Below are 144,179 nucleotides of genomic sequence, written 5' to 3' on the forward strand. Positions count from 1 at the left end.
GGTTGGCGGTTGTGTATACAGAAGCTTGAACGATATAAATAGAAGCTAAATAAATAAATAAATAAATAAAAGTGTAAATTTACTTCGCGAATATTTCTGCTCAAACAGAATATGCCTCAAGATGAGTGGTCAGGAAATCAGAAATGAAGCAACGTGGCGGGAAACAGTGTAATGGTGCGTGAGAACAGGTTTGCTTGTCAGCGATGCGTTCTCAGGCGATAGCTCCAGCCAGTTGAGTTTATAGGTCACGTTAGAAAATAATAAAGCGCTTTTCTCACGAAATCTACTTAACTGATCTCGCTTCTAGTTAGGTTACACACAAATGCGATTCTTGCCTCATACATCCGAATGGTTCTGGTTAACAGCGAAATTAATTTTTTTTCGACATGTAGAACTGCAATGCCCCTGGTCTGGTAACAGCGAAGGGGCGAGAACAAGGCGGGGAGGCTATGTGCTATGTGTTAAGTACAATAGAAGACAAGAGAAGACAGTCATTTTTCTCTCAGTCACTTGTACAAAGCACGTTGTTGTAAGACCTGCTCGCTTAGGCGTTATCACCTATGAGCGTGACAGGCCAGTCGGAAAAAGAATGTAGTAATGGCATATGAATGTACAGAAGTTTGTAAACTAACATAAATTTCTACGCACTTCCTGGTAAGTAAAGGCACCGTTTAAGTAGCTTACTTCATAAAGAGATACTGTCAACATAGGAGTAATCAAGCATTACAAAAGCAAAGCCGCACTGCACATACAGCTGTAATAAAACCATCGATATGACGAGATACGGGTATAAAAACAATGATCAGAGCAGCACTGTTCATTGTTGCAATTCAGTGAAGGAGACAGAATGCACGGACATAATTCGAAAGAAGGCAAAGACGACAAGTGCGCTGCACATACATAGCAAAATTTTATAGGAAAGAAACACTTTGAAGGCGCAACTTCAATGTGACGAGCAATTTTTTTGAAGAGCTCTTATATTTCATTAAATGTAGCCTCAGTCTTTGTTTGTAGCTTGTTAAAGTAATACGGAATGCAGTAGCGACGGATTATTTATTATACCAGATTTTGTAGAAAGCTAATAATTTATTTACGCTACACCTAAAAGCCCTAATTCGAGATTATTATAATGGGGGGGGGGGGGGGGGGGCAAACACTTAAAGTGAAATAAAGTCCAAGTAAGCGCTCGAAATACAACTACCAATCTAACAATGCAATTATTACAGTGGAAACGTGAATATAATTGATAGCGCACTTAACCACAACCAAAAAGTACACAAAATAACTATGCACGTGGAGACTATCTGCAGCGAATCAGAAATTAACGTGTGCTGTGCGATGTCAGTGCACGTTAAAGATCCCCAGGTGGTCGAAATTATTCCGGAGCCCTCCACTACGGCACCTATTCTTCCTTTCTTTCACTCCCTCCTTTATCTCTTCCCTTACGGCGCGGTTCAGGTGTCCAAAGATATATGAGACAGATACTGCGCCATTTCCTTTCCCCAAAAACCAATTATTATTAATTATTAACACACTTATTACACGTTATACTAAGATGCATATAACAAACAATAATTATTTTAAAGAAAATCTGCTTCCTAACAACTTTCTTGCAACAAGTTTTCAAAATATTGTGGGTTAACAGTTGCTTAAAGTAAAAGTAGAAGTTAATTTCAATGGCGGTGTGTTAATTTCAATAGCGGTACTGGTTACTTCAGTCTATTATTCTGCGAGGAATTAATGATCTTGCGTAAATAGATAAGTGGCACGTTATGTGTTTTACTTTGTTATCGTGGCCACGGAGAGAAACAATGCAAAGGGTGACAAAATGACGTCATCGTAGAGTGTGAAATGATAGAGTTTATGAAATAAGGTGAGGCGAGCTAGCGTCTACGTAGTTGTGGTTCCAGGTAAGCATGTTCTTCAAATGCTGTGACGCTGGTGAAGTGTGAATAACTTGAAAAGATGAAGCGAACAGCTCAGTTTTTCAGGGATTCAATGTTGCTTATGACATATGCTTGATCAGGATCCCATATTACGGAAGCGTTGTGGAAAGTTGGGGAAGAACAGACTTTTCTGTTTGACGTATTACCCTTTATTTAATGTTAGCCATTTTAAAGGTTCTCAGACAGTAGTGTCTGCAGAGAATGTCAAAGACAAACTGTTTTTTTGTGTATGTAAAATATAGAAGCGATCCACGCTGTCTGCAGTGGCGTTTCCATGACAAGGGGTACCACGTGGGAGATAAGTAACATTCTTATGCATAATTCTGTTTATTTATAGTAACTTAGAAGAGGATGCAAGACTGTAAACATGTATTCGATATCAAAGTATCGATTCTTCTAAACTCATTTAAGCTAATTGTCTAACTTTTAAGTCAAAAATAAAAACAGGTTGAAGGGGTACGCACAGACTGTGCGTAAGCGTTTTCCGAGCTGCTCAGTGGGTACATTCCACGACGTAAATTCGTCAAATAACAAACCAAGATGTTGATACTTATTTTGCAGTTTCAAGAGAGGACAAACACACGAATAGGAACTACTACTATTGAGGTCAGTTTCCTAAGATATTGTAATTACTTACGTGCTTTGTTGAAATACATTCGATTTGTTTTCGAGGAATTAATATAAATTTTATGGTCGGAAAACTATTCTAGTAAACAAAATGTGCATGCTGGCATACTTTGGGCTGCCTCGATATAAGTTTCGCTGGGAAGGGGCAATGGCAAGGTTGTCTGCAAACAGAAATTTTTTTTTTATGCAAATGCAAATTCACATTGTTGACGTATATATTAAACAATAATGGCCCCAGCATAAGACTCTGTGGAACACCTGTCATGATATTTATTCCTGTACTAAACTTCCCTCCCGCCATCACATACTGAGCACGGTCCAGAGAAATAGTTTCAAAGAAAATGTGTAAGGCCCTCGAAGCCATGCAGATAGTATCTTTCTACCTAAGAGTGCCGTGCAAACTATGGGAGACAGAATGATTGACCGAAAGAAGTCAAAGACAACATTGAGTTCATCTCATTTTCCAAGAGGACAGGACACCAAAACAAAAATGAAAATTAATGCAGTGGGCCGGCCAACATAAACGGGGCTCTTTTTCCAAAAAAAAAAAATTTAAACAGACGATTGACATTGTGACTATAAAAGGCGTTAGTTTCAATGTTAGGAGTTCAAGTTTTTTTTTGACACTATAGGGATATCGATAATGTGCGACTTTACAGTCAATATGAGCAACATATTATTAAGGCGGAAAGTCATGCAAGGTCATTATAGCAATTAGGAACAATCTACTATCATCAAGCTTGACGCTGCTAGAGAAGACGGCACCGAAGTGAGAAAAAAACACAAACCTCGACACAGCAGCGTAATAAATGTTGGTCGAAGGTCACAAATCATAGAGCCGGAATCACATCGCTGGAGAATTTTCTGGTTACTCCGCCAATCTAGACGCCTGCGACCTCGATGTGGCTTTTACACTTCCTCCAAGTGCCTAGCGAACGATACCAGGTAAAGTTTGCGGCTTTAATCCGTGAGTAAATAATACTTAATAGGCTTATCTCATAAACTAAAAAAAAGAGCAAGTTCTCCTTACCCCCAATTCGTCACTGCAGTCCACGAGTTCTGCCTCCCTCGGACTATCTTGCTTCAGCGTTCGCGGGTAGAAATTGATTGCCACCTCGAGGCACAGCTGGGGACAACGGTCTTCCAGCGTGAAACAACTGGAACTTCCTTTACAAATACCGAAGACATTGCGTATTTGTCACTCGCCAGTTTACGAGAGCACTTCAAAGCGGCTAAATTTTTGTTGTAGCATCATAAGATGCAAACGTTACGCGCCACTAGACCAGCTGGCGGACTACTTGTCTTTGGTGAACCTGGCCCAAGAAATTCTCGACGCTGAATACTGCGTTGCAGTTAAGTGATATCTTTCTGTCTCTCTTATCGCTGAATGTTCTGGCGTTTCTGTCTTCTGTCTCATAAAACGAAAAAGAAAAGCACTATGTGGCTTTCATGCTAAAGGGAGAGTACAAAGGGTGAGGGAGGATCAGTCGATCACCGTACCCAGAACTCTGTCATCGTCTTCTAGGTCTTGCAAGTCAGCTGGTTTTCCTCCCAAGGGTCGATCTTATCACACCCACGCGTCAACACTACTAAGCTAGCGAAAGAGGGAGACATACGTTGATAGCAAAAGCGCTCTCCAGGATAGAAGATACCATATCTCTAAACTTGTGTGTGTCCGCTGACGTTTGGTTTCCAGCGCATATTGAGAAGTTTCGCCGACCCGCCGCTGTGGCTCAGTGGTTAGTGCGCTCGGCTACTGATCCGGAGTTCTCGGGTTCGAACCCGACCGCGGCGGCTGCGTTTTTATGGAGGCAAAACGCTAAGGCGCCCGTGTGCTGTGCGATGTCAGTGCACGTTAAAGATCCCTAGGTGGTCGAAATTATTCCGGAGCCCTCCACTACGGCACCTCTTCTTTCACTCCCTCATTTATCCCTTCCCTTACGGCGCGGTTTGGGTGTCCAACGATATATGAGACAGATACTGCTCCATTTCCTTTCCCCAAAAACCAATTATTATTATTAAGTTTCACCGAAGATGAAATCTTAGCGTCTTCTTAGAGTGAACTCCTTTCTTGCGGTGACTGCCACTGTAATTAAGTTCAATCACTCACAGAGTAGCCAGAAGAGCATGTCCTCTTAACACATGTTGCCACGCATCCGTGCTGTTTATTTTGATTTATCTGCCGTGAAAATGCCATCGGTTCGCAAGGCTTTAATTTTTGCAAAAACAAAGCAAGCCTCATGTAATACAGAGAATTTTATTATTCATTTGCGCGAAAATACTCTTCTCAAATTCTGTACAAATATGCTGTCCCTGTTTTGCACTTTTGCGGTATGTTTGATCGCCTTGTGGCCCAATACATCGCTTGTTTGCATGTTTTTTTATATATATAGCTCGAGCCGCGATATGCAGTTCCATTTTGCAAATCGTATTATGCCTGTGCACTCGTGTGTTATCTCAGCGTATTCATCTCACACATCTTAATGAATATCTTTGTTTTCCAGGGTGTTTAGAACGTTGAACAGATGATTTTGTCGTGAGCTTGACCAGAAATGGCATGTTTCACAAAATGGAATCCATACTGACGGATAGACATTAGAGAGGAGCACGACGTTATTTTGAAACAGGGCTGCTTAAAGAAATCACATTTCTTCTTATTTCATTCCGGTTCAAAACAGAAACATTTGTACAATAATATGCTGGTAGCGAAATTCTTTCATGTACTCAAGCAAATGCTTAGAGAAATCTCCGCTATGAGTCGTGTTCATAGGACATCGAGCTTCTAAACAGGCGTAAAAAAAAAGCTACAGGTGAGAAGTTAGAAGTCCGAAGTTTAATGTTCCTTTAAGTATGTAAGGAAAAGATTTGAAGCAAGTGTTGAAGCTACAGCCTAACAAAGGCTCTCACATGACCTGGCACTCGCAGAGAACTGGATACTGATACCCTCCAAATTTACATTAACACAACACTTCTGCAATAAGCAGGCATTCTTGAACCGTTGTCTGTGTATCTGAGGAACAGCTAATAGGAGCAACAAATTTTCGAATCAATACAAACCCAAATAAACAGCATACGAATCTGTAGGCAATCAAACCATTCATTCATCAATTCTTAGCAAAAAGTTTCTCAGGTGTCACTTAAATAAAAGAAAAGTGATAGCAATGCTGCTTCCTACATTGTTCCACATAAGTTGATGTGTTAATTTATAAGTGTCATGCACAGTTATGATAGATTAGTGTTATTTTAAAGTCGCCCTCCGAAGACAGTACAGAACGGGTGAAGTAGACAGGATTTTTGTATTGTTTATTTTTTTATTATTATTATTTGACGAAATAGCACTGTATATTAGCTTCAGATGTTTTACGTATATATACTAGCAAAGCGAGATGCGCGCGTAAGTCTTGCGCTGGGCTCCGGCATTTCTAAAAATTATCAAGTTCTTTTTCTGCAGTGCACTTCATGTCGTCTAATTTTTTATATGTAATGACCGAGGCTAAGCCTCAGAATGACTATCTGGAATGAAACAGCGTAAAAACATTTTATTAAGCCGGAGAAGTGTGACATTACTCATTTTAAAAAGGCGCCCGACAACTTTGCTTCGAATAGTACATAACTTTATAACATAACAATAGACGCGGGTTTTATAGTATATATTCCTCCTAAACGAGACACCTAACATTTCCTGTTGTCACTTCATCTGTTATTAGTTTTAATTGTATAGTTGTGCTCTTTTCATGGGCTTACAGAACGATGCAAAAAGTATATATTTACCTTCATCGAAGTTTATTTCTAGTTTACTCATTTGCAACCACGGTGATAATAAATTCAGATACTCATTAATTACGGCTTCAAAATTTGTAATCCATGTGGATACAAAGACAAATCACCCTTTTCGGCGTATATAATAGAGCGAGGGGTGTTATGTCAGATAGGTAATTTATGTAATGAATAAATAATATTGGTACCAGTGTAGATCCCTTTGGAGCACATCTCATTACTTCTAGCCGAGCTGAAACGTCGCAGTGAAAAACACTATTACTTGTTCGTCAGATAATTAGGCATCAAAGCGAGTGCAGCTCCATGTGCGCGTATACCATTGTTGTTAAGATTATCCAAGAGTTCCTTGCGATTAACGGAATCAAAACCTTTAGGAGCGTCTAGGAAGAGTGGAATTGTACACTTCACTTCATTGAATATTTTCAGATGGACATTCAATCCTCAGCACCCTTTTTTTTCGAAATTAAGATTTTGCAGCAGACATGATGTAACTTACCAATAAGACTTTCCAACCGCGTGCTAATAAGACTCAAAGAGGTTAGACTAAACCGGAAGGACACAAACAGACCTATAATTGTTTGTTGTATTTTAACCTCTTACAAGAAATACGCTGGCTGTCTTCATCTGCTTTGGAATGCGCAATTGGAATGAGAAGCCTTTTCCTTCGTGAGTGATTTGCTGGATGGACTCCCTATCTGGACCACAACGCAGCCATCTACCCCGATTCAACAAACGCGGTGGCGGTCGTCTTGGACACCAATTTCAAGGAAATCGCCAGCGCCTCCCTACGAAACTGCTCTCCCACACTAGCAGAAACTGCTGCAATTGCCCTCGCAATCCAGCACGGCGATGCTACGGGAAATGAGTTAAAAATTATTACCGACTCCCAGTCCGCGTGTCGCCTCTTCCTCTCTGGCAGACTTCCACACTCCGTCGCTCCCATTCTGACTACCCCACAAGTTCAAAATTCCACATGCAAGCACCAAATCACTTGGACTCCTGGGCACGAGGGGCTCGAGGGAAACGAGGCCGCGGACAGTCTAGCTCGAGGATATACTAACCGAGCGACTAACCCTCTACGTACGGCGAGCGCCTCCTCCTTCTCCGAACACAAAGACAAGTCTATCCCCCACCACACCGTAAGCCAACGGCGGCAGAGGCGAGGGAATGGCAACAACTACAGACGAACACCTTTCCTAACCTACACAAGTACCACATCATCTTCCCCGACAGATATGACAGAATCTGCCCCTGGTGTGGCGGAATTCCAACAACATATCATGTAACATGGGGCTGCTCCGGTCCCAAGCCCCCCGAACTAGACAAACATCACTCCGAGGAACAGTGGGAGTTTGCCCTGCCCAGCTCTGACTTGGCGACGCAGCGAAAGCTGATATCCCAAGCAAGAGCAACTGCGGTGGACATTGGGGTCCTGAAATAAGGACTCCACCCAAAATTGAATTGAAATTTGAAATTTGAAATTTATTCCACGACAAAAAGATGCTGCGAGGAGGACAGGAGAAAAGCTGTGTGAACAGCTTGAAAAGCCCTGACCCCCCAACACACGGGGTAGGACAGAAGCGTGCAGCAAGAGAACACAGTCGGATATGGCAACATCGTTGAAAACGTTAGTTTAAAACAGGCAAGAAGAACTAGAAAATCATATCACAGCATTATACAAACAATAAACGCAGTTCTTTTGGTGATATATCTGATATGTCAATGTTAGCATCCTTTATCATGTGATTCAGAAGTGTAGGCAATTTAAATTTTATCATTTGATTTCCATAATTGGTTCTGCATTTTGGAACATACCACATCTCAGGATGGCGCACATTATAAGCAGAAATGTTTTTCTCTAGCCTTGCTAGGCTAGTAATGGCATCATTATTTTTTATTAAACTGAGTTTATCTGCATTTTCGCCTCTCTATCCAACTTTTTTGGAATAAATGTTTTCTACTACTACTACTACTACTACTACTACTACTACTACTACTACTACTACTACTACTACTACTACTACTACTACTACTACTACTACTACTACTGGACCACCACTGACATGCTCGCAGCGGTTGCGTACAAACCTCGCGCTTCACACTTGACAAACAAGAGGGTTGCTTTCTTGCCGTCGCGTGACCGTGGCGCAGTTACCCCACGTGAAAGCACGTGAAGCGCCTCCACAGAAGAATGCTGGCCACGAGCCTGCGCTCCCGGAAGATTGCGCTGTTTCGCCATTTGCTCGGTCGAAACACTGGGAACCGAAACCATCGTGTGGCAAGTGCGAGGCAGTGCCTTGCTAAATGTTGCCCACCGTGTTGGCTCAAAGAGTTATTGTGCTCCTGAAGGCGTTTATTAATGCAGCGCCCCGTCTGCCCTACATATACGGTGGGCAGCATTTAGCAAGGCACTGCCAGTCTTGTGTAAGATCAATGACAAGATGAAAGTGTTTTGTACGCCGCTTTTCAAGCAAACGAAGATTATAGGCTGCGCGAAGGACCGGAAGGCACGCGAGATTTTTGAAGCCTGGAAAATTGCTAGATACGGTGCGGAAAAATGTGTTAGTGAAGCATCAATTCACCTGTATCAGAAGGAACTTGACTTTTTGGGTTGATAAGATTGTGTACTTTGGCTTTGTTAAGTTTGGTTGCGCATGCGTTGCTCTTGAAGGAAGCTTGTGTTTTTTCGTCCAATAAATCAGTTGTTAGTCTACGCTCGTCCTGCCTGCATCTTTTCTTTGTCCTGTCTCCTGCGTAGTTTTATGTCTTACCAACTAGCCTCTCATCACACACTTCTAGAATTCAGTTTCTCATATTTCATTGAGAATTCTAGTTCGTATCGAACCCCACCACCTATAGGCGCTTTGCGGTGTACGTGACAAGAAGCGATCATAGTGTTGACATAAGCCATCTGTGCCGTAAACATAGCGCTTTGGATTTAATTTTCGCAGTTGTATTACTTCGAAAGTTCCAAGAAGTAAAAAAAAAGAGACCGTCCGTCGAGCCGGATTCGAACCAGCGACCTATGGATGCCAGCATTGTCCTCTACAGTCCACCGCTCTACCAACTGAGCTATCGACGGCACGAGGTACGCTTGCCAGCGAGACGCCTTTCATACGAAGGGTGAGGGACGGCACGAAAGTGGTGCGACCTAGTTTTGCCGACGTGTCCAGTTCCCGACCGGCACGCCTTCAGGCGCAAGGCAGGCAAGACAGCCTTTGCTTCCGCGGTGTGCGCCAACCCCAGCGGCTGTAGTGGTTGAGCGCCTTTGACGTACCGGTTCCTTTTCTTATTATTAATCGCATCTTTAGCGTGACACTTGGGACTGAAGAAGTAAACGTTCCGCTTAATCGTATAATCGTTGGAGACACGTCTAAGTTCTTAAAAACCTGTCTAGGAGAGGTGACAGGAAACCAAGCCTGAGGCGTAAAAAGCGCCACTTGTCGCTTTCAAGGAGAGAGTGCTCAGTTAGGGGAAGATATGCGTGAGCATGCATAATCAAGGTTATAATTTCGCAAGTTTAGTTTTCCTAGAAAATGTGCACGTGCCACGTAGCCTACTTGGCTCCTTTTCTCTCATATTTTTTATTAAAAAAAAAGTCTAAAAACTGCGTTTGAGAGCTCCACTCTAGCCATTGTGAACACTTGCCAAGCATACTCTCAATGCACTTCTGCAAATAATTTTTTGTTGAAGGAGTGTATTCGTCACGGACGCTCGCGACTACGTCGCTCTCACCATGTTGTTTAAAACGAGCTGCATTCAAAGCTTATCTTTCGTCCATCTGTCAACTGATAAGCGCCAACTAGGGTGTTAAAATTCTGGGTATAAATTAAAGGAAGAAAAAAGTTGACGGCGTGTTCTCGTAAAGTGAGACGAGTTTCGGTGTCAGTTGTTAAGGGCTGATAATGTGCAAGGTGATCGTAGGGATCTGTGTGTGATGTGGTCATGGTCGTCTTGTGGCGCACTTGAGCGGCAACACGACTGGTTGACAATTTATGGATCGCGTAACCCATTTATCATGCGACTTACGACGATTAGTCATGTGACCTTCCTACTCTGATGACACAGGTGCTTTTTTTCCTCACACAAGTAACCAGTTCTTCTCCGTGACACAACCTCCATCCACTATTGTTTTTTGGAACGCGTTTCAGTGCACAAATATTTAGGTATTTTATTCCACGAATATTATTTTTGAGTTTTTAATGAGTGCGTAACGAAATTTCGCCTCTTGCTACCGACAGACCTCAGAAAGCAACATCATTTTACTACTTCCTAGTCACGTGTCCAGTAGTGCTAGTTGGTGTTGGGAGTGGGGTCCAAGACAAAGATGGAAAAAAAGTTATATCTTAGAAAAGAAAGGCCTTCGTTGTATTTACAAACATTTAAGCTTTGATTCGGTTTCAGAAAAATTTAGACAAATCCAGTCACTAAACACTAGAGCCCTTACTGTCGGAATTTGTACATCGGGAATAGAAATCTGACCATGCAGTATTTTTAATGCACTTAATCACGCAGGACCGCATCACGCCGTCAGAAACATAAACTTTACAAAACCTGGAATACAAACCGGGTACGTATTGCTGTTAATTCAATCGGAAATTCCCAATATTTTAAATTGTTTCACTGAAACAGTTGATCGAATGGTCAATCATACCTCTTCTTCACTTTCAAGGGAAAAAAGCTAATTTGTGCTTTATGGTACATATGTGCTTATCGCTCTTCTATTCTCCCATTCACTTATAGCATTTACTGCTATAAAAACTGACCACACAATGGTGAAGCATTGCAGGTCATTGTATCGGAGGTGGCGAGTTAGGATCGCTGCCGGAGTTGGTCTGGTCATTTAGTGCACGCTGTGAGAGCACAATCAAGAACAAACAAAACTACTACTACTACTACTACTACTACTACTACTACTACTACTACTACTACTACTACTACTACTACTGCTACTGCTGCTACTACTACTACTACTACTACTTATACTACTGCTACTACTACTGCTGCTACTACTGCTACTACTGCTACTACTACTGCTACTACTATACTACTACTACTACTACTACTACTACTACTACTACTACTACTACTACTACTACTACTACTACTACTACTACAACCCTTGTGCTATAAAAACTGTGTTCATACGTTGTGCAGATGGTCTCATCCGTGTGTTGTGTGTGACACCCTTGACCTGTTACCCCCACTTTATGCAACGTGTTCTGCAACGTTTGTGCAACGTGTTAGCGTGCCTGCTACACGTTGTGTCGCACATGTCAACTGTGATGCCAAAGGTCCAGTCAGGTGACTTATACGTCATCTTTTGTATGGGTTCCACAGCAAAGCTGTGTATTTGGCAAAAAACCTCCATGAACAAAGCCATCCTAACTGATGACGCAATTTTATGCGAATGGTGACCACGATATCTCAGAAGGGTGCGGCTTTAACAGCTGGCGCTTTAAGAACAGCGCTGCTGCCTTAAGTTCTCCAAAGATGTTTCACATATCGTAGCCATGAAAAAATAACGCGCTACACCCATCTCGTTTGCATTAACTCGTATTGCGCTCATTATGCGCACGAATGTTGCTTACTGCTGACGCCGCCTGCCTTCTGTGCTTTAGACTCACCGGCAGGTGGGGACCGCCGGACGGTTTAATTGCGCGGAGAGTTTGGCACCGGACTTGTTTTACGACTTCGTACACGGTGTTAGAGCTGCGTCTCCTACGCTTTATGAAACTGGCGTGTGAACCCCGCACACAAAGCGTGACACGCGGGTGCTCATCAAGAGTAATAAAACCCTTTCTACTCTGCCTTAGTGCAGACACACGCCCCTGTGATCAGTGGCGTGTATGGGAGGAAGGCGTCTCAATTTTTGAAACACGAGAAGCCACACGCAACCGCGGCCACGTTCGCACACCTGGGCTCGTCATAAGTGCACCCACGAACGCAGCCTCTGCGCAAGTAAAAGAATGCAGCGTTTTGGATGCTATACTGAACGCGAAATGATCAGAGGCGGACTGCACGAAGCCACTGACGTCTAAGGACGGCTAGTAATTGGCCTGCGCCTCGTTGCGAATGTTATTATTACCCGGTAGCAGAGGTACTGGCGATGGCGGTAATATTTACATGCAGGTTGTGTTAGGCTTGAATTCGTAATGACCGTTCATACTTTGTTGCTCGCCATGAAACAAGGGATTATATGCCTCCAATTACTTCCAGAGAAGGCCATTGCCCTCTGAAGACGTCAGAAGCAGCGAGGCTACCACGCTATAGTGCAACCCTTTTAGAACGCTAGCAGTATGTGTGAATTTCCTAGTAGTAACAGCTTCACTGTCCACGTAAAGTCGTATTCCGCTGCTGCCTTGTTCACCTGGTGTCAAGTGTGACGGCCATCCATGTGGGCTCGGGACTGGGCCACAATGGGTGCCGCCAAGGAACAAGTGTTTTTGATAGGCACTTATCCAGCGGGGGGGCAGGGGGCTAATTCTTTCATTCCGATGCAAGAAATCAACTTGGCGCCCCTTCCGAAAAATAAAACCTGGCCCCACGTGCAATCTTTCTGTAATGTACCATGCTATTACTGCGTGCTTTTAATAAGATATTGTGCACCATACAACTATCCGTAGAGGCACTGTAGGTTTGTAGCTTTTAGTGAACCGACCAAGAAGCAGCTTTCGTGCACTGGCAGCGCCAAAGCGACGTCATGTTGAAGAAGAACAATGCACAATGGAAAAGGGCACAACACCGGAAGAGGTGCATCGTGGTTTTGTACTCTGTCATGCCCCAATACCATTTTGTTGAGGTGTTATTACGGTAACGACCTCAGCGGCGGGCGTTCGCTTTGCCTTCAATACCACTCCTTAATTTGTAGCCAACTGGGGCAAAGACAGCAAATTGTCTTTTCACACTTATTGGACAGCTTTTTGAGCTGTTTCTAGGTCAGTATATGTGTTCTTACAAATTATGTCTCTTCTAGCATCCATCACTGATCGCTATTGTGCGGGTTATGGCATGCAAGGTATAATGTAAAATTAGAGACATTGAGAACTATTCAATCCCATTATTGATCTCAGTAAATATTGATTCTATGGCGCTTGCTGTGCATTTTGACGTTTGTCAGGTAGCTAAAGACGCAGTTATTGGCGAGAAAATTGTATTTGCATACTTTGACGCCAGTCGATTCAAACTCGCGACCTCCTTACCGAAAAGGACGGGTTGCCGCCATTTCGAGGTGAATAGACATATTGCATAGCCTCTGGAATCCACGTCCCAAAATCGGTGTTGAAGCACGCATTTTACTTGCAAAATCTGTCGGTGATTGTGGCGACACCTTTGTTTGATTTTGTGGCCTTTTCTAGCTTATACGAGCTCCGTTTTGGTTGAGAGTGGTCTCTTTGTGATTAGAACACGGTGTCATGTCGATACAGGCCGATATTTAATGGTCGTCAGTGTCCCTTTAACGGAGGTGTCCTACTAATAGGTCGCTTTTGTGATATTTATGAAAGAAATGACCGTTGCATTATTAGTTTTGAAGATGGATACTATTCAGAAATGTTTCCCACTTTGCTTTGAAGATGCGCGTTAAGTTTAATTACATCACAGTGCATTACTTTACTGCAGTGCCTTCCGTTGATGCTAACCTAGACATGTTCTTTCTTTTTGGACTACACAGCCTATGGAAAACCCGTATGATCAAACTCCACTGTATTCTTTCGTCATCATCACACTTTTGCCGAATTACTGCTTATTTCCGAGTGTAAACGGGACTGGTTCCCTTCTGATCATCTGCCATGCCTTCTCTCTATAGGGACAGTGCTGTAGTGGCAGCGGAAGCAAAGTCGTTGCATATGGCCTCCACGTAAGAGTAACAAGAACGGGTTATACTTCATCCAAGATGAGCCTATAGCTGCCCTGGCAACCAGCGTATCTACTCCGGCAACAGCCACGCGCAGAGCACCAGCCAGTTACTTGACCATCGATCTGATTTTCTCGTCTGTGGTTATCTCTTCTGGCCGATACTGACCAGCACCACGCGAAAGCGACGGGAGAGAAGGCCACATTGCTGGATCGGCCACACCGCGGAGTGCCATGCACTCAATAAGGTATATTGGCGCAAGTGGAAATACACCTACAAGCCGCAGATACCATCCGAACGGTTTCCAGAAACGTCCTTGGGGCAGCCACAGGCGACGACTTCCGCACAACACCAGAAACCTCTGCACGTGTCAAACGCTTGCAGTGGCCGACTTGTGCTGCTTGCATAAGCGTCTTCTGCGGCGACTGGCCGCCTTAGCCGCCTTCTTGCGCATGGAGCGATCCCTTAACATTTTCTTGAGTATTTCCATTTCAGTATTCAGCTTTGGACCCTCCCTCGAGGCTGCCTCATGCGTTCCATCACAGTTAGGGCACTTCGACGCCTCCACTGTGCACACAGGCTCATTGGGGGTGCCGGCGTAACGCAGGCGTGTTCTTCTGCTTTTGCACGCAGAGCTGGCATGGCCAAGTGTCTGGCCTTTGCGGCACTGCAAACGCCGTGGCACATATGGATGGACAGGGTGCCTGACAAGGCCTACCTTTAGATGCTGCGGCAATCTTTCCCCTTCAAACACGACCTTCACACACCTCGACCGTCCGAAGCGGTGGATGTCAGTTATGCTCACACAAGATGACAGCAGCTGCGGGAAGTCGCCGTATTTAATGTGCACCTCGGCGTAGGAAATCACACCTGCCGTTGTACTACAGTCGGCGAAAAATGAGCGCACCCGAGTACTGCCAAAGCTGAACTTTTCAAAGCGTCCAAGGTTGCCAGGTGGAGCACACCAACAGGGACGACTTTCCCCATGGCGTTGATGCGGACCTCCCTTACTTGCCTAGTAACGAGCTATTCATGAGATGGGACGTTAAACAGCTATTCAAGCCGTTGCGCACAGCGTTGCGGATGTGTTAGCAATTTTTTTTTCCGAAGTAGGCACGTACATGTAATTACCGGACCACCCCGTTCGCGGCCATGCATTCTTTTGTAGACGAGGACGACTTCAAGGCCTCTCTGTGTTGTGCTGAGGGACGCGCTCGTGAGGTAGTTTGCCTCATAGTGAAAAGCGCGTGATGAGCAATGCAAGCTCGTAGTACACAACACGAGTCATTGCATGGCTTCTTCGTAAACCATTGTTTTGCAATGCACGCAGTCTTGCTGCAACTAACGAAAATGGACGCCAGAGTTAAACAAATAATGCCACTGCACTTGCCATCGATTACAGTTTTCGAATACATGTTTCTTCGTCACACAGCCTAATAGTTACTTGTTCACTAATATGGTACGTTACGCTATGATATGTGGGGTTTAACCTCCCAAAGCGACACATACGCACATAAGCATGAAGGGCTTCGGATCAGTTTCTCCGACCACGTTGGGTTCTTTAACGCGCACTGACATCGCGCAGTACATGGGCGCCTTGCGTTTCGCCTCCATCGAAACGTATCCGCCACGGCTGTGATTGAACCCGTGTATTCGGGCTCAGCAGCCGAGCGCAATCAGTGAACCACCGCTGCGGATCGTTTTGTAGTGTGTATAAAACAGCACGCACTCTTTCAGAATCAGATAGCAATGAGGACAAGGCAGGGTTTAGAATTCAAGATGTCATCTCTCTCATAACGTCAGCTAATCGTGTCCTATTAGCGGGTTGTCGCCAGGTGCATGCTTTCACAGATGCATGCTAACCAGACGAGCGGAATTGGTTTGCTTGGTCTAAAGAAATTTTCTAGGTGGGAACCACTTCCAGCACCCGTGCAAAGAACGGATCAAAACTGGCCTGCCTCTCTCTACAGGCTTTAATATTTTCCTCTCAGAACATTCGGGGGCCATCGCCGTTGTTCACAGCAGTCGCCCAGTGCGATGTTGTTGCTGCCTCATTTCGTATTCGGAGCAGGTGAACCGCTGTGAACTCCAATCACGAGGTTCCTTTTACAGCCAAAAACATCTATTTCGGCTATCGCTACCAGAAGTAACCCCAGAACGAAAAGAAAATTGGTTACGACATGCTCTAAATATTACTAACAATGGCCATAACAAACGTGCACTAGTGTCTACGCGAACACCAGAACAAGCTGCTTCAACAGTGCGCTTAATGCTGCGAGATTCTGATTGCGTCGTGAAGATTTTGGCGGCAGTGACGACTGCACATGTTCTTTTATCTACACGGCCTTGTATCTAGTGCAGTCTGTGCACGATCATGTAAAAATAGTGTGCTTAACAAAGACACTCTACATCCACACAACCCACTTTAAATGCAAGTTCTTCTGGAGTACTACTGTTTCCTCTTATGCATGCTCTTTGTAGTCGTGCATAAAATTTACATCATAAAGACACGGGCGCTCTTTATTTAACGTAAACCTGTGCTCACACAACACCGAGGACATAAAGAGCGCCGAAAACCCAGATGCTAAGTATATACCTGCTTTAATAGGCATTCCCCCATTCCTGCACTAGCTTAGCAGTAACTTAAAGCTTCCTGCTACTGCAAATATTCTTTCTTTCCCGAGGCCGTATAACTTCAAAATACACTGGACGGGTCACTTCATGAATTACCGCATGCTGAATTTCTTAATCTTTGTGTGCGTTGAATTTTTTCTTTGTTGTCGTTGAAAATGTTTATTCTCCAAATTGAGTATGAACCCTGTGGTTGGAGTTCTTATTTCTGGACTCCATCGACCGAAGCTGCCACGACGGCCGTTTCTTCGCGCACTTATTGTTGCTAGTTGCATGATTTTTCACGTACTCATTCCTGCACTGTCTTGCTGCGCAAATTCTTTTAAGGTGATTGTTTCCGCATGCGCTCACTCGTACAATGTCTTACTTCGAGAGACCGCAATATATGTAAATAAATAAATAGAACAGTCATCTCGTCGTGGTCCTTCGCTTCGAATTGGCGGGCATTTTCTTTGGGGAGTGGATTCCGAGCAGGCAGTTGCTGCCGCCGACAGTGCGTTAGAGCGCTCCGTTTCGTGTAATTTTTCATCTTCCGTCGTTTGTGCAGCACAACAAACACATACGCTGCCGTCGGCCACAAAGTGGAGCAGCATCGACGTTACTCTCTCCTCTGCCCGCCGCACTCAGAACTGACAGCGTACGCGCCCCGCGGCACGTAGGCAGCGTGCTCCTCGGCATCCCGCACGTGCAGCCGGGCCTACATCGTGCTCGCAACGCGGAGCAGCCACAGATACCTGCCGCGGTGGTGCCGAGTAGTTGCGGGCGCCACGCCATTTCATGAGCGCCGCGCATTGAAGACGGTGTGCAAGCGGGTGCAGACAGACTGGCACCTCGGTCTTGCAAATGAACGAAACGCACTGTACTTCATGTCGTGACTAGTGTTAGCGCGTGCTACAACTAATTAGGGTCGGTTTATCTTTGGAGCGCTTTGGGTGGCGCGCCTCAGCTCACCCGCGGCTTTGCACCGCGCACGAAGCGGCTGGCACTGAGACAATTAATTCGCCTGGAGCGTTTTGGTCGGTTAGATAAGGGATCAATTGCCTGCCCGGCACTCCGAAACAGGCGTGAGTAACAGCAGCTGTAGAATTGGGCCGGGTGTGTATGTGTGTGTGTGTGTAGGGAGGTTGGAGGGGGGGGGGGGGGGGGGTATCATTCTTAATGCTGGAAATGGGGAGTCGCGCGAATTGGAATAAATAAGCTGGTAGCTCTTTCTTGCCCCCATCCTCTTCAAAACCAGTGTTACGCAAGGAAACATCCTGCTGGCATGTGTAGGTGTTCCCGTTAATTAATCAGTCGTGAAGTCATTAAACCAGCTTTACAATCGTCAACAGATGAAATCGCTTATTGAAATTGTGTAAGATAAAGAAGAGTAAGTATCAGTAGTGCACAAAGAAAGCTACCGTGCATAATGAATAGCGTGTAGTGTGCCCTTATTAGCGTAGATTGCATAAATCGCAGCGTGCAACGTATGCTGTTTCACCGCAGTCGTGGCCTAGTGGTCAGGGCGCCCGCTTCGGCTGCGGGAGGGGGTTGGTTCTAAACCCACCGCCGGACACCCACCGTTAAAAATGGGTACAAGCCACCCCCGGCCCGGCACCCGGCTTCTTCAGGGGTGTGTGCTTGGAGGAGGCTCCGCAAACCCCGCTGCGCCCTTTCTGGGGCAAACCCAGTTTCGAACACTCAGACTGCAAAGGTGGTTCGTGTTTCACTGCAAAGTGAAGAGTTTGATTCAAAGCTCGCACGCTCTAACGAGCCTCAGGTTCAACACTGCTGTAAGCTCAGTCTGAAGAGTCATCTTGAGTATCACTGCGGTCCTGGGTAAGTTTGGCTTTTCCGGCTGTCCGACTTAGTGAGCAAATAGGTGCAGTTGTCAGAGATACCAGTGGCTGTCGACGTAGTATCCTTCTCACAGCATTATATGCATTTGTAGTAGCAGTAGTAGACTCCTGCGCCGATAGCGCGTACGCCATCACACGTTTTTTTAAGTGAAACATCACTGCTAGGCCCTGAGCGCAACCGCAACTGAGCGGAAATCAGCCCGTAAAACAATCTTGGAGAGCTTTCCTTCGTGGCGCCAACAAATGAAGTGAAATGAAACACTCCTATTTGACTTGCGGGCTCACTGTTGTCGATGGTATACCGAGCTAAAGATGCACATTCTTCCACGATGAGTGCACTCTCTCATTCACTGCATAGGGACTGTGCACTTGGCCATATGTTGATAACTTCACTTTTCTCACGATTTTTTGCCCGCCAGCCTGGTATCACAGCTTTATGGTGGCCTAGAGCCCACTGAACTTAGCATGCGAATCATCACGACGCTTCCGTTGGCGTTGAAGTTATTTGTGTATTTTTTTTTACTTCTAAGAAAAATTTGAGAGCTGCCTTGGAAGTGTGAGATAACTTGTAATTCTCGCTGAAAGTTTGTCGTGTTGGTCTGTTGTATGTTTTTTTTTTTTTGCGTTGGTAAGCGCAGTTGATGTTTCGCGAAGATGACTGCGGCTGCCAGGCGGCTCCACAGAAGCCCACTTGCTGCTTTGGCGCATCCATTCTTGTATTCTGTGGCTGCTAATACTATTCAATAAATGATATGTATATTCGATCTTATAACGTTCTCCTGGCCTTTGAGAAAGCAGTCTCGGAGCTAGTCATCATGTTGTACTGGTAAGCTTAATACCCTTCGTATGAAACGCGTAAACTAGACTCTGTTAACAGAGGTGTATAGACTTCTTATAGACTCTGTTTCCTTCCTATAAATGTTTCTTTTTGTCTATTCGTAGTCTATAGTCAAATTTGTCTAGGGTTTGTCTGTAGAGAGTCTATAGACTTTATAGACAGGAGTCAATGGACAGTCTATAGACTGTCTAAAAAATTTTCTGTAAGGGAATTACCGCACTTGTGAGGGTTCGCTTAGTTTGTTCTATGTGCAGATGGAATTCCACAAAAAACCGGGGCCTTCCCCACACTCCGACATTAGAAAGAATGATTACAGATACATTTGACGTCATTAACGCGACTGACCGTTGTTCTCTCTACCACATCGAAAGTGTTATTTCTTACAAAGTGTCTTAGCTTCAGAAAGGCGTCTGTAGAATATTTTTTCGGTGGTAAGAGAATCCGTGGCTACTCCATAGAAAACAGACTATGGTCGACGCCAGACTGTGTAAGAGGCGCTTTCAGCGTCCCGATAACCTCGGCGATAGTAACGGTGGCTATTAAGGGAGACGGCGCGGCGAATATATCCGACAACTCTCGAGCGCTCGGTGTTGCTGTTGTTAACCAAGGCGAGAGGTTCTTAGGCGTTCGGAAGACCATCCTGCCTTAGGCGGGCGGAGACTGCGGCCGCCAAATTTATGGGCCCAGATTTGATTCCAGCTCCGCAACTTCTCACATCGGGGCGTGGTAGCTAAGCAGCCGTGTGGCTATCGCACATCGATCCTGGCGCACTCTTTATTTTCTTTTCTCTCACGCGGTAGTTCCGGGAAGGAAGATCATGCCCAAGAATCTGAGACACGAGAGCCGGGCCACCCTCTGCCGTTGATCCCCCCCCCCCCCCCCCACGTGTTAGGAAACTTATTATTATTAAAGTTAAACTATGGCTTCATTAGAAATGCAGTGGGACATATAGCTATTAAAATACTTCATCGTAAAGCAGAGATGCAGTGAGATTTTCGCAGGAATGCGTTCAATATCGCATTCAACATTAGGCCTGGCGCGGTTCTAGTTCCCACTGCTACAACCAAAACATGCCTGATGATATACACTTGAAGATAAGCATGAGTTTGGTGCTTTTTGTTTGTATTTACTGTAGCATTCATTTGTTCAGTGTGTAAGTACCATTTGTCGTGGTGACTATGAACAAGTACTGACAGCACAGTGGTGAAACAGCCCAGTGGTATAGAGCAGAGGTTATAAAAAAGTTCTAGGGTGCTTTCAGTTCACAGCATGTTACTCAGGTCCTTGCCAGGGCGCAATTAAGTTGTTGTTTTTTTGTTTGCTTTGGAGACATTCTACTTTCCCATTCGTTAACAAGCTAGCATATCTGGCGTCATTTTTTCCGATGACGCTTGCAGAATTGTTAAGCCTATAGTGTCGAAAGAGAGCGCTATGCTGACGAATTCCTGGCTAACCGAGACATCCAAACAAAACGGCATGTGTCCGAGCGAGCGCAGCTGCTGCTGCTCTCTAAGTACGAACGCGCAAAAGGCATGTAGCGCTTGAGTAAGCATACGCAGTGTAGTTGACTGGAAACCGCGCTTAGTATACTTACAACAGCGTTTCCGCCTACCCGTTCAAAACTCGGACGCCGCAGAAGTGACCTCTGCAATGAAATTAATTCCACGGCTTGCTCAGTAAAGCACCGACACGGCCCTGAAACTCGCGTACATAATCTTTAAACGCTTATTGTTTTTGAGGAGATTATAAAACCACCAATGAAATTTGAAGAAGGCTACAGTGTTAATCGTGCGAGCATTAAGAAGCTAATCAGCATGTGCCACTGTCAAGGCCGCCGTCATATTTGCTTCCAGTTACATTTCATGAAAATGAAATATATGCCGATTACATCACACATTAACTCTTGCGTACAGAGAAAACAGCGCAAACGTTAAATGCCTGCAGTGACGGCCCAAGCCGTGTCCAACATTCTTGGACAAAAATTCTGAACATTGGAAAATTGCAAGTTACTGTTATAGTAATATTGAAATCAATGATCCAGTCTTGCGATGCGGAGCAAAATCTTTTTAAGTTTTTCCATCGCTCGCATATAACAGTTGAGACTGCCTTAGATAACCGATGGGGAACGCTTTTGATGATGTTAAAAACGTTAATAGCAAAATAAATACAAGTCTGCTGACGGGAGATCTATGAATATATTGATCGTTATAGTGAAATCTTACAATATATGAAAAAATCAAATTGATAAACTCTTTCCCGTTTAAATTTTCTTTGTTCAGAATTGACGGCTATGCGCATGACGAGTGACGACGATTTGGACACGACCAAGTTCACTGGCTAATCCTAGTAAATTGTTCATGCAAACCAATACATTTCGAGGTTTGGAGCTGTTTTGTTAGACCGGAATATGCAGTGGAAACCGCGAAAGCGTGAAAATTACGGCAAACTAGAGTGAAAAAGGTGACAATATAATGCACGACTCACGAGCGGCTAGCCCAATGCCAAAGCGTGGCGTATAGCTTGACGAAAGAGTTCGAGCTGCCGTCAAACAGTAATCCGTTCCTTCGTTTTCGAATTTCTAGGTTAAAACAAGACAGCGTTCTGGACCGCTCAAGCCCCCCCCCCCCCCCCCACACACACCTCCCCCCCCCCTCCACACACACACACACGCGCGCGCGCACATGACTGAAAGGAAAAGGAACCCAATTCCTCAGGAGTTATATTTGTACTCTATAATGGGTGTTCTAATGCGACAAAGCCTATGCTTGCCTTATCGCGACCTTCATCAAAACTAAATGACTGCCGATATGATGGTGCGTCGCAGAAAATAATGTATCATGCTCTGGTTATTCTGACAAACACATTTATCTGATGCTTATGACAGACTTGGCTGCGACGGATTTTATTTACGGTGAGTTCGCCTTACGCACTGTTTGCAACAGGCGCAGAGTACCAACTGCGGAGAAGCAAGATGAGATGCCAGAATACGCCTGGTGCCCACACCTTTGAAGCAGCAATACCGTGCACCACTTCTAAAGAGTTTCCTGACTACCCTTCGGACCAGTCTGTAAGTGACTCCTTTGTACTAGGATTCGTGTTTCGAATTCTGAACGTCCAAAATTTCTGCACGTGCTGGAAGTAATATCTAAGCTTTGTTTTTCCTAAGTTGAGGAGGAGCACCCGATAGCACCATAGTGAATAGCTCAGAAAAGAGCATTACAGGATAAAACAGGAACAAGAGAGCAGAGGCATAGCGTTGTAAAAGTGAAGTGCCCAGTTTCAGCTGAAGAAACACCTCGTCATCTTCCGTCGCGTCGTAGGATTAAATGTGACACCTATACACCGAAAATATGTGTTGTTTATTTACTTTGATCACTGGTTTGTTTGTTGTATTAGGCTGAACAGTCCACATGCTACTATTTAGGGTGATCATGCGCCAAACACGTGGTCAATGAGACCTTTTTAAGGCTGAAATTTACTTAGTGTTTCGAAAATATAGCACCTCGTTTAAAAATGTTCCGTCTCTTCAGAACGTAAAAACAAATGAAGGTCCTAGATATGCCGGCTCTTTCTGAGCTAGTGAGTGCATTGACTTCCCAAACATTATTGGCTATGCTTTTGGCGTACACGAACCAACCCAGAAACTGACATTACTACATTGATTCACGCTAGAGGCAACACTCTGTCGGCCGGCTGTGGTATTCCAAATAAATTTTTTTGCAGGCAATGCAGATGTGAAACAACAAGCAGTTTTGTTGTGTGGCTACAGAGCTCCTCTTGAGTTCGACTAACGTTCGGCCTTCTTGGGGTCCGTCGAGTGCCGCTGCGACATGCAATTTCTTTTTCTTCCGAAATAGTTTTCTCTAATGCAGCTGCATACTTGCTAAGGTGTGTCATCTGTTAATATCGACACGCCAATCGGTACGTTCGATAAGGTGAACTAACATCTTTCTAAAGCACTTCCGTCCGTGTTAAGAGCCTTGTTGACGCCTTAGGTTTGTGCAAGACAGCTGGCTCACATCGAGGCTGCATCTGCGACACGACCTAAAAATCAAAGGACACGCCAAGCTTCCAAATACGGTTGACAAGCGCACCCTACCAACCGGATTCAGGTGTGGGCTATGCAAATTTGAAGAACGCCGCAGTGTTAATCGCGCGAGCATTAGAGAGTTAACCAACATGTGCTTCTGCCAAGGCCGCCGTCCTATTTGCTTCCAGTCCAGGTGTCCGACTCGTTTGTCGCTGATAGCGAAGAGATAAAGAAATAAAGCGAAGACACTCGAGCCCGCCATCTGCATGGACAGGAGTGGATGCAAGCCAGTTCACCAATCTCGCACGCAATTCTCAATTGCCGCTTCGAGACAAGCAGCTGATTCTACAACGCGGCCAAGGTTTGGAGAGGCTACACAGTCGTGCCTGGAGCCTGATTTAACCGAAATAAGCTCGGAAAAACTAAATGCGAACACGCTGGTATTGTAGGCGAGGCACTTTTCAGTTCTCTTTTTCAGTTAAAAGTAAACTGCGTCTCGTTCAACTAGAACTATCTGGCCACTCGCTAGTATTGCGCGCTCGATGTCATTCCACAGAGTAGCAAGGGGTTGTGATGCTTCTAAAACATGCGCCTCTCACACCCCGTAGACACCCTTCTCAGCACCCTTCTCAGCATTTCCTCAGAGAAGCATCCTGGTGCCTGATTCTCACTTCCGATCCATTGCTAGTCCATCGCCTGGACATCCGTTAAAGGATCATATACACCTAACTTTAGTTGCACGTTTTCAGCTTTCAAATGATGTTTTTACATTGAAATGCATGATTCACCGTATGGTATTCACCTACGGCGGTTAAATGATTTATGATTGAATTTCTTCTTGATGCTTTTTTGGTTTCGGTTTTGTCAGCAGAATGATGGTCGTGCCGCATTGGGCGTGTGTAGGTCACGTGAGGCACGAAACAACTGCAATATAATCTCTGAAGCATCGTCTGTTGACGTTCCAGCTCTTTAAGCAGGTTGGCCTAACCATTGCATTGAATCAAAGCTACGTGTCAGCGATTATATTGCAGTTTTTTTTTTCTTGCCGCCGCGGTGGCTCAGTGGGTATGGCACTCGGCTGCTGACCCGAAATACGCGGCTTCGATGCCGGCCGCGGCGGTTGAATTTCGATGGAGGCGAAATGCTAGAGGCCCGTGCACTGTCGATGTCAGTGCACGTTAAAGAACGCCAGGTGGTCGAAATTTTGCAGCATTTCACAACGGCATCCCTCATGATCTGTGTCACTTTGGGACGTTAAGCCGCCATAAACCAAACCGTAAACCAAACCAGTTTTTGTGTGTGTGTGTCTCACGCGATTTCAACACCCCCAACGCTTCACAGCCATCATTCGCTTGATGAAAGCGAACGAAACAGCATCAAGAAGCAATTCACTTATAAATTATTTAGTGGTTGCAGGCTAATACCAAGTAATTGATCATGTATTTTAATGTCTAGCGCATCATTTAAAAGAAGAAAACATGTCACTAATACCAGGTATCCATGGTCTGTTTGAAGTATGTTCTACGCACACTGCGCTACTGCACACTGAGGAGTGTATCGGCACATGTGACGATATCAAATGACAGATGTATGGCCAGAAAAATTTTGTTGCCTTTTTTTTGTGGAAGAACAGGTAACGATCCCGTCCAACAATCCAGCAGTTCTTCCAATAATCTCCCAGCGCGTTATGGACGTTGTCTATTAAGAGCGGCAGTGAGGGTGGTTGAAGATGTTTTATTGGTGGCTCAAGACGCTGAAGCGAAATGTTTCATGGACGGTCGTGTAAGGCGCTGGATAATGGTGGACTTGTGTGTGGGCGTAATGTATCCAGGAGGTAAGCAGCTGTGGGGCCAGTAATGGCATCCGGACAGCCCCTGAATAAACATGCAGGTTTTTATAACCCGTCGTTTATTTGGCCTGTTCAGACGCGCGATGCGTGATTACTTAGGACCGGATAACTTAAGAGGGGTTTAAACGCAAAAAAACATATTTACAACAGCGTACACAGTGTAAGCAGAAAAGAATTGATATATTTACGGGAGCAACCGGAAGAATCCTGTTCTCTGTGGCTTGACTGCTTTCCAGTTGTCGGCTTCACTTCTGAAATTCTCGATCCTGTCGACTGCGGCAGTAAATACAGGTTGCTTTTCCAGTCAACCTCTTCTCTTTGGGCTTGCGGGATTTCGGAGACTCGGGAGTGAATTAATCGAAAAAGATTTAATTGCATTAAATACCTACGACAGTGCTTACAACGATTGACAGCAATGTAAAAGAACATATCTTTAGTTCGTATATGCCTGTATAGTGTGTCTCATGAGGCGGTTACATTGGATGAGTGTCGGTGGGCCTTACATGGTGCGGACCGAGCAGACAGGCCGGAACCGGCGCCAATGAGGTAGCCTGCCTCGTGAACCCAGCAGTGAGTTTCCGGCACCCTACAGTGTTTTGGACACAAGCGGCGCCGCGTATCAGGACGGTGGGCGACCGACGGCCCGCTCTGCGGGACGGCGATCGGAAATCAGCCGGCCACGACGAGAGATAAGCCAGGCCAGAAAGCGGCGATGCATAGAGGGCGTTGTGAGGTTTTAATGGCGTCTACATGCAGCTGTTCTATTGCAGCGGGCAGCTTTTTGCCGGTGGCGCCAAGGTTGCCGTGAACCTCAGGCACATAATTAATAAACCAGCCAGAGATAAGACCTTAATGCATGTACTGCAACTAGAGCTTTGTCTTCTTCCTTTTCATTTTTTTTACATTATCGTCTTGGCCATGCGTGAAATAAAAGTCATCATCTTTGTAATCACTGTGGAATATTAAGATGCACTACTTGCACACGCCACATGATTTCCGACCAATCTCCGGTACCGGCTGTCGCTTAGGCACAAATCTGCATCCGTTTGAGAGTGACGAAGTTTGCACAGACGACATTCACACGCGATACTGGACCGCCGCGTGCTGCCCTATAAGGAAAAGAACGCACCCGTCTAGGCATAGGCTTGACCATCGCGAGCAGCCTTTTCAGAAGCTAACCACTTTGAGAACCTTCAGTTATGCCTTTGAAAACAATTTTAATCGCTTGTGTCAAACTTAAGAAATGCGTGCCAACGCCGCCGCAAATCTTTCAATATGGCTACAGGTGTGAACGTTTGCAGTTTCCGCACGAACTGGTACGATTAGGACGTTAACGCAGCTGAGAGCTCGATAGTGTGCTGAAGAGGTGGCATCGCCGAAGGCGCTATTCAGCTTGCAAGCATTTGTTCTGGCGTAATATAATCGTTACTGTGCTGCACACGCAACTATTAGTAGTAGCACCAGTGATAGTAACAAAAATGCAAAAGCACTATTACGATGTGATGCGACAGATGTGCGTTAGCAGTATTGGTTGTACATTTCGCTTTTACATTTTGATCGCATTCCCATTAGGTTTTTGAATTTCATTTCGCCATCGCTTTTTCATTCCGCTGTTGCATGGGCTTCTGGAGGGTATAGGCGGCTAGACGGATAGGTGGTAGGTGGGGCCTTCATGGGGGGCGAAGATGGGTGGAAATTGGTGGTTTGAAGATGGGTGAAGCTTGTGGAATGTGGAGGTGTAAAGTAGGTGGGGAGTGGTTGATTGATTTTGCCGTCCCTTTTTTGTCCCGGTGCTGTGGGTGTTTCTGGTGAGTGGAGAACTTCTGGAGGTTGATCTGGGAGAAGAGCGGTAAGTTGAGGGTGAAGGTGGGTGGATGGTGGCACGTATGTGGTAGATGCATTTTAAAGGGTGAGGGTGGAGGCTTCACCTTCGCACATACACACGCGCGCACTATTTTTATTTTTTGAAAGAGCCACTGCTACCACTGCTCCAATACTGCGCTTGGTAACGCAGCATAGCAGCGGTCGCAGTAATATCAGTAGCTGCATCAGTAACAGTGGCAGTGATAATAATAATACTTAGGACCGGCCGCAGTGGCCTTGGCGTTCGGCTGCTGACCCGAAGGTCGCAGGATCGAATCCGGAACGCTGCGGGTGCATTTCGATGCAGGCGAAAGGCAAAAAAAAAGCCCATATTTTGTGTGGTGTCAGCGTACGTTAGAGACCCCCAGATTGTATAAACTAATCCAGAGCGTATCACTCAGGCAGCCTTCAGTGATGCTTCGGGGCGTTATACCCAGCATACCAGCAGTAGTAGTACCAGTAACAATGGTCGTGATAGCAGTTGTATTAAATGTTGAAGAAAAAGTGGTAGTTGTAACGCTAGTGGAAGTAGCACAGGATTAGCATCAGTGAATTTTTTCTGTCGTAAACCACTCCGGTGTGGAGGGGATCAACTTTCGACAAATCTGAACTTAGTGACCAAACCATTCGAGAAACTTCCCATAGAGCCGATATGTCAAAATCCATCAGTCTGATTGATCCGAACTTGTGGGCCAGCTGCCTGCTACTGTCACACTACTCGTGGAATTCACACGAAATGCTTACGGCTGCTCAGCACACGGACATGATGAGAAAGGAAAACTGTTTTGCGCCACCAACAGACGACTGCCAACTTATAGACTGAGCTTCCGTCGGTTAATTTAATTGGCAAAGTACTGAACTTATGAGCACCCTCCGTAACCCCGTACCATCCATCAAGACATACATCCATTTTCCAGAAGCTGGCCGCAGGTCATGGCCGGATTCTGATTCGAAGTTTCGTAACTTGCGTGGTCAAAGAGCGCCCCTGACCAATTGATCAGTGAGCTTGGAGTGCATTTCCGATTCAATGTCCCTGTGCTGATAAATAATAGGGCTCAACCAGCAGTCATGAGGTCCGCCTGTGTGGCCCAGGCCGCTGGTAACAGTGGGCCCTCACGTGAGATAGTGTTAGGGGTAGGGGGCTTAAAGCTTTTGCTGTCTGTTTTCCCCGCTCGATCAGCCTACGCTGCTCTCCCCTGCCGAGCAGGCTTGTGAGATAATCGGGTAGTGCTGGGAATACGGAGTACCGATTTGGGCGACTGGCAATCCCAAACATAGCGGGAGGTACCAGCCCCTCCTTCCACATTGCGTGCACTTGTTCGTATGTAACGCGGGTTTAAAAAATGCTTTATTATCGGCGATGCGAATGATGCTGTCTGGAGCTAACTCCAAGCAGCGCTCTCCAAAGGCGCCAGCGCCCGCAGCAGTTCTTCTCAGGTTTGCACATCAGCGCGCTCATTTCCGGGGATACCCTCATGCCGTGATCCTCAAGCAACGCAGATTTTGCGGCTGAAGTGAGGGGTATCCTTGAAGGCTTCAGCTGCTTCCTTGGGTGCAATTCCTTTCAAGAGATGTCTGTATATGTCGTCTGCGAGTCCGCGCATACAGCGGTGATGTTCTCGTCTGTCGTCGCTAGCCTGATGGCCTCTGCTATGGCTAGCCCCTCTATTGTTCCTATTTATATGGCCATAGTTCTAATCGCCGATTTGTGCGTGATTAGATTTAGGGTAGCGACTACCGCAATGCCCTCACCTGTTATTTGATCCCTGTCTGCGTCCGTTTATAGCACATCCTTCCTTTTTCCAAAGGTCTTAGATATTTGCCTCGCGCAGTTCTTCTGCCCTGAAGTAAGTCCTGTTACATGCTCCTCGGAAGGGGTTTGAAGTCGAGTTGCTCCGCTACCCCGAGGGGTATCGGTACCATCTCTTTCGTCTCTTTATCAACCCTGTATCCATGCGAGCTGAGGTGTTTCCACCCCTGTCCGAGTTGCTTTGAGTTGCGTGATTCTTTTTCCTTCCGAAATCTCCTCGAAACTCTGGGCGGTTTTCGGAGCTAGAAGAAGGTCATACCTATGGTGGGTGGTGACCGTATTTCCTTCACACACATTCATAAGGGGCACATAAGCACGCAGTGCACCCTAGCACGCTGAAAAAGAATCGCTTGGTGACTGCAGTGCGTTTCGCGTAGCCTGTGACGGGCATGCGGACTGTAACGTGACGTACCAGTGGCACGTGCTCATCCACCGCCGGCGAAGTTCGTCTCCGGCCGTATTTCGCGGCAAACAAAGGGTGGGCTAACATCACATACTAGACCCTGTTCAATAGTGTTCGCGCTTTTCCTGTTTTAGTGGCAGTGGTGTCCACCCGTCGCTCCGACCTTGTCCGGCGCTCCGCCCGCATCCTCCCCGCCTAGCCACGTGCAGCCGTCTCCGCCGGCGCGCACGACGGCATTGTGTGCGTGCGTGTGAGCGCGCCGGTACACCGCCGGCTCGCTCTATGCTCCTCTCTCTCCCGCGCCGACACTCGCCGTCCTTGAATGAGCGCAGTGGCGTAGAAACAAATAAACAAAAAGAAGTAAAAGAGCACAGAGCGACAAAGACCTCTGCCAGCCAGGGTGTCTGTGTCTGCAGCCAACGGCGAAGTGGGGAGAGAAGGAAACAGAGAGAGGGGAAAAAACGAAATCGGGCAAAAAATTTCGCGCGTAATCCATGTGCCCAGTGCGGACTTGCATCACACACGTGTAATGCTCGCGCCCGCCTGCGTGCCACGATGCGTATGCTGCACGAGGCTGGGAGTGCGTACACGCCGTCCGTCTCCCCGCCGTCTGGCTCCGGTGAGAGGTGCGCATGTGCGCGCCTCACGGCACCCGCTCCTCCGCCGCAGTGCAGCGCCGCGAGTGCAACGAACGTGTCGGCCTCTGGATTCAGGGAAAGACGTCGCCGCCTCTGTTCTCGTTAACCATCGGCGGGTTTCGTGTGCGAAAGTCAACGCTCGGCCCGCAGCACGAGATGTGCAGGACTACCCCCCCGCTCTCACCCACCGAGATGCCTAAACAGACTGCAGATCACTCCAACCACGTGTTGCGAGCTGAGCTTTTTCGTCTGGCATGCCCATGAGTACTACGAGTACCCCATAAGTACCAGGCATAAGTGCCCGACTTATGTTTCAACACCTTGACTTGGTACAGCTGAGCGGCCCACCTCGCCAACCGCTGAGATAGGCAAAAACGAAGAGCGCGTCAGTTCGTGAAGAGCAAACCAAAATTGCAACGCTCGAACATGTGTGCGGTGCCAAAATTCTGTGTACATTTATAATTTGCGACTGTATGCGTCTCTTGAACTCGCGACTGCAACTTCGCAGCCCCGCCTCGCTTCCATTGATTTCTTCTTTTCTATTTTATTATGCAGCCCTTTTCATGTACGGGCGCGTTTTCAAGAGGTCTAACTTCTATTCTTCTCACTCTGAAGTTACCTTTGCCACACTCCTTGTGTCGGGTCGACGGTCATAGTGCCACGTTCAGCAGCCGAAGCGTGCGCTGCAGCTGTATAGACGTTCATTCTGCTCCGGGCAGGCTGGTCACCACACGTACCTGCGTACTACGTAACACTCAGTACCTTCCTGAACGGTACTGGTAGACCACTCTCGTCATGGTAGTTGAAGGCGTAACACTAATTTTACTCTCATCTTTCCAATGCGGCAGCCCTACCTGACGGGTTCTACACGCTGTATATCATCTTCGCCACGTGGTCGTCCCGTTCGCCCTGCCGCTGCTCCTATTTGAGTAGCATAGTCGCGAGCGCAGACAGGACGCGTTAGCAATTAGCGAACGCGATAAGGCGTTAAGCCAAGCTCTAGTGGCGTGATGCCTTCTATATCCGCGTACGCACTCACGGCACGACGCGTGGTCGGCGTTTATTGAGCAAGATCAGAATAGTATGCGGGGCGTTGGATACAGTTCGTATCCTTTTAACTTTATTATTTAGTGACGGAATTGAATTCGTCATGGAACTTAACACTAATATTAAGTTTCGGTTGCTCTTTCTTCGAGGAACGTATAATTTTTAATGTAGTTCCCCCGAGCGGCTAGGTATGTTCGCCACCAGCGCACTGGTATTTGCCGTCGGCGCAGCAATGCAATGTGGCATCCTGGTGCATGAAACACCGACTATATACAATGCCCAGGCCTGCAACGATAGGCGAATGAGGCACAGCTGTCCATGGGATGGGATATCGTAAGTGGGAGCACGGTTACGTCGCCGCCGACCGATGAGCGCGATCGGGGTACGTCGCTGGGCCGCTAAGAATGCGCCCCTGTGTGGGAACGTGGTTGAGGTTGACCATGCCTATAGACCGCGTGGGTCGATGAACGGCGTTCACTGCGGAGGAGGTTGGCAGAGAGAAAAAAGACGGCCAGGGATGTAGGAGCCGCTGCTGCACCTTGTCATGGATCCAAGCGAGTTGACCTCCGGTTCATGAGTCGAGACGGCAGAAAGTACATCATACTCTTGCCAGATAGTTTTCTTGCGGCAGTCGTGTACGACGTGAGTCTAATAATCTTATAGGGACCAGAAAAGGCACAAAACGGGCATGCAAGCAGGAAATAACGGGCCCCACTCAGGTGTATACCGTCCCCAAATGCAGACTGGGTGTCATGACTTCGCATTGCATGCCGTGACCGTAATGAAGGTCAGCTTCTCTTTTTATTACTCTGCAAACTTAACTTTTTTAATGTCGGATGCACAGTACTACAATACTCCAATCCGCCCCTTTGCCTATATTAAAATGCAGTGCGGTATATTTCAATGCAATGCAATAACATTACAACACAACAGAGTACAACACAATGCAGCACGACACAAAACCGGTTCGGGCACCACGTAGGAAGGACAATGAAGCAGCCAGACAAACGCGTAAAGCCCCGGTGTACACGACCGTCGCCGGACGTCTCCAGGAGAGCGTCTCGGCGGCTTCTGAGAGTAGAGGCGGCGGCCCTTGTCGACGGCTGGGGGAGGCGGTCAAGTGGGGCCAAGCTCATTACATGGGGGCCACGGTGATAATGAAACGTACTCTCCGCGAGGCTGTGATAGGACAGCTGTGGCTCTCGACGTACTTGGGGGGGGGGGGGGGGGGGGGGGATGAAGAGCGCCCAGCTGACGTTTTATCTGCGGGAAACGCCGAGCATCGCAGTCTTAAGAGCGGGCGTTACACATCTGTCTCGGCGATGGTACTGTGAGCTACAGAATTTGGCTCACACATGCTTAGCAGTTCTGCTTAGATGAAGGCATGCGAGACTTTCTTGGGGCCTGTGACTCTAGTCGCCGTAATGTACAAAAAAAAAATATTGTGGGACTGTAAAAAGAACAAAAAATAAAGTGTCCCTGCCCGTGCAACTAAGCATAACGGGTTTTCCTTAATATACATATGGAATCAATATAAAGGTGATCATTTTCGTGCCAGCCGTACTTGACTAGCATTAAGGGCCCGGCTCCGCGGAAAACCCGGCGTCGTCGAAGTCCGCGGCGACGGCTGCGAAAAATCCCCACAGAAGCAACCTAGGTGGGCACCTAGGTGGCCCACATAGGTGGCAGGTGCGCCTTTTAGGTCACATGACCTTGTGATGTCGTCACGTCCTGCCCCCCGGATTGTGAACAGCCCACAGCGTTGCAGATGGCAGTTAAATTAATGACTGATCGCGAATGGTATCGGAGCTCCAGCGGTGGCAGCGCCTGCCATTGCAGGCCAGTGGCGCATCGCTTAACCGCTGCACCTCAGAGCCAGGATTGGTTTATGACTCCCAGCGATCTATGAACGCAAAGTAGAGAAAGACCAATTCCGCATACATAGGTATGAACCCATTAACGATATCGCGTCATACCGTCTAGGCAGAGCTTAAGTGTACCCTCCATTTTTTTTTTTCATACGGCACCGTCATTCGCTTTCCATGCACAAAAACTGGAGGTAAAGAACAGTGGAACCAAGAAGACAGCTACGTCTAAATATCTTGTTCGGCCTTCTTGGGAAAATAAGCTGCGGGAGAGCGCTTTATCCGATTAAATTTGGTCTATAGTGGACGTGTTATACTGACCCTGACAATAGTGCACGTCAATTTGAAGGTGTCACTTCAGGGCAAAGTTATTGCAAGAAGACCAAAAAAAAATTGGCTATGGTTTAGCTCTGGTTAAACCTGGAGTGACGCGACAGCTACATCTGGCCGAGTGGGACTCGCTGAGTCGAATTGCAGTCGGTCTGTCGCCGCTCCGTTTCGCTGGGCGTTCCTTCTTCATCTTCGTCCCACTTGACACGGCGCATGCGCACAGCTGTTGCGCGCCGCGCCGCCGGCAGCAGCAGCTGCTCCGCACCACGTGGCCAACCCACGTGACGAACTGCGCCGCCGCGGTGGCCACGGCGCCGCCACGCTGAAGGCTCGAAATGCTAGTCTAATGTAGCTATCGCTACAAAATGCATGTGATCAGTTGGGTCCTTCGTCCTTGCAAGCTACACCACCACAATTTTGGGAGAATGAAGGATGGTGTTACCTAAAAAAATCGCTTTTGTCGCCCGGCACGAAAGCAGTCAAATGAACGCCGACTACATTCGACCCGAGGCGACTGGTCGATTGTAGGAAGCCGAGGTTGTGTGGACGCAGACTGAAGAGTAAAACGAGGGCCAAGACTAGACAAGTTAACTGGGGACAACGTAGGGCTATATGTGCAGTAAGATCACATTATGTTTAGGTTATTAGACTAAGGCAATACTCTAAATAATAGACAACCCATAAGTGCACCGACACCGAAATTCACGCCGCAACAAGAACGGTTTCCTGCATATGTCTCATGTACATTTGTTCGAGGGGCGTTGTGCTTCGAGCCGAAGTAAATTATTTTAAATGTAGCTTTTCCTGACAGTAAAATTACCATTGCTGAAATACAGTTTTCAGGCACAGAGTTTTTCAAGTTGTGATGATAAGTGGAATGTAGGGTTAGTAGTTTAGTTTACTGTTTGTACATTGTTTTTTTTGCGGGCATGGGTTTGAATAGCAAAGCGTTTGACCCGAGCTGCATGTTACCTACATTATGCAGCAGTGCGAACAAATATGGATTGCGCAATGATTTGTAGCCATGCAGTGCTATGTATCTTCCCCGTATTTATATTCTGCATGTCAATTAGTGAAACGCCACTTATCATGGCACTATGAATTAAGAAACTTTATAGGGTGTTGATATGCAGCGATCCTTAAATTTTAAACTGCGCTGCTGGTGGTGGGGCTGGTGGTTTTTGGTCAGCAGCAGTGCGGACGGGAAGGCTGAATAGACGAGGCAGGATACGGCAGAAGCTCTCTTAGTGGCTAGTACAAATGCCGTTGAAATGGCCATCCTGGAGAAGACAGCTGTGAAGGCTTTTCTACAGGTATGTCAAAGTGAGACGCAATTTAATGGCAAGGCTATGCACTTCAGTACAGACACGACGCCAGTGAAGCTCAGTATGGTTAGCATGGTGACCGCTGCTACTTTCGTGAAGGCATTCAAAGGTATTGAAACGATAAGGTTGCTGGTGTTTATAGGCTTTTTCGGGGCCCTCGGAGCGACCGCTTTTTTTTTTTTGTTGCCTTGGGAGAGAACATGGGGGTGATTAATCCTCAACTCTTTTCTGTTCTACGAGCACAGCCTAGTGCACAAAATGGCGCGCTCTTCGACCTCTTATTGAAAAGGTGTATATCACCACGCTTGGCCAAAATTGTGCATGTCACTTTTTTCCTCAGGGGTAACGGAGTGGATCCCAAGAGAATGCAAGCGTAGCAGGGGGCGGCAGAAAGTTAGGTGGGCGGATGACATTAAGAAGTTTGCGGGCATACGGTGGGCGCTGCTGGCAAAGGATAGGGTTAATTTGAGAGACAAGGTAGAGGCTTTTGCCCTGCAGTGGGCGTAGTCAGGCTGCTGCTGCTGATGATGATGACTTCTTTCTCATCACAGCCGCAGCATATCACGTTTGCTTCTGCTGCGAAGAAGTTTATCGTGCGAACTTTGGAATAGAAACCAATGGCAGCCGTTCAGGTGTGAGCTGGATCAAAAATGTGGGTCTCACGAAAACAGATGTAGAACGTATTTTAGCAGTAGTAAACACCCAAACCTGTTGAACATGATACCATGCATTTACTGCCTATCATTGGTCTCTTCTGTCAGGCTCTTAGCATTACCATAGACCCTATTTTCATCTCATCTATGCATGTATGGAATGTCGCTCTCGAAATGGCTATACTGTCTCCGCGGTACAGTCATCTGAGACATACCAAACGGTCTTCAGGACACCATTCGTAGTGCCTGTTTTTGCAGCCCTGAGCGGTCGTTTCGTTCCGAAGTTGTCATAACACTTCCGCAGCAAGACAATGTTTTTCATGGCAATATCGGGGGTATTCGTATTGTGACGTTTGCCGAACAGCGTCATCCCAAACGAACACTGTCGATTGGTTGGGAGCCACAACATCCTTCCACAGGTAAGGATGGTTGCAGAGGTTACCCGACTTTCTTTAAAGCTTTTACTCGTGTCCATTTTTTTAAATGTCTTTCCTTTGGCATCACTAGATAGAAAAACAAGCGTTTTAGGCCATCTACGCCACCGATCACTTTTCACATTTTTATAAAGTTCTGCAGAGAACTCTTGAATACCTTGTGCTTGGCGCATGATGGCATTAGCTGCCTATGTGCCATAAACGCAACACAACAAAACATACAACCGCACGGACACTACCTGGCGTTGCGCTGATTTTTTTTTTATTTATTGCTGGTTTATATCACTACTTCGACAATACCGGACATCTGCTGGAAAGTACTATGACTTCGCAATGACATCACACTTATGACTGCATCGCTTAGATCAGTGGTGGTGTGCTACCGCTTCTTCCAAGTAACTGTCCCATCCTACATGAAATTGTGCGCATAAATGTATGCACTCTTCAATATATCTTGTGGCCTTCTTTGTGAGGCCACTAGTAGCAAAAAGGCATGGGCTCACTCTGGAAATGTCCGGCTTCTGAATCCTGGAGCATTCTCTTGAACCACGCATTTTCCCTTGAACGTGCCTCGGGTCAGGCAAGTTATTTCCGTGTTCTCATCTCCTCTTCCTGACTTTGTAGTTGCCACCATAACGCATTCGTCAATGCAAATTTACAAACGGTCTTCCTTACGCCTTTAGTTTTTTTTTTTTTGTTAAATCCATCGAAATTGACATGCATTGTTTCACATTTCAGTGTTCTGGCAATGCCATGATACCGGTATTCTTGTATTTTACGTTATTAGCTTGAGTTCGAGTTAGAATTCGAGGGTAGAATTCGACATAAGGGTGCACATCTCTCTAATGCGTTTCCTGATTTTATATGTACACCAAAATCTGTAATGACCCCCCCCCCCCCCCCCCCCCCCTGGTGTCTGCGACTTCATAATACAGCTCGGAAACATTCTAGTGTATTTTATGTCCGATATGAGACATTCCGTTAATGCACTGCTAGTTTCCAGTGCCTTCCCGCATTGTTAACATGTTTATAGTTTCATCCCTTTCAAAATTGGCTTGGACAGGATATAGAGCCCATCCTGTCCTCACCTTTTCTACGTGTTGTTTTAAAGCTGCATTGTTTGTTCCAATATTAGGTCTGACCAGCTGAACCCCAATCTACAGTCTGTACAACGCCTGTTCACACTGCTGTTCCTCGACGTCAAGGTGCGGCAGCTCGTTTATCCAACGAGGTATTTGCCCTTTGTGTTGTGAAAGGGTGAAACATTGCATTACGGTCTTCAAGTAAATGCTTTAGTTGCGTACCCACCCTCTAGTTATTCTATAGAGTCGCTGGAACTTTTATCCAAATACCACAATTATTCTTTTCGCGTCTCCCAATTTAGAAAAGATATAGCTGCTGCCACATAATGTTCCTACCGCAACAAACACGTTTCCGCAGCTTCTTTTGCCTTAGTAACGCCGTTATTGCATGTGATGTTCGAATAGAAACACTCGAACAAACTAATTTCGGGGTGGCTCTGTGGTTACAGCTCACAGCTGCTGACCCGAAAGACTTGGGTTCGATCCCGGCCGCGGCGGTCGAATTTCTATGGAGGCGAAATTCTAGAGGCCCCCTTATACTGTGCGATGTCAGTTCACGTTAAAGATCCCTAGGTGGTCGAAATTATTCCGGAGATCTTCACTACGGCGTCCCTCATAGCCTGAGTCGCTTTGAAACGTTAAACCCCCATAAACCAAACCCATACCCTACAATTCGGGACAAAAGCATTTTTGAGCGGGAAACCTTTTATGAACGTAATTTTTTCATGTAATGCAAGATTTCACGCTAACAATCAATACGTCCGCAGATGACTCGACGGCACTCTTGAATTTTTTTATTTATTTTTTTCACGTTTAACGTTCTTGTTATCGCCAAAAGCGTCCCCCTTTGGTTGTCTATGGGAGTCTTAGCTTTTCGATGCGATCGATGAAAACACTTTCAAAGAAAGATTTTTTATATTTATCAGAAAAATGAACATTGCCTTCAATATTTTCGTACAAGTACCCTGTAATTTTCCAATTCTCAAAATATTTATCCGAAATTCTTGGACAAGAAACTAATTTCGCCACTGATTTAGACAGCAGTTTGGCTATCTATGCACGTTTAAGGGTTAGCAAAGTGGCAATAGAAAGAAGCCGCGATTGAAATATTTCCTGGAAAAGGTCGCGCTTGTTCCACAGGTGGCTCTAGCGCACCAGTGTCCTTCCTAGTGGTTCGAGCAATCGCCTCGTATGCAGGAGGCGCCGGCAGGGTTCGATCCCTAGTGCCACCGGGTATTCACCTGTATCCAAAGGGTACAAGATTTCCCCCAGTATTCTGCTCCGCCTCTCAGGGGTGAAATGCTTGGAAAATCAATATTTCACCTTACATATGTAGGCGAAAAACACCTTGTGTCGCGACGCAGTTCAGCCAAGCTGCCGTAGCGCCATTCAAATTCATCATCGTCATCATATAACCTTCGACGAGGAATGTTGTTGCACTGCGCTGCCAGCTGTTAGTGAGTCAAGCGATGCTCACGCCCACATAAATAGGCGTTTGTCACAGCTCTGTAAATACCCCTTGTGCTGCGAAGGTAGAGGGCGTTGTTTACTAATGCATCACTGGGTTTCATGTTGAAATTCATACTTAAATTTACTTCTGTACAGGAAGATTTTGGGAGGGTTGGTTGCCTTCTTAACACATAACTGCAGCGCAAAAAATACATTCACATTAGGAAGACACTCTCCTTAGTCCGAGTGTGTGCGTGTTTCTACATATTGTGAATGTGTTTATTGCGCTGCAGTTATGTTTCAGTCATGCTGCAATATGGTGCATATATAATCAGGGACGCTTCTCAATCAGAGCAGGAGCCTCATGGCGCCAAAATCTACGCGCCGGTTAGTTCCTCATAACATGTCGAAACACCTCCGTTAGTTGTTAACAGTTATCAATTACATTCCACCGACGGGTATTACGCGCAATGAAGCGGCACAAATTGTTTCATGTTGCTAACAAGTAGCACTTATTCTGAGAAAAAAAAAGGGGGAACCTGCTCCTTAAAAAAGCATCAGAATGTGTCGTTTATTTGTATCGGGGTGCGCTGATCGAGTGACATGTAGCAAACCAGCTTTGGTGAGGTTGGCTGTACGGGGTGTAAAATCAGCATGAGGCAGAGCGCGTTCCTTCAGAAAACCGTCAGAGCTGATACTGTGCTCACCTTTCGGATGCAGCTCCACATTTTGAAGAAAAAACTTTGAAATGCGGTACGAACAACAAGGCACATTTTTATAAAGATGGGCATTGTATTCATATGCATGGACTTCGGGCATATGTTTGCTATCTTACGGCAACCCTTGTTCTCAAGCCCGAAGGTTGACACCAGTCCAACTATGGCCAAGAAGGGCAACGCACTCCATACTAAAAGTTGAAAAATAGCAGCATGGGTAAACAAGCGAGTGTGCAAGATATCGAACTTGTGATGGCGGATGCAAGGCCATCTAAAAGCTGGCTGAAAAAAAAAAAAATCGCACGCGTTTGCGCTCGATTCGTTCGTTTCCGGCTCCTGTGGGAGCAGCCGCGATGATAGCGATAGCACTGACCAATCACGAGACTAGTCTCAGGTGCTGAAAACTTCGCGAATCCGGCCCTTATACATACCTGCGTGTAAGATGGCAACACGTAGGCCGGACGTTGAGTGCGAGAGAATACCGAGTCACGCGCAGAGCAGGATGGAGGCATAAGGTGACAACATCCGGGTCCAAGAAATGCGCGAGTATGACGTGAGGCAGGAGCTGTCGGAAACAACTGAGAGTGGGTTTCGACTTGCAGCGAAGATCAAACGGCTGCTGATTGCAACGATGGCGACATGGGGCCTACGGTGATTTTAATAGGAACTGGAATGGAGGAGAACGTACGCTGCAGCAGCGAAACGATAACGATCAGATGCGTTGAGTTATAAAAAGTCGTAGTGTATCGCCTTCTGCGCTGGACATATTCTGCGGGAGATCACGCCATAACAGCCCGATATCCGCGCCTGCTTCGGCGTGCTCTCTGTGCTATATTTGATAACTGGCGTGTCAGTATTCCTAGTTTATGCAGATATGAAGATAATAGCTGCACCGCCACTCTTTTTCTCCCTCCCCGCGCCCACGCCGAGCTCCTAGTTCTGGGATCAGATTCGAAAAGCAGAGAGTTGATTGATGAACATTTAAAACCTATTGCGCTTTGCCGAGTTCTGTAAATTGGATAAGTCTAAAATCAATAGTCTTTACAATTTAGATTGCAGAATGCAGCTTAAAGTATATTATTAAATATATAATTAACAAATTTTGGGCTAATTAGTCGCCTAACTGTGACCGCTTTCACGGTATTTCGTGTACGCCAAGCCCAATGCACACTGAGTGAGGGCAAAATTCACGTGACCAGCAGCGTCATTTTTTTTTTATAAAACTGTAAACATATTAAAAAATTACCCTGTGTAATCAAGAAAACGCAGGATATTGTTGAAAATAAAAGTTTTTTTTTTCCTCTCGGTTACTCGCCGTGGCGATTGTAGCTGTGCTAGGGGTGTTGAAGACACAAATATTACAATTAAACAGCATGATCGAATTGATAGGCTGACTATAAAAGCGGTCAGGGTTTAAGGTCCATGCGGCCATGGTCACTGCTCTCGTGGTCAGTCGCTTTTTTGTTTTTGATGTCATGCAATGTCAGCTTTGTTCTCGTGGAGCACTTTTCTGTTCCGAGCATGTGTGCAACTTTCGATTGATTTCAATGAAGCTGGATCGATGTGCTACGGGAAGTGTAATGAAAAAAGATTCACCTTGGTGTAGTCATCACGTCTCCTTTGTTCCGCTTACCACTCTGCTGGCTGTTTCTGTTCATCTGAAGTAAGGATCGTTACTTGACACTAACATCCAACATGCCAATTTAACAAAAGCGGTGCAGTGCTCATTTCGGTCGGTAGAAGAGTTATGGAATGTAGTACGGGTCGAAATGAAGCCCTCACAGCAGTCAAGCTCAAACGCATGCACGCTTTATGAAATGAACCAGATGCAGAATGTTTCGCATATCACCAGACGCGTGGAAGTCAGATAAGTATCGCCTAATAGCTGTGATCAAGAGCAAAAGCAAACGAGCCTACATTTGGTTACAGTTACACCGGTAAACGGATGAAAACGAACAAAAAAAAGAACACATTAGCTATCAATATTTGTGCACGATGTTTACCTCATGCTAGGAAGTTGTTATTGCACACAGAGCCCTCATTTTCGCTTGTGGTGCGTGCCATGGCTCATGCGATATTTCTGTCGTGAAATGACGTTCGTCCTAGCTATTCAGTGGCGACCCCAGAGCAGGCTTTTGCGACGCTTTCCGAGAGCAGCGTATAGCAGGCTCAGCATTTCCCGATAAGTGACAGCAAGCGCATAAAGGCAGGCGCAGTAATGGATCCTGCATGAATGAATGAACGAACCTTTATTGCCGTAGGATGACCCGTGGCCTAAATGGGGAATGGGAAAAAGGGAGGGCAAGGTTAGGCGCTACACCTCATACATATTTCACAGTTACTAATGTTGACCTCACAGGCGGGCTTTCAGCACAAAATTCATCAGGGATGTATGACACTTCCGGTCTAAATCTACGATTTCGTTGAGTCTATTCTGCGGCTAGCAGCAGTATGTATCCACCAGGAACAGCACATTGGGGGCGTCGCTATACAGAAAACTGCTAGCCGGATATGCATTTGAGGTCAGTGCCTAACTTATAGACTAGAAATTTTACCGCAATCGGACGTTTCCATTAACTGTGATGTGTGGAGGAAGTTTTGCCGAATTTACAAGCCCACTGGCGCTTATAAGCTGGGACACGGTGGCAGAGCTAAGGCTCGATGTGCATATACTCGCGAATAATTGTCATGGGCATGGCACAACGTAAGGCCTATAAGGTCTGGCGCGTCAAGCACGATGCAGACCTTATAAAAACGCCAGTATCTTTCTTTTATGCTCACAGAAGCATGTCAGATATTCACAATACTGCGCATACAGCATTTCCCAGCACTATTTGTGAAAGCCAAGTTAAAACTTGCACCGGCCTGTGAAAGATCATTCACTCAACGCTAAGCCTGCTGTGAAAATATCCCAGATATGTAGGCATGAATAATCCTTCACCATTAGGTGATGGGGTAATTTCGATTTTTGCTATTCATTTATTACGCGTCTCTGAGTCTGCGTGCACAGTGATTATTTTTAGGCTTGCAAACGATAGCCTAATTTGCCATTTTTGTTGCAGAGTAGTATTTTCTCATAATTGTGTTTTTATTCTTCACTCTAAGGCCAATTACGGACTACAGTTGCAGTTCAAAACTTATATTCTCACAGACAGGATAGAGCATGGTTAGCATTGTAGCACAAAGCGCACAGCCTTTTTCTTAGGGAAGTTTTGTATCAGGAACTCTCTCAGCGCGGTCTGCAGTTGCATTTGTTCGTTTACTATACCTCGAATGCAATACATACGAGTACATGAGACATGGGGTGAATGTTCAGAGAATGATATATTCGATGACAGCTTTGAATCGAAGCGGATCAAAGTGGTTCGAACCATCGGCGGGCAGGTTGTTCCAGTATATAGCGGTCATAATGACGAATAAGCAGAAATGAGTGGTAGTCTCGGACTCGGAGCCAGGGACTTTGGGCTGAATTACTGCTGAATGGGCTGTGAACTGGAAGAATGACTGAAATATCAAGCAGCGTGCAACAAAAAAGGAAAAAATACATGGTATTGAGATGCGACATACCCATTCGAGATATAATTATCCCGCTATTTGCGTGTATTGAAGCTGGAGTAATAGTGCGAGCAAATCAGCCGGGCTTCGCTGTTTTAAACTTATTCGAGGGTGTCTATAAAGTTAAACTGGCGAGTTTCCTAAACGAAGCATGGTGCATTCTAAACCGAGCTAACGTGAGATAAATTAGTGTGAGGTAGAGGCAAGTTCCCTAATCTGCTGTGGCGCTCGCCTGGTCAGCCCAGACATACGCTGGACATCGCAGCAGATTATGCGCTCAGTTTGATGTTATAAAAAATGCAAATTCTCGGCGTCCGAAGCGTTCAGTGTCGAAGAATACCAGTGTTGAGCAGGACTCCAGCGTCACGACCGCCTCATCACACACGCTGGCGAACCACGATGACACCCTTTAAATGGCATAGCGCACCACAAGTCCAACGTTGACCCCCCCCCCCCCCCCCCTTTTTTTTTTACCTTGCGTCGAACAATAACGCGACGTCTGCTTGACATGTAGCCTCTATAGCAGGCTCGTTTCGATTTCATTGTTTCGAGCTGCGATCGCTTGTTGCCCGACCAATGAAGTTGAAGTGTTTACAGGGAAATCAAAGGAGGTGATAAGGATACAAACAAATTTTTCGCCTTACATTCATTTAGCCTAAATAAAAGCTGATTTAAAAAAAGAAACCTTTGCTTAATCCGAAAGTTTGAGCTTATAAGAAAACAAACCCAAGTGCACAGGCGACGCAACTCTTGGTGTGCAATAGTTACGGTGGTACTGGACTATTTTCCATGCCTCTAGCCCGGTGTACAACTTTGTAATATAAAGAGATAGCTGGGAGGCCAGATATACCGGGTGTTTAAGATATTCTGCAATTTTCAAAAACAGGCCTTTTAAGTCAGAAGTATACGCGCCAGCTGTTTTCAACTAACCCTTTGATGAGCTTCATGCACAGCGGTTCCTTAACCCTTTCTTCATTTTGTCCAAGCTGACATAGCTTCGCGCTTGAAGGACTCTCTGCCATCTTTCAATAGGATAGTAATAGACACCTCCGGCTACAAGGAACACGCATATCTCAGGCAGAAGGGGAGCTGAAATGCAAGTTCGTTACGACAGTGTCACCTCAACGGCTCCGCTCGTCAGCCACCGTATTGATTTCAATGTCATTGTTTCGAAGGCACCATGCAAAACTCCAGTGCAGTCTTATTGGCGCTGAAGGAGAGCATACGTCAATAGAGAGTTTTAGTTTCACGTGCGTACAGATTTCACGTACGCAAACGTGAGAAGTCTACGTAGCATACGCGCATGTAGTTTCAAACCTTTTTAGTTGCACGTACGCGACAGAGGCCGCGCGTTCTTCTACTGACAGATGAAGACACTGCTGTAGCCACTTCTAGACAAGACAAGTCAAAGCCAAGCCAGTCAAATGAGTCTGAGCGCTGCTTCGTCAGGCTTAACAGCTGGGAAATCGCCCTTATATCTGAAAAACAAAAGCTATTTGTCTCTTGAAACTTTATGCGAGGGTAAGAATGGGCAAATCGATGGCGAATGCAGCAGTTTAGAACACGGTATCGCGTCGAGGATTAGCGACGAAGCTGTTATCGCTGTGAAGCGGTGGGCAGGGCGCCGCCATGTTTGTCAACGCTACGTACGCATGCAACGCAAAGACCGCAACGTAAAAATCCGAATCTCACGTACGTACGTGAGACTCGCGCATACCCTTTGCGTTCTGCGCATGCGCACTGGTCACCCGTAAGAGCTCTACGTACGTGAAACTAAAACTAATAACGAAGCGAGCAGCAATACTTGCTGTTCCTTTGTTCACTGCACTCCGTAGCAATGTGAAAGGAGCGCAGTCGGCTGCATCCGAGAAAGTAGCCAGGGAAACGATGCGCGATGAATGGTGCCTTGAAGCTGATGAAGCGGGCGCTAGATGGCACATTAGTAGCCTTGCTAGCTGTACATACTTGGCCCCGTTTCGGGCTTGAGTTGGTTTGCGAGCAACTCACCTTTTATTTGTTTACTCCTAGCACTGCGGTTCCATTGGTAAACTCTCTCCTCTGTGTTCCTTTTTGGTGCTTACCTGAACCTGGCGGAACTGCGGCCTGCGGGGAAGCAATAACCATGCACGTGGAGAGTGTATAGAGGTGGTAGACTTGAAGCTCCGAAGGCGTATACAGAGTCAAGCGAGACTGTTCTAGAGGCGTTTAACCAGATCGGCGTGAATACACAGCGATTGCAAAAAAAAAAAAGACCAACACGGAAATGCATGTAAACGGCAGAAGCGCCGGAGAGCCGCTGGCGAGAAAGGAGTAGAAAGCTTGTGTGGATTCTGCGAGGTGATCATTCTGCCCACTGCGGTGGTTCAGTGGCCAGGGTTGTCTAACACAGAGCACACGATGTCGCACGCTCGATTCCCTGCCACTTGGACGGCCGTACCACGGCGTGGTTCAAGTGGACAACGCCTGTGACCGGAATTAAAGTGGGTGTTGAACATGGCCGCCTGTTATTCTAAATGAATCCGATATTTCACAGACGATTATAAGCTGTAAACACTTCACTGATTTCGTTCACAGTCGCTGTATTGATGTTGATAGCTAGATAATGACCGCAGAATGTTGTAACACATTTGACAGGGGAAAAAAAGCAGAGCGAACACACGGTGGTGGTGGTAAAGCCATTTATTCCAAGCAGCAGTGTGCGCGTGAAACGAGGAAACGACAACTTCGAAGAGGGTAAAAGATTGACGTCGTACTCACGTCCACTGTCTGCCTCTACGGTGGCTCCTCGGCGTCGGTCGACGATGTCGAAGAACCGCGTCGAGTCTTCAGAGCTCCGTCTTCAGTGAGGTCTCGTCGTATTCGCGCCACTTATCATTTGCACTCCAAAAGATGCCTGGTTGTTCTTTATGCACTCCAGAGCACCTGATGAAGTACAATTAACCGGTGGCTGGGCCGCACACAACTCGACGTCGCCGTACCACTCTACGGCGACTGATTTTTTTTTATATAATTCTACATATCTCGCTGCTGCACGCTACCCATACCCACGCCATTCCCGCCAAGCAGTGGCGCTTTCTACTCCAACCTGCCTGAAATGCGCGCATGTGAAAAGCGCATATATATATTTACGTTTTTGTATTCTTAATTTGCGCTCACTTTTCCCCGACAATGTCTTCACTTACGAACGTATCGAGGTTATTCTCGGAACCTTTGGACTACACAAGGTAAGTAGGAAGTAAGCGCTTTCTTTAAAGGCAATACTTTTCTTTTTGTTATAAGTAGCCCTATAGTACTCCCAAACTTTTTTTTTTCACAGTCTAGTATGCGCTCACGACATTCTCTCTAGCAATGACGCCCCACCTCCATGGTCACAGCTGCTGTACTATTGCTCGTGCTGCCCGTAGCGAACCTTGCTGGTAACCAGGCAGCTTCGCCTGCTACGTAGTCTCACCGAACCAGCTGCAGCTACATTCGCAATGCGCGGGCGCGCACTAAACAAAAGAGAGCGAGCGAAAAAGAAAGGCCGGCGCGAACTGGTCGCAGCAACAAGGCTCGATGAACTGTGCGGCGTGTTTGTGTGTGCGGCGCCGTCGCTTCTCGCAAGGGTTGAAGGTCACTTCATTCGGTCCACCGGGGCGTGTTCCGTCCACCTCGGTCTACCTGGAAGAGAAGCGACTCACGTGCAATGCGGGAACGCCTCTCCTCCGCGAACAGCAGACGATGCACTGAGATGGGTGAGGGCGACGTAGGCAGCGAGAGTCAGCGTCGCGCCGGACGACCTTGACGGGGCACCTGGCATCGCCCGGAGCCGCCGCCTGCGTACACATCGCACACGCGGTCGCCACTCCACTGCCTCACCTGTTTATCGAGCTTGGCTCACCTGCGGATGAGGGAAGTGGCTGCAGCAAACACCAGTGGCGACTAAGCGAGCACTCCCTCCGCAGCTCAGTAAGTGATACGCAACAAACAGTCCCCACTTAGCGAGTAGCAAGGCCGTATCCGCCAAGTCAGCCGTGCGTAGCGACGGTTAGCGACTCGGCTGTTGCTTCAACTCTGTTATCATTGGTTATCGTGACCAGCATACGGACACCGGCCGTTTCTTAAAGGCATTTTAGTTAAAACACCTTTTTTGCGCATCGGGTTCTCGAACAACGCATCGCGATCGGACGCAATAACGATGGCCGGTGATTCCTACAAGCGACCTCCTATTGGGACCTAAAGAGATAACTCCCCTCCGGAACATGCGCAGTGCCTAGCGGATGATGAAGGGGCGGCTAGGTTCACTAAACTGCAACGCGTGTTTCACCGAAGCGAGCATGCGAAGAAAGTGGTATACACTGACAAGGCTTCCAGCTCTTTCTTGCGCGGCACTTGGCCCAACTCACCCAACGCGCCCAGGATGAGCTCACGAAGCAAAGAGCACGCACGAAACGGTGCACACGCGGATATCAAACACTAAAGGCGAATGAGTTTCGAACCGAGAAGAAGGGTTAATCTTTGAGCCAGCTAGTCGACGACACGCTGACCACTCGAACTGGGCCTCGCCGAACGACAGAACTAACCGCGCGGGGGCACACAGAAACCCACTTCGATAGGCGAGCGCTTCGGCGAAGCACCTGCGACCTTTTCGAAGTCGGAATAGTGAAAACTAAAGCGGTGCATACATTGAGCGTTTTCCCTGTACGTCAAGAACAGCTGGAATCACGCGGAGCCAGAGCGGCATGGAGCGAAGCGAAGGCCGAGCGTTGCACTATTGGTGCCGCAACTGTTCCGTGCACGCCGCGACAGAGATCAGGCAGAGAGAAATGGGGGAAAATGAATAAATTAAGAAAAGTCGGACACCAGTCGGGGGACACAGATGGAAAATGTTTCTTCCTCGACCTAACCTACTGGCTGGCTAAGTCAATATTTAACTGCAGGGAACTCGCCGAATGGAACGGGGTATTGAGTTTCAAGCCAGGCAATATGGGCTTTTCTTATCGTCCTCGCTCTATTTGTGCCCAGGAACCGATCAGTGCCTACTTTGAAACGGGAAGGTGTAATTCTGCAGCCCCGGCAGTCAATATCGCCAGTGCAAGCAAATCGAACGATATCGATTAGAGCAAATGAGGAACTAGGAGACAAGCAAATCCAGGCATATCTGAGGAGAGAGATTACCACGGCGATAAGCGAGTTTCGGGAACGCGCCGCAAATAGATAAGGGAGCACGATATTCCACGTATGGCGCTTACACACAATAATGCCTAAAGTAGAAGGAGTGCTGACTCTCTCACAGAGAAACGCGAAGGAAGACAAAACCTGGAAACCTGGACTCGGCAAACGGCAGTCACTAGAAGGTATCCCAGGAACCTGCTCGGACTATTTATGCTGCTAATTGACGACTGCGAAGCAAGAACAGAGGTATCAGGTGTAAAAAGGCAGTTAACGGAGTACGTATAGTCAATGATTGAGGGGTACATCCCATGGCAGCAAACGTTTCAAAAGTGCCGCGAATACGTACCGCAGGCCGCACGTAGAAGCAAAGTGGCTGTGGACGCTTAAAAGAAAGGACAGGAAAAGGACACACACTCGCGTATAAACACACACAAAAGCGCGGCAGCAACCTCTTGACACCGAGCGCACAGACGTACTGCTCAGCGTACAGTAATTTTAGCTTAGCGCAACAAACACCGCCATCTGGCGTCCCGCAGGGACAACCTCTGCCGCACCTTCCCCCCTTCGCAACTGACCGGAGAAGACGAGAAAAAAATAAAAATATACAATGATTGGGGAAAATGAAAACGAAACGAAAAGAGAGAAAAGAGGAATGCCGCAGAGAGAATAAGGCAGAACAGCGAGGGGTACGAGGATGAGCGGGAGAGGGAAGAGAGTACATCCGCGTGATGTCGACGATGGATGAGCGATCACCCGTCACTTACGCAACGCCGCCGCCGCCGCAACAAACGTTGGCCACTGCGGCGTCCGCGGCGCGAGAGTCGCGGGCGCAGATGGCGGCGCTAGAAGGGCGCAGCAGCCATGCGTGCCCCCTCCCCGCCTTTTCTTTTCTCCCACAGCGCTAGGAGGCCTCAGAAGAGAAAGAAACGGGCGCACACTCACACCCGCCGCCACCTCACTCAACTTCCGCATTTCGCACTCACTTGAGGCATCCTAAAATGGTTACCGCGATCGCGGACAGGCACGGCTTTCTAGAAGGAGAGCCGGCACGCACTTCTACCGGTTAAGTAGTGGCGCTGGTTGGTGGTCGTCGTCTCGTGCATGCCGCGCCGGGCGGGTAGGTAGGTGCCCGCGTCGCGGCCCGGCTTTTGTCCGCGCCGCCAGCTCCCGAAGAAGAGGAACAAGATGAGGGGCGAACGGCCGCAGCGAGAGCACCGCGCTGGTTGCCGCATACCCCACCCCACCGTGCAACCCCCTCCGCGCGGTTTATGCGGCTCGCCGCCGCAACGCAGTCACGCTGCCGCGCGTTTTAGTTACGACGCTGAACATGCCGCCCCGGAACGTTTTTTCTCCTCGCTCGCAAGCTTCAGCCAATCACCACGCGCGCCAGTGGAGTGGAAGGAGCAATCCGACTGCATTGGAAGAAGGCAAAGGTGCACGAGGAATTTCGGGTGGCTCGTCCCAAATGCCGACAGAAGCTCACCGAATCTCAGATACTCTCCCTTTGGTACAAAGTTGTTAGTCCATATCCTGTTATACGCTTCAACAGGACCGACTGCTGAGAAGTAGATTTACGTTTACCCAAAGACCGAAGCATCAACCGGTCGGCTAGCCACTTCAGCAGCTTCGCCTCAGTAGTACAAACATACGAAGTGCATCTAGGGAGAGACACCCCAGCAGGATCTGGCCCGGCTCGGGGGTTAAGAGGCAACGCTCCGCGCATCTTCCACGGATGAGGAGTACGCGCTGGGTTCCCCCGCCTAACATCCCGTGTGCAGCAGGGGTGTAGCGCGGGCACTGCACACCCTCGAGACCGGCTACCGGCGCTCATCCGACCGCATTAGCACACAATGCCGTCGCGATCAGCGGTGCGTGGTTCGCGCCGTCACGGACGCCCGATCCCCCAATATGGATTTCGGCATCGGCGAGCGACGCTTGTACGTACATGCCCCCGGACAAGCAAGCACACCGTACCGTGAAAGCCTCCGCTCGACCCCAGTGCCGACGCCACCGCTTCAGCCGCTGCTACGCTCCCGTCTAGGCCACAGAACCGTGCAGCGCTGCAGGAGCTGCAAACCGTGCGACCCAATCAGCAGCCGATTTCGTGACGCTGTCTGCACGCAATAACGGTTAGTGATTGGACAAAGAGCCTCGTGAACTCTTCTCATTGGCGGACGCCAGTTGTACGTCCTTCCGCACGGCAAGGTACTGGCGCACAGCCGCTACAACTTGCCAGCCGCGTATAAATACATGTAGAGGCACGCGGTACGCGCACGGCACGTGTTGAACGCGATACGGACAAGCCGAAAGAACGGGGAAGGGAGGGAAGTTTCGCCGCAAAAGCATAGTGCGGTGGCGGCTGTGGGAGATCGTTAGCGGGAGGATGTGCGCGGCAAACGATGGCCTCCAGGTTTGGGGCTCGCACTGTACAATAATACAATCGCGGGACACGAGCAACCATCCGTCGCGTTTCGGTCATCGAACAAACACGCGCCGGGACAATTAGTCGGCGTCGGATTGATTGCACGTGCTGTTGGACTCTTCTTTCTATTGCTTCATAGTCTTAAGCACGTGTAGCAACAGCAGTTAACGAACTGACGACGCAGTGTAACAATAAAAGACTGCAGAGCGAGAGAACAACAGTTGCACGCGGCCAGTGATTGATTACAAAGACTGTCTGTAGTGGACGAGGTCTGAGAGATTGAAGTGCAAATCGAACAGCTAAAGCAAATTAATCTTGGATCAACGATCACAGCCGGTTATGACTTTATGGGGACTCATACACGCTTTTCTCAAGTTATTAAATTATAGCTATGCCAGTTGAAGATAGCTACAACGCCCTGTTCAAGGAACAGTGCCTGAATGCAACGCAGGTCAATCGACAAGTTGCTGCACACAACGGCGACTATACCGCACGCAGCTTGGCAGAGCTGTCGTAAAGGTCACCAACATAGCGCGGAATGTCTTAACGATTTGCGGTTCGCTTCTGCGAAAACTAAAATGTCGCCAATCGCTAGGAAAGCTGCATCCTTCTTGTGATGGTTTGTGCGCTACCACACGGTTATCACGCGCTCTTTAATATATACAAGCCTAGCACGGAACACCCCCGAAAGCAGAATAAATTTGAGGCCGGAAATACGACGGCAAACAAGGCCAGAGGCAACAACGGTCGCGCCCCATCGTTTCGGATAGACGCAGCTTCGTAAGCTTGCTCCCATAGCGTTAAACAGCCCGCAGTGAAAGACGCAAGACACGTACAACACAAAGCCACACAAGCCGATTACGACCGTCTTTCGCCCCCTCAGAGTACCTGCGGCACAACGTGAGAGGCGGTCACGCCATCCCGCGATTCATTACGGCCTCGTTGCGCACCGAGGATGGATAGCGCTATTATTAAGAAACGAGCCGCGTGAAACAAAACAGCGCCATCGAGCGTAGCGGCCGCCGTGTTGCGTCGGCTCGGTGGGGCTTTCGGAAGTTCCTAGAGGTCAAAGGTGTCTTGAGTGGCAGCGTGGCACTATCAAGACGGATGAGCAGACACAGTGCGTCAAAGGGCGATGTCCCGCCATAGCTGCCAAGCTGGTGTCGTTATTAGATGGCTCGTCCTCCCACTATCTATCTACCTACGAGGCTTATATACTGACGTAAGGGACCGCAGCGTAGGTCTTAAAAGGGCCCCTAGCGCCGAAAGGGGATTTCGCGAGTGTCAGCGGACAACGCCAATACAGCCAGCATCCTACAGCGCCCTTGCGTTTCCACTATTGCACTTCTGATGGCCGAAAGTTGATAGGCAGTTTAGCTGAGCATAGAAAAAGAGAGAAAAAACACAAAAAGCCAGGTCTTCAGAGTAGTAATCGATGGGGCCGTCCGTGGATGTTTGCGCCCTCTGCAGCCCAAACGGCCAAATCCATCGACTTTAGCCTATGCTGAAAGATAGCGGAGGAAGAGAGTGCAGCACTCGGGTGGAGCGGCGGCCGTGGGTGGGATTTTGTGCCGCGTGTTTCTTTCTCGCTGGCGCAGCCACGCCGTCTCGACCGCGCCGCCGTTGCCGCCACGAGGAGAAGAGAGCTCGCCGCCGCTGCCGGCACAAAGGGAGTCGGGCGAACGGAAAAAGCGACCAGCCACGGCTGCGCAAGAGCCAGACAGCGAGGAGGCGGTGTGGGCGAGGGCGGCCGAGACGGGCTGGGCCGGTGTGGCACCTCAGGGCGGCGCGTGTGCACGGCGACGGGGCCAGCAGCCCAGACGGCCTGACCTCGGCGCCTTGGACGCCTTCCCAGAAAGAAGCCGCCAGCACGAACGGGTTAAAATAGGCTCGACCGGAGCCCAGAAGAGCAAAGTGGCGACGACACGCGCGCGCGGAAGAAGGAGCCCCGGCTGGCCACTTCTTGCACGACGGATGCGCGTCACCACGCGACGCCGGTGTCTGGCCAGGTTCCTCGGTCGGCAGACACGACGCTTAGTCCCGGTGTCGAGTGCGGCTTCACATTCGTCCGAGCGGGGTCGTGGGACAACGCAGGTGCGTTGACCCATCCACGGGCTCCCGGGCGCTTCCCCTTAAAGTAGACGGATTTTGTGTCCATCAGCACGGGAGCCAGGCGATGGTCCTGCCCGCGGCGCGCACGAAAGGCGCTCATGAACATTAACGAGGAGGCCAGTTCGATACTTTGCTCGGCTAACAGGTCCCGAAACCAGGATCGCCTGTGGAGAGTCCGAACGAAATGAACAGTGTGAACTTCAGTTCTCGCACCTCTAAGCTTGAAATCACCAGCGCCAGAGGGCGAGAAATCTCGGATCTACCTGCGGTGCAAACGACGCGACTGCTACCGAGAAATTCTCCTCGCCGAACGAACAGAGGGACATCGAGAGCGGACGCGAGATGAAGCGGGTTTCCGAGCAGGATACACGAAGTGAATCCGCTTGCAGCTAAGTAACGGCGTCGCGTATCGAATTGGAACGCCGTGGAAATCTTAGCCGAGAGAAATGCCCCGACCGCTCCATTGAACAACAGATCAGGCCGACGCTGGCCCATTTTCCTCAGTCCTTTGAGGGACAGGTCGGACAGCTCGCCCAGAGGCGGGAAGCACGCAGGCTCGGCCATACGCAGCAACGACGACGCTAGTCGCCCAGCTCCAAACAATGCGGCCGGTCAGCTACCACAGAAGCAAAGGCGGCGGCAGCAGAGGCAGCAAAAGCCGATCGGCCTCTCGTTCGCTCACGTGCATGCACGGACACACGAAGCGATCCCGGCGGCTGGAAGGCCCTGAACGCAAAAGCACGCGGCCTCCTCCTGGGCGGCGCTGCCGGCGCCCTACATATTTGGGCGGCGAGCAAGCACGCGCCGTTCTAGTTTGCGGCTGGTTACGCGATGGCGGTGGCAACACAAGCAGCAGCAGCGGCTCGTAGACGCGCAGTGACAGACACTCGAAGTCTTGGAAGTACCTGCGGAGCCCCACTACCTTCCTTTCATCGGCGATCTCCATAATCAAAAGATTTCAAAGACCGTGATACTTTTCGAGGCTACTGCGCCGTCTTACAGTCTCTCCCTTCACTTTCACCTTACTTCCAGTCATCCTGTAAAGTATTCAGAAGGACACACTGGACTATTACGTGTCGCTTTTCCGCTACAGTCTTTGAAGTTTCAAAGCCGCCTTCTTTGTACGTAACCCGAAGGGTTAGAATTCGATCTTTCGTATGAATTCAGCCAGAATTCTAGTTTGACATACTTTTTACTTTTTCTGTCGGAAATGTCATAACGGGTGCCCGGTAACACTTCTTTCTCGTCTTCCATGAGCGGTTGTAGGCGCTCATTGGTCTCGTTTGTGATTTCGAAACATTTCAACAGACATGGTGCACGTGAGCCCCAGCACGCTTATACTACGGACAGTGCCAGTCGTACGAGAAAACGTGGGTAGGCCATCAGAACCTTGGGCGTCGGAAAATGAAGGAAAAAAAAAAAGAATTATGGTACACACGCCCCTGTCCGGGGTTTCTCCTCCTCCACACTTCGCCGCCCAACGCAAACAGCGCGAGTGCCCCACACTTGCCGACTTGCAGAGAAAGAAGCCCGACCGATGGGTGGGTGTTGCCCCGCTTGAACGCGAATCCAGCGTGTGTACTGTACGCCGACGTAACGGGAGGTGTACGCGCGAGCACGCACACACACAGACACAAACGCATATACGCTGCCGCGGCAGCGGCCTCGTCCCATAAATAAACCCGCGCAATACACCTTCGTTCAGGGAGAGTTCCAGCAGCGGAAGTGCGAACGCAAGCCTTTCCACCGGGTCCGTTCCGTTTGGTGTTCTCTTTTTGTGTATTGCGCTTCGTTTCAAGAGAGCTGCCACAACCGTTTCTTTCCCCCTACCCGCGCCGCCCGTATAGACAGCTCGAACGGGACGCCGTCCGGTGTCTGCTGGCTACGGCGTTGCGCAAGACGGCGCTTTATTGCCTGCCTCTCTCACGTCTGCCGCCTGGAAACCTGCGCCTGGCGGAGGAGAGCCCAATGATGTATAGTGCGGCCCGCATCTGCGAGTCAAATGAATCGCCGCCGGGTAGCATGCGCGGACGACGGCAGCCAGGGGGCGCCGCGTGCAGCAGACGGCCGCACGGCGGCCCGGCGGCGGCAGACGCGAGAGGGTCGACCGCCATTTGCAGCGAGGGCCCCGGCGGGCGGCGTAACGCCAGCCTCGCTCCATAGCCGCCGGCGTCCACGTCGAGGTTACGTTCGCGTCAAGGTCAGCGCGGGCATCATCGCTTTCGCCGCCGAGGCGCTTTCGAAACCGCACGGTTAGCAGCCCACAAGCGACGGCGTTGCGGGCACCTTGCAACGGTTTTACAGGGCACGTCTCGAAACAGCTCGTTAGAAGGCTGTCTAAAGAGACGCGGAGGGGTTCCCTACACGACCAATGGACCTGCTGGCTGGAAGACAAGCAATTAACGGCGGCGCGCTAACTGCTCAGAATGCGCACTGTGGTGATCAGTGCCCGCTATGAGAATGCTCACGGTACACTAGTCGCTACGCCCTAGCATCTGTTGACTACAGCCAGTGGCCAGCCGGTGCGGTTGGGGAGCTTGGAAACAGAAGCACACCAAAGATAACAGCAAGAGGAAGGTATGGAGCCTGTTTTCTTTCATGGTGCAAAGGACTCGCTTTAAGGGAATGTAGCTCCGCTTAATTATAAGGTTTGTTACGCCAGTGACCACTGTCACTGTCACTTGGCACTTTGATACAAGCTAAGTTATAGTTTAGCACTAGCCAACACTCAGCATGGATTCTACACCGCCTAGACAGCCTTCCATTCGCACAGGGGCGACCAGGGACACGTACTGCTGAGAAGACGAAATCACGAGCGCAGCGCCCTCACGTAGGCGGAACAGTTTCACGTCTTCAGCCGAAGACGCGGATTCTGCAGAGAGCGTCAAGGCGACAAGCATCGAGGCCACTGTCGATAACTTAATTCTTATTCTGGTGCATGCGAGGCCCAGTGTGACCACGCCGACAACCGGACAGCCCCTTCTCGAACAGAGCGTTGCACGACTGTGGACGTCTCTGTTTGCTCGGCATGCCAGCAAGCAGGTCACACGGTGCCTACTCGGGTCTTTTCCGTATGGACCGAGCGGCTTTGAAGACGGGACTGTCGTGTCGGGCCGTCAAGACGACTCACGACTAGCGAGCGCCGAGGTTCAACGACGCTTGTAAGGCACGAGTTCCGAGCGGCGAGAACTGCAGTGTTGTTTCTTCGTCTCAGGCATGAGGTCGCGCGCGCTTGGAATTCTTCAATGTCGAGAAGCACGCGGTCGGTGCCTTTCGAACGACCAGACCTTGGGGAAATCGCATGTGCTAAGCTATATCGCCCGGCTACCGGGCGAGTGACGCTTTTGACGGGACCCGCCGGGCACGAAGTCGTTATAAAATGTTTTATACCGCCTACTTCAGCGATCTGCGTCGCATTGCATAAGCTGCACTGACCTCCCTTTTCGTCGCCACCAAATTCAGATGGAAAGAAAGGAAGAGAGAGGTGCCGTAGTGGAGGGCTCCGGAATAATTTCGACCCAGGTGGTCGAAATTATTCCGGAGCCCTCCACTACGGCACCTCTTCTTCCTTTCTTCTTTCACTCCCTCCTTTATCCCTTCCCTTACAGCGCGGTTCAGGTGTCTAACGATATATGAGACAGATACTGCGCCATTTCCTTTCCCCCAAAACCAATTCTTATTATTATTACTCCAAACCCCACAATCACTGACATGGAACAAAAGGTGCTAGTATGCCCAAGTGTGTCTCGTTCGAGCTGTCATCGCCAAGAAACAATACGTCAACGCGCAGCTGCTGGAAACTCGAGGATCGCCGACCTCGCGCGGTGCGGCGATGCCCGGAATGTATAATGCAGACCAGAAAGAGACACCGCCGGGCGCAGCAGCCAGCAAAGGGGAGCGGGCTGGTTCATGCGGCGACGAAGAAAAGGAAGGTGAACGGCCCGACAGTCGCTGCCCTCGGCGGCCGCGTCGCGCGCGCGGCGGAGGAGGAAGGAAGGCGAGCGGCAGCTAATGGAGCCGTCACGAACGCGCCCGGTTCGCGAGACCGCGGCCACGCTGCCGAGACACGGGTCGTGCTCGACGCAGCAGCCAGACAGCCACGAAGAAGAGCAGGGGCGGCCAGGCAGGGCCCAAGCGGTGACCTCTCTTCAGCGCCAGGCGCGCGGACAATGCGCGGCTGTGCCCGACACGCCGCTGCGGAGGCGAGGCGACGACGTCGAATGCGTGATATACGGGCTCGCGTATATAATGAATATGAAGGCAGGCGCGTGCTAGCACACGATGTGTGACCGGTCGCAATGCGCGGCTAGCGACGAGAGAGAGAGAGAGAGAGAGAGGGGGGGGGGGGGGTGAAGCTGAGCGGAGGATGGCGACACTGACGAATTTTATTTTTCCGAGGTGAAGAATGGGAAAAGGAAGACGGACAACAAATGGACGATGCGTGCGTTGCCCTTGTGGGTCATCCCCTCGCTGGGCATATTTAAACACTTTGGGTTCTTCCAGTTGAAGTCGCGCTTTCATGGACAACCGAAATGCGGTACTATGATCCTACGACGCACCCATGCAATGACACGCAGAAAAAAAAATGAAAATTTGTTTTGGGGGAAAGGAAATGGCGCAGTATCTGTCTCACATATCGGCGGACACCTGAACCGCGCCGTAAGAGAAGGGACAATGGAGAGAGTGAAAGAAGAAAGGAAGAAAGAGGTGCCATAGTGGAGGGCTCCGAATAATACCGACCACCTCGGGATGTTTAACGTACCCTGACATCACAGCACACAGGTGCCATGGCGTTTGGCCTAAGACACGCAGACGGCAAACCTATTTTAGGGAATGCGGCGTTTTTATGGAGGCAAAACGCTAAGGCGCCCGTGTGCTGTGTGATGTCAGTGCGCGTTAAAGATCCCCAGGTGGTCTAAATTATTCCGGAGCCCTCCACAACGGCACCCCCTTCTTCCTTTCTTCTTTCACTCCCTCCTTTATCCCTTCCCTTACGGCGCGGTTCAGGTGTCCAACGATACATGAGACAGATACTGCGCCACTTCCTTTCCCCTAAAAAAAAACAATTATTATTATTATTATTACGCTCGAATGGATGTGAGACAATTACTGCGCTATTTCCTTTCCCCGAAACCAATGTTCAATTCTTCCGATATGAAAGATTCTGCTCAATTTTTCGCATGTACGCCGCTATAGAAAAAAAAGCGCCGGCCGACGATTAAAATGGCCAAATTCACGGACCGCAAAAGCGTCGTGCAAAGCGATTCTGTTCTTCATATCTATAAAGGCGCTTACCGAGGACCTTCCCGCATAACGATTTCTTCATTGCGGACATTTAAGCTCGGGAGTCCTAACCCGCACCCCGGCTCCCAGCGGGCGACCCGTCGCCCTGACAACGGTCGATACGCGCCCCTCACCCTCGGCGCGGCCCCCTCTCCCAAGCGCCGGCTACTACGACGCTCGTAGCAAGCGCACGAACATGACGCCCGCACGCCTAACTGCGTCGCGGATTCTGGGAACCCGAGTCGCAAATAAAGCCCGCCACACGAGAGACGACATCGCTGCGTGACCCCGAGCACGTCGCGCTGGCGAGGCCGCTCGTCACACCGTAACGGAGTGACGAAAGGGGCCGGCCCTGTTGCGTCACGACCACAGGCGCGACTGTTCTCCCCCTCTCCCCCACCTCCCCCTCTCTCTCTCTCTCGAGGCTGCTGGACGGCGTACAAAGCAAACTGCGTTGATTAGCTTTGGCGAAATGAGCTACCGTAGAGCGCACATACGCGCAACAAATCCAGCGGTCGTGCGTGATAAAAGTTCTCAGATGTTCCCGTCTAGTGACTTGTGCGTAATTCTGCGCACTACTTTACAGAAATCTTGCCGTCGTTGAAGAAGAGGAGGCACTGCTGCCCGTCACTAACACGTTAAAATTCCTGAAGCAAATGAGTGCAGTGCATCCCTTGGCCAATCTATCAATGACAGGTAACGATCGTTCTACGACTGGCAGCGACCTCAATGGCTCAAGATGGTGCTGCTAACTGCTTTCCTTTTCCAGCTCTTTTCGAGAGGTTTTCACGTAGGCTTCATCAACGAAGGACCATAGAAGTGGGAGAAAAGAAACGCAGCGCGACGTGCGATTGGCTGCGCACCGTCGACTGTCGACGCGATGTACCTTTGAGGCTAGCATCAGGCGAGGACACAGATGGAAGCCTCGGCTGACAGAGGCTTCGCGGTAATGTGTTCTCCAGCACCCTCCCCGCTCTCTCGATCCCTTTCCCTTCCAAACTGAGCGCCCAAGGGGACGAAGAAACGGTGGTTGCAGGTGGAACGAGAAAGATGCGGCGGGTACGCAACGCGTGGAAAAAGCCCCAGCAGCGCGAGCGAGTGCGTCAGCGCGAGTCTATCGACTTTTCTCTTCTCCTCAGTTCGGCGGAAAAGAAAAGGCCCGTCACGACTACGCAGCTGCGGTGGTGCAAGTGGCTCGCCCCCGCGCGCTCCGCTGAGGAGAATCGCCGCTGCGCCGAGAGGGGTGCACTAGCTCTCCTCCTCCCTCTGCGCATGGAGGAAGAGTGAGCCGCTCTCCGATAGCGCAGAGAAGCGTGACGCCGATTACGAGCCTCTGACGGCCGCAAAGCGCGCACTCTCTCTCTCTCTGCTTTCGGAAAACGTAAGGGCTGCATCTTCGCGAGAACGCTGCCTACCGACATGGAGGGGCGCGCAAGTCTACTGCGGCTGAAAAAGCACCTGCTCGGTCGTTTTACTAGTTCCCTTTCCCCCCTAACGACAGCAGCAATGTGTCGAGTTTAAAGTCAGCCTGCATACGATTAAAGCTCACTAACTGACAGCGCTATATATCCGGAAATTTGGTTTTCATCAGTTAATAACTGCTTCACTCCAGATAAAGAGTATGAAAAATTTGTCTACGCGCCAGATGTAGCAGCGAGTGTCTACGTGACGAGGAAAAAGAATACCGGTAGGCGATTAAAAAGTTCTAAGCATATGCAGGCCCCTAGCCAGCCACATACGCTCTGACGCAAGCTCTTCTATGATTTATCGGAAATATTCAAATTAAGAGGCAGCATCCGGAGATGAGGTGTAAAATCCAGAAAGGGCTGCGAAAAGCGCAAAGGCTTTCTACTGTGTTCGTGTTTTGGCACTTTCGAAAGAGTGAACCAACTTACTCAGCGGCATCCAGTATATTGTGCGAACGAGCACCAAAAGTAAAGGTCACAGCGCCTGCGCACAAGGAATGGATGAACGCCATGACGGGAGGAGGAGCAGAAGGATCAAGATGCGGCAACCCGTTGCCAGGGGCAACGGCGGAGACGTCGGATGCTGTTGCCAGGCGACGCCGGCTGCGTGCGCGCAGATGGTCTTCGATCGCTTGGGAGCGACGTCTGTTTCATGTTTTTTTTTTCGCGCTTTCCTTCGCGACACGCGTTTGCCGATAGATGGCGGAGAAAGGCAACCATAGAAACCCTCCAGGGAAAGCATTCCGACCGACCCTCTGCTCACCCTCCCTCCCCATTTCCCCTGCCATCTTCGGGCCAGTCAATTCGATCTGGCGGCCCATGCAGATAGGGGCACGCGCCGAGGTCGCCATCAACTGAGGCATATAGAGGGCGGTGCCACTGCAAAGAGTGACGAACCCCTGAAGAGAACACACTGCGCGGTATAAGCTGTGTAAGGGGCATTATAGAAATTTGGAGGATAAACTCCAACGATCAATAGGCGTCTTCTTTTTTTAACTTCGAATATACTTTCATGTTTCACTTTCCACGCCTTATTGAATTAAACGAAATGTCACTTGTTGCTGCATACAATAATTCTGTAGACAGGCGCATACGGGGCTGTCAGGAACCCTTTAGCCTTCGTGCTTATTCTGACGGACATGTCTGGCTTAATGTAGGGTTTATCTCTAGCCATTACAGGTGGATAATTTGCAAGAGGTCTCCGATTAAACTAGGGCTAAAAAATGTAACTCGTGTGCAGGCTCAGAAGCGCCAGGCCCCCGTATATACTGTACAGCTGCCGAGTGCAGAGAACCAAACTCGACGGACCGCAGTCCAAGATTCGTCAAGCATCTGAAGTGAGACGCCGCCATGTCATCTGCTCGGCTCTCCAAGTGCGGAATCGGGAGGGGAGAAGGGAAGGCGCAAGCGCGCTAGGTGCTCCTGCGCCTCACGAAGAGCAGCGCTCGGGAGTGATTCGCGCTACGCCACGCCCCTGAACCTGGCCGCGCGCGCAGGCGCGCCGCGAGTCCGGCTCCTGCCGCATTCGCATCCGCATCGAGAGGAGGAACCATCCTCCCCCCCGCTGCCTTCATCAGATCCGCCGCTCCGCAGCATCTCCCTCCTCGTCCTGCTCTTCCGCCCCTACCCTCCCTTTCGTCTCATCCCGAACTCTCCTTGGTCGCTGCGCTCGTGCCCACGTCGCGCCTACTCCTAGACGCTCTCTCCTCCTCTTTTGACCCTCTCCGCTCTCTCTGTAGCTTCCTCCTCGTCTCTTTCTTCCCCTTTCTCAGTGGCTTGGTCGGAGAACGCGATTCTGCGGAGGTACAGCGGGCAGCTCGACTTCTGACATTTCCGATAGCTCCGCTCGGCCGCCACCTCTCCTCTCCAAATCGGCGAGTCCGCAACGCCACTATACGCGCTAGCGCGGCGGGTAAGCCGAACTGCGCCCCCGAGGTGGCTCGCCTTGTTTCCCTCATAGACACAGTAGCAAAAACAAGCGAGCACAACTATTTAGGATGGAGTGCGGCTGACGAACAGGCACGTTCAATATGGCGGTCAAAAGGCGCCGTTTTTTCCCCTCCATTTTGCCGTTTACACGATGTGTCTCTGATTAAGGAAGCAGCAATTATGCGTTATATTACAACAAAAATTTGTGTGGACTTCGAAATTTCACGCGTTTCCTGATACCATGACCCGCTACACAGGCAAGATTGTGCTCCGCTACTGCGTGAGCCGAAACCTGCATCATTAAAAGATTTCATCATACTGCAGGTAGAAACGGTTAGTGGCGGAAACTGGGGATCTTCTTAACAAGAGAAAAGATTTAGTGAGCAAAAGTGAGCGCTTATGTCTTCCAAACGAGACCAGTTCCCAACATGTTACAGAGGCGGCTCGGATGCCCTATGACACCGATTGCGCTCTTGTGCCGAACGTGGAGGCAATGCGAGCGTGTGCAAGGCAAATGAGGTCACTTCAGACTGGACGGTATGATGCAGTAGCATGGCGTCCCGAGATCCATTCAAATATGGCGCCTGTGCGGCCTTCACTTCTAAGTTCATTTCACTGAACTATGCTACAGACTGCGAAACAGGCAGAGAGAAGTTCGCACCAGAAACGCCATGTTCACGAAGAACTGGCGGCGCAGGTACAGGTTAGCGGCCATCACTGAGCGGTCCCGGTTTCCTGACAGCCCCTGACCGCGATCGATCGCGCGAGAGAAGCGAAGGGAACAGGGAGAAGAAGCAGGGTGAGCAGCACGGCTCGACTCACGGCTGTGGAAGGCGCTCGCCGTCTCGCCGCCTCCTGTCCAAGCGGCCGGTGTCGTCGCGCTGTGTGGCCGGCGACTGAGATGGCCGAAGTGGCAGTCTCGGTTCTCCGCCGGGCTCCCCCTCTGCGGTTGCTGGGCTCGTAGGCTTGGGACGGACCAAGAGCGGGACCGGCTCTCTCCGACGACGACGGGAAGATGATCGCCCGAAGAATGGAGGCCCAAGGTTCGAGCCTTCCGCGCGCTACTTCAGGTACCTGACTTTCGAACGCGTAGTCACAAGCACCTGATGCAGCACGTAGAGGCCAGGGGCAGTCTGGTTGAGTGCGGAGGAGGCGACCATGGCGACCGACGGGAGACGAGAAGGGTCGAAGGAGGAGGCGCGCGATCTCAAGATCTCGGATGCAGGAGGCAAGCGGGCAGTGGTGGGTCGACGGACAGAGGAACGAGGGTCAGGGGCGACAGAGACCGACAGCTGGGACTCGGGAGGGGTACGACCACGACGACGAGGGCCCGAGGGCGGCGCGGATCTGCAAGGTCCGCGGCCGGCCGGGAGCCAACGGGTTGCGGGGGGAGACGACGACGAAGTGCTCCGAGCGGTGGCTCCGACGAACCGCCTCGGCGCGCGTCCAGCCGCGACTACGCCCGGGCAGCGGCTGCGCCGCGGCAAAGTCCCCGCGCCGATCGATAATTCCGTTGCGGCGGAATGCAGAGGTGGACCCCGGCGCTTCGCTGAGCGGCGCCCAGCACAGAGCAGTAGCGGGCGGCGGAGGGAAGGGAAATACCGGGGGCTGACGCATGCGCCAACCGGAGGCCATGGCAGTACAGCGCTCACAGCGCGACCGCACAGCGTCGCCAAGCGGCGGCGCCGCCGACGGCGCGCCGACGACGAGTGCACGCACCTTGGCGATTGCCGTCGCCGCCGCAGACGCAAGAGAAAGAGGAGGAAGAGTGGGGTCCTCTCCACCGCCGCCGCGTTTGCGCAGGCGCGCCAGACGGCTTCATCATTGTGCTCGCCGCCAAAAAAGAAAGGGTGAACGAGACAAAAGAGAAGGAGAGAGACACGCCGGCGAGAAGGCGCTCGAAATGGAGGGGAAGGAGGAGGGAGACAATAAAAACGAAACGCGCGCACCAGCGCCGTCGCCGCATGGAAAAGCAGCGCGAGCGGTGCGCTTCGCAACAAAACGCGAGACACCCAGGGCGGCCGCCAGGGGCCTTGGCCGGCGGGAGGACCGTCCCCGGCCGCCATTTTGGTTCTGTCGTCTCGGGACTGCCTTAGCCAGCCGCGACCTGGCTCCGCAGACCCTTCACTCCAGTCAATACGAGCCGTGCCTGCTTTGCGCAACAGTTCGTTAAGTCATCCATTCGCGCATATTCCTAAGGCGAACCCCAATGCCACTCTTTAAGATGCGGGACACGATAAGCGGTGGCATCCTGTCTACGCCACAACACTTTCATTAATCACCACTGGCAGGTCGCAAAGCTGCACATCTTGCACCGTAAAGCACGCACTGGCATTTCAGCCACTGATGAAGACAATATGCGACCCAACAAAGCGTCACGATTATTAGGCTAGCCATGACTGCGGAACGTCTCATGCACAATAATCAATTAAACGGTCTGGCTTTGCCTCAGTCTACATCGTGTTCCCCGGTAAAAAAAGAAAGCGAACTGAAAAACACATCAAGGAATGTATCTGGCGCAAACCCTTCCTGCTCTTCCTACTACAAAAAGAAACGCAGCTGCATTATCTTCGTCCCAGGAGGGAGGCCGGACTTGGAGGAGACGCCGCGATCCTTTTCATCCTCGCAGGAGACGCAACAAGTTGCACCGGTGGATGGGAGACACGGCCCTTCCTCCGTGCACCCTTCCTTCTCGCTCGCTACGCAGCCGTGGCGCGCACGCAGGGCGCCCGTTCCCGCGCCACAGAGTACTCGCGAGATTGCGCGAGACCGCTGGGCAGTGCTGTCCCGATACTTAGATCTGTCCGCGTCGGGCTGTGTGCATTTCCGGCCTGCTATACTGCCATTCCAATTTATATTTATATCTAAGTAGGGCGAAGTCAACAGCACAGTGAGCAGTAAGACTCGTCCGAAAAAAACCAGCACCTAATGTTGGAAGAGATTTCGAACTTGCTAGTATGACGTCCGGGCAAACAAAGCCGTACTTGCTTTACGCGAGACATTTTGGGCGAAGTGAGCGGGGTTTTTTTTTTTCCTCTTTCTCCCGACGATCTCTGCAAAGTCCGGCTGCACGTTCCTGGCGGTGAAGCCGGAGTGGCTTCAGCCTCCGTCCACTCCCGCAGCAGGGCCGCTGGCTCTACCCCATCACTCCGTGCTGCTCGACGTAGTCTTCCGGACCAGGCCAGCACCGCAACTGAGAAGGACGGTTGTCCAGATGCAGGCACGGCTGGACTGGACTGCGCAGACGGCGAACCTTCCTGCAGCGAGAAAAACAAAGAAGAGAAACGGGCGGTTCAGAGCGCGAGGCGATCCATCTACTCCATCGGCGCGGATTTCTGCTATCATTAGGTCCGCCGTGGAGCCGCCGACGGCAAGATGCGCCCGCGGGAACCAGTCCGCTTCGCGCCGAAACGATCCCGACGCGCTCCCGCTCCGGACGGTCACGAACCGCAAAGTATACAAGGATCGCGACCAACCACCCTCTCTCCTCCGCGTGGGAAAGGATGCCCTCGGGCCAGAAAGGGTGGGATAACTCGTCTCCACCGCGCTGGCTGGCTGCTGAGCTGGTGGTCGCACACACAGTATCGTCGCTCTAACGGCACCGACCCGGTTCTTTCCTTGCTTCTGGACGAGGGTAACGGATACAACGGCCCTCAGGCAATGCGCGTCGCCTCACTCTGTGAGGGCTTGGAAGCAATGCTAGTTTCACACTCCGCGAGCCAGAGCGGGTTTGCTTCCCCGTCGGACAGTACACGCCTGATGGATAGTGCGCAAGGGACAGCACAGGAATGGGACGCCATCGCAAGAGAGGGCTCATAAAGCTGAACATATGGCAACGGCGCACAACCGATCCGACCTGCATTTAGGAGGACGGGCAAGTCTTACTCGCTCATTCAATACACTGACATTGATTCTGCATGCAACCTCCTTGCTGTCCTGCGCGACTTTCTATTGCATCATTAATTGCCATAAGTTAGCCCCATCACGTTCCTGCCGCTGTTGACGCCTCGTGACGGGCAAACTGGGGGCCCAACACAGTAGCCATTCACCGAAGCTGTGCCGTAATAACACGAGTAAATAACACGCACGTGTCTCGCAGAGAGCCATAGCACGAATCACCGGAAAAGCTTGGCGCGGCAAAAGGCAGATGAGACCAAAGCGATCGCCCATCAAGGAAGCAGTCGTAAACCAAGTAACCGACTTCGCCTGAATCACACTGCGCGAACACACTGCGAGCCGCGCGCGCGCGGTAGTGAAGGCCCCGCGAAAAGACCGAGAAAGTGAGGATGACCTGCAAGGAAGTGGGCTTCCTGGCGCCATCTGTGCGGCCGGAAGGGAAACCGGAATGAGCAGGCGCGCTCGATTCATCGTGCGGGGAAATCCAGAGATGACGTCATGCGGGAGCGGCGGCGACGACTGCCGCAAAGTGGCGCGGGCGCTGGTCGATATTCTCGTCGGCAGGCACAGGGAATCGAAAGGACACTCCGGCAGACCCGCGGCGCACGAATCGGTATCGAACGAACGCCGCACAGCCATCATCACGCAGGAAAAACCAGCCGAATTCATTGTGTCAAACTTTAGGCCTAGTCTTACGATGTCAATATCGATCTTCTCACACGTGACAGTCTGCAGTACACATGACTAGACATGTGTCCAGTGAAATCTGACGGTACGAGGTACACATGTATGCGTGTTGTTCCAGCTTTTTTGGCCGGGTGATCCGATACGGTCACGGAACGCCTTCAGCAAGTTTGTGTAGACCGTGACTCGTGTGGGGCGATTCACTCGCGAGTGCGGAAGCAGTTAACGAGGACAGTACACATTGATGCCGGATAAGTTGAGCGAGCGCCGCAGCCAGTCTGGTGTGCACTATATAGCGGCTGGATGACGTTCTATTCACTGCGTCCACTGACTCATGCGGGCACCGGAAAGTACCAGGGAGGGCTTTTCCGTTTGGTTAAGAGAAGGGTTTTCCAGTGACAGGCGGGCAGCTGGAGGAATATACGAGCTATTTCATTACCCCCTGGACCAATCAGCAGCGCGACTCAATATTGATGCAATGACATCCTTACCATCGCAACAAACGCTATCAAATGCGATGGCGTGGATAGATATGTCATTTGGTTGGGCACGACAGTTTCTGATGAATGAATATGTCAGCGCCAAAAGAAACATCGTGAACGGGCAGCCGGTAAGCCTTAAATTAGGAGAGAAGCTTGTGTGAACCAACATGCATTTACAAAATAACTCCTGAATTATTCGCTCCTTTGGTTAAGAAACACCAGCTGAGCTCTAAGCCCCTAAATTTTATAGTACCTCACAGTGGACAGAATCGTTCGCATTTTAATACCACTTCCTTCCTCCTTAAGCCCGAGTTCTTTAAAAGATTTGATAAGGCACGGGCAAGAACTTAGTGCAAAGAGATGGAGGTGGTCTTTAACAGGAATAAGACGCCTGCCCTGAGTTTCTCCAGAAGCAGACAGCGTGAGGTAACGGTACACTGCATACCGGCGGGAGATTTTGCCGACGGCACACGGAAGATAGGCGATCGTACGTATACAGTCATGGATAAAACTATGTGGAATCGCCGTAAAAGGAATCTTTCTGCGCGATCAGGCAAATCAGATCAATGAAAAGCGTACGTGGCTAGCGAATCAACGCAGAAATAAATATTTCTACTCATCTAGCAAACTTTTGTCCATCACTGTAGAAACGCTTGTGCGTCTCTCCTCTGTGTGCCGTCCTTTAAATCACTGCATCTTCACACCGCGATGGGCTAACTTGTTCTACAGCGTGTTTTAGTAAGACAAGGTAGACTCTGCGCCGAAGTCTAGCACAGCAAGCAATACGGCACAATGAAAACGCAAGAAAGTGGGCGTGACAAGGTAGCGTACTTGTCTGCGCCTTACTGCGCTGCCAGGAGCCAAGAGTCCAAGGAGGAACGTCTTTTCGCCCTACACTTCAGCCAGCACGTAACCGACTTAGAAGCGCAACAAGGCTGGCAAGAACAAGGCCCCGTGCAAGTCCGTGGTCTTCGCCGCTGCGAGCGCGTAACGACGCAAGAAAAGGGATCACAACGGCCCTCCTCTCCTCCGCGCCGAGTCGCTGGCATGCGCAGCAGCTACGCACAGCCGCCGCGGCGTTTATACGGGGCGGCCCATTCATCAGACACGTGGGCCGCGACGCTGGCTGCACGGCGGAGCCAGACTCCGGGGCCTGAGCGGCGGCGGTCGACCCAGGACGATGACCTCGCTGCAGCAGCCCGCGCCGGCCGAGCCGTCGACGACGCGTGCGCTCTTTCGCTGGCAACGGGCCATTCAGAACCGACGGCTGCGCCTGCCCGCCAGCCCTGGCACAGCCGTCGTGACGTGACGCACGAGACCCCGAGCAGTGGCAGCGGTCCGCTTCCGCCGCACCCACCGGCGTCACGTGGGTGTCACGAGAGGGACCCCGAAACGGGATGCGTCGCCCCCCGGTGTTCGCTATTTTATGGTATGGAAGAGTACAGCTTCCATTCTCGCCTTCCGCATATAAACATAAAAGTAGATGTCTACGTCCTCGATCCAGTCAAAACTGACTGGATGATAACTGTTTTGTTGGCTGGAACCCAGACTTGAAGCGCGACCGGAAGACCACATAAATTGGTAGCTAGCGGGGCGCCGGCCGGCTTCGCAAAATACTGGATGGAGTAATCTCAGCCCCGCGCTGCAACGTCCACTTTTCGTCGCAAATATACACAAGCATGCCAGAAAGGCCTCAGTAGTTACCTCGCCGCACACGCGTGCTTCCAGAAATAGCGCGCGTCCTTGACCCCACTGAAAAAGCAGACAGGCTAAGGCTTTCAGGAAGAAAACAGGAAACGGATTTGCACACAAACAATTCCAATACAGTCGCCTAGATTGTTCTTATCGTTGCGTGCGCAGATGCGCGAAGTAGTAGTGCAAATTTTTTTTTTCATCAGTATCCCTAGAATCGGAGGCATGTACAGATACCATGACTCATCACCGCGGTCTTCTGCGTATAGATAGCAGTATGAAATCATTCTGTGGCCTAAAAAATTTGTGCTGTAGGAGGAGGGGGAGGGATTTCCCAACCATGTCGGCAAATTGCTCAGGCCTTCTGAGAAAAAGAACATTTTGGGCTCTCAAACCAACGCGACTAACAAAACCGTTTTGAGAAGCGGAAAGGAAGCCAGCAATGGACGGTACGGGCCGTACGTCGAACAGATGAGTTTATCGCAGCTACTCGGTCAGCAAGCGCTGTAGCGAACAATGTTAGGGCACAGGACACATGAAAAAAAAATCATGACGGACGATTTATTGCGGTTTGGCCAAATGCAAATCATGTACGACAGCACATTGGTTTCAGTTCGAGGCTCCGTTTTCAAGATGAAGCACGCTTCAGAAAAATATGGGCAAAATTGATTAGTGGGGGCCTAGTGCCAGCGCGTTAAAACTGGAGGGAACACTTAAGCTCTTCCTTAAGGGTATGACGCGATGCCCATGTATGCGAAATTGGTCATTCTCTATTTTGCACTCATAGATCGCTAGGAGTCCTCATACCACTCCTGGCGCAGTGGTGCAGCACTTAAGCGATGATGCGCCCCTGCTCTGCGATGGCAGTTGCTGCCGCCGGTGGGGATTGTGAGACCCAGGTGGGGATTGTGAGGCATCCCGAGCAACCTCTCGCGACAAATCATTGATTGAGCTGCTTCCTGCCACGGTGGGGCGTTTTCTCAAAATACGGGCCGCGGTGGTCGAATTTCGATGGAGGCGAAATTCTAGAGGCCCGTGTGCTGTGCGATGTCAGTGCACGTTAAAGAACTCCAGGTGGCCGAAATTTCCGAAGCCCTTCACTACGGAGTCTTTCATAGCCTGAGTCGCTTTGGAACGTTAAACCCACATAAACCAAAATAAACCAATCACAATCCGGTGGACGGCTTAGCCCAAGTGGCCCGCCTGCCACCTAGAGGGTTCCACATAGGTAACCGACGGGTAACCGACGGGTAACCGGTGAAGCCAGACAATCACTGGGCTTGGCGCAGCATCTGACTGTCTTACCTTCGAAGAACGCTAGTTTGCAAACAGGGACGGGACTAGGTAGGAGAAGTACACGTACACTGTGGGCGAAGCGCTGCTATCAGCTGTTTATTTTTTGGAACAGAACACGGGCTTATATGCACAAATTGACGTCACATTCTGCGCAGAAAAATCATGTTAAACCGCAAAGGCTGAAGCCCGCCGCTAGGCAAGTAAAAACAAGGAAACGGCACGAGAGCATCACAGCAGGGTAAGATTAGGCTCCTCCAAAAATGCAAATTCCTTCTTCCCTAAGGGACCCGAGGCGAACTGATGATGCCTGCATAACATAACGTAAGGTGAAATACCGACCAGCCCGAGTCTTAGATCATCTTATGCGATCATCTCGTCGCACTAACTGACTAGCAACTCGCAAGGTGTCGCTGTTGAGCTTTCAGAAGCAAGGCTCATCGATTAGTTCAACTCGCACACAAGTTATGACCACGGACTTTCATTGATGTCAGTACTAAAAAAGGTTGCGAGCGTGACCTAGACCATGCATCAATTCCGCCATATGAATGCACTACATTAGATACGCCGCTATTATCCCAGCATCCGCTATATAAGAACTCAGCTGGCGAAGAGAAATGGCCTATGAAAAGCTGTCCTCTGTACCTCAGCCAGCTGAATCTTGTACCGCTCACAATCTTGCTTATAAATGTAAAGAAGGACTTGGCACGCAGAAAAAAAAAAAAACGTTTCATCTTTAATTTCCTTCCCATCTTCGGTAACCAGGCACCGGTCGTCAAATTTCACAACGCTACAGCAAGTGACGTGATCGCCACGGCACCAACTCGCATCCATTACATAGAAAGTCGCCATCTTGCCATGCGAGCGGCAGTTGCGCATGCATCCCAATACCGAGATGCAACGCGCGGCGCCGCCACCGCTACGTGCAGAGGGGAAAGAAGGGAAGCCGGACCAGGAGAGAGGAAGGAAAGATCACGGGGAGGAGCTCCGGCGTGCCCAGTTCCCTTCATGTCTCCCGTCTCGGCCTCGCCACCATCCCCAGAAAGGTCAACAAGAAGCGCCCCCAATCGATATGCGGACTCCTCAGAAAGAAAGCGCGCCGCAGCGCACGCTCACGTGACACTGACTGCTGCTGCACGCCATGTTTAGCCTCCGTTGGCATCACTCTCTTTTTTCCCCCGTTTCGGAAAAAGAGTCGGCGGCGGTCGCTTCTTTTTGTCTCTACGTGTCTAGTTTTTTTCGGTCCCAACGAAAGCGCTGCTTGCGACACCGCCACAGCGGCGGCAGCATGCATGCAGAGACACAAGGCAGCCGTTGAGCATGCTGGGGGCGCCGTCGAGCCGACGGACGGCGCTTACGACATGTCTGGCTTTGTTTTTTTTTTCCTTTTTTCCACTTCATCCCTTGCTCGAGACATCACATCAGAGACCGCGTGGACTTTGTTTTCTTTGTATTTCACGGCTACAAAACACTAGTGATCGCTAGGACGTCCGGCTCGCGACGCGACGCTAAGAGGCCGATACTGCACATCCACAGTGTAGCCCATGCGTCTCATGCGGTCTTCAGAGAGGAGCCGAGGTCGCAATGGCAGTGAGAATCGAGGTACTGTGAGGGAAAGAAAAGCTAGCTGGTTTTAACCAGGACCACGCCCGGCATGCAACGGCTGGAAGGTCCGAAATCTACGAATAAGGAAACAAAAACGAAACGAAATGGAAAGGAAAGAGGACACACGCTCAGCTTGATACACGCGAAGAATGCAATAAACGATTATTCAGGGCCGTTGACTCTCAAACTCTTCAGCAATGCAGGAATTGCTTTCAGCGCTACGGGAAATAGACGCCGCCCTTGACCGGGAAAATCTCCTTCAAGGACTGGCTCAGTTTACGAAAGCGAAAGCCTTTAATATAGTGCGCTCCAGTGGTCTGAGAGGATACGAATGGCTGCGTGTAATTTGTTCAGCAAACGTGGACGAATTGTGAAATGTGGAGAAGTGTGAAGCCCACGAGCCTGTAATTTCGCACTAACAATTACGTGCAACACAAGGTGTCGGAATTCACGAAGCGATGCGAGTTTCAGTGGATTGTTATGGAGTAAAATTGCATTGAGCGCAAACTACAGCAAGGCAGGCGCTTTGCAAGTCGCATTGAGCGCGATTCCACATCCAACAACGCTTACGAATGTGTCGATCTTTGAACACAATGCGGCACATGGGAGAAAAAAGCGAAATATATACGCGTGAAAAAGTAATGCGTGTCTCTCTTACATCCGCTTGTCTATATACATTTTGCCTAATAGGCTCTCCTTTAGAAGTTGTTGCATGTCACAAACTTTGCCATCTATGTCACACCTACTCTGGCTTGGTCTATTCATGCTGACGAAATGAATAGAAACTCTAATCGCAGGATAGGCTACGTACGCTGTAGCTTTTCAACAGCTCCAGTTTCCTTGAAGCTGCTGAAGTGAAGGCGTTCCATATTATTCAAAACTGATTAATTACATCCTAGCTGAACGTTAATTAAATAGGACATATAATTAACGAATATTCGTAAATATGCTTGAACGAGGCATCCACCACAGTGACCAGAGACCCCAACACGAAAAGTGGTGCTGTTTATCTTTTGCGGCATTTTCACGTTTAAAAAAGAGCTAACATTGAATGAATTGAAGCACGTCGTACAATATGGTTATTAATTCGAAAGAAAGTACACTATACTCCAATATTTCACCCACGCACTGACAGCTGAACCTGTGCATAAATTACTGCAATGGCGCCTATTTAAGCTGGTACTGAACAGCTCACCTTGAACTAGTACAGAATAACTAGTTATACTGTCCCGGATGCTATGCCATATAACATCTATGCAACACAATCATTCCCATTCGTGATTAGCATCTGGCGGCAAAAGCCTTCGCCAACCTAACTCATGAACAATATTGCCATCCGACTTATACTTCAGCTTCTTTACATTATTTGACCGTGACGATCAACCCTAGAGATGCGGCCTGATTCGCAACACAAAACAAATTTTTTTTTTTTTTCATCTCGAATGAGACAAAAGTCGAATCTCCTTGCTTCTTATCTTTGTTTCCATTTGGGATAATAATGACATTAGAATACAATGGCGCAAGGGAACTAAGGCCAAAGAGCGTCTGCCGCAGGGGTAATTACCAATTTTAGATTACGCGCGTTTTAATTATACCTTAGCTGATATTGCACAGCCATGAGCTCCCATTTGGTGTCAAATGTCGCGAACCGCCTGCCAATCGTTCATGCCCGTGCTTCACCCATTCGCCTGCGTAGTGCATCTGCTTTGAAGGCAACCAATCAAATAATAATAATAATAATAATAATAATAATAATAATAATAATAATAATAATTGGTTTTTTGGGGAAAGGAAATGGCGCAGTATCTGTCTCATATATCGTTGGACACCTGAACCGCGCCGTTAGGGAAGGGATAAAGGAGGGGGTTATGTTAAAGAAGAAAGGAAGAGGTGCCGTTGTGGAGGGCTCCGGAATAATTTCGACCACCTGGGGATCTTTAACGTGCACTGACATCACACATCACACGGACGCCTTAGCGTTTTTCCTCCATAAAAACGCAGCCGCCGCGGTCGGGTTCGAACCCGGGAACTCCGGATCAGTAGTCGAGCGCCGTAACCACTGAGCCACCGCGACGGGTCCCAATCAAATAAAGCACACCATGAAAACATACACCCGCGACCTTTTCACGGAAAGCACCGTACCGCCAATCGGATCAACACGAAGGCGATCCGTTTCTAGCGCGTTCACATTACTCTACACGAGTACCTCACTCAGTCATAATTTCCTCTCCAAGTCAAGCTACAGTGGTACGTTTCCGGCATAACCCCGAGATACCTAATCGCACAGCTCTGACCAGACCTGAGAGGCGCAGCGAAGCACGCGGCCTGCTCGTGTAGCGCGCTATTGCAGTACGCGCTGCGCCATACTGAGAGTCCTTATCAGCTCGCTCCCTGATCATTCCTCTTCTCCGTCGTACACCATTCACAGACCAGGCGGCGCGCGCATCCAGCGGTGAGCAATTTAGCGGCCAGCGGGGAGGCGCGGCTGCGTATCGAGAGCATACGCTTTCTCTCTCTCTCTCTCTCTCTCTCTCTCTCTCTCTCTCTCTCTCTCTCTTTCGTCCTTTCTGTTTCGTTGTCTTTTTTGTTTCTCGTTTCTGTACGGCATCAGGCACGCTCGCGGGTGTGTGAGGGCGTACTTTCATTCATGCCGTTGGGAGAGGTCTATACATGTTCGCAGCCAGCTTTTACGCCCGTGCACTCACTGTCGTGGGTGTGCGCCACTCATGCTGCATGTGTGTGAATGACCCCCCCCCGTGCACCGCTCGCGCGGAAGCGGGCGTACATGCGCTGTGCCCCGCCAGCTGCGATTGCGCTATCGCATGCAGGCACACCGCGACCTGCAGAGAAAAAAAAAGGAAAAAAAAAAACAGCGCGCCTACCGCCCTGCATGTCGCACGTATCAGGGGGTCCGAATCAGCTCATCACATGCGTGTTATGAACGGCTTGTGACCTCAACCACTCGTTTTCGAGATTGCGAATCGTGAAACGGCTGACGGGTGTTTCGGGCTATAGTAGTATAAGATACTCGTGAACAGTTGTGTTGAAGACAGCGTCATACCTCACCTCGTGATGTAAGCAGTCAGAGTAAAGAAAACATGTTACGATGACTGCAAAGTAGGGGACCGCGAGCATATTTCAAGCTTTAGGTTCCAGTTCGATCAGCAGCGCCACTGTCGACTCTCCACAGTAGACAATGCCAGATGCTCAACAGACGCAAAAGCGCCCACGGTTCTCCATTTGTATAGAGTTTTCCCCTGTATACAGACTGCTAGGCTTGCCGACATGCATCGCCACTCCTTTGTACCGACAACCCAACGAGTTTAACTCCACCTGCATCCTTATAAGATTATAGCAAGAGTGTGCTCTGTCAGCATTAATCAAAATACTCTATATTTCTCAGGTTCTTACGAAACCGACCAAAAATAAAAGATATGCAGGCGCACAGGTCCCACATTTTTCCCCCTGTCGTTACCCCGTGCTCTGTGATAGGGGTCTGTATGCTTTCAGAAACATGCAACGTTTTGTGATAGACATTTAGTCAAATACACCCCCGACAGAATATATGTTTAAATGAAACTTACGAATAATCTCGCGGGGCAGCCCGACGAAGTCATGAGTTATCTTGCCGCTTGAAGCTGGTTTAGACGAAGCAACCAACTTGAAAGGAGGCAGCTTAGAGCGCTCTCATTGATGCGCAATTTTTTAAACGGTGACTAAGCGCCTGCTCTCTGACTTCCAGTGGCACTTGGGCTGCGAGACTGATGAGTTTAAGGAAAACAAGAGTCAGAGTGGCAAAAGAGTTACTGGCGGTTTTTCACTGTGCCAGCGCAATCTTCTATCCTGTGATATGGCGTCCACGCACTGTTTACCGATCGTGACGCGAATATTCGCGTTCTGCGTCGAATGTATGCACCGCACGAAGCGTGCGCTGCGGAAAGCCCACTCGAGGAATCGACGGTCAAACGATCCGCGAACAATTTCCGAAAAAGAGCGCGATACTGCGCTACACACTGCAGATCGCGCACACAGTGTTGAGACAAACCACTCAACTACTAGGCCTACATCGGTGCGGCTCGAGTCATCCGCGAACCACTTGAGAAAATTGCACGATAGCGCCGTGCACTGCGGATAGCACGCACAGTAGGAGACCACGTCGTCCACGTCGTCCACGTCGACCGCGCCAGGACACACAGAGACTTCTTAGCGGAGCAACGCACGATGACGTCCTCCCCTACTCGCGCACCCGTGCCTGACGACGGCGCGATTCGAAGCAATGACGCAACGAGGCCGCAGCGTCCCGGTATCCTTGGCGCGCAGTTGATACGCAGCTATCGCCGTCGAACGGACGCACTCGACGCGCCTTGGGAAGTCCCCCCCCCCCCCCCCCCCCCCCCCCCTCCGGCCAGCTGCTGCTTCGGGGAACGCTCGCTCAGCGAGTTGATAAGGGGCCTCCGCTTATGCACCTGATATCGCACTCCAGGCCCATTCCGATATAATGTTGCACGAACACGGCACGCGCAAACAGGGCGCGAGTCCGCTCTCGGTTACGGAATTTTCGCTGTCCAACATGAGGGCCACGTCTCATACGCATGCAGTGTTCGCATTCCAATGGCGGCGCAATGCTAGCAGCATTCGTGCACGGTGCACAACCCCTCGGGGTCTTATTTCAATCGACGCCTCTCTGCTACTACGTTCGCCCAATCCCACAGAGAAGCCTCGACAAGGAAATATCCTTTAATCACCAGCTTAGCGCGAAAAGGCAGACCGCACTTTTAGAGGTTTTTTTTTCCTTTTCTGACAGACAACAAACACAATAAACGACAGTCAGGATGCTTGCGCATTCTCCACGAAATGAAGATTCCCCTGGTGTGCACCCCGCCGCGGTGGCTCAGTGGTTAGGGCGCTCGGCTACTGATCCGGAGTTCCCGGGTTCGAACCCGACCGCGGCGGCTGCGTTTTTATGGAGGAAAAACGCTAAGGCGCCCGTGTGCTGTGCGATGTCAGTGCACGTTAAAGAATCCCAGGTGGTCGAAATTATTCCGGAGCCCTCCACTACGGCACCTCTCTCTTCCTTTCTTCTTTCACTCCCCCCTTTAGCCCTTCCCTTACGGCGCGGTTCAGGTGTCCAAAGATATATGAGACAGATACTGCGCCATTTCCTTTCCACAAAAACCAATTATTATTACTGGTGTGCACGTATATAGGGACACGCGTAAGCCAATTCTACTGTAGCGCGAGGAATTAAAGGCCAGTACGACGGCGTTTCCTTCGAGTGCCCCGTAACCTGCGAGGCTAGCCGGCCGTGCTATTTTCCTCTACGCTTGGAGACGCTGCATGTCGCTTTCGCCACGTCGGGTTTATTGCTTGGGCTTTGGCAGCGCGCGGAAAAACTACAGATCCTGAAGCGCGCAGTCGGTCAAGGGAAGGAACGCTAATCGAGGTACAGCAGGAGGAGATGACTCGGCAGTGCAAGAATACGGAGTCTGTACCGAGACAAAACGAGACAGGACACGAAAGGACAAAGCCACACAACAGCGACGGGCTTGAAACGACTAGAAGTAAAAAAAAAAAAGGAGGCAAGAACGAGAGGTGCAATGCAAGAGGGGGCGGGGAAAGGCCGTAGGTGAAAAGAGAAATAAACGCGTCGCTGCGCACGCGGCTTATATGGCCGACTCCAGGGCGCTCTCGCATTTGGCCCGAGGGGGACGGAGTGTTAGTTAACGGGCGCCGGTTGGCCACGCGCCAGCGGCAACGGAGGCACGCGCCGGCATGGCAGACCGTTAATCGAGGCCCGAACGAGACACAAGGTTTCACTTTCCCCACGCGTCTCGCCGTACAGGCGCACCTAACCGTATACTAGTTAGCCAAGAACCAGCGTTGGGGCTGCGGAAGGAGTGAGTCAGGAAAACAAAAAAAGAAGCGGGGGGTGGGGGCTTCCGCAAAGCTTCCTGGGCGTGCCTCGGGCGCGATAGCGCATTAACAGCTCCGGGAATGCGTAATGACTCCGGCGTCCTTACAAGCGCCAGTTGCAGAGAAGACCGGCCTGAGACTCGGTCTTGGCCGCTCGATCATCGCACGGAAATGGCGTTATTAGAAGCTCTCCTCGCGGCGATGCACACCTGACCGCAGTGTTCTCGTTGAGATGGACTGCAGGATGTGTAACGGCTATTTTTTTTTATCGCCAATGCTAATTTGTACAACACTGCAACTACTTTTCATTTTCCCACAGCCTCGAGAGGACATACAAGACCAACAACAAAACGGGGAAGGAACAACGAAAACGTGCAGCGCACAAAAAGTCCTTCGTGGATTTAGAAGATGAAACGCAGCGTATGCGAACAAATCGATAGAGTACTACGTGTGCTACAGCAAGGCGGTATAACTACATCCAAGAATGGTGGTAACTGTCTCGCGACAAAATAGTACCCGCCTCAGTAAGAGCCGTACAGCGAAGCAATTAATGAGACTAAGGGGTTGGGTACTCACTGGTGCAGAGTAGTCGTGAGGCGCCTGGTGACGAGGTTCCAAGGCATTGTCACACGCGACGCATGCAGCGTCATCTCTCGGCAACAGCAGTCGCGAAACGCCGTGCACCGCACTTGTGGCCTGGTTAAGAGAAAGAAAAAGAAGAAGAACACTGGTTAGTTTTGAGATCTCACGACACCTTTAGGGTATGCAACTTTCAGATCCATATAGCAATTCAAAAACTACGGCAGCAATAAAACCCAGGCTTAGATTGTGAATAAACAGTCGCAATTTTGTTTTTCAAGTTCTGAGTGTTGATAAAATTGTGATAGAGCGGCCTTTGGCGCGGTAATTAGCGCCATATGAGCGGAATATACACCGAGACCGCTTAGAATGCTGTAAATATATAAAAAAGAATGCGTGTTTTAGTGTTTGCAGTAATGTTTCCATTTTGAGGTATAATAGAATGCGCATCAATAAAGCGCGCATGCCATGATCTTCCATTATCAGGACGTCACGAGCGCGGAGACAAGCTTTTCAAGCTATGCACGCAGGGATTTTTCTGCTTACGCTCTCGGTACAATGATCTATCAGCATAATTCTCACTGTCGTGTGGACGTTAATTGTACTGGCTGTTTACATAATTTAAAAATTCGCGTTAACTGTCGTCAATGCGTGCTTCACTAATGTTCTACCACTGGCCGCCGACATTGCTACAACATGACAGCTGCCTGGCGTCCCTCATTTATGGCTGTCCCCCATAGAGATCCTCGATCGAATCGCCGGAAATGAAGACCATTATGAAGCTGCGCAGCAAGAAGACGAGGAAAATAACGACCAGAACAAAAGGAAATATGCCAGGCAGTGAGCTGAATACCGAGCAACTTTTAGACAGCTCATTATTAACTGTCTTCTTTCTCCGGGATTTTCAAAATGTATACTGACGCAAAAATGATGTATACTCTTAAGCGGAATTTCTTTTCCCAACGAGCAGCGTTTCGTTCTATAATGACTGCCGCTATAATTTCTCGCGGAGCTGCCATGGCGCGCACTTAATTGAGTTGTAACGAAAGCCGAGACGCTCAAGCGCCGCCAAAGGAAAGCGACTGAGAGACAAGGAAAAATAAACGGACGAAGAGAGAAACAATTGAGACGAACTTCGCAGCGTGCGGCAGAAAAATGAAAACACCTGCCCCCATATATGCCTTCGGGAGGCCCTTCACTAATTGCTCTCGTCGACGACAGCTTTGCCGGGAGCCCCATTAATTGGCAGGCGAACAATCGCCGGCCGCCGCGGCGGCATTATGTAGCTCCGTCGCGCGCCAGCCTTCGACCGTTGCGCACGGCCGAGGAGTCAGCGACCGCCCGTTTATGTGGGTGCCGAGTTATTTTAATTTCGTCTGCGACCAATGTTTATAGCAAGCAGTTCTCGCTGATGATGAAACCCGAAAGAGAACAGTCCGAACAGTCGCATCGGACAGGCACTGGGGCCAGCATCGACATTTTCGTGATATACTGTCACCGCCAACCTCCCCCGCCTTCCATTACTGATAGTTCGGGGCAAGCGCTTCTAGTTCCTTTGGCTGACGCCATGTGGCGCATGGCTCTGAACATTAATAAATAGCGCGTTGATATCATCCACGCCGTAGGAAGAAAAGCGAATAACCGGGCGGCTGCCATTGAAGCGCTATAGACCGCTAGGCTTTGCGGTACTGGCTAGGCGCTCTCGTCTTTCGTTCCTCTCTTCAGACAACTCAGACAAGACAAGTCTATCCCCCACCACACCGTAAGCTAACGGCGGGAGAGGCGACGGAATGGCGACAACTACAGACGAACACCTTTCCTAACCTACACAAGTGCCACATCATCTTCCCCGACAGATATGACAGCAACTGCCCCTGGTGTGGCGGAATTCCAGCAGCATATCATGTAACATGGGGCTGCTCCGGTCCCAAGCCCCCCGAACTAGACAAACATCACTCCGAGGAACAGTGGGAGTCTGCCCTGCTCAGCTCTGACTTGGCGACGCAGCAAAAGCTGATATCCCAAGCAAGAGCAACTGCGGTGGACATTGGGGTCCTGAAATAAGGACTCCACCCAAAATCTGTATTTTCGCCTCTCTATCCTACCTTTTTGGAATAAATGTTTTCTACTACTACGAAACTACCTCTCAAATACTCGCCACTGTTGCCCACGTGTCTGTGACGTCAGGCTGAAGAGCCCAAGGTCGCGGATTCTATCCCGGCCGCGGTGGCTACAGTTTGATGGAGGCGAGATAGAAGTCTTTTCATTCGCCAGTTTCGATTGGACAAGAAAGCAAGATCGCAGCATTTAGCGACGACCATCAAGGGGAATGTCTACGCCCTTCAGTACCGCGCGCACAAAACGATTCGCCGCTGCCAGGGAATGACTTCCCGGTTGAAAAAAAAAAAAAAACAGTGACACGTGCCTCGAGACACGAGGCGCGAACGTGCCTGCGTGTCTCTCGTTTCGCTCTCCCAGGACACGAAAGAGGGTAGAAAACGTGAGAGCCGACCCGGAGGTCCGTTGACTGCGTGCGAGTGTCAGCGCCACGGTCCCCGCGCCTTATCGGCGGCGGAGGACGTGCAAATGAGGAAAGGCGAGATAAGGAAGGGGCACGACCCGAAGGAAGCATAGCAGCGCGCACGAGACAGCGCGCCGACGATCTCCATCCAGAACGGCTCAGGCTTCGTCGCATCTGTTAAAGTGCACCCCCAAAAATGACGCTATCGGTTTTCACGATATTTGTCGGATACTTTAATGAGCGCAAAGGCTCAAAAGAGCGCTGTGAAGACGAGCACGCACTGTCTGCATTGCTTCGGAGGAAAGACCGCGGTTCTTAGCAGCTATTAATTCGCCCATAAATTAACGACTCATTTGACATCAAAGTGCTATACTGCTACCGCGCAGCACAGAAGTTGTTATGCCAAGTTTCAGATCTCGTGCTTGCGATGCGCAAATACAGAAGAAACAGACACTTTAAATTATTAATCTCAATTCAACAGCTCCCGCGGTGGCTCAGTGGTTATGGTGCTCGGCTTCTGACACGAAAGACGAGGGTTCGATCCCGGTTGCGGTGGTCCCATTCCGACGGAGGCGAAATGCCAGAGGTCCGTGTACTGTGCGATGTCAGTGCACGCTGAAGGAACCCAGATGGTCGAAATTATCCGGAGCCTTCCACTATATGGCATCCCCCATAGCCCGAGTCGCCTTGGGACGCTAAACCCCATAAAACCAAAACGAAATTTAAATTAAGCTGCCACAAGGCAAAGTGCAGTTTTGGCTGTCAGGACGCCTCCATCACCAAGCTAATCTCTTGGAGGTGGCGAAATTCTGCATAATTTGTCTCCCAGGAAAGCCGGTACTCCTAGTCGTGTGTGACGCAGAGCTACGCGACAGCTTTGCGAGATCTTCCTGTGGACAGCGCCCTTCAAAGAAAACGAGCATCCCGTGAAAGCCATGGCATGCATATACTATAAACTCGCCGTGAGAGAATGAATCCCGCGAAACTCCCTCGGGGCACACCGGCGGGACCTTCTCCCCCCCCCCCCTCCCATTTTCGGTTTTTCAGTGCTGTCCTGGCTCCAACCCAGCTGCCCGACACTGCAGCTGTTCAAATGACAGAGCGGCGATACGTGCTCGGCGTTCGGGACCGAGAGAAACTATTGCAAGAGCCAAGCAAGGGGCTCGAAATGCGGCGCTCTCAGCGCGGTCGTCTCCACCACTTCAAAAACGTCCCGGCGACGACGCCAGCGGTTCCTCGTGCTATGGGCGCCTTGCATGCTACAAAGAAACCTGTCTTGCTTTCCCACCGGCCAACCTTAGTGGCTCTCTCCTCAACTTCTCCCTTCACCTCTCTGTCGCGTGCATGACGTGGGCGCAGCGAAGCACGTCCTGGACGAGTGCGACGTTAAACGTCGCTTCGAAGGATCCTCTTAAGATCCTGCGACGCCTCGCACGCTCTTCATGCTCTGACTGACCCCCGGAGCGCTCTCCTGTGTAAACTATACAGGTGTGGCAGAGGATCATCACTTCAACGGACCGGAAATTAAGCACCGCTTGACGGATCTTCGCAATCCATCTTCTCGCGTCTCTCCCCCTCACTCTATCTCTATTCTAAAAAAAAATTGCGTATCCAACTTGAGCTCAACAACGACGAGGGGACGGTGGGCTACTCGAGATAATTAACGCATGTGATGCATCTTACTTTGTCGCGTACGCTGGCACCGAAGGCTTTTGGCCAGGCCCTCAGCAGACATCTCGGAAACTCTAAACGCGGCGGTTTCGGTACTGTTCGTGTTGTGGCATATGAAGGCGGAAACGGGTTTCGTTCGCGTAAGAGCGCTTCGTAAACTTGACCAAGCAAAAACCTTTCCCATCAGTAATTACTCCAGCACTGCGCAGATCCGGCTGCAGGACTGAAGGCCGCTGGCGAGGTGGTTAAAATGGTACCTCAATAAATAGTGGCTTTTTTTGGCATTTAGTGATATCTGCTAATAACTAGAACCTACTATACATAGTTAAGTATCCGCATTTGCTCTTTTAGCTATTAAATATGAGCGAGGATCCCCACCCCCTAAAGAACAAAGAAACCGCACTGGCATTGGGGAGGTGTTCCTAATTGCAGTTGAGTGTTCCCCCGCTAAGCGGCGTTAGTTGTCTCTGCCGCGAGTCAATCGCCAGGCGGATATCGTCGTAGAAAGTTGTGCGGGATTGTGTTGTCGAGAGTCGCGAACGCTATTAAACATCTCTTGCGAAGCCGTGAAGTCCGACAGTGCCAAACAGCAAATCTACTTGAAATTTATTTTTCTCGTTAGCAAAGCGGCCACAGAAGCACATGACATGCTTGAAAGGACATTTATAGGAAAGAAACACTAAGTCGCAAGTTTTGGAATGGTTTGCAGCATCCACAGAAGAGAAACGAGCAATGAAGATGATCCTTATTCTGGAAACCTTGAACAAGTCGCACCGACGAAAATGCCGAAGTTAGAGAAAAAGGAACGAGGATTGTCGGTAGTACGCATCTGGTGAGATTTCAGAAGCAACAGATGTTAGGTGCAGCTCCGGTCAGTGGATCGTGGCCATACGTTTGAACCTGATCGAGACACGTTGCTGTTCACACAGGCCCAAAAAACACGCTATGACTTAGTGCCGAGACTTCAAAAATCACACTGGAAATGATTTATTTCTAAATCATACAGGGCGACGAATGTTGGTGCTATGGTTACGACTCTGAGAGGTATACGAGGGGAAGTGCAGCTTTCGCTTCGAAGCAATTGAGCTGTATGTAACCTGCAGTCCTAATAATACAAAGCGCGGCCGTGCCCTCCAACCCCGATGAGCCGTTCAAAGTTAGCGCCATGATCAAACGCCTGTCCCCGACATAACTGCGCGAATATGGGAGCACTGCGGATGCAGAAACAAGTCGTCTTCATCCGTAACCGGCGGCACCGTCCGGGGCTTTCATCGGCACGCGCTGATGTTACACCATCAATGCTATCACAGCGCACCTTGCCGGTCCCGGCGTCCGTCATTGAATAACGACGTCGCAACGACCGGAAACTCGGCCGCGTACCTAGGGGCGCAACCCCTGCAGCATCAGACGGGCGAGTGCAGAGTTCGCGGGGATGCTGGCAGCCGCATGCGAGCCGAAATCATCCCCGATAGGCGGCAAAAAAAACACGGTTGAAAGCATACACCCATCAGCACCTGCCGTCTTCTGGGCCCCAAAGGATTGATTGCCAGCGCTGTGATCCCTTCAGTCTCGCTCCGGTGGCCAAGGTTTCTACGCGCAACACACACACGCACGCACGCCCGCACCAGCACGCATCCCGAACACATCTGGCCACTGTTCTTCGAACCGTGACGCCCCTGGGAGCGGGTGTGTGTGTGAGTCAGTCACCGCACGAGCAGCAGCCGCCAGGCAAACACGGCGGAACAATGGCCGGCTTAAATTAGCCGAGGGTTCGCTAACCGCCACGCGAGTCACTTAATTCTGCACCGGTGAGGGAAACAGGAGCGCAGGGCTCTCCCGCGCAAGCCACAGGGCCAGACGAAAGGAGCCGATACCAACCAGTTTAGCAGGTGAAAAAACGGAGACGCCGCCTTACGAGGGCTGTCGACCTATGACCGGCCAGAGATTCTACGGCTGGTTCTGTGCCACGAGAAATAAAGAAGAATCATAGAACGCCACGTTTTTACGCTTCATTCGATGTAAAGGAGAGACCGCGATAGCAACCCTCCAGACAGCCGAGAGCTCTCGCCAAGCCCTGATAGTTCACACCGTCATCGGTGAAGAGGTGAAAGCTGGTGTTATTTTGGTTGCGGCTCAAGGTGCTGACGAAGAGTACGCCACACACCCAGGAGAAGGTCGCTCCACGAGTAGCAATGCAAAAACGAATTTTCGCGCCCTTCACAAACGTTCGTCCTCAAATGTGCCTTGTGACGGACTACCGCACCTTCGAGGGTTTCGTAGTGCCAGTCCGTTCTTCCACGTCGTGATGAACTACCCGCTAAGCAAGCTAAAAAACGTTCCAGGCGCTCAACCAGGCTTTCTATACGGGACACTTCGAAGTGAAGCTGGAACGACTTGGACGCCAGCGGCAACACAACAGAGCTCTCCTCTTCGGCCGCATCACAGGAGCGCACGGCAGCCGACGTCAGCAGCCGGCAGTTGTCCAACGAAAGAACGCTATGAGCCGAGCCGAAGGGAGGGGGGCTGAGCCTTGGCTGAGCCGAGTGAGAGTTTGACGTACGACGAGTCAGCACGGGAGTGAGGTGAACAATAGTAGTTCGAACGTTGCACAAAGTATCGAGCGGCTAGACGGAGGGAAGAGGGCACGAGACGGGCAACGCTGAGGCGGAGGAGGGCGGCGAGAGAGGCAGCAACCGGCGCCATGCCGCGACAGAGCAACAGATGCTTCGGCGCTAGGTGCCCGCAGCGGTAGGGCAGCACGCAAAGCACGCATACTCCTCACCTGTCGCCAACGCCGCCGTAGAGGCGGTATGCGCGTATGCTGACGTCACGGAAAAGCCTGCGCCGGCTGCTCAAAAGGCGCGTGGCCCGCGCTCACGCTGACGCCTGCGCTGACGCTGACGGGCGTGCGCGCGTCGCCATTTTGCCTGCTCTTTGCACGTGCTGCACTGACGTCAGGGGATGTGGTCGCCTCCTGCAGCTCGCTCTTTTTCCTCTTTTACATTTTTTTTTGTACTTCCATGGCCGGGCTCTCAGAATATGACGTCTACAGATGTCAGAGATTCTAATTATTGCGAAATCAATTCAGTTCGGCGACAGGCATCAACTATTAGGAAGGATGCTTTTTTCGATTCAAATTAACTGTTGTAGCGTCGTGCAGTGTCTTGTAGCTCCCGGTCGTTGAAGAAGAAGCTATCAAGCGTTCCCAGTTGTACCTGCTCCTTTCACTACACTTGGCGTCTACATTCTTGTATTCCTTCTGGTCGCTTCCTTCAATTTCGTTTTCTCTCTCTTCTGAGCACGGAGCACTCACCAAGGGAAACTTTAGCCTCCATTGTATAATCTCAGGGCAATAAATCAGCACATACTGCGTGTTAAGCAACACAGTCGTGCGCGAACGTGCTTTCACGTTGCGTTCCGCACGACCAGGACTTGCATCCACGAGAATCTCCGAGCGGCGACATAGAGCCACAACACTATGCATGCGTCCGGAAAACTGTAAACCTCGCAGCCCAAGTTTCCCGCAATGCGAATAGGCCTGCGCAATAGTGCCCATTGTCACGCACCAAGAGTGCGAGAATCCGCAAGTGGCCAACGATTAAGATGCCCAGATTACTTTGTGAGCATGCTGCGATGATACCGGGACCGGCGGTGCGTAATATATGACTTCCGGCGTCAACCCAGCTACACGCAAGAAACGAACACACCGGACCCATGAGAACAGGCAGAGTGAAAAGCACAATGCGACCGCGGAACAGTTCACGCGCACTTACGCGCTTTCGACGCGTCGCAACGTGTGGGGACACAGCCCAACGCGCATTCACGGGCCGCGCAGCAGCGGCGACACGGGCCAAATGAATGGGGCACGGCCACGCTTAGGCATGATCCGCGCTTTGCGCCGGCCGCCATAAATCAAACCGCGGGCATCACTGGCTGTCGTGGCACAAGAGGGCGCAACGCACGCAAGAACCGAGCCGGCAGCACGTCACGCGACTCAGCAAGTGCGAAAGGCGCGGCGGAAGCGTCCACAGTGGCGCCACCTTCGTGGCAGGAAACAAAGCAGAATAAGCAAAAAAGAAGAAAAAATCAAGACAGGAAAGAAAAGAAAAGGGCATTACGGAAATAGGGAGCCCGTGTAGTGGATGCACGGGCCTATGACCAATTCAATAGGTGGCCGAAAGTGAACTATCAACCGCTCTCCAACGTGACCTGGAAGATCCTGCTAAGCTGTACACTCCACCTAACCTGAGCTTAGCGCTTTAAAGGTTGATGCAAGAATGGCTCCTTCAGGCTGATTCAGTTTCGGCGGCTGAGCTCTGTCATTTCGTGCTTCACGAAACATCCTCTCCGGATCCCGGCGGATTTTGCAGCCGACAGGAAAGTAACCTGCATACCTCTCTGGTTCTCGAGAAGTCTTGACGGAATCAGCACGTTTGGTGCGTCAGTAAAAAAAAAACAAAAAAAAAGTTTGTACAACTCAGCCCTAAGGTCCATACCAGTGACCTTCAATACATCAGCACTGCAAGAATGAGAGACTCGTTTATGTGATCAAGATCTGAGCAGGGCGGTAGGGTTGGTAGGTGGCAAGGGCGTCGTACAGTATCGAAAGCGCTTCACTGGGCAGCCGAATTTGTCATTCGAATGACTACAGTTGCACCACGGAAAGTAACTCGCTAAACATGAGGGGAAAATACCGTGCATCAATATCGTCACTTGGGTCCTCTCGGCCGTGAAACTGGCGCAGCAGGAGAAAACACGACGCACAGGAACTTCAGCCCCTGCATCTTGCTGTCGCCTAGCACAGCACTGCACCGAACAGGAACTGAACGCAGTCCCAGGCGCGTCTCTCTAAGCACCGAGTACATGCGCGGTGGGGAAACAGAGTGCCGAGAAGGCGGCACGTGATATGCGTGGTAGTGCACTCTGGCGGCCAGACTGTTTAAGGAGCGCGTGCGCAGGCTAGTGACGACTCGTTGTTCTTTTTTTTTTCCTTTTTTGCCATTGCGCAAAGTAAGACGGGAAAGAATGAGACAAAGGGTGAGTGAGGGGTGGAAGTCTAATCGAAGAAGCCGCCGAGTGTGTGCCGCCAACTCTCCTCGACCGTGAAACTCCCGACGTCGTGCTAACGAGCGTTGCTCACGCGATGCGAGCACGCGAAGCCTGTGCGGCGGTGATGTGGCGCTAGTGAGAGCACGCGCGATGGTTGCCTCACAGTCGCTGTTGCCGCTCTTTTAGAACCACGCGTGTACAAGGGAAGCGCATGCGCAAAAAAAAAATGAAAAGAAAAAGAAAGACAACACTACACGTCTCCAACTGTGCATTATAGGTCTCAATACATATTCATCGCCCGGTCTGTTGGCCCACCTGTGACGGAGCGAGATGTCGCAAAGGCGTGAAAATATGCGCGTGGTCCTAGTCTCGAAAAGAAAGCGGGAGAGAAAAGCTGGCCTAGGGAGCCATCGCATTAAGGCCGGAAGCTGGTCTCCGATTGGACCACTAGATATGCTCGAGATATCGCTGCCTCCCTTTTATGGTCTTTTTCGTTTCCAGCCAAGGATACTGGTGGGCCAGCGTAATAGAATAGGAATAAAAGGAACGGTAGTACATTTGCAAGTCTGCGGCAACGAGTTTCTTGCGCCGTCAAGCGCTGCGAAAAGTAAAAAAAAAAAACATCAGGGCAAAGAGGCAGCAAACGAACTTTCCCACGCTGCCAGGGACAGAGGTGTTACAGCTAGGCCTAACATGGATTATAATAATAATAATTGGTTTTTGGTGGAAAGGAAATGGCGCAGTATCTGTCTCATATATCGTTGGACACCTGAACCGCGCCGTAAGCGAAGGGATAAAGGAGGGAGTGAAAGAAGAAAGGAAGAATTAGGTGCCGTAGTGGAGGGCTCCGGAATAATTTCGACCACCTGGGGATCTTTAACGTGCACTGACATCGCACAGCACACGGGCGCCTTAGCGTTTTTCCTCCATAAAAACGCAGCCGCCGCGGTCGGGTTCGAACCCGGGAACTCCGGATCAGTAGTCGAGCGCCCTAACCACTGAGCCACCGCGGCGGGTGGAGTGAAAGAAGAAAGAGAGAAATAGGTGCCGTAGTGGAGGGCTCCGGAATAATTTCGACCACCTGGGGATCTTTAACGTGCACTGACATCGCACAGCACACGGGCGCCTTAGCGTTTTTCCTCCATAAGAACGCAGCCGCCGCGGTCGGGATCGAACCCGGGAACTCCGGATCAGCAGTCGAGCGCCCTAACCACTGAGCCACCGCGGCGGGTCTTCCGGAACGAAATTTCGAGACAAATGGAACTCCTTGAGAGAATTAGAGTAACAGAGCGACAGTAAGAAAGAAACCAGAAAGGAAGTAAAGAAAACTGAGAAACAAAAAAAAAAAAAAACGCGTGACTGATGCACTGGCATTCTGAAAATGCGTGCTTAATATGCTTTCGTGTCACTAAATATCGCTGCACCTGTCAATGAGAAACAAGCACCGACGCGCCTAGACGATGAGAAACCGCTCTCGACTCTTACGCACAGAAAGCCAGTAGTAACAAAGCGATGAAGGCATGAAGGCCTTGAGGATAAAGCGAAGACTCAGCTGAAGCCTCAGACGCTACAGTGAATGAGCCAGATGGTTGTGACGTAAAAAGATCGTGTCTTCGAGGTATTAGTGCCACTACTCAGCGTAACCAAGGATGGCATATGGCGAACCAAACGATGTCTCAACTACTGAAGCGTACACGGCCACGACAGAATCAAATCAAGTGCCTGACAGGGTCAGTAAATGAAATAATCACGAGGCTCAGTCATGCATTCGTGCCAAGGACAAAATTACAGGAGCGGCCATAATGAGCGTGAACGGTGGCGGGATGGCGGCGAAAAAAGAAAAAAACGCCAACAAGCCCATCTTTACCGTGAGCACCAGCACAACTGCAGGCGAACGCCACCAGATGGCGTCACATGTAAACACAAGGTGACACTCGCCACCACCTCGATTCAAAGAGTGTGTAACAGTGTCCGCCTAACAGACTCGTGTAAGGGCCGTACATTTCTTTTTTAAATTCGGGTTTGAATTTCGACAGTGCGACTTATACATGAATAAAAATAACTTATAACCGTACTTTTTCGTAATTTTTCAGCCCAAAAGAGCGCGTGCGGCCCATAGGCGAGTGAGCCCTTGCACAAAATTATAAGGTATATATTTATCTAGTGCTTATTACCGTGTCCACTGCACTTATAGTAACTTATCACCTTGTAAGCTAATACGATTGTTTCCCGCCGCATGCTTCGACCCATCAGATTTACAGAATTGAAAGAAGACGCGCACTGCATTTTAATACGTAGTTGTTTGATGCACTCCATATTTCCCAGTCCACCTCGATAGACCTGTCGCGTACTCTGTGGCTCAACACAGGTACAGCAGTGTTGTTAGAAGAACCACAGCACAGAAATCATAACTAATCATCGTTAAGTAAGAGAGACTGAAAAATGATTTCAAGCCAACGCACGCATGGTACGTGCATCACCCGAAATCACTGTTACAAAATAAAGTATTGCCAGAAATGCTGTTTTAATTCAAGCCAGTTAAGCTAGCCATTCATGCCGCCTATCGGCGTCGGTCTAACCAGAGCTCACCCTAACGTTCAGCAATGCCCGGACACGCACTGTGAGCCCGTGCTTGTTCTTCTTTTCGCCGCTTGCGACAATCAGGAACCTGCTCCACACTAAGCGGCATTGGACAGTGGGCGGAATCTCTAATACGGCAGGCAACAAGTGGTGCGAGTGAACAAATAGGCGGAAAATTCCGAACGCGTCACGAGTACGACAGACGTCCCTTTACAGGAAGTAGCGCGGGAGGGCGCCTTTCACAATGACCTACGGAAAACGCGAGCGAATCCGGATGGGCTTGCGCGCAGCCCGCTATCCGTTGACGTCGGAGTTCTCGGTACCAGACAAGAGGACTAAGGGAGACAAAAGAAAAAAAAACGAAAACTATACGCTTGCCTGCTACTTCCTGCCTCACAAGGAACACCGGGGAGAAACGGCGGCAGTGGAGATAATGACAGCTACGGCTCAACGGAAGGCCAGAACATCTGCGCAGCCGTGGTACGCATGCGCCCACTCACGTTCGAATGACGTCGATTGAAGCAGGGCGGCTCTCATCCGCTTCGGCGAATCCGATGGCGGTCGTTGCTCGACTGTGGATGACGTCATCGAGATGCGATCGCTCAATGCGGTGACGTCAGGCGCATGGCGTTACTTTCGTCGGTGAAATGCACTCTGCCCGGTCTGCGGCGTGATCTGTGAATCGAGCTGTACTTCCTGCACCGTTGCCGCCTTGAGAATCGCAGGCACGGCCGAGGTTGCAAAGCAGTGACAGGAAGGTCCTTAAAAACGCCTATTGGAGCATACTGACGCGATCATCTTGTTCTATATGACCGATTTGAATAAACTAAGCGTGCGGACAAAAGTACAGTCGTGAGCAATACGACAGAGAGCAGACTTTGTGCGCGAAATTTCAAATTTGATGGTTATTCCTCCACTAAATTTGAGAATGACATGTGGGTATTATATAGCCAAGAGGAAAACTAACTGAAAAACGAAAAAAGAAAGTCTGCTTATCAGTCATAGGCAATAAAAGAATGCTAGAACTTTGTTCCCTCTAATACTGCTCACGACTGTACACTGACCGATATGTGCTGAAGTGAAGACAAGAGTCGCCCATAGTGGTCGGCGCGGGGAAGGCCACACACACTTCGCCGACAAAACCTCGACGCTCTCCACATCGTGTGATCCACCAGAACAGCACTAAGGACGACAAACGCAAGTAATCTGGGGGGAAGTACTGGAGGGGAAAATACTGGAGAGAAAAAACGAAGGTATATAGCGGTGTCAGTCCAACGCCGATACGATGAATACTTACATGGGCAGAGAAAACGAGGAAAGCTCGGCGGCAACTTATTGACTCCAGCTTCAAGGTCACTGCTTAACCACGTGCGACTCTATTTACCCACAGCAACTTAGAGCTTGCTCGTAGAAGAGCGCTGCAGCCAGAGGTATGATCGAAAGAGGCAGTCATGCTGTCTTAGATCATAGTTAAGACGATACCTCGATACGCCAAGGTGGCGGCTGCTCTATGTGACCGAAGCCTTCTTGTCTACGAAGAGGGACACGAAGTTAGGGCTGACAGCAGCACTTGTCCCAACACTCTGATAGCTATTTTTCAGAGAGTCAGCAACGCACTCAAACTGTACAGAAAAGAGGTGATGCCGGCAAATTCGAGGAGAATACCAGTCCTGACCAAGTGTGCATTCCAGACTACACTGGATGCCCAGTCACACTAACTCACTGATTAAGAAACAGTCGCTTTGTGCAAATATGAGCCAGTAATCACTCCAGAAAGGACTCTTCGGTGGGCAAACAAAGAAGAAAACCGTGTTGAAAGTTCGTACAGACAAAGTTATTCATACCAAGTCGCGTCGACCGGAGTACAGGCCCAGAAAACCAAGGAGATTGACAGCGAGGGTCATGCTGAAGCAGTGCCGTGTAATCGGTCCGGGTAGAGTCCGCAGGAAGCGCTTGACTTGAGAGCGCCAGTTCTTCGAGCACATCCAACGTGCGCGCAGTGGAACGCTGAGGGGCCAGCCTCAGGGCGGCGAAGTCAGCGCCAACGGCAGCCGCGACGACGAAGAGGGCGACGGCACTGCACGGCAGGAGCCGCACACGTGCGGTCTGGCGCCGACCGGACGGACGACTCCGACGCCAGTGGCGTGCCGGCGACACGAGCGCGCCTTCCCGTAACCTATGGGGTGGGGGCAGATGCGAACAGCTCGAGCACGCGTAGGCGGCAGCGGCGCCGGCAGCGCAGAGAGAGCTTTGGCGGCGCCGCCGCCGCAGCCGCCATGACGTCACCGAGCGCGAGTCACTGTTTGCGCAAGGAGACTGAAATCGAGCAGCGCCGTGACGTCAGCGCTTCCTGCGGCCGGCGTTCCTCGCGCTGCCGCGCGCCGCTAGCGTCGCCGGCGCGGACGGTGTCGACGCTGCGTTGCTGCCGCTCGCGTCCGCGCGTCGCCGCTCATGGCGAGGTGACCGCGGGTGCCCAGAAAAAACCAGTTCCCGGACATGGTACCGCTGACTTTGTGGCGGTGGTTCCGCATCAACTTGCTCCTGACTCAGGGTGATAAACGCTATACTCGCTGCTTTCCTAGTGCGGCGTTGCACGAAACAACCAGCCATGTTCCTTGTCGCAACGACGCGGATATCATTCAAAGTTGCGCGTATGAAATCATCTCTAAGTAACGCGCTCCAAGACAGTTGTTACAGCGAAAGACTAACGAAGAAAAAAAAAACATTCTTCCTGGTTATTCAACTCCCGGGCTCACCGGATGTTACACAACTTGCACCCATTTGATGAAACTCGGCAACATCCGAGATAAAGCCGCACTCGAGATAAAAACGCCTGATCGATGACGCCCGCGAGAGCGGACGATCTTGAAGGAATTTAGCACAAAGCCACGCATATTAACGTGCCACGAACGACGCGACTTAGGCCCGGACTGCAGACGGAGTCATGAATGTGGTGACTCATATGGCGTAGACTCACGAAATCAAAAAAAAGAAAGCAGGCTGCGTTTCTCTGAAAACACTTCTGTGATCTCATCGTCACGGGGATATCGCGGACGAAGCCGTGAGTCACATTCCAGCTTCCACGGCGAAAGTCACGAGCGAGGAAAACCATTACGCGACCGTGCATTATGCAGAACTATGCGACACGAGCTCATACAAAAAGATTTCTCTGAGAGAGAGAGAGAGAGAGAGAGAAGTTGTTGCCAGGAAGAAAGAAAAGGTAAGTACACAGGCCTGCTCACTGGCTCAAGCCGAGCCACAATCGCTACCACGTGCAGATAGTAGGAGAGTTGAAAGGTGGGATAGAAAGACAGGATAGTAAAGACGCGCTAAAGACAAGGCCGATCCCGGAGGCAGAGCAATACCGGGCCAACAGGTGGCGGGAGTGAAGCATCCTTCAAGCTCTCCGCCACATTTCCAAAAATAAGTCCAATTGGACCCGTAACTACTCTACGGGGTCCAGACATAGCCACATTTCTCTGAATAGAGTTATTTGCTTTCAGGGGTTTTTTTTTTTTTCAATATTATTCCCTAAACGACAGCCGCTTGATTCAAACAAGCTGGTTCTGTCTCACGTGATATCAGGCCCCGGCAGTCTCTGTCGCAACATGCGACGATAATCGCACAAATATACTCCGTTTCTCCTATTGAAGAATGTCCGGAAGCAATGTCCAAACAATGAGTCATCCAATGGCTCTTCGGTGCTCACATCAAGACGGACGTGACTTCATGAGAATGGTCATTCAAGTAGCTGTCCGCCCTTGACGTCACCGACCATCAATAGCACGAAGACCGCGGAAAGATGCCAAGCGTGCCGCTTTCCCGCACACAGGCCCACGAACGGTCTACGCCGGGGTTCTCGGAAACGCGCCTGTTGACTATCTTCGACTCGCAGAGAGGACTTTCCTCGAATGGTTTTTGCGTGGTTTGAGTGTTGCATCCCGTACAGGAAGCTTTGTTTCCGGCTCCTTTGTCCGAATACGTTTTGCCGAACGAAGCAAGGTTTCATCGGTGCGAGCTTTGCGGCACGGAAGCACCTAATACCAAAGGTGTCTAGTGAGTTGCATCTCGGCGGTGTGCTGCTTGACAAATTTGCCACATCATTTCAGATATAAAAAATCTGAAAAGGAAAATTCGCAACCTTACGATATTTACATAGATATAGAAAACATAAACCAGGATACTTAGGACCGTTTGCAATTTTTCCTGCTTTGTGAACGCTCAGCTTTCGAAGTGCAGACAACTTACAAATATGACAAAGCTTCTTTCTAACTATCTGAAACTGACACGAGCTAACAGCTGACAGACAGCGTTTCTGGAATATAGGCTGGCAGGCTTACTATGTGAGATGTAAACGATCACAAATTTTGTCGTGCTCCAGCGAGGGGTACCGGCGGAAATACGGAGACTCGTGCTCAAGAAAAGAGGTGCTGTACACGGACAGACGCTGGGCTTTCCAGTCCAACGTCCGCCCGTCTCCAACGCCCATTTGCATGTGTACGCGTATTTGTATTTCCACACAGACGCGAGCCTTGGGAAATGTGCACCCACGTTATTAGACATTTCCTGCCTGCAGTTCAAGATGTGAGCTAAGATAAGAATATCATTACTGGCCAGAAGTTTACGTTTCTCTCTTAAATAGAGAACAGCAGCACGCAAACAATGAGCTTCCCCCTCTTAAATAACTTTTTAAATAATTCTTAAATAACACCTTCCCCCTTCTTAAATAACTGCACCGGTTCGCAGAAATGTGTTCCATTTCATCAAGAGCTCGACATCTATAGGGTAGCGAAAACATTCGCCGCTGCGTCGTAGCGACATCGTAAACATTTGAGCTTCAGGTGACACAAGGTTCGAAGACAAAGGGATAAAAGGTACACGTGCGCTGTCTCATCACGTGCAGGCGATGCTGGCGGTGACTGGACGCCATCTTCTGTACCAGCCGGTTTCGTTTTGTCCATTGTGTCAACGTGAAGAAGCTCGCGTTAACACCTTTGTGTCAGCGCGAGCTCCTTTCCTGCTCGTATTGCGGCGCTTGCTTGCCACACCATGTCTCGCTAAGAAAGTTTGTGCCCACGTACACAATTGAACACCTCACAAGCGCTTCCGCGGTCCCCGGTCTCCAGTGTAAGGCCTATATAAGCGGCGACTCGATGTCAGCGGTCTGCTGGCACCGTACAAAAAGTCACTAGACATACCGCGGCCGCAAGGAAATCGAACTATTTGTTTGTTCGCTGTGCCTATTTCAAACAACGACGTGCTAATTAAAGGCTTCTGTACCACGGGGAACTAACCAACACAAGACAATGCGCGAACAAATGACAAAAAGAAATAAATTTCGACCTTGACTACTTCCTGTGGCACACAGGCGTGGTGGTACATCTGCGGTGCTACCGGATACAACTGCAGAACGAGGCGGCTCATGTCCCTTAATGAGGCCATCCGGCCAATGGCGTCGACTGATTTTCAAGACTCAGCGATTAAGTCGTTGCTGACCCGCTTTAACCCGCCACGTACCCCCTATGATATCTAGCAAGCAGGTCGAAGCGATTAAGTCATTGTTAACCCGCTTTAAACCGCCACGTACCCCCTATGATATCCAGCTAACAGGTCGAAGAGGATTAACCAAGACGTCCTGAGAATCGGTCGACGCCTTTGGTTGGAAGGTCTCTTTTGAGGAGCACTTGCTGCTTCGTTATTTTGTTGCAGTCGATAATGACAGAGACAGTGTGTCTACACTTCTTTCCAATTCAGCCATAGATAGCGTTCAGCAAACAGGATACGTCGCTCTGTAAGTATAGTCATGGCTACTTGGGCAGTTGAGGTGAATAGCAGGGCCATCTGTGAGGTGAGTAGCAGGGTGGTGGTCGGTGACGCATCGGAAGCGGGTGTCTCTATCGCAGCGCGGCGCGAGAACGTGCACGTATGGAGGCGCCACTATCAGCAACAGAGAGATACGAGGCCTCGCTTCCCTTGGGGCTCGTACGCACTCTGCCCTCGACCCGGACTGCCGAGTGTGACGCACGTCAAGGCGCCGCGCGTGGGCGCATCCGCGTTCACGACGGCCGACACACCGCCCAGGCAGGCGCGATAGCACTGCACTGGAACAGTGGGGGCACTGCCCACAAGGGGCGCATATACAAAGACGCGGCGGCAACACACCCAGCGGCTATGTTTGGCCGTTCTTTATTTTTTATTTTTTTTCCCGCTGCGCCTTATACAGCCACAGCGGTGGAACGCACTCGGAGTGCACTGTATTCGGGGCTGGCATTCAAAGAAGAGCTTCGAAATGCAAGGACTCGGGAACTTTCATTGCGAAAGCATTATATGGCTCATTAGCAGCAGTGGTTCGAAAACCACAATAAGGTCACCGTGGCGTCGCGTGACGTCAGCAGTAGACATGAGGTTCCATAGCGCACAACAAGGAAGGGACACAGCACGAGCGCTCGTGTTGTGTCCTTTGCTTGCTGTGCGCTATGGAGCCCCATGTCGATTTCCCACTATCCCGAGCCCTAACCTTTCTAAGTCAGCAGTAGACTATGTAAGATAGCGATTGCTAGAACAAAATGAAGATCAAATTTCTCCCGAAGGTGCGCGGAATGGAACCAAGGACCTTCGGGCTGCGAGGCGAACACGTAACCCACACGCCACGAACTTGCATTGCTTCTTGGCGGATAAAGGTGAACCTAGTGTATGCTTCGGCTTACGGCCATATGCTAATGAGTAGGTGTGTCGTTATGAAGGAGGGAGTATTGAATGAAGCTCGCAACAGAACTCGCGATAAGACAGTGCTTTCGCATTCAAAGCACTTACGTATACTTAAGTGTCCTCCATAATGTTTGTGTGCGTGTGTGTGTGGCGGGGGGGGGGGGAAGACTTCAAGTTTGTTTTGTAAGTAATTTCGTTATTATGCCATGTTTTATTTACATATTACAGTTTCTATTGTTTATGGTTTTTCTTAAGTTTCACAGTTCAAAGGTGTATTAGTTAAAGAATAGAAAACTTAAATCGAAATGGCCAGCGTTATAAAAATGTACGAACGACGAGTGATCGGCTGCATTGAAAAACTTTGCGCATAGTCTGTTTCAAATCTGTTAATCATGCTCATGAGAAGCTGTCAGACAATCGACGACTTTTGTTAAGACATGACTAGTTTAGGTTCTTGGTTACATGACAGGTTACATGGCAGGTTTAGGTTACTCAAACGGGACGCTTTACGACTGGCTACGAAGCCAACTAGCTCAGCTCCCCCCCCCCCCCCACCCCCCCCCCCTCGTGCTTTACAATAATATCGTCCCAGAATGGAAGCGTTTGTCAGAAGTCTGATCTGGGTGCAAGCAAGGAGTTGGAGAATGAGGGCGCTGCTTCCTCTGGAGAAATGTTCATGGGGCGACAGCGTCCTCCTCCCCTCTCCCCCCGTTCCAGGGTCACTGTCAAAAAGTCGGTAGCTCAGCGTGATGTCCGGCAAAAGAATCCTGAATCGTTAGTTTTTCAGGGCTCAGCACCTTCTGCACCTTTCGCTTTTCACGCTTGGTCTCTTACACCGTGAATCGGAATGGATTCCATGAGAAGGCAAGAGTAGCAGAGTGCGGCGAAGTGTCAGGTGGACACATAAGTATAATAAGTTTGCGGGGTAATGTGGCCGGCGACAGGTGGCAAAGGACAAGGCTTATTGCGGTGGTCATTGCTCCTCTTTGTGTCCCGCTGCCGTAGATGTAATTGGGCTGATGATGAGGATGATAAATATATGTCATAATGCTGCGAGGACGCGAAGATGGTTCAGTACGAGTAGAACACGGCTTCCCTCCTCACGACAGTTGCTTGTCATCCGTTCGGTATCCGGCACACGTGGTCGCCCTCACCAGCGTCAATGTGCGCAGCTCCCGCGTAAGCTGTACTGCGCTGACGTTACCCGAGGGAACATGTAGAGTACGCGGCCCACCTACAGAAGACGCCTTCAATTTCCTGAGCCTTAGTTAGGCACCGGATGCCTACCCTAATCACTGAACACAGCTGAACACCGTTCCAGCCGCCGTCGCTAGAGTCGCGGAGCGTCAGCCTACTCAGGGATACGCTTTTACACCTCAGGTCTCAGTCGCGGACGGGCCAAGGAAAGCGCCTGCGTGCGCTTAACAGCGACGAAAACGCGAGACTATAGGCGTCGCAGACCGAAGCGCGAGTGAGAGTGTCGAACCACATTTCCAATATCTCCTGTCCGGACCTAGCACCTATAATTCTAGAGGAGAATACTTGCAGCCTATCTGCAGCCTCTTAGTTTGCTGCCATTCACCGCACTTTTGCTATCGCGCATGCGCTTGTTCTACCGCTACGCAACCAAGAGCGAGGTGACTGCGCGTAACATTAAACTAATTCCCTTGCTCCGAGTACCGCGCATCTGCAAAAAGCCACGTTTAGGCCGTTGTTAAGCGGTAACACGCAGTCAACGGCAAAGTCCCGATATAGCCCGCTCTGTGCATACAAACAAAAAATGAGGTCTTGCACCTTCCGCCGCCGATGTTTACGCGTCAGGACGAAACGCGTGCTCCTCTTGCAGCATAAACGTAAAGACTCCAGAGTACGCTCGTAGCAGCACGAACGCAAGCAAGAAGCAGGGACCCAGCACGGGTCTGTTGTTTCGCGAAGATTTCAACGTTGTTGCTACGCCGTCGGCGAGATCAAACGGACTGCGCAGCTACGCCTGTGTGTGTGTGTGCGGGGGGGGGGGGGGGGGGGGGGGGAGCTCGCGCGCTAACGAAGCGCGGTACGGCAGTTGCACTGTGCCTCTCCTCCTGGACGCGCTCGCTCGAGCTCGGAATCGCAGCTAAGCGCGAAATAGCAGCGATAGCGGGCACGCGGTGCTGTGCTCGCGCGTCATCGGAACCTTAGTCTTGGTCCAGCTGGTTGCCCACTTGTGTTTACTCTGGGCGATCTCCCTATCAGCGCGCTGGCCCTCCTCCCGCGCGGTTCACGTGCAAGATTGCGACGCAGCGCGCCCCGCGTAGCAGTCGCGATATCGCTGGTGCGGCCGGGGCGCACGTGAGCGTTGCGGCACAAGCAGAGTTCCGGCGGGAGGCTGGCGATCGGCCACGTGAGCGCATCCGCGTGCATGCAGCGGCGCTATTCTGGGAGTGCAGAAAGGGGGGGGGTCCGAGATCAAGCCTACGGCGCAGGCAGGTTCAAGGCCGGTTATTGGTTGGCGGAAAAAGCTCCGCTGCCCTCATCCTCTCTTTCAACACCTGTATGGGGGACTCACAGCGTGGCGAGAGGGGCGTTGAATGTGATTCAGGTCTGCGGCCTCTCCGCTGACAATGTTCGCCAAGGAGAATATGTCATCCGTGGCGATCAAACCCTAGTGAACTCAGAACATGCGGCTTGCGTTGTCTGAACGACGGGACTCCTATAGAGTCAGGAGGAAAGGGAAGTGTACGTCCTACCTCACCGGAGAATGGGTAACGCGTGACGTTGAGAGCTGCGCGCGAAAGCACAGAATGAACATCAAGAGCTCATTTGCTGATTTTCGTGAGATTTTTCAGAGCAGGAGCACTGCGTGGACATCACGACACAAACGGTATTAATGACAGAGGTCCGGCAAAGCCAAGCAGAAATATTCGAAACAGAGGAGCGCAGAGAGATATCCCTGCCGGAAGGGAGGAACACGGGAAGAGTAAAGAGCTTAGAGCACAGTTCGCTTACAGGGCAATTTCCTTGCTTCCGCTGGCAGCACACTTCTCGGCTTTCTGACTTCGCAAAGATTTCTCCCATTCCTTGCTTTTTCTTCTCTTCTTAGTGACCAGAGCATGACGCACATAGCCAACACTCGGCCAAGCTTGGCCCTATCATCGAACGCACTTGGAGCGCGTGCTGCCTTGGTGGCGTCGTACTTGTGAGCAGTGCTTTATAGCCGAATGGCGCAGCAAACCGTGAACGCCGCTGCTTTTTAGGAAGCTCTCTGGCTACCAGTGGCCCACCAAAGAGCGGTAGGGGGGAGGGGGGGCGAAAGGAGACTGCACTTTGAAACAGAAAAAAAGGCAAAAAAAGCTACCTGATACACACAACATTCACTTAAGTATACTCGAGCAATCTCGGCAGCAACAAAGGACGGCATGCAGCTACCTTTCGTCGGCACATGCTTCCCGAGATAGCGCCCTCGCCGCGGGGCACGTATACATGCCGGGGAGAGGTTCGGGGATCAACGACCAGATCCGGACAATTAGGCGGTCCCTAAAACAATGAGCAGCGTGGAAAACAAACGCTGTGCGCAGCGGACTGTGTTACGCTACAGCGGCGGCGCCGCGCGATGGGCGGACGTTCTAAAGCGGGCCCGCCGCACCGGCAGCAGGCGCTTAACGAAGGCCGAGTCGGGCAAGAAGCGGCGGCAGCTCATGTCGCGACGACAAAGCGTCGCGGTGCTTCGTGGATGTTGTCACCGAGTGTGCGATGACAAATGACAGAGTCATCAACACCCGGCCTACAGATGGGTGGAAACACTCTGCCGCCCTCGCTCATGTCCTACCCTCCCCACTCTGTCGAAAACTCATCCGCATCTTCCTCTGGTGAGATGAGGCCGAACCGAAATACTCTTTGCAGTGGCGCGTCTTGTGTGCGCAGAAAATCACGTATGCCCCGAGAGAGAACGTGGCAAGTGCATGGATGACTGTAGCAGCGCTGCGCCGATACTTTCAATAACGCTCGTCATGCGGCATGGTGAGATCATATTTTGTGTAGCGATAATGGCGCCGCGGGATAATTTGAATGTTTCCAAGTTAAACGATTCGGCACCAGAAGGGAGATGGTGGTGACGTTAAGGCGCAGGCAGGATTAATCTCACATCAATCATGCCGGCAATTTTTCCGCCTTTTCCTAACTTCTGAACGAAAGTATCTCCTTAAACTGCCCAGGAAGCCTCGGAAAGCTAGTTTCCCATAAAAAATTTGGAGGACGCTCAAGCCAAGGGGTGCACGAAATAATAATAATAATAATAATAATTGGTTTTGGAGGAAAGGAAATGGCGCAGTATCTGTCTCATATATCGTTGGACACCTGAACCGCGCCGTAAGGGAAGGGATAAAGGAGGGAGTGAAAGAAGAAAGGAAGAATTAGGTACCGTAGTGGAGGGCTCCGGAATAATTTCGACCACCTGGGGATCTTCAACGTGCACTGACATCGCACAGCACACGGGCGCCTTAGCGTTTTTCCTCCATAAAAACGCAGCCGCCGCGGTCGGGTTCGAACCCGGGAACTCCGGATCAGTAGTCGAGCGCCCTAACCACTGAGCCACCGCGGCGGGTAGGGTGCACGGAACCCCATCGCCCGTTCGGCGCGACGCGTGGCCTGTTGGACAATTGGAAGGGACGCCTGTCTCGCATATCTCGGTGGACACCCGAACCCGGCCGTAAGGGAAGGAAAATGAAATGAAAATTGGTTTTAAGGAAAGGAAATGACGCCCGTCTCACAATTCTCGCTGGACACCCGTACCGCGCAGTAAGGGAAGGAATTACGGCGCGGCTCAGGTGTCCACCGAGATGCACCATTTTTCGCTTACGGCCAACGCCGCCGACGCCGACGACACCGGCTTTTCTGCGACACGAGCTCCTTACCGCTGCCGCGTTAAAATGTCAAAAGTAGCCATGCTGCCACAAGCCAACGGACAGGTGTGCGAAAAAAAATTCAATGCTGACACTTGGTATGTCAAATTGTCGGCTGTCGTTAAGGCTCCGCGGCAAATGTTTAAGCATTTTGTTCAATATATACACAGTACTATTTACGTCAACGAACGCGCAGGAATTGGCTCGTGTTGAAACGCTGTTTGATGCTGATGCAGAAGCAGGAACGAGAAGCTGGGCGGGAAACGCTGACGTAAGCAGTCGCTACTTTATGGAAGCCGTATCTAATCGATCGCCGTTGCAACCTTTCGAAGTTCAAGAAGCGGCACTGGAACGCTCCCAGAAGCCGCCGCTACTCGCTTGTGTCACACGCGAGCAACCATCGTGGAATTGATAAAGGTCAGACCGCTCAGAATGAAGCTTATCAACGCAACGTATAGTTACGGCCTAGCAACGCCGGTCGCTCTCATCTCACCGGGCAGTCGATTTCAGGCACGTGGTGCAAGTCGCAGTGTACACGACAAATCCACTAGCGCAACCCGCAAGTCATTAAGTACGGCGGGTCGTAGCTGATTCAAAGGAGAAAACAATGGACGCGACCTGACTGAACGTGGCAAAGATTTCAGGATACAGTTGAAGCTGTGATTCGATCACAAGGCAGCTCGCAGTAATGAATTCATGATCTTCACTTGGTCATAAGTCAGCCACGCCCCAAGAAAACTTGATATAATCGAGTGCACTAATTCTCAGGAAAATGGAAGCACAAACTGGATTCCAAGAGAAGGAAAGAGTAGGAGGGAGAGGCAGATAGGTGGGCGGATGAGATTAAGAAGTTTGTGTGGACAGGGTGTCAGCAGCTGGCACAGGACAAGGATACCTGCAGAGATATGGGTGAGGCCTTTGTCCTGCAGCCGGCGTAGTCAGGCTGATGATGATGAAGACGCCTGAATGCCGCACAGCTCTAACACGTCTACGGCAGCACACAAAAAAATAATTTGGTTTGAACGACTAAATCGGCGGTTAGTACTGCGGTTGTTATAACGGCGCTGCTCTGTACAACAGCACCTGTGACCGTACTTTTTTTATTAGTCAGCTTGTTTATTGGTTCACATTCATTTTCTGTCCTTCGGGGAACACCAAGCCCGGGTCCATAAAGGAGCAGCTACAACGAAGATAGTCGGTCAAGTATTAATTTGCACAAACCTTGAAATTTGTTTATGCTCCTCGTGGCTGGGATGGACCGCTTTTCACACTGAGATGGGTTGCTAATATCCCACTGACGGCTAATGTCGTTTGTCAGAGGAAGATACTTTCGATTTCATTAGCCTCCGTGCGTCCCCGAGGCTCCTCGGGAACCAAAAAGGTCGGCGGTGACCTGTGACGTCAGCACCGCACAGCCCGCCGATTGCTTCCCGAGACCGGTCGGACCCTCTCGGAGCCAATCTCTGAGCGCGACTCATACGAGCAGGTGGCGCGAGCACTGACGTGAATGCACCCGTAGGCGTCAGGACACAATGTGAACTGGCTGGCTACACGTCAGTCGAGTGGCGCGAAAGCCAAGAAAGCATGCATATAGACGCGGAGGGGGGGGGGGGGGGGGGGGGGTGCCGTTGGTGACGACAAAAGTCATAAACTGCACGTCTAATGTTATTTCTACGCTTCCTGCTACGACAGGCGGTAGCAGCGCAAGTGGGAAAGGACGTAAGAAATGGCCCCTTTACTATTCGCCAAGCATGCACTAGCTAGACTGGCCTGGCAAATGCTCTATTCAGACGCCTGTCTAAGGGCAGTACAGTGGCATCGGCATAAACGTTTCTCCGCCGTTAAGTAACACCCCGCACCCGTCACAGGTGGGAATGAATTCGATACGCACCGTATTCGTTCCTTTCTGCAGTTGCTCCTCAGAAGAGGATCGGACGGCGTGCCGGAAGCCATGCTGCGCCGCCGTGTGCATGGGCGAAGAAGAGGCAAGAGTGCGCAGGCTGTCACCTGCACAGACGAGGAAGAGAACCAAGAAGAACATAAGGGCACGAAGCAGTGAAGAGGCTGGGCCGTTATCTCATCGCCGCCGCAAAAGAAAAGCACGCCGGCAAAATAAAGCGCGCGTAGTGACAGGTGTGGTCGTGCTCGCAAGGCACTGGCAATCTGTCCTTTGGGGACCGATCCGTCCGCGGCAGCCATCGCCGACGCTTAGGCAGGAGACGCTGCCGAGCACTTCGCATTACTTATGCCTCTCAATTGAGCATTTGTCCTCACAGTGCACGATGCACGGTATTTAGTTTGGCAGCGTGTTTCCAACGTCCACACTTTTGCTGCCCAATGAAAACAACGTATATCTGAAATTGCAGGCTGTACGCCTACAAAAGGCACGAGAAATTTCGCACGAGTTTTTTTTTTTTGTCTGCTGTCTGTTCGCTAAACGTGGAAGTTAAGTAACTATAATCGGATACAACTTAAGCCTGCAGTGAAGCTCCGCCCACATTCAGGATCGCCGCACAGAATTCCTACCCGACACAAAAAGTAGTCCGCAGTGAAAACTTTTCTTGAAACCTAAACAAGAAGCTAATCTGAAGAAGAAAAAAAATATGCTATAGAATTTTGATACATGGCTTGTTCAGTAATGTCAAACGTAAAAAAAAGCTGATTATATTTACTGTTGTGATTGGCTAGCGTATTAATAGAGAACGCCGCGGACCGTGGTCCCGAGTCACAAACGGCTGATTTCTTAATTGTGTCCTGCTATATTGCTCCTGCTGTTTGGTTTCTATCTAAGGGCGTTTTAAAATTATCAGGCATATACAGGGCTGCACCTGCTTAGTAAGCTGCAGGATCGGCATTTAAAAACACGACAGATATATGTTACACTTGCTCCACATTGTCCTCGAGCGCGCAATGAGCAAGAATACGTGGGCTGGACTGCCGTCAACAGGGAGCAATAGTACGCATTGCTTCACCTCCTGCTCCAGCGCTGCCCTCAAGGCGACGGCTGTGAAAAAGCGTCTGATTGCGCGTCATTTGGTAACTTGGATAGAAACTGCGCGCGTCTGCTCAGACACAACTTCTTTCTCTGGCTACCTCTTTCGAGGCCACTTCAGACAATAGACATCTACCAGGAAAACGCAAAGGGCTAGCTAGCCTCATGAGTGCTAAGAATTTGAAATCAAAGGCTCGATAGCAGTTCCGCCTCAATGTGAAATAGTGAAAAAACTAGCCCTTCGCGTGCATATTGCAAGTCCAGCTTTCTCGGACACACTTTTAATTGTGGGGCAACTGTGGAATATTGTAAAATACTGTTTGAACATGTTGATGGGAATGGTCTCATATTCCGGTACATCTGTTCTGCACACGCACCAAGTATATAACAGGGCCATAGAAAAGCAATGGGGTACGTTTTTGGCAAGAAATGGCAGAGGGTTCCGCAGATATGTTGATCGTATGGTACAATTCTAAGCACTTCTAAGATATGCAAAAAAAGTAGCGTTCATAAACATCTCCCCGCTGAAAAATTTCGCTTTCAAAGATTCCTACCAGTGGGTGATATACCTCCTAACAGCTCATAATAGCTTTACCTGGTGATGAAGCGTGCGCGGGATATCTGATGCTGTTTGGTGCTTGCGGCATGCACATACTCTGTTCAGCCTCAGGCCTAGCTGCTGGCAATGACAATTAGACGAAGGCAGAATACGCATTCACAAGTAGTTCATATATCAAACATTCAGGACCGCTTTCGTTATGAGTGTCCGTCAAGAACGCTACGCGTTTGTTCAAGACGGGCATGCACCATTCACCGTTAGGGATACCTTCATTTGCAATTGAGAGAACAATCAAGAGTGCAGTGAGATGGTGCGCGAAGATGTTGATACTGGCGACCTAGCGTACTCTTTTACACGCTGCAGAATATGAGTTATAAAGTGCTGGCTGCGCTCGCACCGACTAGTATGCCGACGGCCATAGGAAATCAGTACGGTGTAGCAAACATTCGAATTTCCCGCGGTTATTTCTTATTGATGTTCAGCGCCATGCAGTACATGGCGGCAACCCAGCAAACTAGAAGCGTTTGCCCAGACTTTCCGGGATTGCAGGTGTCCACAACCTTACCGTTAGCCACTTCCGTTCTCCTCCGCTCCGTACGTCACACGAGTACGCGCGAGCCCCACGACAGCGAGAAGCCCATACGACCAGGTATCGACGCGCATCCAATGGGACGAGGTGTCCACGCACGCGCTGTCCAGAATGCTAATGGAGAGGAGTTCGTCCGCTTAGCGGTAACGCCAGGGTTCCGCACACATGCGAAGAAGCGCGCCGGCAGGCCTTGAGCCCGAGAGGAGCGCGGTCAGCGCCGGTAATAGGCTGGACGCTCGCCAGCCTGTCGCAACGCGCGCGCACCTCGTGACACCGAGTGTCTCCTTTCTTCGCTGTGTCGCCACAGGCCCGCGGCTATGGGGCCGCCGCAATATATACGTGCTGAAGGAGGGCATTATCTCAATCGCGCCCCGGGGGCGACGGTGGCGAAGAGTTGCGCGCACGTCGCCGCGTAGTGCGTGGCGTAACAGGCGCGGCAGCCCGTTAGGCGCAGCTTCTATTTCCGGTATGCCGAAGACGAAAGGGACTGCGCTCCAAGAGAACGCGAGCCGTCCGGTACAGCGACTGCCGGAGGCGATGCACAGGCGCGGATGGTGGAAGGCGCTGCTGTGCGCTCGCGATTCCCTTCCCTGGCTGCGTTGCCGCCGCTGCTTGCTGCTGGCAGGAACTGCCGCAGCGCCACGTCGTGTCCGTGTGCGACATTACCGACCAATACTGCATCCTCGTGCGAACAGCTCATACCTACGAGTGTCTGCTAGCCATCTCGCAGGGAAGTGCTCTAGCTCCTCAGAGTGACTGCTAACGCCTGTCAGCGACTGCACTTCAACGTGCCTGTAATATTCGACAAAATGACCACTCCCCTGGACTGAGCGCGGCCATGACACGAAGGAATCTGCTAAGTGGCAAGTTCTATGCTGATGAAAAAGCCTTGTGCTGCTGCCTTCAGGCTGAACGCACAACTAAAAGCAACATTGGTTCTGAAGTGATACATAAGTGCCAACGTTTGCGTCGGAAATGCAAAATTGAACGGCAGACACATCACAGCCAACGCCCGTCGTTTTTCTTTATTTTTGTGTATACGTACACGTAAAGGTAGCGTTTGTTTTGCTGTAAAAACAAATCTCTCTTACTCTTATTCGTGCATCCTGCAAGGCCAGTATAAATGAGGAGCACCGCACACAGCGCACGATATGCCAGCCACCACTTCAGGCTGCACGTCCGGCGCTACCGCGACCGTGGCGAGGTTTTCAGCACATTCTCTATTGGCTCCACGCTTGCGCAATGCGTTCTCCAATTCTCTGGTGAAAGTGGCGAAAGGCGGAATCTTATTCTGAGTTTCACAGCAAAAGATGCCATTACGCAACAGAACCCACCAAGGATGTCGAGTTCCGTTGCGTAATTAAGGATACCTTAAGCAACAAACGCCACTGGGTACGTCTAGAGAATGGAAGGGGCCGGTTACAGTCGTTGCCTACTTTTTTTTTTTAAATCCTGTTCAGTTGCATCACAACTAAATAAATTCAACAATGTCGAAGGAATGAGAGCGACACACGGCAAAACGTCGACATGGGCTCATCCAGCGTACTCAAGTTTCGAAACCAAAGATTTCGCTGAACCGTTGCGTTAATTAGCTACATGTCAACTTGTCGATGAATAATCAGAAGAAATAAAAAAAACTCTTGACTCGAGCCTGTTTCCTCGCCGCTCATTTCCACTGAATATTTCTGCACGCCGAACGGCCGAGACTGATTCACAGCGCTAGTGAGACATTAGCATTCACTCCCGTCGCCGCGTTTGTTCCTTTCCTGCCTTCGCTCCTTCTGTATTCTTTCTGCTCTCTCTCCTTCCTCTGCTGCAGCATTCGCCGCCTCGGTGCCAGGCTGTTCGCGCCGCGTGGGCGGCCGGAAATGCCGGCACTGCTTTCACCCGCATATCCTCGCCCTCCTCCTTTTCCTCTCTGTACGGCGGCCCCGTCGGGTGAATAGCACGACAAGACGGTTGCAACGGCTCCGGCAAGAGCCCTGCAACAACCGCTGCCGGCGGCGATGCCGACACCTCCCCTGAAACTTCGAGAAATATCCCTCCTGCCGGGGCGAGGGGGCATTGGCGAAAACAAAGCGAAGAGAGGGAAGGAAAGAAAGTACGGACACAAAAAACAAAACAAACGCAAAGACGAGCACAAAGAAAGGGGAAACAAAATGACTTGAAAGACGTTTACGACCGTGGCAGCAAAAGAGTTAATGACCACGGCGAGCGGAAGTCTTGGGAAGCGGAGCTGCGCTTTGCACTTAGAGGACTTTATTTTGTGAGGATTCTTTCCCTCATTGTTATTCATTATTCCCCGCCGTTTCATTGGCCAGCCAGCACCACCTCCACCACATGTTATGGTAGCAGAGCCGGGGAACGGCGACGCTATATCACTGTGCCTTATCAGCCCTGACGTCGAAGGAATTGTAACAAAACAAAGGCTAATAGAAAACGATGCGTCGCGTTCCTGCCGCCCCTGAAAATGCAAAGCATCCGAGGCATGCCTTGACCGACGGTGACTGCTGACAAACCTATACGTCGCTTTCACCAAATCAGTGCGGCAGCGCACCAGAAGCCAGGGGCCGTGCAGTTTGGTCGCGGACTGAGCAAAATGCCTTTTTCATACGAATGCCAGTCAGGACTGTGCAGCGTTTGCGTGCACTGGGCAATCTTGCAGTCGTTCTCATGTGCCTATAGCATTATGAATTCGCTTCCAGCCCACCTGAGGCGTTGTCTCAGAATTTGTGGGAAATAAAATATTAGAAGCGTTCAGCCGACGCCAGCGAATCATGGGTCGAACTGTGAAAGCATATCGGACGGAGAGAGAAGTCAATGACTGACTAGCGCCCGCGGCTTCAGCAATCACAACAGCAAAACGTACGATAGCCAAGAATCCCATCGATCACGCACACCTGTAACGTGCGAACAGTTTCGAAATTCTGCCTCATTCGGCTGGCCCCGGGAAGGCCCCTCTCAACGCTGAGAGATTTCAGCCACGTAGATTAGTTCACAAATCAAACCTGTCTTAGAAGGAGCAAGTTCATTTTTAATTCCCTTTGTTCGAAAAGCCGAAGAGACCACCGCCTTCTCATCCCTGTCCCATCATCGTCCACGTGTTGTTACGTTAGCAACTCTGAATGATCGCCAGTCATGGGAAGATCACCCGTGACACATGCTTCGCGAACCGTGGTAATTTTATGCCCGCGCGCGTTTGCTTTATGTAGTTTTGTACTTCAATAAAGCCATGTACCAATCACACCGCTGGACGTGCGAATAAGCAGCGAAACGTTTCGGGTAATCAGCGCTGCTTGCGCCGCTGTGTGGCAGTTGGGTGTGAACAAAGGTGGCGTGCCAATCGGCGCGAGGAGCGGAGAAAAAGCATCGACGCAACATTGGCAATGATAGAAATAAATGGCCCAAGAAAAGGGATCGCCATGCTATCAAAGCTGTCAGGTGTAAATACATGTAGGCGGCAGCGTTGGCAGCTCATCCGAGCGATAAACGCAGACTGCGAAACAATAATGCCAAACATGAAGGCGGACCGGACGCATTTCTGGTCGTCGACTACCAATTTCTGGGTGGCTAAACTACGATGGAGACAGAAAATATTGGTTTGAAAAAATAAAGGAAGGCGAAAAGCCGAAAGCATTGTTCGAGATGGAATAAACAAAGCCCGCAACGACAGTAGCAGCAATGATTCCTCAAAAAGCGCAGTAAAGCCGCCTGTGTTGACGCTACTCGGGATCAGTGCCCGATAAACGTGGCACACTGCTGCAGCACACAGCTAGGTGCGCAAAGGCACAGTCTTTGTCAAAAATATGCACCCCAAGAGGTTTGCTTCCAAAGCGTGTAGCGGGGCTCTTAAGCACATTTTACTGTGCCAAGCTTGGCAGTGCTGAGGGCCTAAGTTCCTCTTGCCTTCGTAACATTAGGGCACCTGTGTATGCAAGGGGAGCCGCGTTGCATGGCTCGGAAGCAGACCACTTGGGCTGTATACTTTTGAAAAAGACTGTACGTACTGCAAAACTATTGGAAAAAAGTACCTTCCAAGTTCACAAAAACGGGCTACGTACTTTTTCAATAATTATTCGCAAATATGCTTGAAACATACGCCTGACCAGATTACGGGGCCTCTAAATCGGCGCTGCACAGCCATTAAAACGACGTTCTAAATAAAGTAAGTATTGGTTAAAATGAAAACCCTGTACGTAAAAAGCTAGACAAACCGGTGCCAGCAATGACGAGTGCTCTTCGCTGAACGTGATTTCATTTATTTAGAACGAAGTGAAACCAGGAAAAAAAAACGAGTTTCTAAGCGCCTGGCACAGGCACGTACGACGGAGGTGCCTACGAGCACTGCAGAAACGCGCCCAGCGTCACTACAGAAAAAGGCGCAGAGATCAAAGAACTCAAATATCGCCGGCAGGCGGTCGGCCAGGAACGCGCAGACAGGCGGCATAGAGGCGCCGGCAGCAAAGGTTTTGTTTTCGCGCGTGTTCGAGAAACCGATGCATCACAGCGTGGGGCACGTCTGAATGGGTGCTGCAGCGGCGACACCCGCCCTCACCGCGCGAGGAGACGCCAGCGCGTTATACCAGAGTCGTTCACGCGCTGAATCAAACGAAACGGAGCGAAGGATGATGAATGCCCACCTGCTGCATCGAGCCGCGCATGCGGGGACAAAGATGAAGTGCTCACACGCGGACGGGCCGAGTCGCTGGAGTAGATGAATGACACCAAAGAACACAAACAATGCGAACAAGTCGGTGCGATCTTCGTAGACACAAAGGCGCGAGGGTACGCTTAAAGAGCTCGCGCTTTGCGTGACTTGAACTCATTGGCGCAGTGTCTGTAGTAACGGACTGAGTTTAATGGGTTACAATGAAAGGAAAGTCGCGGTAACTGCAAAAACTCCGCGAACACCTGAACACCGCGTCTTGAGGGTTGAGATGCATGGGGAGAGAAAATGGTGAAAGGAAAAAGCCTCCAGACAGCTACCACAGCTGCAGCGCGAGTAAGATCGGAGTGCTCTCAAGCGAAGGAGAGTCAGAGAAAAGGAGTAGAGATATTCATCAGAGCTACTGCGTTTAACGTGCATGCTTCAGAAATAAAGTGCTACGCATGGCATTACCCTCTCCAGCGCCAGCTGCGACCAGCTTATCCCCGCAAACTTCGTCATCTCATCCGCCCACATAGACTCCCTGTCGCCCCTAGCTGTGTTTGCACTCTCTCCACTCCTTAAGTTAACCCTCAAGTAATCCTCTCCATCCGTTAACCTGTCTTCGCATCAGATGCACTGCCCGTGCCAATTTCCTTTTCTTATCTCAGCTAGTTTATCACTGACTCGCGTTCTACAAGTTTCTGTCCCACAGGTGAGAACTGGCCAGATGCAACTATTACATACTGTGCTCTTCAGGGATATTAGCAAGCATCTATTCATGACCTCAGTGTACATACATGCCAACAACCACCACATTATTATTCTCCGAGCTATTTCAATCTCACGGTCCGGGTCTTCGGTCACTACTTGCTCTAGACAGATTACCTTACCACTTCCGCCTGTCGCAAACTGTTGGTCCTTACCCAGCCAGGTGAAAATTAGCTTTATTATTGCGTTAGCATCCGAGGGGTCAAAGAAAACTTGAAACGGCGACCGCCGTCTGTTAGTAGACAGTGGCCCACCTGCCTGCCCGGACGTATACGGACGAACTTCGTATACTACATCGGATATAAGGAACCTTAGTATGCCACCTTGGATATAACGACCTTTATAACTCAAGCTCGGATATTACCACCTTTCGTGTGCTTACCTCGGATATGACGAACCTTCCTGTGTCGACCACGGGTATAACGAAATTTCGTGAGTTGATCGCGAACATAACGAACTGGATATGGATATAACGAACTGTTGACCTCGGAAATAACCAACTTTCGTATGTCAACCCCGGACATAACGAACGTCTGGCTGCTAACGCATTCAAACGATCCACCAAGGATCGCCAAACGTTTATGTTAGTTTTTAGGCGCACCATTCTGCTAGGAACAAGTAATTAATAATTTGCTACAATCCCCTTAATTACGTAGCTAGGCGACGTCATCGACAATTCAGAGGCTACTAAGTTGACCTAGCCCATTCTCATCCCCAACTCTTCCAAATCCTATACTCCAAATACCTCTATAAAACGCGGTGAATAGCGGCGCAAAGATTGCGTCGCCTTGCGTGACATACTTTCTGATTCCTATTTTATCACTTCTTAATGTGGAGGTCTGTGCTCACTGTGCAGTACGTGTAGACTTTATCTGCGTCCTCTACATATAAATCTTCCACACCCTGGGCGCACAATGCCTGCATGATTAATAATATTTCTATCGAAGCAAATGAACACGATAAATTGTTCGGTTTAACGCCCTGATGCGACACTTGGGCTATGAGGGACTGCCGCAGTAGACGACTCCGGGTTAATTTCGGGTTAATTTAGATTAATTTTTATTTATTAAAATAATTTCTCGCAATCTACGAACGCTACATAGGTGCACTGGTTGTGTTCTGTGCATTTCACGATAGCAATACGGCTCCCACTGGAATTTGTGCAGCGTTAGTCGCGGCTATACGCAGATGCGCTCAAATACATGACGAAATGTCTGCAGAAATGACGTCATCACTAGCCGCATCGCCCACGTTCCGCTGGTACGTCCTTAAAGGCTACAGCACACCCAGTCCAGTGCAATGCTGGTCTTCGTCAAAAAGGCTGTTACCGTAAACTAAAACCTACAACAAAAAAAAGCTGCAACGCTGCATACCCATTATCGTGTTCAGAGCGATTGCCAAGCTAGGCACGCCAGCGTAGAGATGACGAAATTCACTGCGAAAATGACGCAATCCCTACCTCTAGCGTATATATACTACAAACGTCTATTACCGCATGTTAAGTATGCCACGCAAAGTCAAGCTGCAGCGCTGCCAGCGTTTCCTGAGACCCAACTTAGTGTGACGTCAGACATTCCTAGCTACGAAATGTTCGAAATACGATTCGTTTATAGCAACGAAACTGCTGACACAACGTTATAATCTCAGGAATAGAGCGCCTTTTCGCTGTCAGATTCCTTAAAATGGTATTTCGTGAATGAGCTAGATGAGTGTTTCGAGATATGTCACTCGTTCCAAACTTTTCCATGCGCTGTTTCCATGCGCTGGAGATCCCTTCCCTGTAACCGCGCTGTATTTCACAATAAAGCTGACGCAACTCAAAATCGGTTTGATCTTTCCGCCACAAGTCGCCACGCACCATCCATACTCCGCATCTTTGCACAACTGTTCGCTCCGTTCAAACATCGACGGTCTCTGCCATTGCTACCAGTGCGCAAGAGGCCCTCATTGTTGTCGATAAAAGCTTGCTAGACTATACCCTCGTCGCGCGGCAAAGCGAATGCCATTTCCAACGAATGACATTAACTGATAACGTTATCCATTCGCTGTCGCACGGCAAGAATTTAATGTCATTCATTGCGGCCGAGTAAGCCCGGGAAACGTGCTCATTTGGGGACCGAATTCTGCCCGACGGCAGAATTCGGTTCGGTATAAATAATAATAATTTATTATTATTAATAGGGTTATTATTTAATTAAAGTTACTAGGAGCATGGCGTTTTCGCAACAAGGAAGAAACGTCCACGGATATTACTACCGCTTACTAACCTCGCGCCCATGCCCATTATTCAAAACAACTTAACGCGCTTATTTCTTCAGTGCCACTTTTCTTTCTACAAATGACTATACAGTAACACAGAGGAGGAGCTGGAGAAAAAAAAAACATTTATCTAATCAACGTTAGCGTAACTGCCACGGCATCTGGGGCCAAGAAAAGCCTTGGTTAAACTGGACGGCTGCCATGTCGTCATGTTCGTTTTCGTCTAAGGATCGCGTATCGGCATCTGCCTGTTTCTGTTTATAGTAGTTTTTCACGGTTATTTCTAAGATTCTTTGTAATTTTTTAGTACGCGCAATTTTGATAACAGCGTTGTCCGCATGAAACACTCTAGTTCATCATCGCGAACCCATTATTCTCACATTTAACTGTTGCCATCGTCACTGCCACCATTAGGTTCTGTCGTGTGTGAAAGCGACGCAGAGGAAATTGCGAGCACGTTACCTTTCGGAAATGTCACTGGTAAAAAAATTTCACAAAATTTCGTCATGTGACAGGCGCATAGTTTACATAAACTTCACACAGGCGACCAGTACTTCTGCTGTTACCCCATAGCAACCCTGCTCGAGCGGCTGCTGCAGGCAAAAGCTCGACAAACAGCGCCAGGATGTGATGCCGAAATAAACAAAAAAAACAGATCTACGCCACGCGCCGTGAAGGACGACCAGCCAGCCAGGTGCTCTCATAATACAGGGTTCTGATCTCAGGTCGTACCAGAGTCAAATTTAACCCGAACATGCATGGCGAAGCTGTGTGTAAAACACAAGATTCGCTCACTCTTAACGCAAAACATCGACAGTTCAGAAAAAAAAAACAGATCAGGCTAGCGTGCGTACGACAGCAGCTTCGGCAGACTCAAAACTCCTTGATCATAATAAATGTAAAGGCTCCAAGCAGTGTCCGGGTTAATTACGGCGGCGGCTGCACATAGGTGCCAAATGCGGAAATCGCAGCTAGCGCATCACGCGCACTTGTGACACAAGGCTGTATTTGAGACATGAGCTCTGGCGACATGCCCGAGAACCGCAGGCTGAGGTGATGTTGTCAGGATACTGGCACTAGGCCGTCTTCGAAAGGAAATCACGTGCTGCAGACAAGCGGTCGCGTTCTGGTGCTCTCTGAGCTTCGACTGCGCTCTTGAGCCCAGCCGTGAACTTGAAGGCATCGCAACGGCGGTTCCGGCTCCCAAAAATAAATATATATTTTTCTCTGTCTTGACGAACGTCCGCTGTTGCGTAGCACCCTTCTCAATCAACCGGCCCCTGATCTGCTAAGCATTGTCTTCTCGACCCGCGCGTGAGCAGCTGATGACGACAGACGGCGAGAATGTTACGCCAACGTGTTTTCCCCGAACGGCAAGCGCGCACCGGCACCCCATGGCAACGTAACGTAGGAAGGCGGCTGGCGAATGGAAGCCTTTAAATATGCGCAGCTCTGAGACTACTGAAAAGTGTCTCACTTAAGCGCGCACTAAGCTTGAGCGGTTAGCACAAGTACAAGAGGTCGATAACCAGTGCATAGCTGATGATGGGAAGACGGGGCAAAATTTGATTGAGCACTCAATGACAAGACAGCTTCACGAGCCTAACGCACCTAAGTACTCTCTATCGATGGGAACTGGCTTAATGCACTAAGCGCTCTCGATTACTGGCTTGCTGTTTGTGCACAAGTAAAGGCAGAGGTGATCTTAACACAGTCACAACTCTGTGTTTTGTAACATGTGTTTTGTAACGCTGTTTTCTAACACGTCTTAACTTTTCCGGAGATACTCGGGTGGCAGCTGAAAAAGGAAATGGCTGAAAGAAATTACGGAGCGAATTAGCCTAAAGCTAGCTGTTAATCACCTTCTGTGCTGTATTTGGAACGCACCTTGTGAATTATCCCCAAGTAACAGGCAGGACTTACATTAGACAGTCACAGTGCCACAAAGATTATACATGCGTCAGAGCACCGCCGATGAGAATTTGAAATTGAGTACCCAGGATAATATGACGCGCTCCCGTTCGCAGGAATATGCTTACTCCACTGATAGGACTGGTGATATATATCTGGAAACTATGTATGCCTGCTCCAGCGCTCCATTTTTACATTTTTTTTCGAAAGAGCTGTTGCATACAACGAACACTGATGTTTACAACTTCGACGAATTCATGGCCAATTTCCCGCAAGTGGGATGTGTCACTGTTAACATGAATAAAAGAGAAACATCACATCGTCACGAACAGCATCAGACGGCTAGCAACAGCCGTCACTGGTGACGTGAGAGAGGATATTGATCGGAAAAATCGAATGATGACTCTCTGGCTGGTCACTTCTGGGAAGCCCCACCGGTATCGATCTGTCTAGCAAACAAAGTTCCCCATTTTTTCTCCTTTTATTTCCTCCTCCCTCTTCTCTCTCTCTCTCTCTCTCTCTCTCTACGCCCCTTTTTCCGAGAATCAATCCGGGAGCGTGGTCCTCAGCAAAAATAGAGATTCTTGTTCAAACGCTGACGGCAATGGAGATGCAATTCCCGGCTACGGACCAGTTTCAGTGCTTATCTAAGCTTATTTTTCTTGTTCTCGTTGATTACTTGTGAATTTACAACGATGCACTGCGAAAGTCATTCGAACATGGCACTGGGTGCGAAAAAAACTAACCATCAAACCAAGGATCAGAAACCAGGAATCAGAACGGTTGGACAACGCCGCCGCTCTGCCTGTCATTAGTTTGTACAAAATTCAGTTCATTTCCACGCAAACTAAATTTCCATGTTATTATTGCCGTAACCAAGCAACGCGAAGCAAGAACGCAAACGAACGCTCATCCGCTTCGGTACAGCGTAGAATTTCACGAAACTATTACACAAGACCAAACGACAAAGATGACGTGGTGTTGGAGAAGTAGTTGTTTAAAACTTCAGGACTCAAAAGCGCTTCTAAGTTAAGAAAACTCGGATGCGGCATGTCTCCGCGTTGCTTGAACGCCTTTAGAGAACGCTCGCCGTTCGGAGCGCCCCCGGGGTTCCGCTTTCACAAGCACTGCACGCCAGAGGGCGGTATGCGAGTGGTGCTCCTCGTTCGCTCACCCAACCCTTTAGCGCTGATACAGGGCGGACTACTATAAATATGAGAGAGAGAGAGGGAGAGAAGATATAAATGGAGGGAGGGAGAGAGAGGGGAAGAAAATAAAGAGAGCGCGGACTGCTACGCAGGCGGAGGAAGGGGGTAGAAGGGAACATTCCAGCCGAGTCAGCAGATCGCAGCACGGGAACCAGTTTTTCTCTTTGAACTCGCGCAGCACCAGCATCCCAGCTCGGCAGGCAAGAGGCCGGCAGGTCGCTGGCGACTAAGCCAAGGAATTCTGCCGAGTAGTAGGCCCTCTTCACATGAACGCATGCGCTCACGTTGCCATGGCTACGCGCGCGGAAACGCTGGGTTGTTTGTTGACAGCACGACGGCAAGTTATGCTACGGATTGTTGACTAGGGTGTCCTGGTAAGGAACACAGGGGAAGGACGATCGCGAATCAACTTCATTTTTGAGTTTTTTTTGCCTCTTCTATATCAGTGTAGGTCAGAGAGCTGTCGCCCATTTCTTTAGAAGAGGAAACTACAGTAACGAAAAATACTGGCAACTGAGAAACGATAGAATGGAGAGGAAACGAAAGGAGCATCTAGAAAAAAAAATAATTCGCGATATGTTAACTATCGCTTCTAGGTTGTAAACCACGGAGACGCTAGTTAGTGGAGACATGCCAGACGACGCAGAAAACACTGCGCTGCCACCTCGTTAAGACTGTACAGCGAAACGAACATCAGCGAGAAAGACCTGCATTCCTAGCATTTTTCTCCGCGTCTTCCCTACGACCAAAGGCCGTTCGAGGCATGCCTCAGCAGCAGGTAATAAAAGCATCAAAGTCAACATCGCACAGTTTACAGTACCTCTGGTTAGTACTATAGCTCGCAAAGGCGGGCGTCACAACAACTATTCCACAAGAAATTTCGTGTCCACCGATTCCTCAGAAACGCCGCCAAAAACGAACCTGTAATAATAAGCAGCACTTTCGAATGCGAGGAACGTTACGGATCTTACAAGATGAGTGCAGCGACCGTACTCATTCCCCACAGGATAATCTCAAAGCTAATAGCGGTAGTTTACAACCTCAACTAAGGATTTGTGGAATAAACAATGCAAGGCCTCAAAACAAAGCTGTGCCATTCTGAACATTTTTGGTTAAAAAATTTCTACGCAGAAAATGAGATTACAATATACGGTCGACTTCCCACCACGTTTACTAATTAGGGCCCCGTAGAACATGGTGGGATAACAGCCAAAAAGAAAGTCATGAAAATTTCACCTTATTGAGTTACTACGGTGAACGCGTTGCATGCACTGCAACATTCATATGCTCTTTTTCCTGGGGTCGCGAATGATTCTTCGAATAATGACCGAAAAATTACGGGTAGATACGAAAATTTCGGCAAAGACTCACGATTCGCATTCGGGCCCAGGTAGCATCGCCGCCCCGTTCGCTCCGAGGTCCCCGACGCGTCCGGACGCGCCGAATGAAAACGGCCCGGGACGAGGAGGAGGTCCCCGATATTGCGGACGCCAGCGCCACCGCCGCCATCTTTCTTTCTGCTGCTCTTGTTTTTGTGTGTGCGTGCGTTTTTCGTTCTTTCCCGCCAGCACTCAAGTTCAGGCCAAGTTGTGCGTGCGCGCGGGCGCACGGCACTGACTCTCTTGCGTCGCCCACCACCCTTTCCCGCGGACCGCTTGCGGACCAAGATGGCGGCCAAACAACACCAAACAAACCCGCCGCCGTCCCGAACAAAGAACGCACTGCCGCGCCGATGTTGCGAACAAGCTAAGCCTCGACACAGCGTGGCGATTACCTCTTTGAGGCAAGGACGTCGGGGTATCGGCACAACGAAATACGCACCACCGATAACCGGTCACTGCGTTTTGTATCCAAAGCACAACGCTTTGTCGGGATGGAATTTCGGCGCTTCATCGCTCGTCGCGAGCCATCGGAATGCACCGCTTGACCAGACGTTAGAGGAAAACCAACGTGATCTTGAAAGAGAGAACGTCCTTGGTTTTCTTTGTTGTTTGTCGACATCGAGGCGCGTTCTAAGAGTCACGTAAGCATCAGCGCTCATCGAAGCGTGGAGTTTAACTAATTCCTGATAAGCTAGCAGAAGGAAGTGTAAGTTGAACGTACGGGAATAGGATGTAAATAGTAAACGTAAAAATTTTTACGCCACTCGACGTAGTGGTGGGATCTGCGTCGATAGTTGGCGCAAGCACAGAAACAGGCACAGCATCTCCTTTGTTCGTGACGGCGGCCGTGTCGGAGGTTGCTGTCCGGAGCTGCTTTCACGGTGGCTATCGGTGCGATAACCGTACTATTCAAAATTCGAGCTGCCATTCGTTTAGAGAAGCTCTCGCACATACCTCGGAACTCCTCGTGTTTCGCGGGAATCTTCGAAATGGAAGAGAAAATATTCATGGGAACGGCGTCACGCGAGTCCCCGGCTAGAAATGAAAAAGTATAGAGACCCGGAATGTTCAGCGCTGACCCCTAATGCTGCGCGCTGCACTCTCGTGAGCCTGACTCAGTGGCTTGTTGCGAAAGGATCACAGAGGCCTTATCGAATTCTTTACCGCTGACAAGAGACGCGTATCCACTCGTCGCTGCAGATCTTTTTCTCAAGAAGCGCTCTGACCAGTATTAACAGTCGTTCTAAATTTTATAACTAAAAAGCCATTACTAAAGCACATTGCAGGCGAGGAAACAATAGTTGAAAACTATCTTCAATTTGAAAATGCCGAGAAAATAGTCTGCCAACGAACGGGTTCGATGTTATACCGGAGAGCGCAGGGGGCATAACGCTAGCGTCCGAATTACAACGCCGCTTCGTAGTGCAAAGTCCTTAACACTCACGCTGAAGCGCTCACATACCCGGCACAGCCGTTTCTGAATGCGACCAAAATATGTCAATCATCCGCGCCGCGAAGCCGAAGAGCATTTGGAATGCATGCTAGCCTCAAGCAACGACAATGAGTGCGGTGGAGTATAACACACGCACGCGTACTCGATAATAGTTAAAACTTACCTTGGTGCTCGAACTGTCCAGCTCGTGAACGGCCGCACTGACGACTCCAGAACGGCCCGCTCTTCGCTACTGCGTCGTGTCCTTTCGTCGCAGTTGATATATATACACAGTCACGTTTTTTTCCCCGAAGAGAGGCACGATCGATGTCGCCCGCTCTGTTTGGGCGAGACGCCTGCTTCACAGCACCGGTACCTTGCGACGGGAAAAACAAAACGAAAACCAAGTTTCGGGAGAAAATTTCTGGAGCGATGACGAAGAAAGGAGTCGGAACGGCGCAGTCCGCGTTGAAGTGGAGGGGGGATAGAGGGAGGGAAGGGGGGTTAGCGTAGCGTCGACGGCGCATACGAAACCGCGGCTGGGAGCAGACGACGGCGGCGGCGGCGCCGCTTCCACAAGCGAGGCGTTGCGCTGACAATAAAAACCACGCTGACGGCGGCGGCGACTCAACGGGCCGCCCGCGGCCGACGCGACACACGCAGCACGCACTGACGCCGCGGCCGCTTGGCAACTCACTTTTTATGCGGCTCGCTCCAAGTTCTGCGTATCGACATCACCTCTGAGAGAGCGCGTCGCGGCGGCGCGGCCGGAAGTTACGAAAAATAAAAATGGCGGCGGGGCTGCTGTTGCTTTTGCTCACTGCTGCTCAACCCGGCGTTTGCGCTGGCGAGCTTATGGTACCGTAGCGCGGTTGCGGAGTGACCGGACGGCGGCGAGAAAATTTCTTTATTTCTTCTCGCCTGGTGTTTAGCTTCGTTTCTTCTTTCTCTCTCCTGCCCTCTCTCTCGGCGAGGAGCGAAAGAGTTGGCCGCCCTGTTGCTCGATGTTAGGAGGGAGCTTTGGCTGGAGCGAGGGATCCCTCGTTGCGCCGTCCTCTCGCGCTTTGTTGACTGATGCAGTTTATTTGTGTGGATTTCTTTACGGTTCCGTAGGAAAGGGTGTGGGAGGATCCGTCTGCGCGCGTCTGGACCCCGTTGCTTTTTCGTCTAGCTGGCTGACGCGTCGCTCCCGATGACGCGTTGTTGCTGCCACTCGCTTTCTTTGTTGTGGCCAGTTGTTAACGTCCGATCGCTGCGAGCCGTAGCGAATGGGCACCCTTTGTGGTTTAGAGCTCAGAGCTCGCGTGGGAGTGGACCACATGATCATCGGCTATTGGTCAAGGGGAAAAAACAGAGTTGCGGGAACAAAAAGGAAAGGCGGACTAAACACAGTGGAGGTGTGCACGTGGAGGGAAGTGAATGAGAAAAGCAGGTAAAGACAGGGTTGGGACGAGGAGCTCCTGCATCGCCGCACTCTTGCGCAGACCCCGGAGGGCCGCGCGCACGAAAGCGGTAAATCTTGCTTACGAGTTGATGTGTTCTGTCCGGTCTTAATGTCTTCTTTAAGTAGTTTCTGTGCCGATGGGTGCAAAGCAACTCATCCACGCTTATGCACTGATACACAGCCGAAAAGTTTTCAGCAATTTTTTCGGGCGTGAATCCGTGGTTACCGCCCTGGGATTGCACCACGGAGCTGATGTCAGTCCAGGGTTCAGTCCAGCAGCAGGGCGGTTGATATTCAACAGTTTGATTTGGAAAAGGAGCTCACTTTTCTCGTATGGACGTAACGCTCATGTTTGTATAGTTGAAATGCATGCAAATTGCAATACCTTGTTTGAAATCCACTCTAAGTTGAGAGGTTCCTTTGAATAGTCGAGAAAGAATACTGATCCAATGTACCTGCTAAATCTCCCCGCAAAACTATTAGCCTTCAACAACGGCAAGGTGAATGGGAGGAGCTACGAAACGGACCCCTCTTTCGTCACTGGTAATTCCTACTTGCCATTGGCCGGTCTCTGCAAGCACCGCCTCCGGTATTAGCCGCGACGTCTTGAGCCTCCAGACATTGTTTGTTTCGCCGCTAGGTGCGCCGACCCCCGCACACCGGGAGTGTGATTCAGCGTTGACGGCCGTTGTTCGGAGAATGCGCTTCGTGATCTGCGGCTGCCCCTCCTAGACCCCCTACCTCCATAGGGCCTCCTTTCTTCTGCGGGTCCGGTTCAGGAATTGAGAAGAATGTTGGAATGCGTTTCGCACGTTCCATGCCCACTTTCATTCCGCGTAAAGAGTCGCAGTGTTGCTAACTTCTTGTTTTCATTTACAGCTCACTTTCGTTTTTCCTCCAAGGATTTGCGCCCCTCTCTCGTCGAGCCCATTGCGTCGTCATGGCCGATGAGAAGTACAGTGGGCGTGGTTTACATTCATAACCACCTGGAAGAAGAAATTGTAGAGACCGCATTTATCTTTGAGCGACTCTAAACTTGGCTGAAATCCTGGCTCTTCACTGGCCCAAAGCATGAATGCCTCTTGAGGCTACACCTTGGTTCAGCCGATGCGTCAGTGACTAAGTATACGCGGCGAATAGGTGCCGTAGGACACTCGTAACCTTTGGCCTGGCGGCCTCGAGTGCTGGCCTCGAGTCCGGGAGTCGGAGACGCTCAAACTGTCGAGATGTCCTCGATAGACCGCGGCGGCTCAAAGACGATTACAGCCGAGCTCAAGAGACAATGGGTACTTGGAAGAATTCGCACGTTTCTTTGGCGCGTGTATTTGACTGCGCCGACATTTATGCGCTGAGAAATAATAATAATAATTGGTTTTTGGGGAAATCAAATGGCGCAGTATCTGTCTCATATATCGTTGGACACCTGAACCACGCCGTAAGGGAAGGGATAAAGGAGGGAGTGAAAGAAGAAAGGAAGAAAGAGGTGCCGTAGTGGAGGGCTGCGGAATAATTTCGACCACCTGGGGATCTTTAACGTGCACTGACACCGTACAGCACACGGGCGGCTTAGCGTTTTGCCTCCATAAAAACGCAGCCGACGCGGTCGGGTTCGAACCCGGGAACTCCGGATCAGTAGCCGAGCGCGCTAACCACTGAGCCACCGCGGCGGGTCGTGCTGAGAGAACAAGCTTGCAAAGTCTGAAGATAATGCAGACAGCAAATCGAACATAAGAGATGGGATCGCGTCATGTGAGTGTGCGCTGCTTCCAGAATGTTCGCCAAATTGAAATGCATAAGCGGATTGGTGTTTGACAGCGATAACAACAGACACAATCCATTCCTTAATTTTTCTAGTGCGAAAGCGCCATTGGCGCCCTCATCTGGAAAATGTCTTTGCGTGGTGAAGTCTCTGAAGTTAGTGAGTTAGTGACGTGATGCGGGAAATGGCGAGAAATAATCGAGACTTTGAGTGAGGATGACCTTGGCCAACCTGGAGAAGTAAAATAAATATTGCCAAGAGTGGGTTTCGAACCAGCGGCGCTGCGAACAGATCAGCTTCGCTGGCACGAGAGCACTATGCTGTCGCCGCAGCCGACCACCGGTCTTTTTTTTTCTTTATTGCCGATCAATGCTATAAACCGCCAACATTTTTTTTTTTGGAACGCGTTATCCTTAAAACACCTTCGGTGTTGAAAAATAGGAGCCCTGTATAGTGTACGGCCGTTACAACAAGTGAAATGTCTCGGGCTGTGGTACAAAATAGAAACTTTTCTGCGAATACAGATAACTCCGACAGAGCCTGTTCAGCTTGGGTGCAGGCAATTCCAGACCGTTGGTATAATTTTTGAGAAACAGATGAAGATTGTCTTTAGTGTGCCCTGCCATGGCTGCATATCTTGAGCCCCGTCGGAATAACCTTACAATGAATCCTCGCTTAACTTATCGAAAAAAAAAAAATAATCAGGCGCCTGTTGCTAGTGCATATAAAAGTAAGAACACATTTTCAGAAGGACTCAAGCAATAAAAAGAGAAAAGAGCTCCTTCGAGACACCCAGATGACGTCAGAACGTGGGAAACACTGCGCCGCCGTAGGGTTACCTCATCCTCAGAGTGATCGAGCGCTATTGACTGTCCGCGCAATAAAATGCGAGCGCTGCCGACCACCGAAGGCGTCTTTCAAGATTTACTCCTGCGGTACGCGACTTAACTCACGGGGCTTAGACTAGCACATGCCGTATTCCTCCATTCGATTGAGTTACAAGGAGGAGAAATAGAAGAAAGAAAATGCATAACGCTCGATTGGCTAACTAGCATGCGAGGAGGGCTTTAAAAACAGCGAAAGAGAAATGGAATAAAGAAGAAGTCCATCGGGGGGGGGGGGGGGGGGGGGGAACCATGCATGGTAACGTGAAAAAACATAGCGCAACACAAGACGAGGGCAGCGAAGAAATACATACTTTGCTTTCTTCGTCTTGCTATCCACCCTTTATATTTTCATGGCATGTGACATCAACAAGCAGAAAATACCACGTTAGCTATGGCAACGGTCCGTGGCCACTGAATAGAAAAAAATACCAACGAACAACACACAAATTGTACATTAACTTATGTGTGACGTAGCAGACAGTTTAGAAGAAACGTAATAAGCCGGGGAATATTTTAAGTTTACAGCTAACTTAAACAACTGAAAATATGGAAAAACGCAATACAAAGCTAATTATTTGATTATGCATCGCTGGCTTGTAAGTGTCAGGACTGAAAGTGTTATGTTGTATTCCCTCCTTGTAACGAACCTAAAGCGACGGTTAAACCATCAAAAAATAAAAAAAAACTTTTATTGGTGGACAGAGGTGGGCATTTGGCCTAAAAAATCTGGACCTCACCTCAAACTCAAAAATAATTTGCCGACCTCAATCAACCTCAACTTCATCAGCTGAGGTTGAGGTCTCCTTAGACGCCCTCACCTCACTTTTACTGAGGCCACTGGTGACCTCACTCAACCTCACCTCAACCTCACATTGTGAGGTTGAGGTCGGCTGCTCAACCTCAGAACACAAACGAGAAACAAAACAAAAAGCGATTAAAATGTTTTTCAGTTAAAAACAATTCTCAGAATCCTGTGAGACAGGAAAGCCAAAATGATTATGGTATTATTTAATAAGGCGTGTACAGACACTATTGATGTGCACGCAATAGGAGAAGCTTATAATCTGGGATGAACCCTCAGAGAGTGTATGGCCTGCGGGCAGGGGTATCAAATACGCGTTACCACCAGTACGTCGGTGAGTACTTAATATGTGTCAATATTTGGCAACCTGCTTCGTGTATACTTGTTCGTATTGGAAGCCTCTCGCTCATTCACGCACGAACCACCAATTTACAAACACAGCCCTTCTACACCATCTACCAGAAATTTGGAGGAGGGGGAGGTATTCACCATACTCTTTTCAGGCTTGAGAATAGTTACCGAATATAAAGAAACTGGTCGTCGATGTACTCTCCAATGCGACGGTTATGCAGACGCATATTAGTATATTTCGATTTTCTAGCTCTATCCGTCATAGCGAGAACGCTCTTTTCAGTCATGTGTATGTTCCCTTAGAAAACACTTAAGCTGTGACTGTAGTACACCAACAGAGGCACGTTGTATTTATGTCTGGGTAGAAGCGAGCGGCTTCTTTTATTAATGGGAAAGCATTAGATGGCTCACTTTCAAGGTCATATTCGCAAAAAAGTGTCCGCAAGAAACGGCACCATGCGACGTCACGAGCCGACGAGTCACGCGACGAAGATGGTGACGTGACATAACTAATGCTAATGCAATTAGGTAACGCTAAGACTAATTAGTATTATTAGTGATACCATCACGTGATTGTGACGCCATACCAGGTCACGTGACAGCGGTGTAATGTGCCATCAAACCTAGTCACGTGACGATACTGTAATATGACATCACATCTACTCACGTGACAACGATGTAATTTCTCGACATACCAGGACCCATCCACCCCTCTTCCACCCCCATTTCAAGATCCATATAGATCCCACATTACTACACATGCGCGCATGACGCATTACAAAGAGTGCCCACAACCCCGTCCACATTAATGGCATTCGGATTGTCCAGCAGGTAAACGCGCCAGTTCTCATGCATGACATACTGCAAAGATCATGCAACGACACATGCCTTTGACTCTAGAGATGATGGCGATGATGATGATGCGAACAGTGTATCCTTATGAGCCCGTGGAAGTCTGATATAATGCTACCAAATTAAAAGTTATCAGAGTATTGATTATTGATGGTACATTATACAACAACCAAACATAATTATTGTGCGGGAAAACAGGAATACCTGCAGCTAATAATTAAGGATGATGATGTTGATGTTCCTGGGAGGTCAAGACTCTCCCCCGTTTCCGCCACTTCCCTCCAGGCGGCAATGGTAATGGTTTCGAAATCCTGGGAATTCTCCGATAACTCAGTGAACCCGCGGCATTTTGAAAGAAAGGGCTAGATTACGTCTTAGAACACTGTGCCAACTATTAAAAATCACACGGGTCAAAACAACTGGCCGAGAGTGGGCAGCGTGAACCGTTCTCTCTGTCAAGAACACCGTGGCTATCCGCTCACATTTCCCTGCAGCGAAATCTTTTCCCGAGCCCCCCCCCCCCCCCCCTCCCACCCCCGGGAAATAAAAAACTGCCTAAATACTCATACGTCTCAACAGAATTCTGGTTACCATTTCGTCAACCAGTCTGAGACAAGCTGCTTTAAGTCAATCACTTGTTTTCCTCCAAAACTGAACTAATCAATGGTACGCCAGCATCCTGGACGTTTTTTACCCACGAGCACTGCGTGAGCATTCTGCGAAGCCGTTTAAAGTGAACGATGGGTCTCTGCAAAACAGTTAAAGGAAAGATAACGTGTAGTGCCTGGTCGTCTGCAAGGCAGGCCGCCAACCTAACTGATCCCATACGAGAAAAGAAAAAAAGAAATAGAGAATGATTAGAAACATACAAACAAAAATGGCACATAAAAACAGAAGCGAACAACAGTGTGCCCCATTAAACGTCATATTAGAAGGTTTGAAACTGCCACTCAGCAGCACAGCGCGAGCATGTAATCAGTTCCGTTCACACATCCTCATAAAAAAAAAAAAGGGGGGGGGGGGAAGGAATCAGCTACCGCATCACCATACATTCATTATAGTTTTGCATTTTTTCGCCTCTGCAACACCGCTATGGTGGTGTGTTCGCCTCGTGCTGCGGTGTTTCGGCATAACAAGCGAATTTCCGAGAAGCAACATGGAACCAGAGACCCAAAGAGAGGTTATTCGGAAGGATAAAAAAGTGAAATTATATTTGCATCTGCTTTCATTACGGAATGGGAACATACATAATTAGTGTGAGATTCGAAAGGGGAAGTCACCGATCAAAAGTTTCGACGGTGTTGTACAGGTTTTTCTGGCTTCGTGCTTTTTTAATCAAATCAGCAGGTGTCCTTGCTAGAAACCATCTGAATCACATTCTCTCGCCTGTGCTGACTACTACAGATTCTGTTCAGTCAGCTAGTAATGTACAGCATGATCCCCTTTATTCGACTGCAAGGCAAGAGCCATGACGTCAGTGCCGGCAACGAGCATGAACACGAAGCAGTCTTTCTTGGGGCCATCCGCGCTGCGACGAATATATTGCGTGCTTGTTGGACAACTTATTTGTTTGCGGCATCAGACAAAGCTACCGCGGGCCTACGTGAGTTACGTGCTTTGAGCGCTCCCGGGAGTTTGAGCCGAACGGCAGGCAGCTGGGTGCTACGCCAGCGGGGCAAGGGGGAAGGGGAGTGGCGTGATGTGACAGTAATATTCCTTCCGGGAAGACCAGAGGGGTGCGTCTTCCGGTAGGCTCGGACTGAACGGACATTACGGCGCAGCACCGGAAGCTAAGAGGGAACTGTGGCATCCGATTGTCCAAACAGGGGAAACCGAACACCTAGCGTCATTGCATGAACACTGCGGTGTTGCGCTGCAACTCCGCTCCGGAAGCGGCACTCGTCGGAGTAAGACGTGGCAACTGCATAAAGTCTCGACCTCAAAATTTCGATCTCACTGAATGACGACCTCACTCAACCTCAAACTCACGCGTGAGGTTGAGGTCTGATTTTATGACCTCACTCACAAAATTTCGAGTCGTCGCCGACCTCACCTCAACCTCACCTTACGAAGTGAGGTTGAGGTCATTTTGAGGTTGAGGTCGACCTCATGAGGTTGCCCACCAACCACGAAGTGAGGTTGAGGTCATTTTGAGGTTGAGGTCGACCTCATGAGGTTGCCCACCAACCACGAAGTGAGGTTGAGGTCATTTTGAGGTTGAGGTCGACCTCATGAGGTTGCCCACCAACCACGAAGTGAGGTTGAGGTCATTTTGAGGTTGAGTTCGACCTCATGAGGTTGCCCACCAACCACGAAGTGAGGCTGAGGTCATTTTGAGGTTGAGGTCGACCTCATGAGGTTGCCCACCAACCACGAAGTGAGGTTGAGGTCATTTTGAGGTTGAGGTCGACCTCATGAGGTTGCCCACCAACCACGAAGTGAGGTTGAGGTCATTTTTAGGTTGAGGTCGACCTCATGAGGTTGCCCACCAACCACGAAGTGAGGTTGAGGTCATTTTGAGGTTGAGGTCGACCTCATGAGGTTGCCCACCAACCACGAAGTGAGGTTGAGGTCATTTTGAGGTTGAGGTCGACCTCATGAGGTTGCCCACCAACCACGAAGTGAGGTTGAGGTCATTTTGAGGTTGAGGTCGACCTCATGAGGTTGCCCACCGCTGTTGGTGGATATAACTGCCCTCATTTTGCACAAGTTGTAAAGTTGTCAAGGGCACAACTTTTCAGGTTCGACAATATTAAACTATTTATTTATTTATTTACCATAAGGGCCCGCAAGGCGCTATAGAGGAGGGGGTTGGGGGGGGGGGGGGCAGCATTATATATGTAGATTATTGACTTGTCTGCTTCGCGTTCTCTTTTGTATTTATTTCAGTCGTCCACTCCCCTCTGCAATGCACCAGGCTTTGAGGGCAAAAATAAATAAATAAATATAATTGTTGATGAGCGTCTCGAAGGATGGCGTGTCTTCAATGCAGACGATATGGGGTGAAAGCTGGTTCCACTCAGTGCTGGTCTTCGGTAAGAAGGAATTATAAAACACATTCATTTTACAAATAGGCATGGCACCTTTATTTGAATCATCAGCACGTGATGATACGTATGATGGGACTGAAGAAAAAAATTCATGTTTTAGTGTCTTGTTATGAAATAAAGTGCTGTGGAAAAGACTGAAGCATGAAATTTTTCTACGAACTGCCATATTATTCAGACCAAGTTTCGATTTTAGTTAAGAAACACTAGCCGTGCGAAAATAATTCGAAAAACTAGGCAACATTAAAGGGATTTGAGTTACTCGCGAGTGAAGTGTACCAAAGTTGCTTCGCTATTATATGTCATACCAAAACATCAGCCAAACAGATTGCCCTATTTTCTGTAAATCTAACACAACAGCCCCTAACTGGCTTGGTTACGGGTTAGTTATGCATGTTTTCTATAACCACAGGAAACGCCTGGGAGCGATTCGGGTACCTCCGTCAGTGGCATCACTTCTCTTTTTTATTTTTTATTACCGTGCTGCTTCCTGGTATACCAGAACGCAACTTCGTTTTGGTTTCTCTCATGTTTCATTAATCCATAATTTATTTTTCCATAATCCCAGCTTCGTCAGCGCCACCGTTTCTTTTCAATTCATTTCCTCTTCCATTCATGCCGCGCTGGCTTGGTGGTTATGGCGCTCGGCTGCTGACCCGAAATACGAGGGTTCGATGCCGTCCACGGCGGTCGAATTTCGATGGAGGCGAAATTCTAGAGGCCCGTGTACTGCGCGATGTCACTCCACTTTAAAGAACGCCAGGTGGTCGAAATTTCCGGAGCCCATCACTACGGCGTCCCTCATAGCCTGAGTCACGGGGACGTTAAACCCCATAAGTCATGAACCACTTCCTCAACCATGCGGACAACCATGATGTCCTTTCTTCTGCGTGTGTTTAACCTACACTTGATTGTTCCCCTCAATACTTGTTCTGAACACTCGTCTGTATATATTTCCACGGACTTTTTCTGAAAAATAGCAGCACGGCATAAAAATTATATTCGCAACGTTCTTGAGTGCTTGCTGAGTCCTTTTTGCTCATGTCGCTATTTTCAAATTTCACTCGTGTCACACAAGCAAGCACAAGGATCTGACTACTCGTTTGTTGCAACAAGCGTCGCCTATTGCGTCCGCTCTATGTATTGCTTTACGCTATACAGACCCGACCGCTTATCTAGCTTCGCTCGCGGTTTCTCCCGCGATTGCGGTAGTTCCTGCTTGCACGGACGAGGAGCCAGACGATAGACGTCTCTTGCATGCTGTTGCGCTTATTGGTGAACACCAGCGGCACGTTGCTGCGTCCGGCTTGTAAACGATGGCTGCCTATCCTACGCGCGCAACTTCAATTCGCCATTTCCCGCAAGAAAAGCGTCGACCTTTGCTGTAATGTATTCTTCAGAGGGCTTCATGCGGTATCTCACTTGTATATACGCGAGCGAATAGAGAGCAGACAATAACATGCCAGCCGTCGCAATCACGCTTGCGGAGTTCCCCAAGTACTTGATGACTAGAGTAAACTTGCCAGCTGTAATTATAATTCAGGACAAAGCATTTGCTGTCGTCTCCTCGAAGCAGGCGTATAGGTAGCAGTCTTCCGAGTTGGTTCACAGAACTGGCCCATAATGGCTTCCGAAACTAGAGGTTTCTTCATTTTCAAAACAACTGACAGCTGATATTCAAAAACCTCAATTCATTACTACGCAATGTTAACCGCTGCGGTGGCTCAGTGGTTAGGGCGCTCGGCTACTGATCCGGAGTTCCCGGGTTCGAACCCGACCGCGGCGGCTGCGTTTTTATGGAGGAAAAATGCTAAGGCGCCCGTGTGCTGTGCGATGTCAGTGCACGTTAAAGATCCCCAGGTGGTCGAAATTATTCCGGAGCCCTCCACTACGGCACCCCTTTCTTCTTTCACTCCCTCCCTTATACCTTCCCTTACGGCGCGGTTCAGGTGTCCAACGATATATGAGACAGATACTGCGCATTTCCTTTCCCCAAAAAACAATTATTATTATTATTACTACTACGCAATGTGGAGCTTGATGCCCACAATGCCAGATCCCGCAAACGGTTCCGTTAGCAACGCCTTAAAGTATCTTTAAAACCAGTTTTTCGATAAGCCAACCCTCGTTCTAAGTGTCCGGAGGCTGGAGAGAGCAAAAGAAAGTAGTTTAGTTATTGAAAGGTGGAGAGTTCGGCAGGTAGAAATGTGACCCTATTCGGCTACCTCACACGGGGGATAGGGAATGAAAGAAGCCGTTTCAATAGCACCTCACCGTCAGTTGTCGCTCCCTTTAAATTCGCTGTCAAATTGGCACTTGGACCCACATGACAAAAGCAGCGATAAAAACAGACCCTTGATTAGAATTTCAATTTTTTTTTGAGCTGCATACTATCTTCCATCGACTCAATCCTCTGACAAGAGTGGGCTTGAAATTGTTACACATTTTTCACAACAAAGCATTGTGTCGGAACCAGTGGTTCGCTCTAAATTGGACCACCTTTTGTTGCGTCTTTGTCTCAGTAAAAGTAAACACCGTCACTACTTTTGTGCGCGCTTGTGATGCATTTGGAGTTCTTCACCTTTCAGCCAGCACCAATCCTTGCACAGACCACAAGCGCTTCGATTCCACTTGAAGGTAATGCCTCCACGCAATCGAAAATTCAAGAGAAGAAGGAAGTACACGCGCGACTAAAGCTGTCCAAGTATGTTCTCATAGGACGGCAAATATTACATGCAAGTGGCTTATAAAGCAGCCACTCGTAACGATTTTAATTTTGCTTTCTCAAGGTCAAATTTGATCCTCGTCAAGCCAGTTTTCAGATAGTATGCGAAGCAGCGTTTGGGATATCAGTTAAATGCAAAGAAATAGAGACAAAGAAAAAAAAACGGAGGGAAGAACACTGCGCTCGTAGCTAAATGAATCAAGAGAACTGTTCAGGCTGAGAACAGACTTGCGCCCATGCAGTTCACATGTGCATAGTGTTCAAAGCGATTTCGTTAATTCGGTTATTCCTACATCACTACCATTCCGCTATGGTGGCGTTTCGCTGAATAAATTCCAATAAGAGTGCAATCCGATGCATCCAGTCAGCTTCACATTGTCGCCTTAGTGACGGCATCGGGTGATGCTTGCTGAAGGGCGGCTGGCGTTTCACACGAACAGTGCAAGTTATGCCAAAAGGGCGCGAAGCGCGTCACATGGACCGGAGTAAGGTCGCGCGCTAAGTTCATGCGATGTCTCGACCGGTCAAACAGAGCGCCGAAGAGGTGCGCGCTTTCGCGAGCGGAGGCGCATCGCACATTGTAAGGCCAAGGATGTGTGGAGGTAATCTCTTGATATGTGAGGTGAGCTAGCAGTGGAGCACCCGAAGTCGGTCTTGCCTAACTCACCAAACGGGGTTGTAGCCGCGCGGTATATGCCCCGAAGCACTGCACTTGCACAGAGAGAAACTGCGTTCGCAGACCATTCACACTCCATGCGTGAGTGCAAAACTAAGCGTCCATCGCGCGCTACTCGCCGTCGAGCACCTCATTAGATCTCAAGACTTGATGCCCACATAACGCCTCATCAGGAAACATTCCATTGCCAGAAAAATGCAAATCAGCTTAGTACTTGAAGCAGATTGTAGATGGAGATTAGTGGCTAACCAGCAGGACAGCTGCTAGTGGCAGCAAATGTAGTACCTTGCTCCCTTCGACATCGGTTTGAAGCCGTTTTTCTCGGCCGCATTTCACCCATAATGCGCGCTCTATACTGCCGGTTATCTTCATCCTATAGACCGTTTACAGCGCGCGGTTCTTCAGTTTGAGAGCAGATGGCGCACAGGCGCGCTAGGAACACGGCGCCATTACGGGCCTCGTAAGCCGCCAGCGTGTACGCCTCGACTCAGCATGGAAATATCGCGGGTGGCCGTCGAATGTGTTCTTTCTATGAATATGTGGAAAGGCAAAGGAAATACGTGCTGTGTTGTGGATTGCAGGAATTGCGACGGAGAGTTAAAGGTGTGGGATGAGATCGTCTGCGATTATCACGGAACCGAACTGTTAAAGAACGTACTGCTTCTGTCGCGCCCGTTCGGCATGCACCCTTACGAACGGGCGAACGCAAGAAGCACGTTCGCCAGCGCTAGATAGCCAATATAGGAAGAAAGGTTTCGATCTTGGAAAATCTGCGAGGGAAAATGCCCAACATAGCCGCATGAACAAACTTCCGCCACCGAAACCGTCACTTGTGCTTTCAGATGCTGTGAAGTTGCGTCCGCGTGCGTATAGCGAGACCCCATTGATCGTAAGTTAACGCGTGCGGCCATTAGTAACAGGAGCGCATGAGGACGAATTAGGAACGGCAAAGAAAGATGACTTACGCTCCTACATACCGCTACTGCAGATTATGCGGTGCACAGCCGCGACAACGTTTATCGTCAGTCCATGTATTACATGACCTCGTGCTACTGTTGAACTTCGCTCCAAGTAGCGCTGTTTTCGTGAACCATATTCGTAATAAAGCATTTCTGTTACGGCTGGTGTGCTAGGTCGTTGTCACTTCCTCGCGGATGCGAGACAGTAAGTGCTCCGCAGGACAGTGCTCAGAGTAAAGCTGATTATTTACCACCAACGTGACCTCGACCATTCCCATATCCGCATATCGAGCGTGGAGCGTACCACAATTTTATATGTGAGGCTGACATAATTGTGAACTTCCTCTAGTATTAACGCGTTTCCATGCGCGCGTTCTAACAATAATATCGCGAAATCCTTCGAAACAGTTGCACGCCAGCTCATGAAGACTGCTCTATGCATGGTACTGCTACCATGACAACTAGCATTTCTGTGTCTATTTATTTCTGTCGCCTTTCTGTGTTTAACAAACCAGCAGGAAATATTTTGTTTCCTAAGCACCCCTAACAGGTTCTAAACAAATGCGTACGATGTGCATGCATGTGAGCGGTGTCTGCATGGATGTACACAACACGACAACGACCTGCGAGCATTAAACCTTGCAGTTTTTGATAATAACAATAAAAAACATCCAGCGAAGTTTTCAGGCGAAACAAAGACAAGTATTCAGGCGATTCAAATCCTTTGGCTCGAAGAGGGGAGCGGCTCTCCGCGACCCCGATCACGTTTTCACGCCTCAAGGGATCAAATTAGGGCTCTCACATGTCCTTCGAAGCTTCGGCCAAACCATAGTGTCGTCTGCCGAGTCCTTTACAGCCGAAACACTGCCCGTCAGAACCGAGCCATCGGGCGCAGCAGCCGTCGCGAAGAGGCGCGCGCCGAGCAGTCAGGAGGCGTGCAATGGCGGCGTGATCCCGTGATCAAAGATGGCAGCCCCACGATACGGTGCTGTAAAGCCTGAATAGGGCTCCATCTGTGCACCACGTCTTTAAATGCTTTTGAGGCGTTTGTTTTCATGTTTTGAACATTTTAGTTATGTTCTGTTATTTGCCGTTTTTTTACTAAAATTTGCCCTGCTCAGAGTACGTCATTTGCTTGTGTTTGCTGAGAGGTTAAGTCATAAATGAAATATATTTAGTTCACGCTCTTCCACTGTGCCTTCTTTTAGTCTTGATACACTTTGTATCGACTAGAAGGATAAGAATCGAATGGAGCGGATATGGCAGGTTCTCTCAGATCGTGAATGGCAGTTTACCAATAATCCTCAAAAGAAAAGTATACAACGGCTGTATTTTACCGATACTCACCAGCTGGGCAGACACGTGGAGGCTAACGAAAAGGCTTCAGCCAAGTTAAGGACAACGCAGCGAGCCATGGAAAGAAATATATGTGTAACGTTAACGGAAGCGGGCAGAGTGAGTGAGGGAACAAACGCGTGTTAATGACATCCTAGTCGAAATCAAGAGGAAGAAATGGGCTTGGGCAGGGCGTGTAATGCGAACGCAAGATAACCTGTGGTCCTTCAGCAAAGGCGGAGACACATGTCCGGCGAGCGCTCTGAATCCGGTCCGGCTCGCCGCGTCCGGTGGCACCATTCCGGCCAGCCGGGGGCGCGCCGGATGCGTCAAACCGCCGAGATATGTGCGGCGCACCGCGTCCGGCGGGCAGCGGCAGCCAAGGCGAGCGCGGAGAGCGCCAACGTCGCGATGTCGTAGGGAAGCTCTTCTCGGGGCCGGCCGCCGGCCTGCCAGCGTGGATGCCAGCAGCCGAAGCCTGAAAATGCGCTAATATTGTTTGTTCACGTTCATAACACGGCCTGGGATAGAGGAATGTCAAAAATAAGTTATTTTTAGCGGTACTTGGTTTATACCAAGACTGGTGGAAGCGATAACTGCGATGCAAGCAGATTTCTTTCTATAGCTGCTTTGCTGTTGCTGTTCGCCTGACGTCTGCTACTCCTTTGCTGAAGGTGGCGCGGAAATCGAGCATATCTTTGTTTATTATGAGACGGGGTCCACAATAAAGCGGTGACGATAGTAATGCCTTTATAATACAGCGCTGGCCATTTCCGAAGTGCCCTCAACGGCGGCATCGATGTGAAACTGGCTAGGCTTAGCGACGACCAGGGCAGCCAGGTAGCAGACAAGTTCGTCGCTCGCGGGTGGCGTCGTTGCCGAAAGCTCCGCTCTCGCGCAGAGCATGCTGCCGTTGCTAGAACATAGCAGGCAGTCTTTGTGCTTTCCTTCCTCCATGACTGCGATACAAGCAAATTTCGTGCCACAGCAGCTTTGCAGCAGCCGCTGCCCGCCGTGGCGGTGCGACTCGCCTAGCGCTCGCTGGCTCCGCTGCTGAAATCGACCATATTTTAATTTTATTATGAGACAATGCTGTGAACAGCTAAAGCGATGTCAAGAGTAAACCTTTTATTATAGCACAGGCGACTTCCGAAGAGCCGTCCGGTGCGGCCTTCGATGCGAAACAGGCTATAGGCCTAGCGACGACCAGGGCAGCCAGGCCTCAGCGCCATTCGTTGCCCGACGACCCCGCGGGCGGCGCTTTTGCCGAAAGCTCGCTACTTGCACAGGCATGCCTTGTCGCTGCTCGAATATAGCAGCCTTTCTGACAGCAGCAGGGCTGTTTTGTCGTTTCTGGGCGGACGTGAAATACACCGAGACACTGCATGCTGTGCGATGGCAAGCTGACACCAGCTGTCCATGGGCAGAGCTTGAGAGAAGCGGCGCGCCAGTTCCCGCCGTTCCATGTGTCCGTGCTTGCAGTGGGGCGTCAGTTCGCAAGCGGCGACCGGAGCGGCGCGCCGGCCATGCTGCCGGACATGTATCCCTTGCTTAAAGAAGTGGATTCCAAAAGAAGGCAAGCGTAGCAGAGGGCGGCAGAAGGTTAGGCGGGCGGATGAGATTAAGAAGTGTGCAGATATAAGGTAGGCGCTGCTGTCAAATGACACGGTTAATTGGAGAGACATTGGAGAGGCCTTTGCCCTGCAGTGGGTGTTGTCAGGCTGATGGTGATGATGATGACACTTTGTTTCCCTCTTTTCATACTGAATGCGTGCAATGGAAGAGCACATTCCGGCGATAAATGATCGTTTCCCTTGTTGGTTTACTGGCGTCGTCTGAATGGAAATGTAAACGTCACAATTCCCGAATGCAAGAAAATACCAGTAATGTAGCATTTCCCGTCAGTAGAAACAAAAGTGGTTTGTTTCACCATTCTTTTTGAGCACCTTTGGGCGATCGTGCGGGAAGAGCCCGCAAATAGGCACATGGGCTCTCTCTGCCTAACACCTCCTTTGCGCTGACTCTCGCAGCGACTTGAGTACATTAATGGAACAATAAAAATTTGACTAACGCGGATGTTATTTGCATTGCTTTGCCTTGACCATGTAAGTTCCATTATTTTATAACTGGAGCTCTGCCATCCGCGCCTTGCGATGCGCGGTTGCGTACGAGACCACGTGGATGGCATTCTCACTGTCGACGATCTGAATGTGAGAGCTTTCGGTCGTGGCATACTCTGCCGGCCCCACTGGTAACGGATGGTATAAGCACCTGAGAAAATTCCCTCACTCAGCCGTTGCTGTAAATTTGGGACTGATACGGATGTTGACAGTCGGCCGCAATGGTTTACGGTATGCGGGTGCGCGGAAAAATTTTTATTTTGACGCAATCGCGTATGCCAATTGCCTGAACTGTCTGTGTGGGGACGTGCAGTGTAGTGAGACATTTCCTGTTCCTTTCTAAAAAGGGGGCGCGGGAGCGAGTGCGCACTGCCTCATAAACGGGCAGCCTACAATACCATACAATGCGTGCTGCAGGTTATAATGAGCGCGAGCGTACATCATTTGCCCAAACTGAGGACATGTCCGGTGTCACCCTACGTGGTGGCTCAGTGACTTTGACTGATCCGAAGGCCACTAGATGAAATCCTGGCTGCTGAATCCGCTATTTGGCGGAGGCGAAATGCAAAAAAGCCGCCTGTTATGCGGTAAAGAGCCCTAGTGGACTGAATTAATCCGGAGCTGTGCACTGAGGCGTTCCTCATAATCCATGCGTCACTTCGGAGCATCCTACTCTACATACGACGACAGATCCGGAGCCGATGTAAGGCTGTGACACACGGGTCTGAAATGAAAACCTTGGCGGTGCTGATTCGGGAAAAGTAGAAAAGATTTGCCCGTCGTAGTCTTGCTAACTTTTTAACGCCGAAAGTGAAGCGAAACATTTCCAGTACACAGTTCGACGCTAGCTTCGGCCGCGCTGGGCGTTCACTTTTCGCACTAGGTAACACATGACAGTTTACCTCAGCGGGTAAAGCGTCAGCAGTCATCCTCTGCGAACAAAAGTAAACAGAGCACAGTATGAGTTCCTAAAGCTAATTACACGTTGTCTAAACAATACTGGGGAGGCATGGCTTAAGCAGGCGGTTAGTGATCACTGGTGCGGTTTTCCGCGCCACATAGTGTTAAAATATTTCTGCTAGGAGCGGCACGATTGCACTTTGGATATAGCGTGCTGCATTTACTCATCCGTATGTCCACGCTTGTGTATCGGTTTTGCTTTTTTACAGTTCCTTAGTGTTGTTCGGTAACAGTGGGCTTTCCTTTCTTTGTTCGGTCTTGCATATTATTTCTAAAACTACAGCTGATAACCTGAACGTTTCTCGGTACATGCGACCGTGCAGACGGATGAAAGCAGCGATAGCCGAAAAAACAGAACAGAATAAAAGTTAAGTTGAGGCATGCTCGGTGGCATTTACATGGACGTCATGCCCCGAAGAGCCCTCGGAATGTTTAAAATTCCATCAAGCGTTTGTAACACTCGGGTCAGTGCCTCGACCGAGCGCAGACTGCGGCAGTTAGTTAATGATGAAGTGAAATTCCGACAGGTTCATTCGCCTAATGCCGCACATTCCGGAGCCGTCGGTCTTTCTGTCTTCAGTGACTTGTGAACGCTATTTCCATCTTGCTTTGATTGTTGCTTCAAACATCATGTACAGTGTTTGCATTTTTTTTCTGTCGATTCGCGATGTGCATTGCGCTGCTGTCGTCATGTCTTCAGAGGCGTTTCTGCCAGTAAACTTTTGAGATATCCTAGCAATTCACCTCAGGCAGAGTTTTGTTCAGTTTTAATTGGTCTGTAACCAAAAGCTTTCAGGTTCGGGAAACAGGCTGCAAGGAAACCTTATCCGGTTTTCGTGAAAGTTTTTGGTAAGTACTCACGTAACGAAGTTGGTAGTCTGTTCGATCGCGGACGAAGTAACAGCTTAAGCTTTATTGTCCCACCATTTCGTTCCCCGCCCTGTTAGCGCATCCAGTTCACTGACATACCAACGCAATGCCAGAATAAGGTTGGCATTTTCATTTAAATAAGCTACTAATTAGACAAATATAATTTTCCTTTATACCTCGGCCACAGCTTAAGAACACTAACGCTGCGAGATTTTCAGTTAGCAACAGCCTAATTGTACCCAATGTATGAACCAATTCGAGAAGCAAACGGCTCATTTTTCATCATTTTCCTCTTGGAACACTTTATTAGGGGAAGTAAAAAATACAAAACCACCAATAAATATAAAAGGTTTGGTGTATGGCTTATAGAGTTTAACGTCCCGAATCAACGCAGCTTTGAGGGACGCCGTAGTGGGGTTTCAAATAATTTCGACCACTTGGGGTTGTTTAACCTGCACTAACATCGCAGTCTTTTTTTTTTGTTTTTGCAACCTGCAATGGCCATGGGTGTTTCTCATCGAGATCTTTGAGTGGACCCAAAATATGGTCGATTGTGCGATTAAATGCTCGATAGGTTCTGCCATGGCAAAAAATTAAAAAAAAATCTTATTATAGCTGCAGAGTAGAGTAGAGATCTTTAGATATGTTCCCAGTTGTTTCGTTTTCCTGGACGTTACATTTTCTTTTTTATTGTTTTCATTGCATACCGGTGAAAACAATTATCTTCTGCATTTCGGAGTCAGAGAGCCAAGGATGAATTGGACCTTACGTTGTTTCCTTCTTTCTTACTCTCTTGTAAGCGACGTACCCGGCTTGTTGCACCAGTGGCTCTGAACTCCGCATGTTGAAGGCAAGGTCGTCGGTTCGATCCCTGCCATGGCGACTGGATTTCAGTGTAGGCGAAATGCACGTGTTGCTGTGGGCCGCAGATATCCATTCATCCAGTTAGTGCAATACGTCACATTTAGAAAGAGCATCATGTTTTTCTCTTCAGAAACTTTAAGACTGCAAGACTGCAAGCGACTGGCGAACAAAGTGCTCGAAATATCCCTTGTCCAGCGCGACTGACGCGATATAAACACGTAGCGCACTTCACAGGCGTGCCGTAAAAGCATATTGGAACAGGACGAAACGAAAAGAAAGTTACTTTAAAAGGCGCCCGCTTTACGTCACCAGTCGCTAGAGCGGAGAACGTCATAAGAAAATGATGACGTCAAAAAATAGTGACGTCACCGCCGTCGTAAGCGGAGCCGCCTTTTGTTGGCCATAGAAACGGCGCCCGCTTTATGCGTGGCCACCTGTGTTTTATCGCGCGCGCCTGCCGGAGAGGTTTTCCATGAAGCCTATAACCACGTGCACGCGACAGTGTGTGTGTTCGGGGGAAAGACGTTCCCTGGTCTAGGGAAGCGTCGTGCAGTTCAGATACTCGGGACCGCAGTTTTGTGGAAAATGTGCCAGAAACCGCGTGTACTAACATAAATGTATCATTTTATTCACGTGGACCGCCATGCGAGGCATCTTGCCCGGCATAGACAGCATTCTTGTAGCCGCCATTATATAACTTAATCAGTCATTCCTCATGCTAACCAGTTACAGAGCGTGTCACGTGATGTATGCGGTCATGGCCGGTGCGAGCTTTGTAACAGACGCTTTTTCATGGGAGTACGCTGCATACAGAAAAGACTAAGGGTCCTCAACAGCCATAACTCTATGTTCTGTGTTTTGAAAGAATGAAGTTTTGCATTCAGCACTTTTTTTTCTCATGACTCAGAAATAATTCTCCTTTTAACTGCCTTTAAATTCGTATTGAACCCCTTCGACAACAAGAGGGGAATAACGGAGGCTTTCAACCTGGAGTGTCTATACTGTCTCATTAATGTCCGGCAACGGTGCGGCAGGTACAGCTGAAGTCGTAATATTGTTATCCGTGTGTTTCTAATATTAGAGCGCTGCATAGTCTTATATTGACTCTAGTATTCGCAACATCTGGGGTCAGTAAATCAGGCGCAGAATTCTCAAAACTCTCCTTACAGCAGCCGATTGCATGGGACCTCAACTAACGCGTGTCAGGGCTACAACGATTGGCAACATTATGGACTGTTCTTTCCCGCGAATGGCTTTGAGAATTCGGTTCCGGATGCCGTGGCGCCAGCTGCATCGCCTGCAACTGCTCTGCGTTTTAGCGACGGAGGAAAGATAGAAGCCACCGTTTGCCAGCCAAAGCCCTGCAGAATGTAGCGTTGTCGCTCATTTCAGAACCATGTGTTAATAGTCTACACATGGCACATCTATAAATTCAGACTGAAAAAAAAAAAGACGTTTTCTTGGATTGTCCGCACCCTATGCATAGAGTGCAGCGAGGTGGGAGTATCTGTTCTTAAAAAAACAACTACACGGGTTTATTACCTCAGATGCTTTTACAAACAACCTGCATCGTCGCCACTCATTATCATTTGTCTTTCTCCAGATAGTTAACACCGTCATTGTCGTGCCTCAGTTTCAGACTTCATCAGGATCGATATATCATACCTGCTGTTGAAGCAAGAACTCTCAGTAATTTGTAAATTGGTGACGCTCGCAATTTCCTTCACACAGACTTCGTTAACCTGCTGTTACCGGGTAGAGCAATCCAGCAGCACGCTGCGGTGGCCGCTAGTCATAGTAACAAGGCTACGCAAATGCGTTATCGAATTCAGTAGCCCGGACGACGCTAGGAATGGAGGTAAGCATGATCAAGCAATCAAGAGCATCCGCCTAACATGCGGGAGATGCGAGGTTTAATCCCCTGTGCCGCCGGGTATCCCCCGTTGATACAATAGGTACAATGTTTCCCTGGCCTGGTCTGGCGTGAAATGCTTGTAAATTGGGTCGTTTACCCCACTATTCAGATTTGAACACATGATGTTCAATTATGTTTGTCTGAGACAAACAACATCTGTCTGAAATGGCATTTCGAGGAAACATGAACAGTTGCACTTCAACATAGGGTTTCTGTAAGATGTACAGTCTCATAAAGAAGGTCACGTCGAAATACACATCATTCGAGCAGACCTCGGTTTAAGGGCCGCTCGTTATGACAATTCAAACTATATACATCATGCATTGCAGCGTGAGTAGAAGGTCTTCTTTTAGAATGTTTTATTTCCTTGACAAAAAACCCGCAGAAAAAGACGGAGACGAGAAAAGAGACAGACAAGACAAACCAGCCCGAATCCACGCCTCATGTTTTCATTTGTGATTTTTCTATTGGTGAGCCTCCTCTGATACCAGAAGAGGTCATTGATGTTGACTGCTAGCTGTCAGCACTAGAATCACAGGCGGCAACTATGAACGACAACGGAGAAAAGAATGAACTGCTTAAGAATCGTTACAAAATATCGCCCTTGGAGAGCTGATACAGATTTCCTAGGTTTCTGTGGGTGCGGAAGCAGGAAAAAAAAAATACTTGGCAGCTGAAGAGAAATATTACGATGGCACGGCCACGCATCGAATTCAGATGAGAGTGAATTGCTCCTAATGCACTTTTGCTCATTTCATCCCCAGAAGCGCCTTCATTCAGCTACGGGAAGAGCTCAACATGTCAGTCATGTCCAACATTCTCGGAGAAAGATTTTTAAAATTCGAAAATTTTACAGAACTGTTGTGAAAATATTGAAGGCAGTATTCCATTCTTCTGATATGTTTAGGAATCTCTATTTTAGAGTGTTTCCATCCACAACATCGAATAGTTAAGACTGCCATAGAAAACGAATGGGGGACGACTTTGACAATAGCAAATACGTCAATGAAAAAATGCACGACTGCCGTCGGGTGATCTGCGGATATATTGATTGTTATAGTGAAATCTTAGATTATATGAAAAAAAAATTGCGCTTATACACGGTTTCTCACTCAAAAATGCCTTTGTCCAGAATTATTAAAAATAAAATTGACATGACGATAATGAAACTTGATGCGAGAAAGCTGCAACGCCGGATTTGATTTGCCCTCGATGATTACGCTGATGCTTTTACTCTAAACCGAGGCTTAACACACGCAACGTAATTTTTTTGTAGAGTAGAGATGAGGTGAGTAGGTGGGTCGAGGGTGGTGGTCTTTGAGCGGATAACCCTCAGCGTTACCGCTGGCGGCTAGTTTGCTCATAATTGGCTACTTTCCAAGGCACTGAGGCAACCAAAAATCTGCGCAGGCGCCCTGGTGACTTGTGGGAGGTATTTTTAGGCTATTATTTCCCGGGCCGCAATATATGTACGGCGAATAAGGCCCTGGATTTAAGGGCTCCACCCTCTGAGGGCTTCCCTCCAACCTCTCATAATAAAAGTTCTTTCCCTATTTTTTGCCTCATTTATGAGCGGATTTTTTACACCTAAAAAAACGAACGAACTGTCTACATAAATTGCCATTTTTTATTTACTTTAAAATTGTATTGACTTTTACGTTTGACCAGTTTTTAATCTTGAATTTTTATCCTTAAGACATCACCCTGCTCTTGAGCCAGCAATATTACAATCGCTTTTTGCTAACGTCTATCGCAGATTCATTCCCATTTGTTATCTTTCAATCCTAAGCCCTCAAGACGAGTGACTGAACCTCTACTGACATCTGGATGGATACTGTGTAGCTGCCCGCGAATGACAGGAGCGACAATTGACGCTCACCTAATGTGACACTAAATTTGCTTGCCTGACAATTGTATAACCTTTAACCGCCTATCCTTTGGGCTACATTGCGTACCTCAGTTATGAAAGATCAGAGAAGAAAGAGGCTCCGAGAAGAAATATTGCGCGCACCACACGGCAAGGTTTTGCGCGGCACCAGTGGTGTGACATTCTGCATCCCAGAGCGTGAAACCCTTACAAAAACTTCATTAGACAGTCTATAGACTATCTATATACTTGTGTCTATAAAGTCTATAGACTCTCTATAGATGAACCCTAGAGAACCGTCTATAGGCAATACAGATCCTATAGACAGCCTATAGACAATCTTTAGATTTATGTCCATGCACTTTTAGTAGACTTGTCTATAGACAGTCTATGAACTATGAATATACAAAAATAAATATCTATAGGAAGGCAATAGAGTCTAAAGAAGTCTATAGACTGTCCATAGACAATTTTTATAAGGGAAGTCGTGCTCGTTATTTGGACGGTGGAAGTTGCGGCGCACAATAATGCCAAAGAAATAGCGGCAAGACATGCCGCCGACGTCCCAAGTAGGGGCGTCGAAGCCCGCACCTGAAATCCACGACATTGCTCTACCGCCCCCCGAGAAATGGTTTGCAGAATAGGAACAGTTTGCGCTGCTGCTTTGACGCTTTGCTATAGGCTCACGTCACAAAGCAGCTTCAGGTGATTGCCCTATAAATCATAGTCACTCATAGGAAGGCTCTCCTCGGCGTTTCCGACCAAGGACAGCGCGAATACGCGCCTGCATGAAAGTCAGGACAATTAACAATGCTCGTATTCCACGAAAGTGGCGTTTTTGTGACGTCATTCGCTTGACCTCTCCAGCAGGTGCAGTAAACGGACGCAGCGGAATCGTGCTCGCATTTTGTGAATGCCTCCTTGACTAAGGACTACAACAGCAGCAGCATCCCATAAATGACGGGCGACGTGATGACGCTCACTGTCATCTACGTGGTCTCGGCGGAAACTGCGTCATGGATGACGGGTGCATGAACGATTTCCCTATTGTCCGCGCACTAAATTTAGTCGAGAGCTATCATGCGTCATGCCAGGTGCCTAGGCCCGATGCGCGGCAAAGCAAGACGTATACACTGCCCAGAAAATCACATTTAAAAATTTTCCCCTCGACGAGATTCAAACACGAGACGTCTACATCTACTATATTGAAATGCGTGGCGGTGGAGCCTAGCCTCCGGGATCCGTCGGCCCACAGCTGTTCACTTGCGAAACGGCCGTTGGTATAGCGAGACCTGTATTTCATTTTTCGATCTCTTCTAGCTCATAAAAGCTGACTGACCGCTTCGCCGCGTGACGTCAGGTCGCCCTGACGTCACGCCACGAATCACGGAGAAGCGAACCGTCTCGTGGATATACCCCCCTGTTTTCAAAGTCTAGCTTTCTCGGGCAAAAATTTTGAAAGTTGGAAAATTGTAAGACACTGTTATTAAAATATTGAAGGTAACGGTCCATTATTCTGATATGCAGCAAAATATTCCTTTTTAAAGTGCTTCCAGCGATCGCATCGAAAAGTTAATACTGCCATAGAAAATCAATCGGGAACGCTTTTGACGATAGCAAAAACGTGAATAGAAAAAAAAAATACAGGACTGCCGTCGGGTGATCTGCGGATATATTGATTGTTATAGCGAAATCTTACATTATATGAAAAAAAATTGCGTCCATAAACGGTTTCCCGCTCAAAAATGCTTTTCTCCAGAATTGCTGGGTATGAGTGAAAGCCGCGTCTTTGTCGTTAGAATGCGGTATTCTATCAATACATATCAACTTCAATTTGTCCTCCCGAAGTCCGCGGTGGCTCAGTGGTGCTTGGCTACTGACCCCAAAGACGATGGAGGCGAAATGCTCTAGAGGTCCGTGTACTGTGCGATGTCAGTGCACGTTAAAGGACCCCGGGTGGTCGAAACTATCCGGAGTTCTCTGCTATGCCGTCCCTCGAAACCTGAATCGCTTTGGGACGTTGAACCCCATAATCCAAATAACCAATCACTTTAAAATGTTTGTGATTAAGTTCTAATGTAATCGATGTATCGGTACCTAGCTGCACAGCCGTTTGCCCGCTCGTCTAGAAAGCTCAAGAGGTCTGCTCAATGACACCTGTCGGTGGCCTAGCGTTTCAAGATTGCTTTTTTCCTAGGTGTAGGTCCGTTGTGCCCTCCTTTTCGCGCCCCACCAATTATCGGTTGTGCGCTTTGTTAACTGCTAGAGGCGCTGTTTTTAAACAATATATATATATACTTATGAAGGGAGCCAACAGTCACCGAAACCAAGATTGGACAGCCGTCGCCGTAGCTCAGTTGGTAGAGCACCGGACGCGATATTCGGAAGTCGTGTGTTCGGATCCCACCAGTGGCGTGGTTGTTTTTTCTGATGCTTTATAAGTAATTTTCTTTAAGCGATAGATTAATCTAAGTATTTCTATCCCCCTGATAAGCACAACACATAAAAAAATTACACATT

General features: G+C 49.6%; 1 protein-coding gene and 1 non-coding gene across 4 annotated transcripts; both read right to left on the reverse strand.

Moving 5' to 3' along the window:
* Nucleotides 1–9,345: 9,345 nt before the first annotated feature.
* TRNAY-GUA (transfer RNA tyrosine (anticodon GUA)) lies at nt 9,346–9,432 on the reverse strand. The gene is given in 2 exon segments: nt 9,346–9,381; nt 9,396–9,432. It is a non-coding gene; the product is annotated as a tRNA-Tyr (tRNA).
* A 48,525-nt stretch (nt 9,433–57,957) lies between these two features.
* Nucleotides 57,958–102,820, reverse strand: LOC144136468 (uncharacterized). 3 transcript variants are annotated; one of them, XM_077668815.1, is made up of 3 exons: nt 102,370–102,820; nt 77,070–77,189; nt 57,958–64,184 (listed from the first exon to the last, which is right to left on the reverse strand). In XM_077668815.1, the coding sequence occupies exons 1-3, from the start codon at nt 102,675–102,677 to the stop codon at nt 64,064–64,066; spliced, it is 549 nt and encodes a 182-aa protein (XP_077524941.1). In that variant the 5' UTR covers nt 102,678–102,820; the 3' UTR covers nt 57,958–64,063. The 3 variants fall into 3 exon arrangements, with proteins under 3 accessions (XP_077524941.1, XP_077524942.1, XP_077524943.1); XM_077668816.1 differs by lacking the exon at nt 102,370–102,820 and adding an exon at nt 90,738–91,570; XM_077668817.1 differs by lacking the exon at nt 102,370–102,820 and adding an exon at nt 89,394–89,707.
* Between the last annotated feature and the right edge of the window lie 41,359 nt (nt 102,821–144,179).

Source organism: Amblyomma americanum, chromosome 6 (genome assembly GCF_052857255.1).
Source record: "Amblyomma americanum isolate KBUSLIRL-KWMA chromosome 6, ASM5285725v1, whole genome shotgun sequence".
NCBI lineage: Eukaryota > Metazoa > Arthropoda > Arachnida > Ixodida > Ixodidae > Amblyomma > Amblyomma americanum.

Bases quoted from the DNA above. Each gene is read 5' to 3' on its own strand.
- LOC144136468 (XM_077668815.1), bottom strand. From the start codon at position 102,677: ATGGCTGCCGCGGACGGATCGGTCCCCAAAGGACAGATTGCCAGTGCC. The intron at 77,190-102,369 runs GTGCGTATCGAA...TCTCTTAACCAG, and splicing joins TGCAGAAAGGAACGAATACG to GCCACAAGTGCGGTGCACGG. The intron at 64,185-77,069 runs GTGAGTACCCAA...TTCTCGCTGCAG, and splicing joins CTCACGACTACTCTGCACCA to GAAGGTTCGCCGTCTGCGCA.